General features: G+C 36.3%; 3 protein-coding genes across 3 annotated transcripts; 2 read left to right on the top strand and 1 right to left on the bottom strand.

Moving 5' to 3' along the window:
• Window positions 1-8,103: 8,103 nt before the first annotated feature.
• si:dkey-121b10.7 (heparan sulfate glucosamine 3-O-sulfotransferase 3B1) lies at window positions 8,104-37,973 on the bottom strand. Its single transcript, XM_007259032.4, has 2 exons — window positions 37,273-37,973; window positions 8,104-10,201 (listed from the first exon to the last, which is right to left on the bottom strand). The coding sequence occupies exons 1-2, from the start codon at window positions 37,668-37,670 to the stop codon at window positions 9,583-9,585; spliced, it is 1,017 nt and encodes a 338-aa protein (XP_007259094.1). The 5' UTR covers window positions 37,671-37,973; the 3' UTR covers window positions 8,104-9,582.
• Window positions 37,974-55,885: 17,912 nt separating this feature from the next.
• si:dkey-1h24.6 (uncharacterized) lies at window positions 55,886-68,657 on the top strand. Its single transcript, XM_022674800.2, has 4 exons — window positions 55,886-56,291; window positions 60,743-61,081; window positions 65,370-65,491; window positions 67,157-68,657. The coding sequence occupies exons 1-4, from the start codon at window positions 56,213-56,215 to the stop codon at window positions 67,322-67,324; spliced, it is 708 nt and encodes a 235-aa protein (XP_022530521.2). The 5' UTR covers window positions 55,886-56,212; the 3' UTR covers window positions 67,325-68,657.
• Window positions 68,658-73,804: 5,147 nt separating this feature from the next.
• On the top strand, window positions 73,805-129,973 carry cckbra (cholecystokinin B receptor a). The gene is made up of 5 exons (XM_022674801.2): window positions 73,805-74,331; window positions 91,895-92,143; window positions 114,067-114,328; window positions 120,070-120,197; window positions 125,814-129,973. Exons 1-5 carry the CDS (start codon window positions 74,136-74,138, stop codon window positions 126,344-126,346), a joined length of 1,368 nt encoding a protein of 455 aa, XP_022530522.2. The 5' UTR covers window positions 73,805-74,135; the 3' UTR covers window positions 126,347-129,973.
• Window positions 129,974-144,179: the final 14,206 nt, after the last annotated feature.

The following is a 144,179-nucleotide window of genomic DNA, read 5'->3' as shown; positions in this document are numbered from 1 at the left end:
CGGGTTGATGCGGGTTGATGCGGGTTGATGCGGGCACAGGTTGGTAAGGATGCGGGCACAGGTTGGTAAGGATGCGGGCACAGGTTGGTAAGGATGTGCGCACAGGTTGATGAAGATACGGTACGGTTGGTTGTTGTATGAACCAATGTTACGACTTAAGGAATATGTTGATTCCTTATGTAAATTTTTGTAAATAGATTTTGTTTTGTTTATTTTTTTTCTTTTTGTTTTGTTATTTTGGTATTTTGCCATTTTTGTGCACCTTCACAAATAAAGTCATTTGCACTGGATGTGCTACTGCAGTTGCCATCTTTTTTTTTTTTTCCTACAACCCACAACCCTTTTCGGCACAACTACCCTCACCTACAAGTAAGGTGTGACACTCTTTATTGTACCACAAATATTTGTACGAATGAATGTTTTGTGTGCATATAGTGAATCGTCTCGTGCTTGTGGACCTAACTCTTATCCGAAATCAACAAATATCCGTTTTATTATTTAACACAAATTTTTCAATAGCCAATCTGTGATCTCTATAGCAGTGGATTTCTGTGCAGCCGCTGCAGCTCGTGTTAATCTGATCTATTGTTCTGTAAAGCCGTTAAAAAAGAGAACAACACCAGGCAGATAAGAAGCTCTGGCAGCCTCATGCATAACTGAACACCGCTGCTCAACAGCCTCTTCAGCAGTTTTGTATCAACGCTTGACCCTGGCTGAATGGGTCAGCACTCTTTTTGTGCAAAATTGTAGAAGTGGTCTAATCTGAAGGAGTTTTTCAACACTCGCATAATCCACTCTCTTAATCCTGGCCAGCGATTTTCTGTGAAAAGTTTCACTTTATCTTGTTGGCGTATTGTGGCGATTTTATACGTTAAATTTGCTGTGCAAAGTACTTTTTTGTAAAGAAAATAAAGTTTTTTTTTTTTACAAATTTATTGTAAGTATGGAACAGATAAATGTGTGTGGAATCATGTAGTAAGCTTAAAAATGTTAAACAAACCAAAATCCTTTTATCTGAGGTGCTGTTTTTTAACTTGCTGTTTCTGAGGCTGGTAACTCTGATAAACTTAGCCTGTGAAACAGAGGTAACTCTTGGTCTTCTTTTTCTTAGGCAGTCCTGATGAAAGCCAGTTTCATCATATTGTTTGTAATGGTCTTTGCGACTGCACTTCCACATATTTTCTAAGTTCTTGAAATTCTTCTTTTCGGATTGACTGACCTTCATCCCTTAAGGTTTTTTCTTCTTTATTTAGCTGATTATTTATTGGCATAATATGGATTAGAACAACCAATCAAATAGAGCTATTCACTGTATACCAACTCTACCTTTTCACAACTTTACAACTGATGCTCTCAAACACATTAACAGTCAAGAAATTTAAGCAATTAACTCTTGATAACTTTAGCACAGCTGTTAACTGAAAGCTGATCATTCCAGGTGACTCTACCTTATTAAGCTGACTAAGAAAATCCAGCCAAAATGTGCAAATCTGCCTCTATCAAAGCAAGAGGTAATACTTTGAAGAATCTAAAATATATAACATGTTCTAGTTTGTTTAACACTTTTTTTTCATAGTTTGGATGACTTGAGTATGAATCTATAATACAGAAAATTAAATTTAATTTAAGTTGCGTCCAAACGTTTGTTTCCCAATTTAAATGTAATAATGTTGTGAAAATCGTATTTATTCTTTTGACAGTGGAAAATGAATAGCTATTGGCTCATGCAAGCTTAAAAATATCTTATTCAGAAACAAAAACTGCACAGAACTGAATTTACCCATTTTTCTCATATTGTAAAAGACTAAAACTGCATTTTAAAAGTGTTATTTACCTTGGTCAGTGTAACGTTTATCAGTTACATTTTCTGACTGTATCAGGCTAAATTTGAACAGAGAAAATTATTTAAAAATTTTGTAAAACTTTTGGTGAAGAAGAAATAGATTTTTAGATGTTTTTCCAATCTTTAGTTTTTCACTATTGAGATTTTTTTTTTATCTTGTACAATGCAACTTTTTTGCTACAAGATCGGAAAACTGAAATAAGAGGTTTTACCCTTAATTTTCTATTTTCAAATTTAGCATTATAATATTACACTGACCCACCTTTCTTCGAAAATGTCATTTAACCACATCTTTATGAGCTATTCAAACCTAATTTAAAGTGAGTTTTAGGCTTGTGACTGAAGAAAATATACTAGGGTATAACGAGAAATGTTAGTTTGTATTGAATCAGAAAATAAAATAAAATAATGTTTTATTTAGTTTATTCAAAAGTATCTATTATTTTTTTTCCAAAAAAAGAAATTAAGTTGTAACAAATAAACAGTTTTTTTAGGTTGAGCACAATTTTGATGTTTTATGTGTTTATGTATGTAAACAATGAACTTGATTGATATAAAATTAAAAAGTAAAATTTCAACAAAATCATAAATATTATATATTATAATATTTATTATTATAATTTGTGAAAAACAAATAGTTTAGCATATCAAATTAACATATATATATATATATATATATATATATATATATATATATATAGGTATTAATATTTTTTTATTATAAAGTTTTAAATTTATATAATTACATTTTAATTAAAATTTCCTGACATGGAATGAAATCCCATTATATTAAATTAATCTAAAAAGGAAAACCATTTTTTATTCTTTTTTTTTTTAAAGTTTAAAATGTACATAGTTTTGTTACAAAAGTGCCAGTATGTAGTATCATTCTTAGCAGCAGTCTGATCTCTGTCTTGTTTAGCATATCAATAGTGCTGGTCCTGAATGCATCCAGTCAGTTGCTATATAGGATAGCATCTCAGTTTTCAGGGCTGGAGAAGAGGAGGGCAATACAAAGAGAACTTGACAGAGGAAATCCCTCAAAGACATTCCAATAATCCCTCTCACCAGAGACACAGAGAGAAAACAAAAAGCTTTGTGAGAAACATTTCTGACTGAGGAAGCTGATGCTGATGCTGATGCTGAGGTTTGCTACTTTTTTTTCCTTCTTTCTTCCAGTATTTCTCAATATTGACAATAATAAACAGAACAAAAAGGGATCACTTCTAATTCTGTAAGGAACTGAAGACAGCCAGCAAGCTGAATATTTTTTTTTTCTTTTTGAGAAATAAAAGGATTCTGTCATGTGTTTTTATACACTAATTGACAAAAATATCATGACCTAGATTGCTCCAAACAAATGCTTCCAGAGGACACTACTTTTGGGTAGTGTTCCACTCACTGACTGCTTGACAAGCCTCAAAGACCCTCTAAGGCCATCTATGTATGCCCCCATCAGCCAGACACCTTTGCCTTAGTTTTTTAGTAGAAACCTGCGCTGCTAGAGACAAAACCATGTCATTTTTAGCAACTAATCCAGGTTCTGTTCCAACATTTATCTGGTTTAAGTATGAAGTCCTTGTGAAGAGAGATTAAATACTGCCTTTGCTGTATTAAATGTAATAATGTTGTAATAATTGTATTTATTCTAAATAGCTTTTGGCTCATTCAAGCTTAACAATATCATATTCAGAAACAACAAATGCACAGAAACTGAATTAAACAATTTTTCTTATATTTTAAAAGACTAAAACTGCACTAAAAAATGTTATTTACCTTGGTCAGTGTAATGCTTATCAGTTCAATATTCTGACTGTATGAGGCTAAATTTGAACATAGAAAATTAGTATAAAACGTTATAAAACTTTTGGTAAGAAATCATTGACTGCTAGATATGCCTCAAAGACCCTTAGTTTTTTAGTAGTGTTGTGAAAAAGAAACCTGGGCTGCTAGAGACTGAAACCATATCATCTTTAGCAACCAATCCAGGTTCTGTTCCAACATTTAGAGATGAGTAAATAAATGCAGAATCTGAAGAGAACATGGGCCACGCAACAAGACAATGACCCTATGCAGACAAGTTGCTTTACCTATGTATGATTAAACAAGAATAAAATTAATATTGATCTTTTTCAGGTTTAAGAAAAAAATGCGGAGCGGTGTTAAGTACCGCCTGAACAAGGATAACCAACAACCTGCCCCCAAAGTTCACACTTGTGGTTTTGTGTACTGGTATTTGAGTTCACAAGCTTTCCAGTAGGTGTTCCAGTGTGACAGTTTTTTCTGAAATGTGCCAAATTACACTGCAGAGGTCACAGTAAACGTACACTAAACACACCCTTGACTGAAAACAAGTACTGGGTTGAGAATATTTCCCACTGGTGAACCCACTGGTGAGGTTTTAGTAGCGGTTGTGGAACACCTAAGCTGGCGTGCTTAGCAGCAGGTCTGTAGTTTTGAACAAAGTTGCAGTTAGTGAAGAGCCAAGCTCTTTGAAGTCTGGAATGTGAGAACTGAAGATGTGTATCTGTGTACAGGAAGCCAGTGGTGTGAGCTGAGCAGGGAAGTCACATTCCAGTGCATCTCAAAAAAATTTAATATCAATACAAATTTACATTACTTAAGTAATTCAGTTCCAAATGTGAAAGTTATATATTATATATTATACTCATATATTATATAGATGTAGAGTGATGTATTATAAGTGTTTATTTCTTTTATTGTTAATGATTATGGTTTACAGCCAATGAAAACCCAAAAATCAGTGTTTTAGAAAATTAGAATATTTTATAATTAGTACCAATTGGTATTTTTGGCATTGCGGATAAAAATCTTATAGAAATATTTAAATCTCCTTTGTACTTGTTTTAAGTGATTTAATCTATTAAAATTGTTTTATAGTTTTAGCAAATAATTTTGCTTAATTCATGCAATTATTATTGTTATTTTAGTTGCTTAAACCAAGCAAACATATCCGCCAATGGAGTAAGACACTTTAAGTCGATTAAATTGCTTAATTACTTAAAACAAGAAAAAATAAGCAAGTTCAATATTCATACAAAATTCTGACAAAATTGAAAAATGAGAAATGTCAGATAGTTTAAGAGGACTTGACAAAATTCTAGTTTTTGAAGTGTAGGTAAATTATACATGCCTAAAAAGAGGTTAATACAGAAGAATTATGACAAGATAACATAAAATAAGCTTTATTATTCTCATGGTGGGGAAATTTGCAATGTTATAGTACAGAACAGAAGTGTCAGGCAAAAACTGTAAGTTCAAAATAGGAATCTATATATACAAAAAAATCAGAAAAAACTAATTATGAAGATCTAGAAAAACTAAGATTAGAGGAAGCATGGTTCCCCAGTACATATATCTTAAGGTAAGCAGTGAGCAATGTTATTGCCCATGGGCTGATAGTAAATATTAAATTAGATAAACAGTAAATAAGTGGTGATATTGCACATATTGTTGGTAAATGGATTATGCTACACATGGTAAATTTTACTATTGTAGTGGAGCACTACAGTAGTACGACTAATTGTTTTATTACACAGAGTATTAAGTAGTGAAAATAGTGAACTGCTGTCTACTGAGAGCAGCGTATGTTATACAGTCTGATTACAGCTGTAAGAAAGGACCTGGTATATCTGTCCTTCAGACATTTTGAGAAACATTTGATTGCTGCTGATGAAAAACCTCTTTTAAAATGATTCTATAGCATCAAAAAGGACTCTACTATTATTACACCTTGTATTATGCCTTTATTTCTCAAAAAAACAAGCGACCATATAAACATTATGAGTTTCTTTGATTTTACCAAATTTAAAAACCTCTGGAATATAAAACTTTGTGAATATGAACTTGTTTTCTTTGCATTATTTGAGGTCTGAAAGCTCTGCATCTTTTTTTGTTATTTCATTTCTCATTTTCTGCAAATAAATGCTCTAAATGACAATATTTTTATTTAGAATTTGGGACAATGGTTGTCTGTCGTTTATAGAATAAAACAACAATGTTCATTTAATCGAACATATACAGTACCTATAAATAGCAAAATCAGATAAACTGATTCAGAAACTGAAGCGGTCTTTTAATTTTTTTCCAGAGCTATAGAATTGTTTTTTTGTCACGTCACACATCACACACAGTATACATTTTCCATTACATAAATAGTACATTTTAAAGGATATTTTTTAATGTTAAATTATTTTTTAAGTTAAAACTGATTTAAAATCCTGGTGTAAATATATATTACAATATGGTATCATGTTCGTAACACTAAAACCATGTTTTCTGTTCTGCTACCTGTGTCTATATATGTTTCCAGTGAAGCTTCAGTAATGAAGGTATAGTGAGGTATAAATCTTGTATTAAATAATATTTTACAGACGTGTGAGATGTGGCCTCTACTTGACCCGGGTTAAATCATGGTTCTGCTGGGACAGGCTGGAGATAGGGAGCTGCTGCTGGGACTATAAACTAAAACAGGCAGGTATTGATCACTGGAGGTGGAGGAGGCCTCGGTGGATGTGTAAAACGAATGCATGGGGAGGAACGGGGGCTGCTCCGGTGGTCACCGCTTTAATATGACATGGTGTGGGGGGTTGTTCAGGGGTCATAGGTCACAGAATGCATCGCCAAAGGTCTCCAATGACCCCAGCAAATTGATTGCTCACACATCAGGGCACTTCCTCCTGCCACGTTAATTTCAGATTTAGCTCTAAGTGCGCTGCTGTCCGATCTCTCACTCACGCTCTCACTCGTTTTTATCTGATCTGGTAAACAGCTCTGTGGGCGAGGTTTCTAACGAGATTTCTAACGAGGTTTTTACCACCTCCACACAGAGAGTAGAACTGTATTCTGATTTATTATCACCTATTTTATGCTATTTTTGCAATAATAAAGAGTAAAATGAACATTGTTTTTTTATTCTAGAAAATACAGACAACATTTCTCCCAAATTCCAAAAAAAAAAAATTCATCTAGAGCATTTATTTACAGAAAATGAGAAGTGACTGAAATAACAAAAATGATGCAGAGCTTTCAGACCTATAATAATGCAAAGAAAAAAAAAGTTAATATTCACAAAGTTTTAAGAGTTCAGAAATCAATATTTAGTGGAATAACCCTGGTGGTTTTTAATCCCAGTTTTCATGCATCTTGGCATGTTCTCCTCCACCAGTCTTACACACTGCTTTTGGATAACTTTTTGCCACTCCTGGTGCAAATATTCAAGCAGTTCAGCTTGGTTTGATGGCTTGTGATCATCCATCTTCCTCTTGATTTTATTCCAGAGGTTTTTAATTTGGTAAAATCAAAGAAACTCATCATTTTTAAGTGGTATCTTATTTTTTTCCAGAGCTGTATATCAATGATTCCGATTCCAGGTTATGTTCAGTCACACGCTCTTAGCTCTTAGTCAGAAACTTCACTCCAGTTTTCCCTTCTGAAGTCTCCATTGCTCCACCAGCCGCATGCGTTCAGTAAAACTGAGCTGGATCCTCTTTTAGAGGCTGTACGTGTGATGTGAGTACGTAAAGACGCGTGACGTGGCCAGCAGAACTCCTGCGAAAAGCGACCCAACACCCCAGTTTTTAGAATTAATATATTATAAAATTATCAGGCTTAGCAGGGATGGTCGTTCCAGCACTCTGGTATCATTAAACACAACATTTTATCCCTTCTTCACTCAGAAATACTTTTGCTTTCAGTTTAAAAACTAAATAATACAGACTGCCACTTTAATTGATTTTCTACATTGTGGATTTATATTGAAGTCATGAAAAAATTAAGGGACACATAAGGAACTACATAGTAAAAAAAAATTGGGCCCAGACCTACACCTGATCAACTGAGACAGTGATTTGGGATGAGCTGGAGCTTCACAGCGTGAAGGAAAAGCAGTAACTGTTGTTCAGCACCTCTGGGAACTCCTTCAATATGCTGAGAAATCTATTCCAGGTGACTCTACCTCATGAAAACACTGAGATTAAAATACCAAGAGTGTGCAAATCTGTCCTCAAAGATAAATTTAAATTTCCAATTTAAAAAGAATAAAAAAAATTGGAATCTGACTGGTTATTCTTTAAAAAAAGTGTACATTTTAAATGATGAATGGACAAATGGAATTGCTCCAAAAAAACAATAAATAAAATATTTTTATAATGATGTCCACAAAAAATTAAGAATAGTTTTCTTTCTACTTTTAAGTTGCCATTTCTGAGAAATCTAAAAGCATACACAATAAAAATCAATCAACTGTCAGATATGTTTATTTGGGAAAAAACAGCTTATCAGCAGCTTACATCGTACACAGTATAAATTACATTTCAGAACATTGTTATTAACAGTGGATCTGGAAACAAAATCAGAAAAATCCACGTAATCACAGGCACAGTTGCATGTGGTAAAACATCCACCACATCATAAAATATCATAAAATATACCATTTTACATATAAATAACAAATATACAGAACAGAGCATGTTATATTCTGGCAGTCTGACATGAAATAAGGCATAGTCCAGTACAACTTTAAATTCTCGCCTGCATACGTCTGAAACAAAACAGAGGAAAATAACGCTTTTTACAAGTTTTCCCAAAGAAAGTTTACAGTTTTCTACCTGTACATTTTTCAATGACAAGAATCCACCATTTATAGAAATGTGTAATTCAATTAAAAAAAAAAAACAGTCTGTATAAGTGGAACCCTAGAATTTTCTGCTTTTAGATGGATATTTTAACAAATAAAAAACTAAAATATTCTCTGATAAAAAAAAATATTTTTTTTAACAGTGCAGTATTTGGGAAAATTAAAACCAGTAAAAGAAACTGTCCACTCCTGCTTCAGAGAACAGAAAATATTCTTTAATGTCTAAATTAAATACACGTTATAAAGAGGAATAAATCTCGCCATTGTCTGTCTGATATTAAGATTTTTATGAACCATAAAAATACAAAGAAAAAACGAAATATAACAAAATAATGAAATGAAACCTGCTACTCGTTGCACTGCCAAATGACCTGTTTGTGGCTGTAACAGTTGCATTATTAATGTGCAGTTGCATGTCTGTATGTTTTAATTTCTCCTGCTAGTGTCTTTTATAAGTCTCATATACATGTCTCATAAGTCTACAAATTGTAATATATGTAGAATTGTTAAATTGTTATTAAAAGGCAAGGCAAAGTTTGCTGCTGTTAAGTCCCTTTAAGTCCAAGTGTAATTTTAATTGCTGGAAATCAGTGCACTCATAAAAATAAAGGTGGCAAAATGGGTTATTTAGACTGTAAAAAAACCTCAACACATAGGATGCTAAATTCTGATCCTGGAGGTCTTCCATGTTGTAGGTTTAATCTGAACGTAACTTTTAGAGACCTTATCAAGGTATTTTTTTTATTAAAAATGGAGACTTTTCTTATTGTGTTTTTGAAAATATTTCCTCATGGAAATTAGGGCTGCATGATAATGGAAAAATGTTGCTGCTCTGCGATATATATCGCAATATTAAAAAATCCATGAAAGATCAAACACAATCGTGCAAATTTGGTGCACATATTGTGATGACAATACCGAAACGATATATTGTGCTGCCCTAATAGAAATGATACAGTTAACAGTGTATAACTACACATCCAGGCCAAGAACCATGTACGAACCTTTATTTTTCAGAGTGCAGCTTATCTGATTACTAATATAATCAATATTATCAGCTCTAGACTTATTAAAAAAGTCTTCATTCCCAGCCAAAATCCTGACCCGTCATCTGATAGAACTTCAGATTGAAGGGTCTGTAGAAGTCTCTGAGTCTAAGCAACACTTCCGACGGTATCTGAGGATGAGCTCGGCCTTTTGATTTGCCCAGACACCTCGGCCTGCTGCTCCCTTCAGGCTTCTTTAGGCAGGGAAAGCCTTTAGTCTGGTTGAAGTAGAAGTGCTTGTTGGTGACAACCCTCTTCAACCCCAGAAAGTCCTGCACTCTGCCCATCTCCCCCGCCGGGTCCGTCACCAGCCTCTCCCCGCTCACGAAGAGCAGCCGCGAGAGAGGAAAGTACCGGAGCCAGTTCTCCAGGTGCTTGGCGTAGATGCCGATCCGCACGGCGCTCCACGACGTGTCGATCAGGCCCATGGTGGAGTTTTTGAAGACCAGGCTCTGAAAGGAAGGCAGTCCCGGGTTTTTAGACAGAGTCTGAGTGTAGTCTGAAACAGCCCGGGTTACGGGGTCTCGCACCACCACGATGAGTTTGGTGTGGCGGCTCATGGCGAAGACGCGGCCAGGGGCTTCTCGTGTCACAAAGTAGCTGGGGGTCTTCTCCATGGTGATCTGACCCTCCAGGGTACGGGGCATTAGATTCCTACAAAACAAACAACAACAAAATCGTAAGGTATGAGGATAATAAGAAAAGCTACCAAATACCTTATATATAAAAACAATGAGAAATTGTACATTTTGAAATATGAATATCGAAATAATATTTATTATAAAATACATCGCTAAAATAAAACTATAACTAACTATAACTTCTGATATTGCACATGTATATCTGCTAATGCCAATATATACATTTATAACTTACAGAGGAATTAGACACTGCAGTATAACTTTGAAACTAATACAAATAACTAAAAATAAGCTCAAATCAATACATTTGAAAGTAGTGCAGTTTTTTCTGACATACAATAAATACGTCAGCAAGTACCGGTTTTAAATATTGGCCATATTACCAGATACTAATGATTTAAAAAAAAGTAATTATTGGTTGATACTGATATAATCACAATATCATTGTGCATGATACTAAAAATAAAAATATTAAATTAAAAAAATATATATTTGACTTAATTTGACCAAACTTATATCTTGCTTCATTCCTAGGCCTGTTACTATACAATAAAAAATCAGTTTTTAAACAAAGTTTAACTGAAGCTTGATTTAATTCAACAATATTATTATGTGTACATTATATTATTATTACATTATTAAATTATGACTAAATTGTAAGTAAATTTAAGTGATTCTTTTTGTTATATCAATTGATTTGCGCAATGGTAATACTTAAAATTTTAGGGTCAGATGAATAAAATAAATGTGTATTTAGAACCTATAACAATATAGATTTGAAATACTTGTAGAAACCAATATGATGAAAGAAAATGCTATAAAGTACAGCACACAGCCAACAACGTTTACTCATAATATATAAGCCAAAGGTTTACCTAAGGAAGCCTGTGGGGTATGACTACATACTGACGGTGAGTGCCAGAAACTGTGGAGACTCCAGTATGCAAACAAAGGTGCCAGAAGCCAATAGAAAAGAAGTTCTAAGTTCAATGGCAACAGACTCAATTCAATTATTCTAAGTTTAAGATTCAACTCAAAGATCGCATTTAAATGTAAAGTGGCTGCCAATACTGAGTTGAGTAGAGTAATGTTTAGACATATTCAACTTGACATAAAAGAGACTTTATTTATTTGATTTCAAACTAATTTGTGGGTTTACAGAGTAAACACAAATGGTGGAGGTCAGGTCCATTTATTGTATGGAATTTTAATTATTATTTTGAAAAGCTTAATTACACTTAATAAGACACTGAGAACATAAACAAAATAAAAAATAATCACTATTCATTATAGCTTGGCTCTAAGGCCAAAACAGTAAAAATATTTTATGTAAGTACGTCTTGTTAAAATTGTTTTGAGAGGCACTCCTCCCAGCCTCAAATAAAGCGTCTGCAAAGCTTAACCCCACATCATACTTTAACTTTACACACTGGAAATCAAAATAAAAACGTTTTATTAAATATGACTGATGGGCACCAGTCCCAGCTGTCAGCATGAGCGCAAAGATCAAATCTTTACCATGTGTTTTGAATTGAGTTTTTTTTACTGGAAAAATATTCAGTTTTCCTTTTATTAATAAATATCTAGCAAACATCTCTGTGATGGGGTCAGCTCTGTGTTATTCAATCATCTTTTACTAATCTAAAGCCTTGAAATGACATAAACACGGACATTTACTTTATTAAAAAGCCACCCTTGTGAAACGAACATTAGTGAGCCTGAGCAGCCAGAAGAAATACATGAGGCTGGTTTAAATAGAGAAGCTCAAAACCGCAATAATCTCTCAAAGCAGTTTCCTGAGTGACTTCCTCCACAGCTTTTACGAATGATCTCTTCAAGGTCTTCTTTATGCTGATCTGAGACCAACTTCCCTTAGTCTGTTGTCTCTTTCTGATAACCAAGGTCTCAGTCTGAGTGTAGGCCGGAGCTGTTCTTAGACTAGCTTAAATTTAAACCCAAAGATGATGAGCTCAAGAAATGCACCTAAGGTAGCCTGTGGGGAATGACTACACACTGACAGGGGGGCCATCTAGTATGCAACGCATGGGGCCAGAAGAAAGCCACCTTCGTGAAACAAATATTGGTGAGCCTGAGCAGCCAGAAGAAATGAAGAAACACATGAGGCTGGTTTCAATAGAGAACCTCAAAACCGCAATAATCTCTTAGCAGCCGTTTCCTAAAGACACTTCCTCCACAGCTTTTATGAAGGATCTCTTCAAGGTCCTGTTCACGCTGATCTGAGACCAGCTTCACCTCATCTGTTCCCTTTTTTCTGATGACCACGGTCGCAGTATGAGCGCAGGCCGAAGCTGTTTCTGAGCATCGCATATTTCCACCCAAAGCTGCTGAGCTCAACTAATGCACTGTGCACTGAAGGCCACGGGCCTCCCATACTGTGGGAAAGCTGCAACACCACTGGCACCAGGGGTTTAATGTCTCTAGGGAAGACTCCATGTCCCTCATTGGGTTCCACAGTCATTGACATGGTCTCTCATTTGTTTTCATGACTCAAAATGTAATTACGACCTCCTAAAGTACACTAAAAGTACAGGTTCTTGAGTGATTTCTGCCTGAGACTCGCCTTTAAAGGAGATGAAACCTTTAATTGGTGTAGAAACTTTACCTCAGTTAGAGGTTCTGTCCACTCTTTTGAGTTTATCTCAAACTTTGGGATTTTCAGAATCAGTTTTCAGGTCTCAACAATGTGATTAGTGCATAGGGCTTTTAATTGATGCTCCCAGCAGGCTTACAATGCTAGAGATAGTGGCATAAAGCTGCCCAATGCAAAGAAATCACAATTTTTACACTATTAACAAGCTCAAAGTAGCTCTATACTTCTTTGGTGAGGGACCCTGATTTTTAAAATTATGCACTGATAACACTGTAAGTACACAGTGAAAAACACTGTTTATATTATATGTTACAATAAGTTGAGTGATGAGCATGAAGAATAGGTTTGATTTCGGAACAGATTGCAAAATTAACTCCAGCTATTGCTGAAAAAATCTCTATAATATTATTTTATACTCTACCTCTAACATTGTAAGCCTGTTGGGAGCATCTATTATAAGCCCTGTATTCTAGAATGTTGGGGTGAATGAAGGTGGGCTTTTCGACAAAATTCTCCTTTAACAATAATTGAATTGGTTAGAATCCCGGTCATGCAGCTTGCTATCAGTTGCTGGAGCCCTGAGAGAGCACAACTGGTCTTGCTCTCTCTGGGTGGGTAGATGGCGCTCTCTCCCCACATCACTCCAAAGGGTGATGTCGCTCAGCACAAGGCATCTGTGAGCTGATGATTATGTTTCCTGAGAAGTGATGCATTAGTTTTACCTGTATAGTTTCGTATTGGTGGAGGACAGACAGTGGGAAAATGAAATATTGCTAATAATAACTTATTTGTGTTTTGCTATTAAAATAAAAAGCATTAGAATTACAATGAATGAGAATGTGGTCATTCTTCTCAACTTCTTTTTTTCAACATTGCTCAACCTAGCTAAACAGATCAACAGTTGGGGCCTGGTGTCATTGTGTGTGGTCCAATTTCATATAATAACAGATTACTTTTGGTCTTCATTACAGGCACTTACAACCAGTGGCCCTACCTTTTCTTAACATACACTCCACGGAGCCATTCCAACAGGACAATGCTCATCCACATGCTGCTTTCATTTCAGGAGCTTGCTTTAAGACATAGATACTATGCAATGGTCCATTGCATTGCCACACCTATCCTTGAGAGGTCCCTGTCTCCCTTCTTCAACTCAAAACACCTTCCCATGTTGCATATGCACTCCAAATAACTGCTCTGCACCTTTATTTTTTAGCGTACACTTCAAAGCAACTCAGAAATGCAGCTTTGGAATATTACAACATTAATTTATGTGCCAAAAGGATTACTCACACTTATCTACTACCTATTAAAAAACAAACCCATGCAAGTCTTCTAATTTCAATGTCGCGTGCAGATATAGCTGAAGTATCGTCTCATTATTTCCATGGCCAGCATATGCAGCAGATTAGCTCCTGGTTGGTCTGGCCCGGTGCTTTGGTTGTGGCTAGCCGTCTCCTCTCCTTCGTTCTTTCTTTATTTGCCTCCAGCTCTGAGGTTAACCAGCATGTCATTGCAGTGAGGTTAATACAGAGCTTTAATATGAATCATATTACTGCGAGAGACCTCCACTTTAGCTTCTTCATCAGAAGCTCAGAAAAAGAGCCAATCATATGCTTATAATGACTAATGCCTGACCCAAAGGATTTTTTTACTAATTGTAATCAAGGTTGAAAATGTGAGAGGCTGCTCACATATAAAGACATTGACCAGCAATCCACCTAAGTCAGAGCCACATAGAAAAGGAATGGCATGTGAGACTCTTGTTTATTTCACATTATACCCAAAACACACTCATTATTAATTAAGAGAATTAGTACAGGCTTGTGTGTGTTTCATGACATGCAAAGCATACTTTTCCCATTGTTATGATAGCAAAGACACACTAACACACCCTAGATCAAGCGGTGCACTGCACGATTGACTGTTTAAATACAAATACATTAAACGTTAAGAGGTTAAAATAGGGTCTTTAATCCTTTCAGGCCAAAATTATGTGTTATATATTCTAATACAAAATCTATATGAACATCAAATCCAATTAACTAAAATACGTATCTGTCTATTAAACTGTCTATGGAAGCCTGTGCTTAACATTTTTATTGTAGATTTGATATTGACGTTTTTGTTCACAAGCTATCCCTAAACACTAAAATAAACATGGTAAAAAAAATGTTCTGAATCACACACAATTTGTAAAAATTAGCTCTTTAAATTTGCCTCTTTGGCTCTAGTGTCGGGATGTTTTTCCAGTGCAGCAGGCCAGTTTCCAGGTCATTGGCTCGTTTTTAGTCTGTTTGATTAACAACAGGTCTCAATTAGTGTCATGTGCAACAAAACATAAAAAAAAAACAAAGAAAATACATGATGTACATTGTAAGGGTTAATATTAGTGTTGTGCTAATTTGAGTGGATCAGACACAGCAGTGCTGCTGGAGTTTTTCAACCCTGTATCTACTATTCACTGTCCACTTTATTATACACTCCTACCTAGCTGCTCCATCTTAAATATGTAAAGTCAGAGACTAAGCATCAGTGTCCACTCTACACCACAAGACACTGAGTCTTATATAATATTAATATTATGTTTCTTATTCATGATTCATGAGCAGGGTGGTCTCGACTACTCTGGGAGAAGACACAGGACTAAAGAATGGATTTTAGACACTACAGAAAACAGGATAATCTGCTAAAATCATTATTTAAGATTACTCTGAAATCAAGAGACTTTTTGCGACTTTTTTAAGGAGCAAATGCACCTTAAAACTGCCTCGAGTTTCGTATAACCCAAAGACACAAGACATTTCTTAGGCTATTGCCTACTTGAGATTTCAAAAGCTTAAGATATTCGCTAACAGCATGTGTACGACGTGTTTGATAGAGAGTGTGCGTCCAGACGAGTGTAGACAGTTGAATTGCACAATCTCGTGGTTAATGAGTTCATGTTTTCGTTCTCGGCCTGGCTTCTCGAGAGCTAGCACTGTTTTGGCTGTGTGTGAGTACACATGGCTAAGTGCGTGTTTAATTCAGTGTAATCAAGCTAATGGAAGCCATAGTGGAGCTAGCTCTGTCCGCTGACATCATGTTTACATTTCGGAGAGCTGGCTTGTAATCAGCAAATAGTTTTTGGAGGCTGCCAGCTCTGGAAAAGGGCCTCGCGTTCACCCGTCCCACCCCCTCAGCTTCAAAGCAAGAGAAACAACCCTGTGATAAAAGTTGGGCCAGCTGGTTTCAACCGTTACTAAAGAGACTCTCGCTACGTACAGTATCTACTTCTCGCTAACACTCGCTAATTCTGTAAGATCTCCCAACGACTGTGCGGCTGCTGCTCTTTATCCACTAGCATCTGCAGCTGTTTGTATGATATGAAGGCGAGCGACTGTGTGCGCTGTTTGTTTTGATCACACCTCGTGTAGTGTTAGCGTCTAGCATCTGGGTCAAGAATGCTAGCCCGCAGCAATGCTGCACAGATGTGTTTACCAGCATGAGGCTTGGCTGCTAGCTCTGTTAGCTCTCTATGTAGCAGCCAATAGCCAAGTAGGTGGCCTGCAGAATGAATATGCAATTTACCAGAACCAGGCCACTGGAGGACAGTAGTCTGAATAAATAATCGCTTAATATCTTGTTGAAAAAGCTGCCGATCAGTATCTGTAACTGCACTGTAAACCCACAATAAATGAAGTCTGTTTGATGTAAAACTGAATTTTTACAAATATAACTCAACTACTGTAATTAGTAGTTGAACATTTGCAGTTACATATGCATTCTGATAAAATTAGATTATATTAAGTTGAGTGCATACAGTAGGAATTATTATCCACATATGGCAATGTAAAACTAAAAAACTAATGCAACTTATAGTGACAAAAGTGGAGCGCAGAGTGAGATTGTTGATTCAAATCCTGGTCATGCAGAAATAACAAATATTTTAATATTTGGGTTTGTCCCTAAACTGATATTGACACTCATCGTGAGTGTGTAGTCTCCCCCCCCAGTTTTCATGCATCTTGGCATGTTCTCCTCCACCAGTCGTACACACTGCTTTTGGATAACTTTATGCCACTCCTGGTGCAAAAATTCAAGCAGTTCAGTTTGGTTTGATGACTTGTGATCATCCATCTTCCTCTTGATTATATTCTAGAGGTTTTTAATTTGGTAAAATCAAAGAAACTCATCAACTTTAAGTGGTCTTTTATTTTTTTCCTGTATATTGCGATTATCTAACTGGCCTCGAAGGTATAAGCTGTAAAAGTTAAGCATATTTCTAAACTTACATTTTATTTGAAATTAAAAAAAAAGTCTAAATACAAATTTATTTGGTTTACATGACTACAATTTGAATTAGATTTACTGTGTGAAGCATATTTAAGTAAATTCAACTTATACAGGCTTGTCCTAAATTAGCTTTTGGTTCAACGGACAGTGTACACAAGTAACTATTCACAAAGAATCTGATCTCAAGGATCTGATCTCAGATCAGTATCGGTATCTGTAACTGTGATCACGATGAATAGAGGAGGAATCTGATCCTAGATCAACAGCCCTTGGTGCTTTGTGAGTTCCAGCCCTGGAGAATTGGGCTCGCATAGCTTACCGAATAAGATCTCAGCAGCTCTTTAAGGCAGCCACAGTTTAAGGCCTCTCAGGGATTGGAACGTCTAGATGTACCAGATTTACTCAACTGATTGGCCACTGAAGAAAACAAACAGAGTGGCTATAAAGCATGGTCCATTAAGCCAACACACACATTTACACTAAGTATTAGTATCTAAAGGGTGTTTTTTGTGTATTACTGTAGTTGGGTTAATGATGTGATGCCTGTTAAACTACATTATTTTCAAATATTAAATATATACATTTTAAATGCATAAAATCACTACAGTGACTGTCATTTTTCAGTTATTTAAAGTGTCAAAATCATGTGGTGTGGCCCAACTTAGCAGTAACTGTAAAAAAAACATTAAAAAATATTTTTTGTTGATAAAATATTAATTGTTAATATAGGCTGCTTAAGTGAGATTATATCTTTAAAACTTTATATCAGTTTAATGTGATTTACAGGAAAATTACTTTTGTTAAAGCAGCAGTGCTTAATATTTTATCTTTTAAATTGAGAGTAGTAGTGTTCTTGAGTGGAGAGGAGATTAAAGCAGCACTAGGTAGGATTTTCTTGATTTTTGAAAGAAAAAAAAAGTAAAATTACAGCTTGAAACTCACTGCAGTGCTGCATTGAGGTGTAATAGGAGGAATAGCGGAGCTCTCGTGTCTGTGACGGGCTCCTCTGAGCTCAACGCTCGCGAGAACTGAAAGCCAGAAAACAAGAAAGAGAAACTAATCCGCCTGAAATCATTATTACACTCTACAACTGTCCCACAAGCTGAGCCCACGAGCACAAAATCTCAATCCTACCTAGTGGATCTTTAAATATTGTAATAAATAGCATCAGTGTGCTTCTGCTACCATTCCTGCAAAGCCACAACAGCACAATAACCTAACACTAGGACTACTAGCTCCTTACTAGGCCGCCATATTGTATAAAACAAACATTTATTAATTAACTATAAAAAAGACCCCACAAAAAAACATTTCTAAGTCAAGGACCAATTGGCTTAGACACCAGATCTCCATATATTCATACTTTAAAACAGTATACACAAAAACACACAGATCCACACAGATACACATACAAGGACTTTTTTAAACAGTTTAACCAGTGTACAGTATATCCATCCAGTGATACTAATAATTGTATTAATCTAATCTCCATTCACTTAAATCTAACAATGGTGGGACTTCAGTAGAAACTGACAGTAGGTCTATTTTTCTTTCCCCCTATTTTTATAATCAGGGGAACCAATCTAGACGGCACACCCCCTAAACGTCTGATGCTTAGGTTAGCAGCAGTGCCCCGGGATGCCCCCCCCCAGAGATCTGTGAACATATCTGGCAGGATCGGGCCTCAGAGAGGAAACAAATGAGACTAGAGAGGAAGCTGTCCTTTCTGCTGGTAGGGAGAACTATATTACCATGTACAGAACAAGTAACTTTTATTATTTTAATAAGCTAAAATAGCTAATAATGTTTTCACCATTTTACACCAGTGATGAAAATACTATATACTGCCTTGCTGTTACACTACTTAGAATGTATAGTTATTTACTGTGATCAGTTAATAGGAAAAATATGTAAATAACTATTGCCTAATATATTAAAAAAGATATATATTTGTACTTGCCTTGTTATTCAGGGTAACAAATAACTGACTAGAGAAGCTCCAAACATTTGCAAGCCACTGTACATATTTATCTGCAATACTCTAATTCTTATAGGATGTGTCATAAATTGAGATATTTAATGTTTTAGAGTCAGTGCTTTCCAGTAACTTTCAGATTGTTGCAAAACAAAGCAATATACACTGCCTGGCCAAAAAAAAAGTCAGCACCTGGATTTAACTAATCAAATGATCTGTTGTTGCTGCAGTTAGTTAGGTTTGGGTTCAGCAACAGTATGTGCTAAAAGAATGAGATCAGCTGACAACCTGAATATACTGAATATAGACCACGTTATTCATAACATCAGTGGATTTTTTCTTCCCTGATGACACAGACATATTCCAAGATGACAATGTCAGGATTCATGGGGCTGGAATTGTGAAGTGAGTGATTTAGGAATGTGCATGAAAAACGCAGACTAATGCTTTAAATTAGTTGCTGTTTTTTATTTTAGTTAATTTATAAAATATATGCTATGCTATATTTCCTGATTAAATATTATGTAATGATTTACATGCACCTATTGTCACCCCTTCTCTGAAGGGTAAGAAGGGCCTCACTGCACACCACTGCTTTCAAGTATCCATGCTGTCCTTCATTATCTACTTAGAAACCACCCAAATGCCTTAAAAACAACTCGTGTAAACATGGTATCAGACTAAGTGCACTCTGCAACTCTAAGTGTACTCTAGAGCACGCAGACTTGTCATTGCAGAGGCAGATGGAAGAAGCTCCTGGAGACTGTGGGAAGCAATTAAGTGTCAGCTGGAAACGCAACAAGTGAAGAAGCCATAAAAAAAACAAAAAACACACAACTGTGTTGCGTGATGGGCTGTCATTGGTGTCTGTTTGCTTGTTTAGGCATGAGCAATGTATGGTTTCAATTAAAAAAAGACCAGAAATGATGGCATTTATATGTTGCTAGGGATTATGACAAAGCAGCTGTCTCCATGTTGAGCCAAACACACAACACAACACACTCCCAGCACTGGACTGAACTGGAGTGGACTAGAAGAGAGGGCTATAAATCTTGCCTCACTGTTTGACGAGGCAGAGTCTCTAGGGGCACTTTAAAGTAATTATGAGGGGGCAATGATCACATAACATTTAGGCCTTTAGAGTAGAGTACAAGCACTAGAAGCTGTGTCATCACTTCATGGAAGACGCTACCTCAGCCATAATGACACTGTGTTTTACATTCCAGCAACTGAGAGCAGAGGTCTGGAGAAAGACAGATGTACAGAAAAAAGTAGATCTAATACAGTAGATCTAAATAAACTAGATGACATCACTACATACAGTGATTTATTGCAGTATAAAATGTATAATGTATAACTAGTAAGATACGTTCATTGAGAAAAGCAATAGTGCCTCTATTAAGAGGCTGCCTTTGGGTAGTATACCTCCTGGTGAAAGACTGCTGTCTGTTGTCTACATGAATCTAGATATGAATCGAATACGTTTTGTCCAACTGACCTACCGTATATTTACTGTATGAGGCACGCTTAAAAAATTGTGCCTTAAAATCTGGTTCACCTTATGTATGAATTTTACCAGTCATGTTGTAAGGGACAGTCAAGCCACTCCGCTAAAGTACAGAGTTATACAGCTATTAGCATTAGCGACTAACCGTGCTAAGGGCTAGCTCTTTTACCGTTCAGAGGTGAGTATTATCAGCCTGTAGTCTGCTGCTAACCCTGGCTAGCACTGCTGGAGCAGCATTAGCCGCTAACTGCTCTAAGGTCTAGCTCTTTTGTCGTTCACAGGCAAGTATATCGGACTGTAGCCTGTTCATTTGATTCATCAAATCAAATAAAACAATAATCATCAATTTGCACACTGCTTTTCCATGACTTGTTGTTGTATCCATTAATCCTGCTCAAATAGTTTTTTTTAAGTATATAAAAAAGTTGGATAATGGATTATTACTGTTCATGGTATCATTTTTTTAATCATAATAATCATAATCACAAAGGCTACTTGGCAGAAAAACTGTCTATTGAGATCAAAGTGATAGTGAACGTGGATGTGGTCTAAAATATTGTATTTCGATGCTTCTTAGCTGTATAAAAGCAATGTTCTGCTACGTTAGGGTATAATTTGGGACATTTTTTTTTCTTTTTAATAAATATAGCAAATAATCTTATTGCTTTATTATTAACCTCACAGTAGATGACAATAAGGCAATGTATAGTATATCTTCTGTGTTTGTATTTGTGTATGTGTGTTAGTGTGTGCGCTGTCTGTAATTGCCTCCTGCCATTATCTTATGGGAAAATCAGCTACCAGCACCAGTTCCGCTCTGTGGCTGCAGTGTGTGTACGGGGGGGTGTGTGATTGCGTGTGTGTATTAGGAGGAGGTGGTGGAGATACAGGGGTTATCACTAATTTGCAGTATTGACCACAAGCCCAGATGACTACTGGAGACAAGAGAAGTCAGTGAGAATTTCCTCCTCATAACAACAAGTCATAACAGCAAGTTATAACAGCGTCATGACGTCCTGACGTCTCTCCATCTGATAACATACACAGACTGCTCTTTATACAGTTACAGCCACTGAGCTGAGCTGAGCTATGTATTGAATAGAAGATGGCAATATGAAATGCATCATGATACAGGAGGTACAATACAATATATCACAATATATTGCAATATTGTGAGCAAAGTGATATATTGTGATTGTTTAAATCATATAGTACAAAAATGAAACTATTATATTTATGAAATGTGAGGAAAATGGAAAGGAAAATGTTGTACATTTTTTTATCCAATCAGAACAGTGAGATTTAACGTTAGAGAACATTACTACTATCTAGTTTCTTGTAAACTAATAATGTAAAATCATTAAAAATCAAAAATTGGGCTCCTGATGGTCCAGTGGACTAGGGCGCTGCCACTATAAATTGGAAGATTGCTGGTTTAAATCCCGGTCATGAAGCTTGCCATCAGCTGCCAGAGCCCTGAGAGAGAACAAATGGTCTTGCTGCCTCTCTGTGTGGGTAGATGGCGCTCTTTCCCCTCATCACTCCTAGGGTGATGTCGATCAGCACAAGGCATCTGTAAGCTGTTGTATCGGAACCGAGACGCTGCGCTTTCCTCCGAGTGCTGTGGCTGATTTCACATGTATCGGAGGAGGCATGTGCTAGTCTTCACCCTCCTTGTGTTGAGGCATCACTTGTGATGGGGATATACAGCTGGCTAGCAGATAAAAGGGTGGGACAACTGGTCAGATAAATTGGAAGAAAAATGGGAGAAAAATAATAATAGATACAGATACAGAGTTACTTTGTATAACGTACAGGAGAAATATAAGGTCTCCTAATCAAATAAAAGGTCTACTAATCACGGCTCTGATTGGACCTTTGGTTTCACAACCCACAAGTTTCCTGTCTAAGTCTGAACCTAACTCAGACCACAACAAAAGTGATGAGACTGACCAGACACAACAACTCAACAGCTCATCTTACAAAGGCATGCTCTTCACAACTGTGGCTCTATTTAGAAAACAAAAATAACAGGCTTTCCATCAGTATACGGTTTATTGCCAATAAGCATTGGTACAAGAAAAAAATCATCTACCAAATCACAAATGTCCTTACTTTTTGTGCTGTATAGATTGTTTGATTGAACACTTCCCTTTTTGATGAGTGTATTCCCCACTGACATGCCAAATGTTATGGGATAGGAGCTAGTATTGTGTCCCAAGACTTTCTGACTTCAGCCAATGAATTTGCAATGATAAGTAAGGAGCCTTAAATAAATAAAAGATACAGATTATTTCGCTAAACATGAACCTTTCTAAAACAAATAACGCACACTCATTCATGCTAAACATGCTTGTGTTGCATAACTAAGGTTATACACAATTACCTACTTCCTAATTAGAAGCCCTTGATACCTTCTGGAGGATATAATTCATTTCCTCTTCCTGCCAGATCTTCATTTCCTCTTCCTGCCAGCAGTTCTAATTGCGCTATTTTGGTCTCAAAACAAGCATTTAACTAATCGAGTAATTGGTCTAACTTTTTAGCTGGTTGCTACAGTCTAAAAAAGGAAGTGGTGGTTCTTTGAGGGCTCTTCTTCAGTAAAGGCAATGGTGTTATACTGTATGAATGAATTGTTCAGAGGCCTAACTGATTATATTTATCATCATATGGTATGAACAGAATGTTAGAATGTTAAAATTAAAGTTAAAATGAAATTAAATGATACTGACGCCAGCAAATATTATGTTGTGTATGAATTTTATAAATTAAACATAGACCTGAAATATATTAGTATAAAAGCATACCGACAATCCATTAATAAAAAAATTCTGTGAAAATCGAATGAAATAAATAAATGTACAGTATAATAACTAATATTGCTGCTGTCACACAAAAACTTTGCATCGCAAAAATGTGTGGGGAAAAGATTGTGTACATGGCATGATTTTAATATTTGTTAAAAATAAAATATATTTTATTTAGCTTTTTTTCTAAGAGCTTGATATGAACCACTGGTGGTCAATCAGCATGATAGCCTTGTGTAAATATGTAATTGCATAATGTTGCCCAGAGGCAACAATAAAAAAAAGAAAAAAACTTATTTTAAGTAAATAAATCCAAAATGGCCATATATACACTCATGGCCTGCAGCTGTCTGCAAAAGTAGAGTGGTCCAAAATTCCAGTTGAGTGGTGTAAGAAGCTTGATGTTGAATGGTTATGGGAAGTAATTAATTTCATTTTTTTTTCAAATATTTCAAATATTTTGGAATTTTGCAAAAAATGAAATTTTGAATTTTGTTTTCGTTTTGTGTGTTCAAGTACACACAAAGAAAATAAAGAAGTGCATAAAAATGTATAATTATAATACGTTTCTGGTCAGTGTAACGTATTCTAATTTAATTTTCTGACTGGTTAAGGCTAAATGCAAAATTAGAAATTTGGATGTTGGATGTTTTTGTTTTTGTTTATGTAGTGCAGTGTACAATAAATAAATTTCATCTCTGCCCATCATAATCAGAATTGTAAGAAAAATTTAAAAATTCACCTTTTTTATTTTTCATTTTATTATTGCATTTTGCCAGTTGGATTATAACATCAGATTTATGTTACAAGACACAAAAAAGGACAAATCTGAAAATCGAGAGATTAAAATTTTTCTTGAAATTCTGTTTGCAATAGACTGAAATGAAAAACTAAATAATTGAAAAATTGGAGGAAAAACAGTTTCATTTTCTCTGTACTGAATGGAAAAAATAAACAAATTTTGTACCCAATTTTTTATTGTTAAGCTTGATACAGAAAATTTAGCAAATGAACAGCACAGCAAACTCGTATCTGACTCAGCAGGGAGTGGCATAATGACATCGTAAAGCTGGACTTAAGGAAACCACTTCCCAGCCATGGGTTAAACAGCCCACCCGTACAGATTCCTCTCACCCTTGAGAAGCTGCATTTTTAGCAGTCAGGAACAGGCCAGAGTGATTCAACCTGGGTTAGACTGTAAGCAGCTGTTGCACAGACTACAGCTCGAGAGAATCATAGTTGCGTTATGTGTGTATTAGTAGTTTTTTTTTATTGGACAGGAAGTCGTATGTCCCATGTCTTATGACTTGTGTAAAAGATGCTGCACTGACCTGTGCTAAAGTATGAAACATACTCTGGCTTGTTTAACACTTTTTTGTTCACACAACAATACCACGTATTTCTGTGTAGCTTTAATATAATCTTCAATATTAAATTTAAAATCATACAAAGAAAAAAAAAACAATGAATGAAAAGAGGTGTGTCCAATTTTATTTTGTTATTTTAATTTGTAATCTTTTTATTGTAGTTTTAAAAGTTGTGTTTGTGCACAGCTTTGTGTCCCTGTGTGTGGAACGAGTGGGGGACTAACACACATGCTAAGATAGCAATGAACATCTGACGGATGTCTGTGGTCTAGGTTTGTTCCAGACAGTGGCGCACCTGTGTTTTCCGTTGACAAGATAGCAATACTACAGAAATTTATATTGAGGACACAAAAATTGTCCTTAATAACTGACTAATCGAAAAATAATTAGCAGTTGGCTACTAAAATAGTCATTAATTGCAGCCCTAATATACGGACCAGAGGTGTTGGGTAATGAATACAAATAATAAATAAAAATATTTTTATTTTTTGGTAATCTATATTTTACTGTAGTAATTATATTTCAGTTGACTTTTCACCTCCACTCTCCACATTTCCACTTAATTATTTGTACATTCTACTCCTTATATTAAAATACATACAAACATAAAAATAGCCTTGTTACTCAATTTTATTCATCGTAAAAAAATCCCTATCCAGATAAATCTCTCAATTCAGATTTCAGAGTGAATTTGTTCATGGTTGGTTGAGAAGTATAAACATACACCATTCCATCATCCTTGGTTTACACACAATCCATCACACCTGCACATCATGTCACACCCCCCACACTCCAGCAAGAACATAGCAGATGTAGGTAGTCTAGTATGAAGATGATCTTTGGCTCAAGAGAGTCAAGAGAACTCAAGCTCTTAATATGTCTCAACTAAGCTTCTTTAATATTTTTACATTCTACTAAAATTCATTGATTTTCAATGGATATATACATGCAGCTAAAACATGGAGCATAGTGTATTTCAAATGTTTAACATTAACATTTTAATATAACATTAAAGTCATTATAGCTTTTAGAAAAACGTGTTTTGGGGAGAGGAGGGGGGCTTAGTCCACTATAGGATCCTGTGGTGTGGCCTAAGCTTTTTCTTTAATGGCATTTTTTTCCACTTTACATTAACTTAATACTTTTATAATTTAAGTAGCTTTGAAACCAGAACTTTTACACTTTAATTGAGTAAAACGCATGGGTATTTGAAACCCTAATATCTTTACTTCGACCTAAGTAATGAATGTGAACACTTATGACACCTTTGATTAGGACATGCAGACACTGCATTAAAGCATTAGTATTAGGGAGTGTTTCGTGTGTTCATTTGAGGAAAAATTGCACTTTAAATGTCTGAGGTTTGGCTGACATTTCACACTAACTGCTGACAGAGTGACAGAAAAGCAGCTGTTAAGGAAGAACTCTAGCAGCTGTGAGACGACTGGGTACAGCAGGTTTGAAGTTCCTCACTTTCTCAACTCGGTCTTACTCATTAAACACGGGCACACCGAGCGTATTTACGAGCGAGGAGCTAACCGCACACTTATGCATGCAGACACTGAGCATAAATCGCTCTTCTTAAGGGGAATTTGCCCTTGACAGTGATTTTCCAAATGCGGCTCTAACCACATCATAAACTTAATTATAACCACAGAGCAAGCTAAGCATTTTTCCCATAGACCTACATTACAATACAGGTCATTCAGGTGTGTACCAGTAAGAGGGGTGCGGTAGAGGCTTTCTCACTCCCTTTTTCTTTTTTAGTCAACAAATAAAAGAGTGGAATTAAGAAGAAAGGTGAAGGTTTGGGTTAGTCACATCACAGTAAACTTATCAGTGAGTTCACACCTCACCTTTAAACACTTAAATTTGAATGTGTTGCTTTTAGAATAGGATTTTATGAGTTTTGTGCACTTTATAAGTGAGTGAAAATTGACTTAATGTGTAAAAAGTATATTATATCCATAGAGACCAGAAAAAAAATTGTTAAAAATCAAAATTGATGCCATTTTTTCAGTCACTTGTTACTAAGCAACAAAACTAGAAAAAAGTACAGTAAATCCATATTTAATTAAAATGAAGTGAAATGTTTGGGTGCTGTGCCTCAAGCTCACTCGTTTAAAGTGTAGAGCCAAATGTATACCTGAATAAAAGTATATAAAAAAAAAACATATGGTTGTGCTGAAATGATGTAAAGTCATTTAGTTGTTGGGTTGTGTCTTTCACACTACATTGGTAAACTGATTGGTAAAACAGGGTCACAAATTACACTTTTTTTTAACCAAAGAAAATTGCTGATTCATCTCACTAATCTCCAGAAACACATTTGTGTCACAAGAACATGTCAGAACTAAACACAGGCCAGAACCAGCAGTGTTTATAACACAGCAGATATAATTTTTAAAGATTTTAAACTCCACTTATAAACCTTTTAAACATGCTCTGGCTGTAAGTCCAGCATCAGCTCACCTCAGTAGCAGAGATAACTAACGTCTTTACTGACTAAAACCCTAATGGAAAATACAGGTACGCTTACTTTTTTTGTTTTTGGTAAAATCCATTCTTCTACTTTATAAAAAAATTATATACTCAGAACAAGTAGTTAATTACTATTTTTTGTACAAAAATATTTCTTATATCTTATATTTCTTCCCCCTCTCTCCTGTATTCGTCTCTTTTCCGTGGGCATTTCAAATTTTGATCTTCCATCTCCAGCATCCAAAACTTTAAGAATATCATTTGGCAACAGCTGACAGAAACACATGGACAAGGAATTACTTAAGACAAGCGTTACTTAAAACAAACGCTTGTCAAGCGATACAATACAGATTTACATTCACAAACACCACTTAAAATTTTAAAGTGCAAAACATTAGTCTCGTGTTAACCATGTCCAGAAATTACAGGGTTGGCTACTCTGGGCTTGGAAGCTTCAATACCAGTGTTGACTTAAATAACTTCAATGCCAGATGAGCACCAATAGTCATACTACCATTTTTAAAACTAGTACACCCGTCACAGTACACTAGTCTTTGTTCAAGGTTTCGGTTCAGAGCAGATGACTTCACTGAATTGGCCACCCAGATTTCGGCAGTGTTAGCGCACCTGTGTCCAGATACAGCTGACCTCTCTTTGGCCTTAGCCCTGTTTAGCCACTTAGCCACCGGAGCTAATGGATTGAGTTCCTTCATTTGAATGAGCTTGTTTTGGATGTGTGGCATTAGTGTGCTACTGTGACTGTGCACTTTCAAAAGAATGCTAATCGAGCTAACAACCATGCTAAGCTGAGCTAAAGCACTGTGCCTGAAGACAAACCAGGACGGAAAAAATACAATTAAATGCTTTATGTAGAACACATGGTGAAGTCAGGTTAATATTAAATGTACAAATATAAATAATACTCTAGTTCTGGCCCAAATGCAGCTAGCAAAGTTAGCACTCCACAGATAACTGAATGTTCTTATAATGCTGGTTGGGACTGATTATTCATATAAAAAAAATTAAATAGCACATTTTATCTAAACAGCGCATAGTATGTGGTGATATTTATGTCTTGATGAAGTTAATGAATCAGTACTGTACATTTTCAAAAATTTTAACTGCATATTCAACTCTTTTGTTCTGTTAGCTTATCCTTACAAATTACTGTTAAGATTACTCAGGCTTAAACAGTTTATTTGTTTATTTACTAACTAAAGAGTTGCTGATATACCATGACACACTATGTACTGTCCACTACAGCACTAGAGATTGACTGATTGCACATACAGACAGCAGGCAGGGCGTGCTGAACTCTCAAAAGGGGTATCCAGTTATAGCCCTTTTTCACCAATGTGGAACAGGCTCCGTTCTGGATTGCACCCCTAATTTTTTACCAGTGCTTTTACACCTACAAAAACAGGTTCTGGAACCATTCAAAATGTGAAACTCATAAATTATATAGCTGTATTACACACAGAGTGATTTATTTTAAGTGTGTATTTCTTTTATTGTTGATAATTATGGTTTAAGGCTAATGAAAACCCAAAAATAAGTGTCTCAGAAAATTTGAATATCATATAAGGCAAATTGGTACTTTTGGCAGTGTGGGCAGTGTGCCAATCCTGCTGGAAAATGAAATCTGCAGCTCCATAAAAGTTGTAAGCAGAGGAAAGCATTAAGTGTGTTGCACTGACTGCACTGACTTTAGACTTGTTATTACACAGTGGACCAACACCAGCAGATACCATGTCTCTCCAAACCATCACTGATTGTAGAAACTTCACACTAGAACTCAAGCAGCTTGAACTGTGTCTCTCCACTCTTCCTCCAGACTCTGGTCTCTTAATTTACAAATGAAATGTAAAATTTACTGATGATCAGTGATGGTTTGGAGAGGCATGTCATCTGCTGGTGTTGATCCACTGTGTTTTATCAAGTCTAAAGTCAGTGCAGCGTTTTCCCAGAAAATCTTACAGTACTTCATGCTGCTTCCCTCTGCTGATACCTTTTATGAAGATGGGTTTTCATTGGATGTGAGCTATAATCATCAACAATAAAATAAATAAACAAATGACTAAAATAAAGTATAAAGTACTTTTTAATGATATTCTATTTTTTGAGATGCACTAGTATGTATAATAAAGTCTCTGAGCTGTGATATGGACACGAGAAGTAGGAATGCAAACACTTTTCTTCTTCGTTTTACACCTCAGCATCCTCAAACCTTATCAATCAATGCCTATTAATGTTAGTGACCTCTTTCAGGTAATCAATACTGTGGCACCATTAGCAGTATCTCCAGGAGCATCTCTTTGAGAACATGCATACATAAACACATGCAGTCATGGTGCAATAGTCTTGCATGCACAATCTGTCCATTTCATTACATTGAATGAGGGTGCAATATCGATGCATAAGCTCAGGGTGTAAGATAGGTCCCCAAATCTTCAAATCATTAAAATCTGACTGCTCACTTTTGGAGATGGCCTGAGACGCATTTGAGCCAAGTAAATGCAAATGTATCTCTAAGATGCACATATTAGCAATCAAACCTCTACCAGGTACAACCGAAAACGCCAGTAAAAATGCTGCATAATGAGCCAATTTCCATATTTAATCCCTCACAGCAATCAGATTTCAGTCTGACTAACTGGAGGTGCATTTGACTACTAAGTTTTAAATGCACATAGTTAAAACCTTATCAGGATACATTCCAGATACTAGTCTAGTCACATGACAAGACCGGTTGCAAACAGGGTATTTGTAGAGTATAATACCATAAGACAATGCGTGTAGTAAGGTCAATCCCATAACATGTCAAATAATCGATCAAATGCTTGTAGGTTTTTCTCTTCTCCACACTGAAAATCTATATTCATCCACAGAAAGCAAATCACATTTCCATAACAGTTTATCGGACGTTAGCTTTTTGACAGATGTATTCAATAACAGGAGATGTAAACATTATAAAGTTTCATAGCAATTAATTCAAAATCACTGTCATGAGCAACCTCATAACTATATAAGGAATAAAAAAACATTTATAATTTACCCCTTTTTGAATTTTATTGACAAATGGTACTGTCATTCCACAATTAACCACCAAAAAAAAAAAAAAATGCAAAGAAACAATTCTGCATTCCATTATGTTCCAGGTAGATATAAAAATAATTACAGCCATGGTCTGATAAGACACTGGGTCTTGCCAAAGCCCTATATAAAAAAAGACTCTCAGGGCATGAATTTAGGTAGTGCACTTCTTGGTGAGAGAATTATCACTGCTATGACAAGATCTTGTGCCATTAAAATGGTACATTATTTCTCGTAAGGTGTTGAATGTAAATCCCAAGCAAATTAAACATTTTCTTGGCATCCCAGGTCCCCTGATTTATTGCAAACTTAGCATTTATGGGATAAAGAAATCTGAGTGTGTCTGACCTACAGGCCTAGCTGCAACATCTGCAAGATATGTGAATGTCCTGCTAAATGGCATATGGAATCCATCATCTTGTATCCATGCTAGAAGTGTCCCAACAAGGTACTAGAGCCTCCACTCCGTTACTATAATTAAAAGTACACACTAGTGCTGGGCACTATACTGGGGAAATTAAAATGGTGAGCGTTTTTCATTTTCATATACCGCCATACCACTAGAGGCGCTGCAGAGTGCTGCATAAAACAGCACCGCCAAAGAAGCAGATACAGCTCTCTAGCTAACGCTAGCCAGTTAGCCTAACAAACTAAAACACTGGTAATAGTAGCTCATGCTCTGTCCTGCCTGGAGAGAAATGAGAACAGTACTTTATCTGAGGAGCTCCTGCTGCTGTTCCTTACTGTATGAGTGTTTTTATCCGAGTAAAATAGAAAAACAACATCAAACAGCAATTATTCACTCAGAAAGAGACAAATAGAATTGAGCAATCGATCCACAGTTCGGAAAAAGGTTCCTCTCACCCTCCAGACGAGCCCAGAATTGATCCTGTGTGCGAAATCATTTATTCAGCAAAAGTAATAAAACTCCCTAAAACTCTGGATACGAAGTGCAAATAAACTTTAAGAGCAGTAATTATAGCACTTTAAATATATATATATATATATATATATATATATATATATATATATATATATATATATATATATATATACATACTGTAGCTTAAAGAATAATTGAATTGAATTTTTTTGTTAAATGGAGAAAGAACGGAATTTTAATACTGTAATGCATCTAATAGCTCAACATAGAATAACATATTGTAAATTGATTGATTAAGTACTTTAGGTTCATTTATAGTGTTTATGGAACTATTTAAAATATTTAGTTTTGTAAAGTTTTTGTTTAAAGTTGTTGGCGTATCTCTTTTTAAGGTCTATTGTTTGCTTTTTCAGCTGTTTTTCTGCTAATGAAGTCTGATTTCTTCATGTATTGTGCAATTTTGTGGCACAAAGTAAACCCTATAGTAATTAAAGCCTTCATTTAAAGCCTGAAACTGTCAGAATCTTGAAAAATACCGCAATATATATTTTTGGTCATACCGTCCAGCACTAGTGCAAACATTTTTTTTTATTTCAGAGCAAGTCTATTAACTGGTTCCTGATGGAATGTTAACACTATGTAAATTTCAATTGTAATGTTTGAATACGGTAATAAATTAAAGTTATGGTGTTCTCTGTTGACAGTGACAACCCTGTTCTTCTGTATTATCCTACACTAGGAACATTTTCTCAGCCCACTGATGAGCTTGAATGAGGACCACGTTCTTACTGTAAACCATGAATGAACCTAAAAATTGACCCCCGCTATCATTTTAAAAGCCATTCTCAAACCTCGCTATTGTTACTAGGAACACAATGGACGCCTGAGGAACATCAGAGCACACATAAGAACGTTCTTAACATGTAAGTGCTTACAGCCAAGCACCTTGGAGCGTCGAAAACAACGTCAACAGCTGATAAGGGCAGCGACGCTTGTCAACAAGATTGAATATGCGCAGGTTAATTAACTCTCGTCAGGCAGCAGTGTAATAAAGTCAGTTAGGGAGGGATCGATGAGTACAGGGGATTGATCTGGAGATAAACTTTTACACCAGCTGGGAATTTATGGAGTCGTGAAAACACAGAAGATGAGTAGTTTTACTGCCGTGTTAGAGGGAGGAGATAGCGGAGCGGCAGTGCACTCACAGGGATCTTATCTAGGGGATCTTGCTTTGGAGTGTAACGATACACACACTTCAACACACAATATCCAATATTTTCACACCGAAACATACAAATACATTTTTAACATGAAAGCAAAAACATTGTTTGAATGCCATAGTTGCTCAAACAAATATGCAGTACCTGTTTTAGTGCAAAATATAGTTTTCTTAGAAGGAAACATACATTTAAGTAAGTCATTTAAAAATGTACTTTAAACTAGGAATGCTAATAATTAACAGAAATGTCTAGCAACAGTTGAAACATGAAAATAATTCATAACTAAGACTCATCAAATTCCTCTAATGTGACAGTTGTTTTAAGTAGCATTTGCAGGCTCACAATCTAAAAGCTAACTTAGCATTAGCATTTGTTACCAAGTTTCCTCCAGAGTCTTTTGAAGCTGTGAAAAACAGTACCCAGCACTCTCTGGCTTTATCTGTAATTTCTGTAAAGAAAAGACTTTTAATAGCTACAGAGTTCTCTGTGTTTCTGGGTCTTTTTCTAGTTATTACGATGAAAGTGTGAATGTGCTGTGTGTATGGGTGTTCTGAAACTGTTAATTAGTAGTGTACATGTAGATGTCCTCAGTTTTGATTATCTGGTCTGTATAATGCAATATTAAAAGATCAAACTAAAACACCTAAACGAAGGCTAAACTGCTATAGTCTCAATACATGGATCTGTGTAAATACACAATACAAAATGATAGTATACTTCCTACTCTTTTACAGTTTTCTTTATCACTGTGTAATATAACTACGTATACAGATTTTATATAGATAGATATGAACACAAGGACAACTTGGACTTCTTCTCACTTCCAAACACACACACACACACACACACACCAATGAGTGACCATTTCCTATATCCCGCATTAAACTGTGGCACGCTCTTTAATCTTTCATCGTTAAGCTCAGTTTCCAGCTGGCGAGCTCAATAGCAAACCTGTAATTAAACAAACACACACACACACACACACACACACACACACACACACACACACACACATGTACACACGTAGACACACACAGCCCCACCGGTGTTGACAAGACTGTCATTGGGTTACTGTTCCCAAAAAGACTACTGTTGACACAGTGGCCAGTGACCACACACTGTAGCAAAGCTGCATGTATGCTTACGTGTGTTTAAAAATGTATGTGTATGTGTATGTGTGTGTGTGGCATTAATACAAGGTCAGTCTAGCAGAAAGAAAAACACAGGTTTGGTTCAACAGTCCCTAATTCTTCTCACTAGTAAAATTCTGTTGAAACTACTGAATATTCATAGATCAATTGATCCTGATCTCTGTCAGCTTCAATCCACAGAGACACTGAGCGACAGAACGAGAGAGAGAGAGAGGGAGAGAGAGAGAGAGAGAGAGAGAGAGAGAGAGAGAGAGAAAGAGAGAGAGAGAGATATGGGTCAATAAAGAGGCTTTTTTTTATTGGCAGGGGACTGACTGCCCTGCCAATGGGACAATGCTCTAAGCTCTGCTGGTTATTGGCAGGAGATATTAATGAACCGAGTGGACTGACAAGTGACCCGCAGAGTCAATGACCAATGACATGCAAACACACTAAAAAAACACTAAGATCACACTCCCACATGTCCACAGCACTCGTATTGCGAGCAATGTGTATTATGATCGCTCAGTGTATATATACATAATGACAAATAACAGCAAATATCAGCTTCCTTATTAATGGAATAAGCAATGCTATAATGATATAAGATTATTTTAGTCTATATCCAGAATGTTTGCCTAATTCTTCAGTTTTTATTAGAACAACATGCTTAATAGTAGTAACTATAAGTAGGTGCAATATATTTTTGAACAAATTTAACAAAATAAAACATTTGGCAAAAGGCTGAATGCTCTGTGTTTTTAAAGATTTTAAGATTTTTATTAATTCTGCAGGATTTGTTTTAGAACTTGCTGTTATATCGCTGTTATATTGCTGTTATACTGCTAAATTAAACTGCTAATGCATCACCAGGCTCTGTCAATTTAAAATAAATAAAACAAACATTAAACATTGTTGCATGCAGTTAATCTGTAAACTTTAACACGTTATTATTTTTAACACAAATTAATCATGTGACAAAATGGACAGAGCACTATTGACAGCTCAAATTTTAATACTGCAGTATACGGTATTACTGTTATACCCCCCAACCACAGGCAACATCCAAAAAAAAAAAAATACTGTAAATAACTGAGACACTGACATGAGACCTTGGGTAATCATAGAAATGAGCGATATAAACAGTCTTATAACAGATCAGTGAACACTTTAAAAAAGTACAGAAAAGTAAAATCCTAAAAGGTAAATCTGTTGACCCAAATATCTATAACACTGAATGCTTATCATTTCTATCTTAAAGTCATATTACATTAACTGGTACCATGTCCCATGACTTGTGCCATGTCCTGTGGGGTATGTGGATGCCGTTTCTCTGCTTGCATGGGCAATTCTAGCCAGACACTACCGGTCACGATCATTGCAATCTACTGCACTATAAAAATTGCATTAAAACAAAACTAAAATAATCTCTTCAAATACCAGGAGGCATAGGTTTCCATTTTACTCTAACTTCAAAATAGCTCAAAATAAAGTCTTTCAGTTTTTATCGTCTTCAACATAGATTTTACAGAATGAGCTTTAAGCTATAACCTGCCAGCTTTTATATTAGGCTGGGCATGTATTGGTTGAAATTATTTGGTTTTACTTTGTGTAATGTTCTTAATGCAACTGTCTAACACACACACACACACACACACACACACACACACACACACACACACACACCCACAAACTGGAATGCTACACTGCTCCGTGTGGCAAGTCAAAGGTACAACCACAAGGAAGCATATCTCCACTTGCTGACTGTACTCTATGGTCATTTTAAACTACTGGACTCTTGAAAGATGGTCCCAGTTTTGCGATATGATTAATTTAATTTATGAGCTAGTCTAAACAACATACTAACCTTTAGCTACATAGCACACTACACTGTAACAGTTTTTGTAAACACATTTCCAAAAGATTTTGCCGCCCAGGAACAAAACAAAGAACTCCAAAGTGATGCAATTCATAGCTTTGAATAAAACAATTTATATTGTTTATGTTCCTCAAGAACTTTAATAATGCTCAATCTGGTATGATGCAGAAGTAGGCCCTAACCAGTTACATTTACACAGTTAAAATTTAGTTAAATGTACCTGTATGTTTTAAAGAAATGTTAGAAACCTTAATTCATTAACTAATTCATATTCTGCTTGTTGTTTATTTGCTTTAAAAATTTTAATTCTGTTATGTGAGTTGGTGACCGTTGCTGTTCTGCTTTGCAAATGCAAATGTTTCCCTTGTCAAACTGGCTCAGATGATTATTATGCATTCCCATCTTTATTGCTTCCAGCACATCACCATCAAACAACTTTTCACCATCAAAAGACTTTTCACTTGTTTCCACTCTATAACAGCTCCCACTGGCAGCCTAAGCTTTCCATAGGGTCTATGGTTTCTGTGATGCAGAGAACAAACAGATTTACAAAAGTAAGGCTTGAAATGTATTTCAGTTACAAAGACAGAAAAAAAATCTGAACGATATAAATGCAAATCTGAACAAAGTAACAGTACACTACTGCAAATGACAATATTACAATGTGCCAAAGTCACACTGATTTTACTGGAGGAAAAAAAAGAGCAGGGTAGAAGTATTTTTTTGATGTGAACTAAAATGCTTTGTATTCTAAAATTGTACGTTTTTACATCATTCAGTTTGCATTACTTGTTTCTTTGCGCAATCAAAAAATGTGAAAAAAAATTGCTGTATTTAACACAATGCGGAAAAAAGTTGCATCATCACTGCCACTCAAAAATAGTCAAAAATACACTAAGAAATGTGGCTGTTTTTTACATTTTAATATTATGGGAATCTAATTGTTATTTTTTATGTTGTGACGAATGTTTAAAATTACTGCTGCTTTCTATTAAAATGTCAACTGAAAGTTTTTTTTTCTTTGTAAAACTTAAAACTTTTGCTCCCCAATCATTCTAAATAGGAAAAAAATTAAAAGTTTTTTTTTTATATAAAAACTGTGCATCTAATCAAAAATCTGTATACAAGCATGCATTACACCATCAGATCAAACAACCTAGAGTTGAAACAATGTTGAAATCTTGAAAACTACAAGATTACTAATGTGGAGACGAAAGTGACCTTGATAATATCTCAGAAAATTAGAATATTAAATAAGACCAAGCCATCCAAACCATCGATGACTGAGGAACCTTTACACTAGACCTCAAGCACTCTTCCTCCAGACTCTGCTCCCTTGATTTCCAAATGAAATGTAAAATTTACTGATGGTCAGTAATGGTTTGGAGAGTGATGTCATCTGCTGGTGTTGATCTACTGTGTTATATCAAGTCTAAAGTCAGTGCAGTGTTTTTCCAAAAAATCTTACAGCACTTCATTCTTTCCTTCTGCTGACAACTTTTATGGAGATGCAGATTTCATTTTCCAGCAGGACTTGGCACACAGCCAAAAGTACCAATTACTAACCAAGTACTAATTTTCTGAGACACTGATTTATGGCTTTTCATTGGCTGTTCTACTTTTTTGAGATGCACCTGTAGATGCAAGGGAACGAGAAGGTTTGGTCAATGGGTTCCATGTTGGGGGCCAAATTGTAAACTAAGCATGTGGCCTGGATCATGGTGGGCTGTAGTAATGGACCCCAGACCCACGTAGACCCCCTCAGAGCCCGTGCATGCCCAAGTTCCACCCATCTGAGCCCCATTTAAGCACGTTGGCTGTAATGTTAATACAGTATAATGACTAGAATAACCCACCTGTACCACTCGAGCCCCTTCTCGTAAAACCTGTCAAAGAAGTGAGGCTCCGCCCCCACGGCTCTGACGTCCGGGTGCACGCGCAGAAACTCCAGCAGCGCCCTCGTGCCTCCCTTCTTCACGCCGATGATAATGGCTTGAGGAAACTCCTTACTGCCGAAGCTGTTCAGCACGGAGAGGTCCGTGCCCTCCGCAGGGTCCGGGCTGGCGGTGAGGTTCCTGGGCAGCCCGGGTCGGTCTCCGGGGGGCAAGCTAGAGCTGAGGCTGGGCGCCAGGTCGCAGCAGCCGGTCAGACAGTAGAACAGGTAGGTGAGGAGGAGCAGCATGGTGAAGCACACGCACAGCCGACACTGCGCCTTCAGGTGTCCGAGGGAGGAACCGGCCGCCCAACATCCCATGGGTAGCTTTCCTTTTCGGAGGGAGAGCGGGGGAACGGAGGAACCATGCCGCAGGACTGAGGGACGCACGAGCTTCGGAGTTAAACTACTTAACCAGCTAAATAACTAACTTACAAACAAACAAATGAACAACCATACAGGACCCCGCCTCAGCCTTTTCCCTCATTTCCCCCTTAATAAAGCGCTTCTTCCGGTTAGTAAACAGCGCTGAGCGGTCAGTCAGTCTCCGCTCAGTGTTTACAGTCCGCCACCGGAGACTCTGACAGCTCCGCGCTCTGCTTTCTTCCCCCCCGCGCCTCAGCTCTACTACTGACCAAGGTGCTTTCTATAGTCCCGCCCACTTCACAGATTAGCCGCGCCCACTTCACTTCAGCCCCCGCCCCTTCTCATTATTATTTTAAAGCTTTTTTTACTATACTCACTCACAGTGTATTTAAAACACTTTAGCTTTAAAGACATATTTTTCTTATAACAACAGTCACTAACACATTCGCTTTGTGTGTTTATTCAACTCCAGTAAATGCTTTTAATTTTGAATATTGCAAATATTAAATTAAAATTTAAAAACAATTAGGTTTTCATACAAAGTAACTGGAGAGACAGATAACAGATTAGTTTGAAGCACTATATGTGCGTTTGCCAGTGTTAATTTAACCATAAGCGTTCAGTGAAGTGTTCGTGTATCTTTTTAATTTAATGCTAACAGTTTGCAGTAAAATAGTTAGTAAGCTTATAATTAATAACCATTTTCTTTTTTCATTATTCAAATTTATTTAATTCTAATACAATCCATTAAACCTTCTTATAATATGAAGTGTATATGTTTTTATTGTTTTCCAAAATTTTACAAAAGCGCTTGTGAAATATTGACAAATATTATAACTAACAACACTCTCCCTCAGCCATTTCTTCAATTTATAAAACACATTTTATAAAGCAATCATTTTTTTTACACAGGGGCTTAATGTGAAATGCTAAAAAATATCTTAACTAAGGTGCTCACTCTGGCCCCGCCCACTTCACACCACTTCAAGCAGAGCCCCGGCAGGTTTATCATACTCACTCGTTCATTCATTCACTCAATCATTCACTCACAGTGTATTCAAAACTCTTTAGCTTATTTTTTTTTATTTCCTGCACTTTTCAGTAATTTAAAAAACATATTTGCGTTTGCCAGTGTTAATCTAACACTACTATTGTTTTATTAACACCATAAGCGTTCAGTTTAACTCCAGTAAATGCTTTTAATGAACAACCACTTTATTATTTCACAGTAAAAATGTACGTAAATGTAATACAATCTGTGAAACCTTTTCATATAGCATAAATTATATATATATATATATATATATATATATATATATATATATATATATATATATATATATATATTTCTTGTTTTACTGAGGGGCAAAAATGCTTACAAATATGATTTAGAAATTTCACATTTGTAAGTAGCACGAAGCTGTTAAACTTTTATAAACGTTTATAATAAAATAATTAATTAATAATTAATTAAATACATTATATACAATACACTGGTCAATACAATGCACTGTTTTTATTTGCACTACACTGGTCACTGCTTACAATAACAAACTACATTTTTGGGAATCACTTCCTCCAATTGTGCAGTTTTTAGATACATATTTCTAATTTTTGTTTTAGTTTTCTTTTCTTTATTTTTTTCTTTTTTAGATTTTTTTCAGACACCCCTGTCCTGTCTCCTGCTGCAATATAGACAATTTTCCCACTACTATCTTATTATTGTGAATAGATAATTGAAGTTAATTACTTTATGACATTATGTCATTTAAATTTTCTATTTGCAATACTAATATACAAATTCAGTTGATTGGAATTGTGGGATTCAGATTTGTTTGTCAGAATCTCCAGTACAGTATTATGACCTACCATAAAAGAGTAATGTAGTGGCTAAATGTGGCTGAATGCTACTGAATAAGAGGGCGAGTGAAATGTTATCTAAGGTATTTTTATGATTGATACATTGCCGGGACTTTCTTTGTCAGGTTAAAGGGCTGCCCTCTTTTACCCTGTCACACATTCCTACACACACACACCAGTTCATTCAGAGACACCTGTCACTAAGGCCACACACTCAGTGGGGATAGTCTCCAAACTGTCTCTTAACCTTTGCTATCTCTCTCTCTCTCTCTCCCACACACACATGCAGAAAGAGAGAACACAGAATCTCTTCTTCTCTCTAATTAACACCATAAGACAGGTGTCATTAACGCCCAGACTAGGCGGTGCCTGAGCCCAGACTAAAAACAACGCTGCTTAAGTATCCTCAAAAGGCTTTGAGCTTTGAGGAACAAAGATGAGCCGAGGATCTCCAGCTTGTAGTAAGTGTGTGAGAAAATGATTAGAGCAGAAGTGATTTTCATATTTCTTCTTTTTACAGAGCATATAATATCATTAAACTATTAAGGAGTCAGAAGGAATTTTAGTGTTTAAAAGATAATTACCAGTGATTTCTGACCATTTAGAATGCACTGCCTAAAGAACCATCATTCAACAACAGCTGACAGAACCACATGGGGAAGAAATTACTTTGGTGAACGCCAGTCAAATGCTAAGGCTGTTTTAATCTGTAATAAATCTGTACCAAGGAGAGATTCTGGGCTTGTTTGAGAGAGGAGCTCTCGCTGAGGGACTATCGCTGGTTTGTTTTCACACATGAAAACTTTTCTGAACTGCAGATTGATTGCTCAATCTATGCGTGAATTTTCTGTGTTTAGTTCCATGATCTTTTCAGCTGGTTGCTGTTATTTATTATGTTTTTTATTAACCTTTTTTGGCGTGCAAGACATTCCACTGAAAAGCTTCTCCAAAAACAGCTGCCACTTGCCCTGAAAAGACCATTATCCATGCAGGACAGGATAATAGATAAACATTTATACTGTCAGTTAACACACTCACTCCACAGAGGGGAGAGTACCTGTCCTATTAAAGTGTGGATTTCTTAGGTATTTTTATCTTTAACTGATCGAAAGGGAAAAAACGCAATACATTGAAGCGTCCAATTACATGATGAACCAATTACACAAGCTCTGGGTAGCTTCTTCTAACTGACACCCAGGTCCAGGTTTAAAGCGAACCCGAGACCACCAATTTCAGAAGGACCAGGGATCAAAACTTTACTGGACTGAAGCAATTTTCACACTTGAACAAGCGTAATGAACCTGCAGAGAAAGTGCACCCAGGTCAAGAAAAAAGACTACTGTGAAAACATTACATTTATGAGTGACACTTGCATTTAATTGTTCTTTGAAATCAAGAAGGGTCTGATTTACAACCAACCTGAATTCAAAAGGGTAAATACTGTAGCTTAAATAGTTTAAATAGTAGTTTACATTTATTTTAAATTAAAAATATATTAAAAGTTTATTTGCAAAAAAACAACAAAAAAAAACAGATAAAGTAACAATAGAATGTATCTGTTTTATAGAATGTCCCATTCTCTTCCCAATTTACACGGCCAATTACCCAACCCACTCATTAAGACTCCCCCTACCCCTATCACTAGTGATTCCCCAACACCAGGAGAGTGAAGACCAGCACATGCCTCCTCCGATAAATTCAGCCACTGCCTCTTTCTTAAACTGCTGCTGATGCAGCATTACTGAGTAGCATCACAGCGCTGCGGACATCCCCCTTTGAAGTGATGTGGGGAGAGAGCGCCATCTACCCACCCAGAGAGAGCAAGTCCAATTGTGCTCTCTCAGGGCTCCGGTAGTCGTTGGCAAGCTACATGAACAGGATTCGAACCGGGGATCTCCTGATCACCTGGACCACTCAGAGCATGTAGAGAATGTATCTATCTTTGTAATATACACTCCCATGGTGTTTCAAGTACGTATGTATGGCAGGACAGCAAAGATAGCGAAGAGCATGCAATGACTCTCCAAAAAGAACATTACTCTCTTTGCTAAAGAGCACCTGGATGAGCCAGGAAACTACTGAAAAAAGTTCTGTGGATAGATGAGTCAAAAATAGACCCTTTTTGGCCTAAGAGACAACCCAAACACTGCATTCCAGCCTAAAAGCCTCTGCCCAGCTGTGAAACACAGTGGGAGAATTATAATGCTTTGACACCACAACAGTTTGCAATGTTTCATGGATTGTCTATGGATTCTTTATTGTATCAACAAATTTTACAGGACAGTGTTGGGGCATTGGTCCGTTAATAATGATAATAAAAATAAAACCTTACTCAACACACCCGTTTTTGCCACATTCTGGAAAGGCCGAGTCAATGTCCAACCAGACCCTAGTCCAACAGCAATGTTGTGGCAGGACCTGAAGCATGCAGTTCATGCAAAAAGCCCGCCAACATCACTGAGCTGAAGCAGTCCTGGAGGAATAGGTCTGATTTCACTCCTAGAAGTTCCAGACCACTCAAGACCACACTATAACACATTTCAGCATTTTCACAGTATTATTAATATATAGTGAAGATATTCTTGCTATAGAATCTTAATACATCATATTACTGTAGATCTGAAGCATCATGGTCGATGATTCAGCGGAAGGTGATTTAACTTAGTACTTTACTTTATTATCATTAAGATTATATATCTTGTTTGTATTCTATTCTTATAGCCTGTACTGTGGTCCTTTAGTGTAGAAAGGAACATTTAAATAAAAATAATTTTAGCTAAAAGCATTAATGTAAGTGTATACGAGCTGAGCCCAACCATTTTAAGCAGACAAAGCAACAAAGCACAACATGTTTGGTTGGATTGAAAACCTGCAGCCACACTTTTGAGGGTTCTGAATGTTTATCACACCTGGATTAGGCCATTGACATTTGATGGTAGATGAAAGTGCTGCCACCCATGTGGATCATATGATGCTAAACGACGTATTTGAAACACAAACAAATACAATTTGAAAATGTCAGATTTATTACTATTCAGAGTGCAGAAATTGCATGTAAAAAGTATATATATATATATATATGCTAATATACTTGTATTCAGAGATATTTTCAGTACAATTTCTTGTCCTCCTGTTCCGCATCAATTTGACCGGTTTTAAAGTTTGAAGATCTAGGAAAAATAGTTGAAAGTATTTTTTCAGTATAAAATTTCTTACACTTGCCTTAATTAGTGCAACATATAATTAAAAAAAATGGTTCATTTCACATATTTGCAACCACCTCCTGCAAAAACTAAAGCTAAATTGCAATGTTATGTTTCAATGTTATGTTTAACTATTTTAACTTTTATACATGTAGTTGTCATTTTCCTCATCAGTTTCTTAAACAATGCTCTTAAACTCAGTTCTATTCTTAAAAAAAAAATGTTTAGTTTGTATTATATAAAAGTGGGTCGCGACTTAATGACCATTAGAAAATGCGGGACCAGTTGAAAACCCCTGCTTTAGGAAATGAAAAAAAAAGAACTTTGAAAGTATCCTCAAGTGCAGTCACAAAGACCATCAAATGTTATGATGAAACTGGCTCTCATCAGGACCACCCCAAGAAAAGGAAGATCAATAGTTTCCTCTGCTGCACAGGATAAGTTCATCAGAGTTACCAGCCTCAGAAACTGCAAGTTAACCGCACCTCAGATAAGAGCCACACTTCTCGTATTTTGGTTTGTTAAACACTTTTAAGTTTAAAACCCTGACTAATGTTGCTTGAAAGTGATTTGGAAAATTCAGACTTGTTACCATTCAGAGTGCAGAAAATGTGCATAAAAATATTGCATTCGGCAATTTTTGCATTTTAATTGCCTGTTTTAATGTCCCTAGCTGGACAGAATGAGTTTCTCAGGGGGACATTTCACACTTCTACTCAGTGATAAAACTTCAATTGCATCCGGACTGCAATTGAAAAAAACAGGAGGACCAGTGAGTTTTTTGGCTTTCTCGGTCACATGACATCACGTTCAGTAGCTTCTCCATTTCCACTCGCTGTTGTGTTTACATGGATCACCGTGGAAATGCGCACTCAAAATTATTTGTGGAAGTGGACAAATAGCTATTTTAGTAAACGTGAGATGATAAAAGTGTGAGATGTGAGTCTGGACGGGAATAAAATTACCGGAGGACCACGGAGTTCAGCGAAAAACAGTAGGTAATTCAGCTTGTAATGTTATCAAAGGACGTCTGAGAAAAACACATACATGGTCGTTCTGAATGGAAATAAAATCACAGAGGATCCCTTATAAAAAAAGAAAATTACCCCAGAACCACCCTGAGAAACGAATCCCATCCAGATAGGGCTTAAGTTGCTCAGAAAAACATCATAAATGTAAAGCTTCAGAGCGAACTAGCTAGTGACCCAAGATTTGCTAAACTCATCTGTGACCTTATAATTGGTTTGCATTGTCTAGCTGAATGGCTTCCATTAATGGCAAAAGCTTGGCCATTTTTGTGTCTTTAAGACAAAATCTTAATTTTACCACTTTCTTACGTCTTCAATAAATCAATCATCCATCAAATGTGGTATTAGGATCACCTTGGTTAATGTGTGAATTCAAGAGCAAGCCCACAGCTATAAACTGGTCTTAAAACATGTTACAATAACATTGATATGAACTTGCTCTTTCTCATCCAAATCCTACTTTAATCATAACGACAGGTGAGTGAAGCCTATTCTTAGATCATTAGACAAGGACAATGTTTCGCATCACCTGTAGTAATGGGTGTGAAGTCCCTAATCACCTTCATCCAGATGTAGTGGGATTGTTTCAACAGCTGGAGAGGCGTCTCTTTGATCTTAATTATGCAGCTATGTGCGCGCACACACACACACACACACACACACACATATTAATATGTGCCCTCAATCAAAAGCATGGCCTATGTGGGAGGATTTCTCAGTTCTCAAACTGTTCATATTTCAATAGAAGTTTCTCACAGCTCAGTAGGTGCTTCTATTAAAGCATCATTATGTGAGAATTGGTATTTCTTGCTCCTGGGCTCCCTCTACATTCGGTAGGTTTAATACATGCTTTGATCCATAGAACACCCTAAAGTACATGTACTAGTGCATCTCAAAAAAGTTATTTTATTTGTAAATGAAAACCAGTACAGCGAAGGCACTGCTTCACTAAAATCAAGTCTTACAAATGTCTGGCTTCCTTACTGTATTGTCTATAGCACATAAAAGATAAATTTATTACATCAGCTAATGTAGCACACACCACACAATAACCTTTATAGTCATAAATAATATATTATACAACAAAATCCACAGTTAATCCTGCAAAAACACACATAATGCTACTGGCTGCTATCTTTCATCAGCTTTCTCACCATTATTTTTTTTCATATTCTACAGGATCTCCTCTACAGGAACAATTTTTTATTTAATTCTAAATTAAAAGAAAATAACAATGTAACTAAAAATCCCTGCAGATAAGGATTTTCCCATCTCATCGACATACTTTGTCACTGGGAGTACAATATTAAATGTTAAGGGGAGATGTAGGAATGCATTTATATAGCTTGGCTAATTCCTTTTAAAAAGCTTGGCTATTGTCAATTTTCAAAGTAGCCTAATAAAAATATTAAAACTAAGTATTACTTAAAAAAAAATTATAATACAGCAGTTTACTGTAATACTACTCATCTGATTAAATAATTCCTCACTAGGTGTATTTACTGCAGCGTATGAAGCTTTTAGTTTATAATTCACATTTCCCTTCCGCCTTAAAATACATTTCCATTCCACCTTAACAGTTTCCCTGCATTTAACAAAAAAATTTTTCTACGTTAAAACACAATTCCCTTTTTAGTCTGTAGTAGATGATAAAGAGTTTTACACATTTCTGCTTTAGGGTGTGCAGAAATCACAAACAGTCCATATAAAACAGAACGTGGATTCCCATTCCACCTTAAAAGCGCTAAAAATAGTATCTACAGCCTTTAAGGCGGAATGGTAAATTAGCAGCATTTAAGTTGTTATAGCAAATTCATGTGAGTTATTTATGTAAGGAAAAGTGTGTTTAAAGTGAATATTTAAGTAAGCAGCTTGTGTACCTTAACTTAAGACACAAGCCACCTGACCAATAATGAGGCAGCAGGCAGGTAAACGAGAGAAATGCTTAGTAATGGTATGATCCACTTTAGGAGGGGTGAAATCGTATCACAATATTCCTCCATCCGTAGATACTGCATTGTTTTTGTAGTATTTGACATTATATGTAAGAAATACGTTTACATGTTTTGACCCCCCCAAACGATAGTTTTTACCCCTTTGGGGGGGGGGGGGGTGTTGACGTCTTAATTGGGAGGGTCTGACCACCCCAAACAACCCCCCCAAAACCCCCCGTAATTCGCACCCTGCACCAAGTTACAATCTTTCTCTTATCACTCCTATCGGGATGATGGCGGATAAATTGCATTTAGATTTTTTTTTTTTCAGAATGTAATCGTTTGGACATGAAGTTAACACTGTTATGTTACAGTTTTGGGGTTTTGGAATTGCTCCATTTTACAGCTCTGTTTTGGTGCTGGATTTTATTTTGAAGAAGGAAAGTGTTTCTGGTTCATGTTCGTTCTTTTTTTTATTTTAATGTCACATAATGTTTCAACTATTAATATTTAAATATACTTTTAGTTCAGTTTCTTGCTTCTTAATTTCAGCTATAAAATATTAAGATATACTTTTAGTGGAATTTCTTGCTTTTTAATGTGTTTAAAAGAATCAAGTGTACAGTGAACAGCCCTATCTAGGTAATATTCCAATCCATATTATGGCAATAAATACGTTGCAACAAACATCATAAATGTTATGATGAAACTGGCTCTCATCAGGACCGGCCCAGGAAAGGAAGGGCAAGAGTTTCCTCTGTTGCTTAGGATAAGTTCATCAGAGTTACCAGCTTCAAATCTAAAGGCTTCACAGAGTATTTTGGTTTGTTTAACACATTTAAGACACTACATGATGTGTTCTTTTATAGTGTGGATTACTTCAGTATTCATTTAAAATCTAGGAAAACTAAACAAATAAAGAAAAACACTGAATGAGAAGATCTGTCTTCAAACGTTTGACTGGTATTGTAGATACAGTAGACAGTTTATGTAATATTTCTTTTAGAAGGTTGTGATGACATATTGTGATGAATGCAGACGTATCTTGTTTTTCATTGCATTGTTTTTACTTTAAAGTAGCTATAAAAATCCACTACACTGTGCAGTTGGTTTCCTGGCCCTGTGTGCCATGTTAGCACATGGAGAGTAGTGGCGGACGCTGGCAACGCCATCCTCTCAAAAGAGCAGTGTATGGAAGCCTTGTGGTTAGCTGTAAGTATAGAGTAAAACATACTGGATTGTAGAGAAAGAAAGGGTGTAGCAGCGAGAAAGAGAGACAGAGAGAGAGAGAGAGAGAGAAAGAGAAAGAGAGAGAGCTGTTCTGCAGGCATGCCTGCACATGACCTGGGGAACGCTAAACTAAAATAACAAGAGGAAGGTTTATCAGTGTGTACAGTACTGAAGATACTGCCTGGATGGTGGCTAAATGGTCTCAGACGGCAGATGGCAGAATGCCAAGCAGATGTCCATGATCTCTTGGAGATGATCTCTTAACTGTCCTTGAACTCTAGTAAGGGAATTTTTAATGTTTTCATAATAGTGTTTAATGTTATATAATCAGTGTTATTATGGTTTTGCCATGCACAACTGTAGTGTTGTCCTCTTATGAGTCTCATTTTTCTGTTGGAAATTTTTGTTGTGAAAATGCACATCTCTTCTCACAGTTCTCAGAGATACTGACACCCTTCCATATCCAGATTGTTTGGTCTGATTGTGTGATGTTTTCCTATGTACAGCTTTTTGAGTAAACGCACAATTTTCATATTTCATATTTCATATTAAAATCAGTTAAAAAGGTCTTATTCCATTTGTTATGTTACTCTTATTTCATTCATTTTAAACAGTCTAGATGTGGTCTCTTGTATAAATAAATGCTATGTGAGGCATTGTTTGTAAAAAAAAAAAAAAAAAAAAAGTGCTCCGGTGTTTCTGTATAGCCCTGCTTTATTTCTCTGAATAAGAGGTCTCTGAAGAAAGACTTTCAGCTCTTGCATATGAATATTCATACATGCAAACATAACGCCTCTGATTGGCTAACAGCAGAGAATGTGACCTGCCTTCCCTCCTAGTCAATTTTTCAGCTCTAAAACTCTAAAAAGGACTAAATGCTTTCAGAGATAAAGTCTTAGTTTAAAGATAAAGCACTGAGTTCTAGGTAAAGTTAACAACAGACTCTCAGCATCGCTTGGTCACGAGGATTTTGTTGATAACATTGCTAAAATTTATTTCAGCTAAACTAATGACTAAACTAAATCTTAACAAACCGTGCTTCCCTAGCGTATATGTAAGGTCTCAGTAAAATGCAGAATCAACCGGAGATCCAATTTAAACCGACAGTTACTTACACAAGATAGCTAATGTTAACTAGCTGGTGTGAACAGAGATGTAAGCTCTTTAGTGCTGTCTGTGGGCGGTCCTGAGCTGAGGTGGGCAAGGCCATAAACTCACAGGTTGCTTTTCCTGATCGACTTATTTTTCTGAGGCTTTTCTTTTACTAACTACTGCAGACAGTGGAGGCTGAGAAACAGTTTCTTGTGCTGCATGGAAATACAACTTAGAGAGACCTATAGTATTTCACAAACAACAAGAAAAAGTCGATTTTTACGGAAGGAATCCTTTAAACAGATGCAGCATCACCAGCTATCAGAACTTACTGGTACTGGTACAGGTAGAACATTCACTACAGGAAGATGAAGACTATTAAAGGAACCATATCTGCCTAAATGACATCATGGTGGTGAGTCCACAACACTCCAAACCAACCACACTAAAACGTGTCTTAGAACACATACTTACACAACAATCAACCTGCACAACAAAGCTGCAACTAAAATCCTTTTTTTATGCATATGAATAAATCAAAGGCACCCAATGCATCATGGGAGGACTCCTGTGCCACAATATCATCATGTCACTGTGTAGGTGAATGTGTCTGGTTTGTGCACCCCTGTTAAGATACAAAAAATACAAAACCAGTCTATCAGGTTCCAGTCATTTGATTTGTGGCAGGTGTTAGGGGTCGTTGCCAATCTGATAGTGTCAGCTTCTAGTAAAAGCAAGTCAGCATAGCAGGTTTGAATGATAAGAGTTGGGTGCAAGAACAAAATTTGCTCACAGATCATCCCAGGCTTTGATACTCTGCCCCCTCTTAAAAGTGTTTTTCAATAAAATATGCTGGAAAATCTGACTGCAGTTCAATCACAACTTAACCTCCGGAAAAGGTTTCTTAGGGTGTTTTTACATTACACAGGTGTGGTTAGTTTTAGCAGGTGTGAAAACAGTAATAGCAATCGGGTGCAGATCAAAACAACCACATTGAGACCTGCGAAAAGGAGGTAGTCTTACTCCAGTATAATAATGAATAGTACTACTGTTTAAAAAAAAAAAAAACGGAAAAAATAATTAGGTTAAAAATTTGGTAAAAAAAGTGAAGTGAAATTCTAAAACATTCTGTTAAAATGGTTTAAATAAACAAAAGAAATAAATTATTTTTTAAGTCTAACATTTAAATGTGGTCTGTTAATATGAGAGGTAGGTGCCCTAGGTAATCTAGGTAGTCTAGATATAAAAAAAGCTGGCAGTGTGTTCTCTAAGAAACAACTTTGTTGTAATTTTGGCCCAGTAGATGCAAATACTTATATTTAGTTTTACTACAATGTAAAAATAATATTAATTTTGCTGTGCAATCAAATTTTAAATAATACAAACTGATATCACTAAGGCTATTTTTTTTGCTTAATGTGGCTCAGATCTGATTTTTTCACGGCTGTGTGAACGTGCCAAATCTGTTTTTTTTTTATCAGGTTTGAGTCATTTTCATAATCGAATCCACATGCAACATGAATGTGAACGGTCAAATTGGAAAAACAGCAAAAGCAAACTGCCTGGTCTTTTTTCAGCTCCTCGATGTGAGCATGCACTTCAGACCAGTTGTTTGCTGTTTCTCCACTCCAACAAAAGATGCTCCACATATGAGCTGCTAACAAACTCATCCATTTCACCTTTATAAAACTATGAGTCTTCTCTCAACTATATATTTTTTATTAGTATAGAAGGCGGCGTTTATACACGTATCAATGTGCGCTTGTGAGGTGTTTCAGGGACAGATTTGTTCACATTACACACAGACTGTCATGGTGAGCACAGAATTGCAGACACGTGCAGATACTGATAAAACAATGTGTTTATTATAAAATAAACAGATATAGGACGTAGTCAATACAGAAAAATGGGTAATCACCGATAACCAGAGCAATGAAGACAAAACCATACCATAAACGAGAGACAGTCCAGAGTTCATACACGAGAGATCCAATGTCAGAGGTAATCCAAGAGGCAGTAGAGAAAACACAGTCCGGGTAATACACAAGCGATCCAATATCAGAGGCAAAGGCAAAAATCGGCGTCGAGAAAACAAAGGCAAGGTCATACACAAGATAAACTGAGAAAAGAGATAAAGTAACGCTTCGTAAAGAGGAGAACCTACAATACGCGGCGTGGGTGTTTGTGTGGAGTGCTCTTTTATAGTGCCAGTAATCAGTATTCGGGACTTCCTGGAGGAAGCAGATGAGGTGTCACGTGATCAGGTGAGTGCGTGATGTCAGCAGGTGGTGCATTCTGGGTAATGTAGTTGTTGACCTGAGAACCTCCATTAGAGCTGGGTGTGGAAGGGACAGAGGAGCTAACAGCACCAGACGTGACACAGACACAGCTCACTTACATTTATGAGTGTGAACCTTCAAGAAAGCCGAATCTGATCAATGCAATGTGGCTCATAAAGTGCACTCTTTTAAACAGAAGTTAACATAACTTATAACTTATAACTGGTTCTTGCTCTGTTTACCTACTGTTACAAATTCATATTATTCAGTTTTATTACAGCTTACATTTTAAATTAAGATAAGTTTTTATTTCTTTGTAGAGTCCCAGGCTGAGTATGAACCAGCACTGCGTCTATGACCCCAGCCTTATCAAGTCAACAGAAACCTGTAGTGAATAATTCACTAAATTCTGCAACAAACAGCTTTAGAAATGTTGACCTCTTTGGCTTCCTACCAAACCAGGGAGAGTTCAACAAAGCAGCCTATGCTGACAAAGTGAGACAATGTGGCTACAGGCATCTATAATAATCTATAATAAAGACCAATTTGAAGATTTAAAATTGCACAAAATATTAAAGGAGTTATTTTATATACTGAAAAACAAAAACATCTCTTTAAGTCATCTACAAAAGCTTTAGACACCCTTGGCCACATGATACATAAACAAATCAAATTCATCACCATCTTACACCTTGATTATAGGGAATCACGTCTGAAGCAGGTCACCAATGGTAATCAGGATCTGTCAGCTGAAATATTTCTTTTAAGCTTTGCAAAAAAATCTTCTTGTCGTGCACAGTCTAGAGTGTTATCACTAAATTCAGGGGATTCAGAGGAAGTGTGGAAGTCAAAACGAGATCTGAAAGAACGGCAAATCCAACCCCAAATATTAAGCAATTGCTCAGCATTGTTCATGGTAGTGTGCTCAGCAAGAATTTTTACCAAACATTTCACCACACTCACATGTATCACCTATCACTGCTTACTGATAACTGGTTCTGCAGACACACTTGTACGCATCTCTAAACACACACACACAAACATACCTCATTTCCATTTTCACATGACAATTGTGGTCTTCATCCATCAATGTCAGCCTTTGTGGATCCAAATCCAAGTATATCAATCCACATTGAATTTACATTAAAAGTCTGTTCCATCAGCAAATCAAGAAACACATGTCTATAATGGCTGGGGGTTTATTAGTAGATACCTGTGATAAATAGCAATGAAGCTACATTATTGATTCAGTTGAATCTTTTACATTTTGAAAGCAGAATACTAAATGTCTTCACTGCATTTTCTGTGTTTAATGTTAAAAAAAAAAAATAATTATAGTTGTGTGCTGTTACATTCTGAACCAGAGCATGATTCCCTCCAGGGTAGTTTATTAACATGATAACAACCCCAAACCCCAAACACCTACAGTCCAGGGATCTGTAGGTAAAGGCGATGGAGTGGCCATGTCTTACACAGTATGTCTCCAGACCTAAACCCAAATGAGCACCTGTGGGGTAGAGCTTAGATCGGGCCCAAACGGTCGATTTAAACCCCACATCTTTTTAGTAAGTAGAGCGTTAAAACTGAGCTTTTAAAAAATATTTTCCCGCTGTTTGAATGAGCAAAATCTGTTCAGAATGATGTTAATTAACATTGCAACACTGAAGAAGCATAGACCTATTACAGTATTTAAGAAAAATGTTTATTAATCACCGATCTCCCTGTCTATTCTAATATAATCAATAATAATTTGCAATGACTTTCGTCTACTCCAATATAATTAACAATGTTTAAAAATATGAAATACTTTCTGAACAAACTATTTATTTTTTTTGAGTGTATAGATTTAGTGCAAAACACATGAAACAATAATAAGGCTTTCTTTCTAGTTATTACTTTCCTCTAGACCCTTTTTATGCCTAAATCTGTTATATATGTATGTTTTGTGGAAATCTACATAACAGATCAGCTGTCAAATTTAGAAATTCCAAAGGGCATTAAAACGGTTCTTTTTTGTAAGTGTGCATTTGTTATGTGCAAATGTGTTTCCTTTACCTCTTTATTGGTTAATCATTGCAAGTAAATGTTAAATGAGATGCAAATTAAAAATGTATAAATTTAACAAAAGGAATGACTTGATAAATTACTACACTGATTAATGCTTAAGCTTATTTGAACTATTCTATTTGAGCAAAGCAAGCACTAGAAAAAAAAATCTCAGACAGATTAAACAGTACTTAGCTTAGCTCTCCATCTAGTGGACAAAATGGAAACTCCAGCTCAATAATCTTATGACTATGAGTTAGAACTCGAATTTCAGAAATCTAGAATTATTTTTTAGAAGATCTAAAACTGCACAAATGTTCTACATTTCTATATATGTGAACTATATGTGTCGGCTTTACTAGTCAGAATTACAGACTAGATAACAGTCCATTTGTACTAGTATAAGAGTTATTATATCTATATTAAATCTGGAAATAGAATTAATTTACTATTAAGAAACATATAAGGAATCATGTAGTAACGTGAAAGTGTTAAACAAACCAAAATACTCTGTGAAGCATTTAGGTGTCTTTTTTTGGATGCTGTTAACTTGTGGTTTCTGAGGCTGAATGCAGTCTGATGAGCTCTGATCTTTTCTATAAGTGGTCCTGATGAGTGCCAGTTTCATCATAACGGTTTTGATGGTCTTTGTGATTGCATTTTAGGGTACTTTCAAAGTTCTTGCAATTTTTCAGATTGACTGACCTTCATTTCTTAAAGGATTTTTTTTCTTTATTTAGTTAAATAGTTCTTAATATGGATTAGCAGTTCTTAATATTGCCATAATATGAATTAGAACATTGTTCAAATAGGGATATTAACTGTATACCAACCAACTCTACCTCTTTACACTTTTAACACAACTGATGCTCTCAAACACATTAAGAGGCAAGAACTCCCAGTAATTAACTCTTGATAAGTTCAGCACAGCTGTTAACTGAAAGCCTGAACATTCCAGGTGACTCTACTTCATAAAGCTGACTGAGAAAATCCAGCCACGATGTGTAAATCTGTCTTGATTTAAGCAAGAGGTGCTTTTTACTTTTAACAATCTAAAATATAAAACATATTCTGGTTTGTTTAACACTTTTTGTTTGCTAAATAATTCTATATATTCTTCTTCCTAGTGTTAATTTACAGTGCAAAACTTAAAAAAAAAATAAAAAATGAAACTCCAACCTTTTGACTGGTATCTAGGAGCTACAACTACATCAAACAGAGCATTTGTGGTGAAAGGAGGAAATAAAGTGGGGGGGAGTGCCTGAGGGTCTGAAACTGCGTGTTTGATTTATACAAATTAAGCCTGACTTTAGAAAACCGCAGCAACCTCATTCTATTTACAGAGTGAGCAAGAGTTAACTGAGGATACCCCTCAAAAACACTCCCTCTCGCTGCTCTCACAGACCACCATTCAGTCTGGGGACTCTCTCTCTCTCTTTGTTTGGAGGTGTGCACCTCAAAGCTCTTGCTGACTCTCTCTTGCAGCTTCCTGGCTGCACCCGGGCTGAGACGCGAGCTGTGAAAACAGGAAACGTGCAAACGTGAAGCATCAGCTGAAAGAGCGCCTACACGCTGGAGCTGGAAAGCGTTTGAGTCAGAAACTCCAATGATTTATTTACCTTCTTATTCTCTGAAACTAACGAGTGACACCTCTAACTGTAACTGAGACCACAAGCTCGTTCATGCAGCCATGAGAATCTCTCTCAATGTGATAAAAGCAATAGTTTATTATTACTATTCTTTTTAAATAACTATCATTACATAAAATTAGTTTTAAAGTTTTAAGAATGTTTAGCAATGTTTTGAAAAGGTTACAGTGTTATTACAACTGTTACAATAAAATTCAACTGTGTAATGCAGTGTGGATACAGTTTTGTTACGTTTGATTTGTAATACTGTTGTAAAACTGTTATTACAATGTTATTACAGATGTTCAATTACCCAATTATTATTATTGTTATTGGGTTAATACAGTATTATTACAATTGTGCTATTACAACTGTATTATTACAGCTGTCTTATTACCATGCTATGTCTATTGTGTTAGTGTTATTGTAAATGTTTTGTAACAGTATTATCAGTTGTGTTATTGCAATATTATTATAATTGTGTTATTGCAGTATTAGTAGAATTGTGTTATTAAAACTGTATTATTATAATTGTGTTATTGGAGAACTTTGTTGTTACAATAGTATTTTAGTTGTGTTGTTACACCGTTATTACAACTTTGTTATTACAGTCTTGTTGTTACAGTGTTATTACAACTGTGTTGATACAGTATTATTACAGTTGCTTTTATTATTGCTTTATTACAACTCTATTATTTCCATGCTATTTTAATTGTATTAGTGTTATTGTAAATGTTTTGTTTCTGTATTATCACAGTTGTGTTATTACAACTGTTTTATTATAATTGTGTTATTGCAGTATTATTAGAATTGTGTTACTACGGTATTATTATATTTGTGTTAATACAACTTTTTTTTGTTACAGTATTATTTTATTTGTGTTGAGTTATTACAACTGTGTTGGTACAATATCATTACAATTGCTTTATTACACCAGTGTTACAATTGGGTTAATACAGTATTATTGCTGTTGCATTATTACATTGCAATTACAATTGTATTATTACAATATAATTACAATTGTGTTATTACAGTATTATTATATTTGCTTTATTACACCACTATTACAATTGTGTTATTACAATATTGTTTCAATTATGTCATTACAGTATTATCACATTTGCCTTATAACACCATTATTACAATTGTGTTATTACAGTATTATTACATTTGCTTTATTACACAGGTATTGCAGTATTATTACATTTGCTTTATTACACCGGTATTACAAATTTTTTTTAGTATAGTATTATTACAGTTGCTTTATTACACAGTTATTACTATTGTTTTATTACATTACAGCAGTGTGTAATTCTCTGGGCTCAGAGGGATCTGGGATGGACAGCCGTACCGTAGAAACATATATTGTGTTAGATGTACTGTACTGCAGATATTTAATGGAAGAAATGGACACAGGACCAATAAAGACATAAATAATTCAGACTTTTATCATTAAAATCTCAGAGCAGGCTTTTCCCTGGACGTCCGAGCTGCTCGACCAGCATGACCAAAAAAATTCTGCTTCCCTGTAGAAGCTTGAAGTGAAAGAGAGAAGTGTAAATTTGAGGAATTTAACATTTAACATTTTTATTTTTAAATATAAGTTGCACAATACTTACTAATCAAAAAATGTGAGTGTTTTGAAACTGGAGATTTATTTTCTAGTGGAAACTCTGGACTGGGGTACCTGCTGATGTAACAGGGGGTTCCATCACTACTTACCTTTCACACGTCTAGAAGAAATGAATCGCACTTCACAACCCTGCAGCAATAATCAGAATTTCACATTAAGCTTTTACATGCAAATGACCTAATGATCTCGAGAGTGTGCAGGTAGGGAATGGAAACTTCCTGCGTGCCTTATGGGGATGTGTGTGTGTGTGTGTGTGTGTGTGTGTGTGTATGGGTGTGTGTTTAGTCTTTCGTTTCTCTACAGTAGCACGCTCTCGTAGCCAGACTTCGTGGTGAACATCGTCCTGCACGGTTTCTACAGCAGATCCACTTTATTTAACCTCTCGTCTGCCACTGGAACGGGTTCTAACCTTCTAATCTAAAACCTGAAGCTTGCAGGATTTGTAATGAAAGTTTTGCTGTTCGATTCAACAACTCTATAATCAACAGGGTCTGCTGTAGTTCACTCGATGCAAAAAGTACAGAGACAAAGGAATTATATCATCTAAGCTGTGCTGAAGTGAAGATGAAGACTTCCTGCCTACATACGACCCTCCTGCTCCTCTTCCTCCTCGGTGGCGCCCTCCCTGAGAAGCAGTGCAAAGGTGAGACCACCTCAGTTTCTGAATCAGTTTCACTGATTTTGCTATTTATAGGTATATGTTTGAGTAAAATGAACATTGTTGTTTTATTCTATAAACGACGGACTACATTTCTCCCAAATTCCAAATAGAAATATTGTCATTTAGAGCATTTATTTGCAGAAAATGAGAAATGACTGAAATTACAAAAAAGATGCAGAGCTTTCAGACCTCAAATAATGCAAAGAAAACAAGTTCATATTCATAGTATTAAGAGTCCATAAATCAATATTTGGTGGAATAACCCTGTTTTTTAATCACAGTTTTTATGCATCTTGGCATATTCTCCTCCACCAGTCTTACACACTGCTTTTGGATAACTTTATGCCACTCCATGGTGCAACAATTTAAGCAGTTCAGTTTGGTTTGATGGCTTGTGATCATCAATCTTCCTCTTCATTACATTCCACAGGTTTTCAATTTGGCAAAGTCAAAGAAAGTCTTAATTTTTAAGTTTTTTTTCCAGAGCTGTATGTATTGCCTCTATTAAATTGTTGTAATATATATTTATGTGCAGTCATATTCACTTTTAAACTTTAACTTTTGTCAAAATGTCAAATGTGTGTAAAATGACTTTGCGTAATTGTGAAACATTTGGTCCGTTGGAATTTAGAGTAAATGTGAAGAAAAATGGCTAGATTTTTCTAAATGCAACTACATTTTATAGTATATAATATTAAAATCAATTGAAGTAAATATTATGGCTGTATATTATATCTCCAAAATGGCAAATTTCCAAAATAAGAAAAAAAGACCTTTTTTATTATTTAGACTTTCATTTATATAAATATACTATGTTTTATAGTACATAATATTACAATGAAATAAAAAATAATTTGGGCTGTTTTTGTGTGTGCAAAACTGCAAATTTATAGAATAAAGAAAAAAATATCTTCTGAACTTGGCAAACTTTTTAGTCATTTTGAATAATTTCTATTGGTCCATCATTCATCATGGTATTTTTATGAACAGTGTGAATGTGAAGAACAGTGTATAAATTCATATTACATAACATGTTACGATTTCTTAAAATGCGACAAATTAGAAACCTCAGTGTTGAGAATAATATTTCTTACATTTTCTTAGACTTTTGTTTAAATGCAGATAGTATGAACTCAGGATATTTCATGTGTCATCTTTTTTCATTTGTTAATATGCATATATTTCTGCACTAAGCTTTGTAACAGTAGAATTAAAGCAATTTAAGGCAAAAAATATGAAATCATGTACTTATTAAGGAATTCAAAAATTATTAACACAATAAAAAATATTGTTCCTCAAAGAACGATTTAAGAGGATCTTTTTAGTGAATAAAGGCAAGGCAAGGCAAGGCCCCCTGGAGGAGCTGCAGAAATCCATAACACAGGTGGGAGAATCTGTCGACAGGACAACTATCATAAGACATGCGCTCCACAATATGGTCTTTATGGAAGAGTGTGAAGAAGAAATCCATTGTTAAAAGAAACATATAAAATGCTGTCTGCAGTTGCAGCAAACATGTAAAAGAAGGTTCTGTGGTCAGAAGAGACCAATATTGATCTTTCTGGCCTGAATGCAAAGCGCTATATGAGGAGAAAAAGTAACACTGCTCATCACCCTGAGGACACCATCACACAATCCCCACTATGAAACATGGTGGCGGCAGCATCATGCTGTAGAGATGCTTTTCCTCAGCCGGGACAGAGAAGCTGGTCAGAATTGATGGGAAGATGGATGGAGCTAAATAATTCAGGTCAATCTTGAAAAAAAAAAACTGTTAAAGGCCAAAAAAGACTTGAGAGTGGGATGGAGATTCACCTTCCAGCAAAGATCAAAGAATATTGTTAGAATGACTTAGTCTTAAATCGCATTGAGCTTCTGCGGCAAGCTGTGAAAATTGCTGTTCACAGACATCTGCTCTCCATCCAACCTGGCTTGAGCTTGAGCTATTTTATAAAGAAGAATGGGCAAAAATCTCTATTTGTCTCTAGATGTGCAAAGCTGGTAGAGACAAACCCTAAAGCACTTACAGCTGTAATTGCAGCGGATAGTGGCTCTACTAAGTATTGATATAGGAGGACTGAATACTTTTGCACGTCACACTTTTTTCAGATTTTTATTTGATAAAAATTTTGAAAACCTTGTATCATTTTTGTTCCATTTCACACTTATGCAATACTTTGTGTTTGTCCGTCATTTAAAATCTCAGTAAAATACATATAAGTTTGTTGTAAGGTTGCAAGGTGACAAAATGTGGAAAAGTTCAAGGGGGATGAATACTTTTGCAAGCCACTGTGTGTCTTGGCCTTTTTGTTATTTTATTTTATTTTATTTTTTTATTATTTATGAAAACAGAAATGGACTGTACATTATAGAACTTACAGATCTTGAGATAAGATATAAAAAAACAGTTGAAAAAATAGTTTATTAAAATTTTTTCACTCCAATTTATAAGAGAATGAAAAAGGTTCATTTAAGGTGACTCTTTTTTAGAGTCTGCACAAAACGCAGTTTCTAAAAGGATATACTCAGGTTGTGCAAGATGATTCAAGCTTTCCTTGCTTTTGTTCTTGCATGTTTTTACTCCGTTATCTCGGTGACGACATTTCTCCATTGTGTCTACCGTCTATAACCACAACTGTAAAGAGCACTTTACTCTGGCAAACGGTGCAGAAACAAAGATCAAGACCGGGTTTCAGAATCATTATGATATGTGGGAGGAGGATACTGGCACATCAGTAGAGTTATGTTTTTTCTTTTTTCTTTCAAAGAAGCTTGACTGTGAGAAAAAGACGTTTTTGTTTTTTGTTTTAGGGTAAGATGGAAACCCAGCTGGCATTTCAACATTGAATAAACATTAAAGCAACGTTGTTTCAACCTCATACATTTCAACACTCCCAAAAATGAGAAAATCCTATGGTTAACAAAGTGTTAACAATAAACTTACATCAGTAAGCTAGTAAAGCTGAGTATAAAAAAAGTTACCCACCACTACCAATCTGATTCACCATCTGATCTCAAAAACACTAAAACCCTAAAACTATTAGAACATGAACATGGTGTTAAATTAAAAAGCAGTTACTGCAAATAGAAGTAAAACTCTTTTTCATTCCTCCATCCAACTGTTTTTAGAAATTATATGATGATAAAATGTAAAATGCTGATTCAAAAGACAGAGGGTTGAGGACATCATGTTGATTCAACGTTAAAATTTCAACCTTAGCACAACCATTGAACATTAAGCGTTGATTCAACGTTGTTTCAACAGACATTACTTTAGTCATATTTCTACCACATTTCAACGTTGAAGGTTGGTTGTGACAGATAGGAATGTTAACTTTTTTTTCCATCATTTCTGCTTTTTGAATATTGGCTTAATAAACCGAAATAGGACAGAAATGGGGACTTGGAAAATTAACAACAAGATTTTAAGGAACACTTCTGCTTTTGTGCAAACATGCCGTTTTGTGGAAAGCACCCAGGTTGCCTCTTATCTTTTATTTATTGTGCAAAATTAACTTTGGTAAAAAATATTTTATTAATTAATTTAAAATATGAAAATAATTATATTATTTATTGTTAGAAAAAAAAATGATTGAAGCTAATTTGGCAACAAACAGAATACATATATATATATATATATATATCAATCATCCAAATGGTTGCAAAAATCCTTGCACCCAGGAGACAGTGTCAAATTGCAAATCTTCTCTACAAATACCTTTATCTTGGAAAGGAAGACAAAGGTTACTATGAATGATAAATTATAAAAAAAAATAAAGTTTGATTTGAGCTACACATAAGAAAATTAGTATTTATCATCAAGTTTTCACATTTTCAGTCAGGGATAGGTTTGGCGATGCAGCAAGCCATGGCAAAGTATCTTTGTCTTAAACTTACTTAAAACTTAATGTTGCTCCAAGTTTTGTTGATTTTATTTTACTCAATCATCTTAAAAACAAAAATAACAGTGCAAGTATTGCAAAACCTCTAAGATCTGTGGTATGTCATCTTCTATCTGTGATATGTCATCAGCAGTCATCTGAAACTAACTAACTAAATCCTGAAAATGAAACTAATTTTTGCCAACAAAAGCAGGGGAAGTCCGTAAGACGATTATTCAGCTTGTGGTTTCTATAGTACAGAATGTTAAGAAATTGAAGTTCATGGCAGACAAGATGTGGTCTGAAATACCCAGATAAGTCTCAGAGTTAACTGCGTAAATGCTGCACAAATGACTGACTAAAACCTGAATGAAAAGCCCAAGAGTGGTGGCACAGGAATTTCAATAAAGAGGCTTTATTGAAAACAGACAATCCAAAATCATCAACGGCAAGCAAAAAAGGGTCGAAACCAGAAGATATATTTAAAAAAAATATCTACATTATTCAGCAAGGATTCAGCTATTCTGACTTCTGCTTTTCTTTATCTTCCAGACAACAGCCCAATAATTCAGCAAGCGGTGGTGAAAGGCAACGTTTCTGTGCTATGTCCCATCTTTACCACAGAAGAAATGACCTTCATTCTGCACAGTAGCGCTGAGAACTGCGCTGTGACCAGGAACTTCAGCATTGCGAGACATAAGCACCAAGTTTGCGGGACTTCAGCCCTACATATCACTCACCAGCTGAATCCTGAGGACAACAGTACCAAGTTTGTTCTTTACAACGTGACTACAAATCAGACGGGACTGTACACCTGTACAGCTAAAAAGATCTTCCCTCCCCCACTGCTGCATGTTAAAGAGGAGCCTCAAACCATAGTAATTGTTCAAGGTATGGCTGGATGACAATCAAGTATTAATGATATTATAGAGTAACCAGAGGTAAAGTGCGTAATGGGGCCATGCCATAGTCGCGTTAGGGACATTCGGAACTTTATTATAAACAGGGGATTGTGTGAAATGCCGGCCAAAGAACAGCAGATCATCAATCTGAGGCGGCTCTTATCAACTCTTATATTATCCAAACTACACAAACAAAACACCAAAAAATATTATACAGCAAAATCCACAGTTAATCCTGCAAAAACACCCAATTAATCAGCTTTCTCGCCATTAAATTTTAATTCATATTCTACATGATCTCTCCCATAGGAAATATTTAATATTTAATTCTAAATAAATAGAAAATAAAGTAACAAAAAAGTCCTTGTAGATAAGACTTTTGTCCCATCTCATCCACATATTTTAAAACTGGGACTAGAATATTGTAAAGAAAATGTGGAGGAGGGATGTAGGAATGCATTTATAAAGCTTGGCTAATGCCCTTTCAAAAGCTTGGCTACTTTTACACAAGTTTACCGTAATATTACTGTAAAATTACTTATCTTAATAACTACTCCCTCACTTGGTCTACTGCAGCGCATGAAGCTTTTTTGTTTTCATTCTACCTTAAAAGCTTCCCTGAATTAAAACACAATTTCTCTATGTTAAAACACAGTGTTTTTTAGATTATACATTAAAAAGTGTTTTAAGAGTTTTACAAATTTTTGCTTTAGGGTTTGCAGAAATCATAAACAGTCTATATAAAACAGAACGTGGATTCCAATTTGAATGCTCTGTTCCACCTTAAAAGCGCCACAGCAGTATTTAAGGCGGAATGGGAAATTATCAGCATTTAAGGCGGAATGGTAAATTAGCAGTTCATTTGAGTTATTTATGTAAGGAAAAGTGTGTTTAAAATGCATATTTACAGATAGCGGTACTTACACATAATGCTATGACTTAGGGTGCTTTCACATCTAAAAGTCCAGACCGTGGTCCGAACCAAGGTTCATGTGTTGCTACATTGTATATATTTGGTTCGCTTATTTTTGTTTTCACACTGCAGTTTAGGGAGCGCACCAAAGACCTTTGTGTGATACTCCTACATCCTTTCGTCATCACTTATCGATACGTTTTCCTTAACCTGACGCTGATTGGTTTTAGAAGGACGTGCGTCTGACCTTGGCGTGTTGACAATTCAGCGGGTGGTTCATTCGGTGGGAAGCCTTTCCAGGATAAGGATAAAATGAATGAACAGATTCATTTCGTCTCCATAGTAGTGCTGCTATTGTGGTTTTTATACCAGCAGCAGCAGCAACTTCAGGCACAGTACCAAACGAACGTGCTTGTCCTGAAGCAACTGTATCCATGGCTCATTTTTCCTGCTTTCCCGGTTATTTTGAGAGGGTACTGACTGCAGCCTGCAGGAAGGCGGAGTTGGACGTCCAGTGCGTCCAGCTCCGCCCACTTTGTCAGCATCATGTCTTAGCTCCGCCTCTGAACGGAAGTAAACAATGTACAGGGCAGTTAGCGGACTTTAAATATAATGTGCGGCGTCGTCCGGCTTAAACCAGGGCTGTGACCGAAATGGCTCCCTACTCCCTCATTAGTGTTGCGCTATTTAGGGAGACACTATGTAGTTCACTAATTAGTGATAAAACAGGAGTGAATTCGGACACTATGCGCCAGCGCCGGTCGCAGAAACACACACATGTGAGGGGGGTTGAGCCGTATTTAAAACTCCACAAACACACTGAACTGAGCTCTGAATTAAAGTAAGTAAAGCTCTGAGCTGATCATAAAGTAATTTATCTGCCTGTTATATTTACGCTGTTTAAAAGATAATCCTCACAATATTAAACTACATGAAGAAAACCTAAAATTAACAGCGTACACCTGCTCGCACTGTTGCCAGATTGGGTGGTTTCATGCTAAATGTCGAGTTGTGTCTGAAATTGTTTGGAGGAAACGCTGTGATTTGACAGGTGAGCAAAACTGCCAAGTGTTAGAAGTTTGGAAATTGAACTCATCAGTGTTGTAGTTAGATATCTAACCTGACAGAGACAGAGTTTTTTGTCCTGCTGGTGGAAATTTGAAGCAGTATTAATGTTCGTTATTATATGTGAGTATTTCTTTCTTTCATTGCTTGCAAGATTATTTTTATGTATTGTATTTACTTTTTTGGTTTGTGTGTCCAATGATACAAGCAACAAAACACATTATACAAACATGCAGATAAATATTGTTTTTTGTAATTAGTGATATTCAAGATAATCAAGTTATTTTAGTTAAGGTCATGTTGGAATAAACTCTGTAATATTGTTAATTTGATGAACATCAGCTGTTTGGGTGGTTTTCTCAGTATTTTGGCGGATTTGAAACACGTTTTACCCAGTGAATTGGTTTTATCTGAAGCCCTCTTTAACAATCTGGCAACCCTAATGGCTTGCTGTTCGCTCCGTTTCTTCGGCAGTCTGTTGCTTAGTAGCGAAACCAGCAATGCATTTTGGGACACATTTAGCTCGCTTAGTAAGCAGCAATGTTTACTATAAATCATGATGCGTTATGGGAGTTTTTAGTGCCCTCAAAATAACGTTCGAATCCCTCCTTATGATTCAGACACTCAAAGAAAAATGTCTGAAATACTCAATAGTGCCCTAACTAGTAAATAGGGAGCAATTTCGGCCACAGCCACTGTGTATAGACCGTTTCAATGAGGAAAACAATAACAAAGCTACTGCGCATGTCTGTTCCTTCGACGCTTCCGGTGGCGCTATTTTTATGCAGCTGTCAAAATGAGAGCGCATTTTTCGCAAATTTCCCGAAAACAGAGCAAACATATGGTCAGAAATGAGTAAAAAGTGATCAAACCTCTTTTCCTGATCCTTTTGATAAGGATTTAAAAGGGAAGTTTTTTTTCTTCTGATTTAAAACGCTTGACAGAGGTGACCTACCCAGATGTGAATCACTACCTTGTTGAAACGGAGGCAGTGAAAGCGCACAGCACTTTGGACGCATATAATTAATTTCTCAGTGGAAAAGTTGGGAATATTTGTTCCTGTAGTGTGTTCCATCACTATAGTGTATTTTGAGGTTGGAGCAAGTCAAACGCTATCCAACACGTACTCTGCATGATTAATAGATAAGGAGGGAGAAGTTGTGAGCGGACAATGTAACTGCATGGCAGGTTAGCAGTGTTAAAAACGAAAGCAGGCGTGTTTACTATGGAGGACCAAAAATGACATAAGTATAAATAAATAAATGTTTAAATAAATAAATGAATAAATAAATAAATGTTGACATAAATAAATGCACATATAAATATAAAAATAAGAAATGTATTTATTAATTAATTTATTTACCTATACAATTATTTGCACGTATTTATTTATATATATATATATATATATATATATATATTTATTTATACATTTATATGTGCATTTATATATATATTTATTAATTTCAGCATTAATTAATTTATTCATTTATTTGTTTACATATTTATACATTTATATGTGTATTTATTTATACTTATGTAATTTTTGGTCCTCCATAGTTTACTTGTTTAAAGAACAATTTGACCTAATTTTCAATGTTTGTGACTCTCAGATTAGGTGAAGTTTGCATTCATGTTAAATTAAAAAGTTACGTCCATTGTTTTGAACCGAGACCACCTCTCTTGGTCGGACCAAAATCTGGTCCTTTGGTCCAGACCGTGGTTCGCGGCCCCTTTCACACCTGCTACTTTGGTTCGGACCAAACTGAAATGTCCGAAAATCTGGACCAAACGAGGCAGGTGTGAAAGCACCGACGCAAACCACCTGACCAATAATAAGCCAGGCAGGTAAACTAGAAGAATGCTTATTAATGTGTAATGGTATGATCCACTTTAGGGGTGCTTAAAATCATATCATAATATTCTTCCAGGCATAGATACTGCATTGTTCTTGTAATATTTAACATTTTATGTAAGAAGTATATTTAAATGTTTTGACCACCCCAAACAATCGTTTTTACCCCTTTAATTCGCACCCTGGACTATATCCATGTTTGATAATTAAAGGCTGGTATACAGTTCTTGTGTAACTTATTGTTGCAAACACAGTTAGTATGACTTAAATATGCCCCCCTAAAACAGCCCCCCAAAATGTTACATTTTGACTGTCCCCAGAAAACATTCAAAATGTCCAAAAATTGTCAAATCAGTGGAGAAAAAAAGAGGAGGGAGCTTTTTTTTTTTACAGCACCAGCATTCATGTCATGCCACACCTAACGTTTTTTTCTCTTATTACCAGAAACACATCATCAGAACTCTCATCAGTGTGAGCCTCATGTCAGTCATCTGTCCCTGTGGGTGGGGCTTGGAGTGCTAACCATATATGGTCTGATCATCACATCCGCAGCTTTTTCACTCAGGGTAAGTGACACAAGATTAGAAATTAATTGAAAATGAATCACTTTAACTTTAACATTAATTGCAAATTTTCTGTTATTAGCAGCAGTCCCTAAGATATTTCTTTTAAATTGAAAATAGAAGTATTTCTGAGCAGGAAGAGAGCAAAAATATTATAATAAACAGCATCAGTGTGCTACAGTATTCTACCATTCGTGCAAAGTCATATACAGCTTTGGAAAAAATTAAGTGACCACTTAAGTTTCTATATCCGTTTCACTGATTTTGTTATTTATAAGTATATGTTTAAGTAAAACTAATTTGTTGTTTTATTCTGTAAACTACGGACAACATTTCTCCCAAATTCCAAATAAAAATATGGTCATTTAAAGAATTTATTTGCAGAAAATGAGAAATGGCGAAAAAAGATGCAGAGCTTTCAGACCTCAAATAATGAAGAAAAAAAAACAAAACTTTTTTAATACTTTGGAATGGATCGGTACATTTTTACCTTAAACTCATATTTTAAGTATTTCAAGAATGGCAGGACATTGTGTAACTTTAAAAAGTATCCAGCTAGCTTGCTGGCTACTGTTAGCTCCGGGCTTATAGCTAGCTAGCTAAAACATTCCACATTAAAATAAAGTAATACACGTTTGCTAACCTAGCTAGCTAGCTAACAACATTATTTAACTGATGAACATCTACTTAGCAAGGCAGGTTACTGTAAGTCATTGAAGTTGTCTGTCAGTTTAAACTATAACTTGCTAGTTATCTTAATTCCCTGTTTGCTACAGGTTTGCTATCTAGCTAGCTAGCATTAGCCAAGAGACCTAGCAATCTAGCTAACAACCTACTGGGTTTCTGTAACGTTCTGTAACTGCAGATAAGTTAGAACTTGACAAAAATAAGCAAAGGAAAAAAAGCTTGTCTTGGGGCAGTTTCCCAGACAGGGATTTTGCCTATACTTGGAGTAAACTGCATTTAGATTAACGGTTTTCTATAAAAAGAAAAATGGATAGATGGATGGATGGATGGATGGATGGATGGATATATGACTAGAGTAAATCACTTGTGCCATTATGACTCCAAAAATCCATAACCCCGCCCTTCCATGTTGAAATAACAGAGGATTGCAGAATATGTGCAATTAGTGTGTGGTGCTCACCACTTTTTTGTGTAAAAAACAAAAACAAAAACATGCCCCTTAGGGGCTTTGTAAATATCCAATATTTATAATAGCATAATATGTTTGCAGGCATTCTTAGATACATCCAAAACTCAACACAATATGTGAAGTTTCACAAGATTTGCACTATATTAGAATCATGTAATGCACAAATTTTGAATTAGCATTTAATGCTATTTATTACATTGGAATGGTAGTGTACAATAATGTGTCCATTTGTTTAATATTCCAAAATTAGACTGTTGTCTTAAATTTAAAGAAAAAACATGTAGAAAATGTAATAGAAATAGAACTATAAATATTACCCAACATTATAAATCATGAATATTGCATAGTAGGAAGTAATAAACTGCAAAATGTATTTCTTTCATTGGAACTTTGGAACTAAACATACCTGTAGGGGAAAAAATACATATCACACTTTTTAGGTTAAAGAACAAGAATGGATATCAAAATAAATGATGTAATCTTGACATATCATGTTTATTAATGGATTTCAGTTCCGACTGACCAAAGTGGACTTGAACCAGCACGACTACATGAACATGAGGCCCAGAGCCCGTCGGAGGAACCAGGGTCCAATCCTTCACCCAACGCGGAGTTGGTACTGCGATAACACTTCCAAAATAGTGCCCTGCAAACCGTCCTCCAAACAGATGCCAAGTTAAAAAAACTAATCCAGAGAACTACACTGCCATCTACTGGCACATCCAAGCTGGTAGTTAACCTGAGAACAGTCCACATTCTGACACAATGCTGTTCATACAGTATTTCTACATGGGTAAATACCGGAAAGTATTTATTTAGGATTGCATTTAAGTACTAGGATTAAGTATAAATATTTTATAATGATAGATAATGATACTGACACTTGATAGTTTCACACTTAAAAAAAAATCTTAGGTATGTATTTTTTGTAAATTTACGTAAGTAGAAACAGTATTTTAGAATACTATATATAAACACAATACATTTTTATTAACCTGCATTTTGCTGATTGGATTCTACTTGTCCACATAGATCATCTAAACCACATTGGCCTTTTTTACACCAGGTTTTGGTGATTGGGTTACATTTAGATTTTTGTTGCTGTATGAAAAGCCATGTGTGAACCCCTTTAGGACACTTGTGCTCAGACTATGGATTATACTAGTGTATTATTTAAACCACATTTGGGCTGTTTACACCTGACATTAAAATGCATTTTCGGAACACATTCAGAATTTACTTGTTACTGGCCAGATGTAAACACTCCCGAATTAAATTGTAATCGGATTACAGTCAGATCATTTAAACCACATTGGGCCTGTTTACACCTGGCAATATCCTGCATTTTTGTTAATTGGATTCTATTCTGATTTTACTTGTACACATGAAAAGGTGCATCATGACCCGATTACGATTTGATAATCCACAGACATTAGGTCTGTTTACACCTGCCATTAAAATGTGTTTTTGGTGGTCAGACTACGCACAGATTTTACTTGCCCAAACACATGAAAGGTCAGGTGTAAACACCCTCAAGATGCAGTTTGATTGGATTACGATTGGGTCATTTAAACTACATAAAGTCTGTTTACACCTGGCATTAAAATGCATTTTTGGTGTTCAGATCATGTTCAGATTTTTCTTGTCTGTATAAAATGTAAGGTGTAAACATGCACAGCACGGATTGAGAATTAGAATATTTAAACCACATTGGGTCTGTTCACACCTGGTATTGCTGCTGCATATACATTAAAATGCTTCCCTTGTGTGACCAGATATCATCTGTTTTTGTGAACAGAATCTAGTCAAATTATATCCAGATACTATTCAGATACAAAACACATTACTGCTAGATGTAAACCGGTCGTAAGAGTCTGTAATTTTGTAAATGTGCAGATATTGTAGCAAAGCTGTAACAGGCCTCGAGTATTACATGTTTCTTTTTACAAATTTTAAGAGTGTTTTTTGTAGTTTTGATGTCTTTGTAAATAATAAATGTCTGGATAATCAATTTTATTTTTGTCTTATGTTTTACTTTTTTCATATTGTTGTCCTCCTGCTCGCCACCAAGTAAACTGGCCTGTCTATAAGGTTTAATTTCTATGGTATGATTTCTTTTACTTTATAATAAGTTTTTTTTTTATATATATATATATTTTTCCCCCACATATATTTAAACAAACTCCGCCCCCTTGTTTGTATTGTCTGAATAGTGTCTTTTTCAAACAGGCTTTATTTTAAATGTATAATTCCTTTTACTTCATGCTATTTTTTTTTATTATGTAAATCATTTTTTTTTCCCCAAATATAAAACAAAATCTGCCTCCTTGACTTGGATTGGCTGACTAGTGGTAAATTCTTTTTATATTTTTAACCAACTGTATTGATACTACTATTGATAAAACTTTTATTTATTAGTTAATTGTCTCTTCCCTGTTCTATAATTTAACAAACTCTGTTTTTTTTAGTTTTTAACTTTTATGCTCTCCCATATTTGAATAAACCACACCTCCTCCTCTCAGATTGGCTGACTAAACAGCATTCCAAAAGTTTTTTTTTTAAATGTAAGCTAACCTAGTATTTAATGGATTAATATATAAATATTTCGAATGATTATAATTATAGTGTGACAAGCCCCGCCTCCTGCACTTTGATTGATTAACTTGGGTACATTCAAGGCCCCATGTACAGTGTGGAACCTGTAGACAAAACTTTCTGGTCTCCTGCCAGGCATACCTGTCAAGTCTCCCGTTTTGGCCGGGAAACTACCGTATTTTACTCCTCTTTCCCGCCGTCCTCCCGTATTAGTATTTTCCCGTAAATTTCCCGTATTATACTAAATAAAAAAAAATATAGGCCACAGGCGACAATGCACTGTGTGTCTCTTAACCAAACGTGTTGCCAGGAGAAAGTCCCGCCTTTCAGGAGAAACAGCCAATCAGCTTGCTGGTTTTGCGGAGCGCAGTTTAGTGTGGGGGAAGCCCCGCCCCTCCCCTCGCTGTGAGTTCAGGCAGTTAGTCGGAGCAGCTGTCGTTAAAAATAATCTGGATATACGGAGATTTTTCTAAAAGAAAGGTAACTAACCATGTAAACTGTGATGAGATTGTTTCTGATAGCTGGTTAAAAAGACTCTTCTCTGAATCAAAACATAAATTAAACCCACTGTGTGTTTAATAAAATCCAGCTTGTGACTCAGTTAGCTTAACTTTAGAATTAGCTAGATAGATATTCAGGGTTTGAGAAAAATCTACATATATATAATGCCCTGCCCTGATGTGCCTGATCAGCCAAAACCTATAATTTCCAAACTCTTTTAGTTCAGGGCTAGTTTTAGGGTTTGTGAGAATTTGTTTAAATCTCAAGTATTGTGGTGTAATGTATTATTTAGAAGGGGTAGAAGAGATGGTTGAGCTGGAGAGAGAGAGAAAATGTGGAGAGGGCTGAAATGAACTGAACTGATCAGGAGTGGACTGAACGATAGAAAGAAGTATTAATGAAAGATTATTAATTGTGTAGGCCCCTTAGGACTATTATTTACTTATGGAATATATCTGATCCATGTCCTTTATTAATAATGTCCTTTATTAATTTTTGTTGGGGCGGCGGAAAAAAACCCCTTATTTTTAAGTCCAAAACTTGACAGGTATGCTGCCAGGTTATTCAGAGATGTTATTTTTGTTCTTTTTCTACATTTTCTTGTCCTTTTGATTTGTTTTCTTTTTGTCATTATTATTGTTCTTTTTACTGGTTTGGTTGGTTTTCTATGGATTGGTTTGTCTTTTCTCATTTTTCAGGTTTTATCATCTTTATCTTAATTCTCCTAGTTTAGTCTTCTTTATCTCATTTATACTTTTGTCCACTTGAGGTCGACAGAGGCCTTTTATAAAGCCTCCATCCATCCATCCAGCCAGCCAGCCATTCCTCCAATCTTCTAATCCCTTAAACTCCCACAACCCCACCATATGCTATAAAACATATGCTCTTTTTCTGTTTCTGTTCTTTTTGTTTTAAATTTCACTCGTTTAGCCACAACCCCTTACTCTGCGATACTCTGGCTAGCACTTTATACACACACACACACAAAAAAAAAATAAGTCTGGAGTAAAAAATAAACAGTAACAAATGAAGCATATAATGACTATCAATATTTGAAGGAGAACTCTGGTGTGAAATGGACTTTGGGTGTATTAAAAAGTCATAAAAAGTACTTACCTTTGTTGAATAGCTCACCTCTGTGATCCACAGGTTTGTAAGATTTAGTATTTTGTGCACTTTGTCCAAACAGGCTTTAGAATAAAAGAGACAGGATCATTAATTTGTAGAATCCGGAGAGCTCTGACATTTAAAACGAGGCATTAAGAAGGCAGTGTAGTGAAGAAGGTCCCTGTATTTTAATCAAAAAAGGGCAATATTTCACATTTTACTTATTTATATCAGTGTTTAGCTGTTTTGTCATTAGCTGTTAGCATTTTAGCACAATGAAATAAAAGGCTAGTTTTCAAAACTGTGGTTTTGACATGACTGGGTGTGTTCCTGTCTTAGATGCCCAAATAAATGAACAGTATTTCTTATGTTTCACACAGATTATATTCCTCTACAGATTTTATAGCCTTTAAATTAGATTTAGAACTTTAAAACTGCACAAGAAGTTTATTAAAAGCCACTGTTTACATCCCATAGTGTAGTTAAATCTCAGAACGCTGCCATCTTAAATTTAAGTCACAACAAGTCTACCGTCAAGCATGAACAGTAAAATATTTTGAGCAGTGTTTATGTAATTTATTGGTGGTTCTTTGCGTTCTAATATCGACCATAACCAGATATTTTCAGCAACAGCTGGAATTTATGCATTTCCAAGGAATTAATTTTATATTCTGCTTAACAATCCTGCCTATTCGTTCGTGCTCGATGGTTGAATTATTGTGATTTAAACTTAAGATAGCGGCGCCCCGAGATTTACCTAGGCTATGGGATGTAAACAGTGGCCTTTAAAAAACTTCTCGTGCAGTTTTAAAGTTCTAAATCTCCTTTAAAGGCTAGTAGAGGAATATAATCTGTGTGAAACATAAGAAATACTGTTAATTTTTTCTGGAATCTAAGACAGGAACACACCCAGTCGTGTCAAAACCAAAGTTCTTATGAAAGCCTTCATAAGAAACACTTATAAACAAAGAATAATGAGTCTCTGTTGCTGACCAGTGGCAGGATTCTGTCCAATCCGAGCTCAAGAAGTGAGATTTGTGTAAATATAGATGGAGAAAACAGCAATAAACAGGTTAGCTGTGAGCTAGCTTGAAAAGCTGGGATTGTTAAAATATGGGTGGGAAAACATACTAATACAAAACTAATACACAAAAAAGCAAGGTATGAATTGAAATGTGAAGCAAAAACATATTATTTTAGCCAAAAACAAACAAAATAAAACATTTAATCTTTTTATTTATTTGACCAGACACCAAAAGTAATAATTTGGTTGATGAATATTTGGGGCATCTGTAAAAAGCTAGCAAATAAAATGTAAACTTCACACTAATCAGCCATTTCAAGCACAAAAGACGGTGTTCGTATACTAGGTTATGTTTATAATTTTAAAACATCTTTGGGAAATATGTTTAGTCAACCAATCCAAGCTGAAGCGGTGGTGTTTATTCCAAAAAGTTTGTAAACTAATAAATAATAAATAATCAGGTTTTGTTTAAATATAGCTGATGAAAAGAGAATTAACTAATAATTATAAAAAAAATAACAGTGGGTAAAAAATATTTACAAATCTTTGGGAATGACACTAGTCACCCAATACAAGAGACGAAGGTGGGGTTTGTTTAAATGTATGTGTGGAAAAAGTAATTATCTAATTAAAAAACTGAAACACAGTAAAAGGAATCAAATGTTTGAAATTTTCCCTCTTTGGGAATGACACTATTCAACCACCCTATTTGGTGGGGAAAAAGTGATTAATTTGGATGGACGACTGTGAGAAAAATGTGTTAACTAGTACAAAACTAGCAAAAAGTAAAAAAAAAAAAAAGAAAAAGGAATATTTGAAATTAAACTTCTTTGGAAATGACACTAGTGAGTCAATCCAACAGATGGAGGCGGAGTTTGTTTAAATAGGGATGGGGGTAGGGGAGAAAAGGCAGTTTGTTATTTAAAAATCATAGCATTAAGTAAAAAAAGTAGGTCTTATATTAAGCCTTTTTGAGAATGACACTAGTCAGCCAGTCTAAGAGAAGGAGGCGAATTCATTTAAATGTGGACAGGAGTGATGAATAATTAACTAATAATTATAAAAGAAAAAATAAAACTAAAGAGTTATGAAAATGAACCTGTTTGGGAAAGACACTTGTCAGCCAATCAGGAAACAGGAGGAAGTTATTAAAATGTGGACAGGGGTAGAGAGTAATTATCCTGTTTGAGAAGGACACTAGTAAGCCAATCAGAGCACAGGAGGAGTTTATTACATAGGTAGGGAGTAATTATATAATAAGTATTAATTAAAAAAAACAAACAAGAGAGGTCTAAAATGAAACCTGTTTGGGAATGACACCAATAAACCAATAAGGGCGCAGGAGGAGGAGTTTATTATAATGTGGACATGGATAGGAAATAATTACATAATAATAATTAAACATTAGATAGAGACAAGAGAGGTTTGAAATTAAATCTATTTAGAAATGATTCTAGTAGGGCTCCAATTGGTTCAGCGAGCTAAGGGCTGCCACTATGATCAGGTTCAAATCCTGGTTATGTAGCTTGCCATTGGCTACCAGAGCCCTGAAAGAGCACAATTTGCGTTGCTCTCTCTGGGTGGGTGGGTAGACGGCGTTCTCTTCCCAAATCACTCTAAAGGGTGATGTCCATCAGCACAAGGTGTGGATTGGAGGAGGCGTGTGCTAGTGATAGGCCGTGTAAATTGGGGAGAAAATGGGGAAAAAATTAATTATAAAAAAATATTATTTATAAGAAAAATAAAAGAATGACACTAGTAAAATGTGGACATGGGCGGGGAGTCATTATCTAATAATTATTAAAGTAAAAAAACAAAAAAACATGAGAGGTTTGAAATTGAACCTGTTTGGGAAGGAATCTATTCATCCAATCAGAGCGCAGGGGGCGTGGTTTGTCTGAATACGGGTGGGGAAATCCCTGAGTGCACATATTGGGAGGTGAATCCTCGTTTTTGAGCACACAGTCTGCTGGTATTCAGAAAGGGTCTCAGTGCGGAGAGAACTTCAGCAGTATGTTCAGTAGCGGAGTCTTCATCATTTATAGGGAGGAAGCTGCTGTGTAACAGAGTGGAGTGTGGTGTAGTGAAGGAGATTTGTGTTTTCTTGTTTCTTTTTTTCTGAGAGTATTTTAGTATTTATGGTGTCTTAACTGGTTTATTCAGACTCGGTTATGAGTAGCTGCGTGTGGAACTGATTTGCTGAAAGCAGGTATAGTTTAACAGGTGTTTAATTGGTCGCTGGGACTGAGCTCCGCGCGCTGTGGATGTACAGGGAGCTCGAGATGGATCTACTGAGGCTGAATGAGAGTCAGTCCGGGTCGGCGGTGTGGGAGATTAATAACGCTACTGCAGAAAACTCTACCTCCGCCGCGGAGCTCAACAGCACCTGTAGCAGCGGCAGCAGCAGCGGCAGCGGCTCCTGCACGATCAGCCCCAAACTTCAGCCAGCACGACACAAGGGTGAGGAGCTTCTGTTTCTCTACACATACAGCCGGTTTACCATCGTTTCAAATACACTGGCGGAGTGTTTTTCACACAGATAAAGATTTACATGCTCATATGTTTATTTATTTTCTTTAAGGGTAATCAATTGAAATGAAAGACATCATTTTTTATTGCATTTCTTAGGTTTACTCTGCAGCTGATACATTGCACCAATGTGTTCTGTATCTAATAGGACTGTAATAGGGCTATACATTTTATCAATATTAATTCATAAGGTTGTAGGAATTAAACCATTTGTTTTTGGAGGGCAATTTATACCAGCACCCACCTAATAAATAATATATATAAAAAATAAAAATACACACACACACACATATATATATATATACATACATATATATATATATATATATATATATATATATATATATATATATATATATATATATATATATATATACATACATACATATATATTTCTGTTTCTCTACACACAGTGTGTGTGGAGTGTTTTTCACATAGATAAAGATTTCCATGTTTATATTTTTCTTTGCTGTAAGGGTTAGTCATCGAAATGAAAGACAGATATGAATTTCTAACATATATTATATATATATAGCCACGTTTTTTGCATGTCTTAGGTTAGCTCTGGATGTGTAGGACTAAATATATCAAACGGCCAATTAGGTCTCCATCCATCTACCTACAGAAAAGAAATAAATACATGGTTGTGTATGTCTTTATATATGAAATACATTCTAAACACACAAACATACACACACACACACACACACACACACACACACACATATATATATATTTCTGTTTCTCTACACACAGTGTGTGTGGAGTGTTTTTCACATAGATAAAGATTTCCATGTTTATATTTTTCTTTGCTGTAAGGGTTAGTCATCGAAATGAAAGACAGATATGAATTTCTAACATATATTATATATATATAGCCACGTTTTTTGCATGTCTTAGGTTAGCTCTGGATGTGTAGGACTAAATATATCAAACGGCCAATTAGGCCAATTTAAAATATAAATATAAAAAGAATGAGAGACACTAAATGTACAATATAACAAGGTCACAGATAGACATATGTGAGACAATAGTGATGTGTGTGTATGTGAGTGAGTATATATATATATATATATATATATATATATATATATATATATATATATATATATACTCACTCACATACACACACATCACTATTGTCTCACATATGTCTATCTGTGACCTTGTTATATTGTACATTTAGTGTCTCTCATTCTTTTTATATTTATATTTTAAATGGCTTGTTGTAACTTTGGGAAGGAGAGTAACGTAATTAAATTCTCTGTATATCCTGTACATATGCAGTACTGACAATATAACTACTTGACTTGACACCAATGGACAAGGTCTACCCTTACAGAAATATGCAGATATACAGAGATATGTGGGCACTGGGCATGTATGTCTCTGTGTATAAAATACAGACTAAATATCAGATAATCTGTTTAATTTCTTTCTTTGATATTTTCTGCCCATTTTTAAAACATATCACAGATAAATTTTTCATCAGTAGGGGTTTATGGAGGTTAACTTGTCCTCCTGATGCACTGCACATGTGTTCTGTGCACTATTAACCAATAAATCCCATATGTGTGGAACAGAGATATTTATAAAATACAGAAAAGAGATTTATGGAGATAAATGCAGTTGTTTTATATTTTCTGCCCATTTTTAGACATATTATACATATATGTCTCCTCTATTATTGATTATTGCATTTATTAGCATGTTCTTTTTTTTGCTCCTGGCACATTGCACATTGCACCAAACAGTAGCATAAAACAGTATTTAACAAATCATCATTCTTCTACCAATACAGAAAACAAATCTATATATATTTTTTTGCCATTTTTATAAATGTAATAAAGTGGGGTTTCTTGTCCGTAATCTTAAATTTATTCGGTAAACTCTGCACCTAAAAGACTGCACCAGTGAGGGTATGTGTGTAGTAGAATAGAATGACTAGCCTAAATTTAGTATTTAACAGGTTGAAGGAGTTAAATCGAGACACATTTGAACCCCCTTCACCATTCTATTCATAGAGAAAATAAATATAGTGGCATTTTTAAGTTAATAATTAATTCAAATGAAGTATTAATTTCCTTGATTAATATTTGGGCCCGTTCTCCTACATTTTCATTAAATATAGATTTTATAGATTCTCTAAATACATTTACTTACATATATGTTACATATATGTTTCTATTTTACATGGGTAGGCTGAGATGCTTGTGATGCAATGAAAATCTGTGGAAATCCACTGTAAAGGCTTGCCATCTTGTTTATCAAATAATTCAGATTCTGATATTTTGTTATAGATGGTCCCAGATGGTCACATTCAAAATGCAAAATGCATCAGTAGTGACAGATTTTTAAAAAACACTGTTCAAATAATACAGTAACCTTTATTCACATTTCTTTGCAATTCATCAAAATAAACTGGACTAAATCACAATTTGATAAAATATTGTCATACTACCCATCTCTAGCTAGAGTGTATCTAAACAGTGCGCTTAGTTATTTTGATATTGGCCCATTATGTTTTTTCTCAGCCAATTAACGTGAATCCAGTATGTTGAATTTGTAAAAAAAAAAACAGCAGATAAAATCAAAGTCTGGAGATTAATTTTTTTTTTAAATTAAAGGTTTTTTGCTTTAGAAGTGTGTAATTGGATTATTATACTATAACACTATCAAAATATAAATGGCATAAAATGGTCCTAAAATTACAAAAAAAGGGAAAGTGTACCGTCCATAAAAAAATGGGTTTGTAGAACAGGCCTATTTAAACTATACAATATTTAACCAATGATAACAACATGAACCTTTTAAAGAACCTAAAAACTACTACTAGTTTTTAGTACCGAAATCCTATCTTATCAAAATTCTATATTTAAAGAAAAAGATCTAGAATGAGAATAGAAGATGCTGTAAGCCTTGTAGCTTTATGTACAGTACCAGTAAAAACTTTCGACTTAGCCTCAAATTCAATGTTTTTTTTGTTCTAAATTGTAAATGTTTACTGAAGTCATCAAGAATCTAAAAGAACACATAAAGAATCATGTAGTAACTTAAAAGTGTTAAACAAACCAAAATACTCTGTAAAGCAGAGCTCTTATCAGCGAGGCTGTTCACTGAAAGTCATTCCAGGTGACGCTACCCTATAAAGCTGACTGCGAAAATGCAAGATCAAGCACTGATGTAATCAGATTTTGGATGCGTATTCTGTTGCACTGACAGCAGATAAAAGCATCCGTCTGTGACAGATGTTGTAAATAATGTACATTCAAAATATCAGAAATGCGTCCAAAAATCACTATATATAGTATATATATATAGCTCTGGAAAAATGAATTAAGAGACCACTTAAAAATGAAATAAAAACATTTCTTTGATTTTACCAAATTGAAAACCTCTGGAATATAATCAAGAAGAAGATGGACCATCAAACCAAACTGAACTGCTAGAATTTTTGCACCAGGAGTGCAGGCATAAAGTTATCCAAAAGCAGTGTGTAAGACTGGTGGAGGAAAACATGCCAAGATGCATGAAAACTGTGATTAAAAAACAGGGTTATTTCACCAAATATTGATTTCTGAACTCTTTATGAAAAAACTTTATGAATATGAATGATCAGAGGTCTGAAAGCTCTGCTTCTTTTTTTGGTATTTCAGCCACTTCTCATTTTCTGCAAAAAAAATGTTCTAAAAGACAACATTTTAACTTGGAATTTGGGAGAAATGTTGTCTGTAGTTTATAGAATAAAACAACAATGTTCATTTTACTCAAACATAAACCTATAAATAGCACAATCAGAGAAACTGATTCAGAAACTAAAGTGAATATAATCAATTTATGTTCAAGGTTTCCTAAGGTTTTCAGTGTTTGTACTGTTTTACTCTTATCTCATTTTCACACATCACACATTTGCATTGTGAAAACACACAATGATGAATCACTTCACTGCATGTAATTACAGCCTACCAAAACCCACAGTTATGCCAGTCAGTTCAGATAGCCTACCTGCTCTTGTATCCTCCTCTAAAGTGATCACAGGGAAGCCCTCGGGGTCCCTTGTAGCACTCTGCCAAAGCGCTTTCAGCGCCTATTGATTCAAACATGCACCAACTTGAAAATAATAACCAGCATGTCACATTATTGTAAAGGAATAAAAAAGAACTCGGCGATGAAAGGCCAAATGTGTGCCAGCGCTGAATTTTGTCTGAGAAGCTTTATATTGATTGCCAAGCACATTCTAATTAGAGCAGCATGCTTCTTTCCAGATTACTGTCAGCAGGCAGGATTGCCCTTTAGAGACGCATTTTTTGCATTTTTCTTTTGTGGGAAAACAGATTAAAAAAAACTATTTCGGCTGCGCTCATTTGAAAAGAACCGTGGTGTAATCATGGTCATAATCATAATTACTGTCATCACTGTCTTTATCATCTGTCCTCATCAGTGGATGAAATGCAGACAAGTGATGAAGCGATAAAAACGAGAACACACATTAATGACATGGACTGTCTTTATTTTGGAACTGTTGCAATCAGAAACTTCACTTCTGAAAGAAAGATAAAGCTGCAAAGCCTATCAAGAACCTGTATATTATGTGGAGGCTCTTTAATAAATCTTTTAAACTCTGTGAGGAAAACACTCTTCTTCATGTCTTCACGTCCATAACTACAGTATATTAATCACTGACACAATCAGTAGCAGCTTCATAAACCCTAATACAGAACCCTGTGGGATGCCACAAACAGTGCTACACTTAATGGTTAATAAATATTTCATAAAGATTTCTGCATTGAGACTGATAGCTGATCAATAATTAAAGAGTTCAGTGTGTTAAAGAGATAGACGATGTTTAATAAAGACACTGACTGAAAAGGTCATTAGTGACCATAAGGAACTAGAAGGTTTGTCTATGGAATTGATTCAAACAGTCCTTTCTAAGCTTTTTAGGATTTTTATTTATCTAATTTCTAATCTTCAAGTACTTAGAAGATATAAGAAGATGTGAGGCAGCTTGATTTATGCTGCGTCACTGTCTTTTTTTTATCAAATCTTAGGAAAATTACTTCTTGCATGGCTCACAAAAGGCATGTACTAATTCTCTTAGTTTATCATAGGTGTTTAGTTTATGATTTTAGGCGTAATGTGCAATAAACCCATCAGAGTGTCACTTGCTGTTCCCTTTAAAAGCCAGGTGCCCTCTGACTTTGGCACATTGCTATTTCACTGGCGCAGCAACCTAGATAGGTCCAATGTTTCTCAGCAGAGGAAACCTGTTGACCTGCTTGTTCAAGCTTGTTTATTTCGTCAGAGATGCGTCTGTGTTGACAATACGCTGCCAAGACAGCAATGAACATCTGACAGTTGACGTCTGTCTAGGTTGTTTTTAGTAAGTGGTGCACCTGTGTTTTCTGTTGCCAAAATAGCAATATGACAGAAATCCATCCATTTATTCACAAGTGCCTTTGCTATTTAAACAATGCAGGAGGAAATAAATGTCAAATGTCAAATTTAGTTTCTATAGAACACGCAAAAAAATAATAGTAGTAATAATTGCAAAACATAAACACAATTCTTGACACAAAAAACAAACACAACGCTAGACATTGTATTGCTGTGTCTACCTGTAACATTTAAAACATATAAAAAAAGTGAAGATTTTTGTATTTTTGTTTCTTTCGCAGGTTTTCATTAAATTTGCCACGTTTTCAGACATATTTGTTGAGTTTTTTTTTTTTTAATCCATTTATTCACTAGTGCCATTGCTATTTAATCGACGCAGGTGCCAGGAGTTAATATATACACTTTTGGATAAAATGTGAAATGTGAGATAACAATGACCATTGTGGCACGCCTTGCGCAGGGTGTAAAATAGGGCCTATACTGTTTTTTGCAAACATTCATTAAGTCTCCCTATTTGTTCATTCTTAAGATGGATAGGATTTGGCTATTTTTTCCAGGAATTTCTAAAAGTGTTAATATTATAATTTGAAACTGATCTATTGCAAATGTACATTTCTAAAAAGAAATCTAGTACTGAAGTACTGAATAAGAATTGTTAACTAATAGTTCTACATTGCACCAAAATGTAAGAACCTCTTTAGCTACGTTCACATTACAATCCACATTGCTCAAATCCGATTTTTTGCTCAGATCGGATTTCTTGACGGTTCACATTTACAAATGTAAGTGAGCTGTATATGTGTGTAATGTGAACAAATCTGTCCCTGAAACGCCTCACATGCACACATTGATACCCAGTGATGGGAGGAACGGGGTTGAAATAAACAACGTTACTAATACCATTACTTTTTTTCAGTAACGAGTAATCTACATAATTACTCTGACTGTAACTAAAACGCCGTTACCATTTCCGACACCCCGGTACTGCACCTTACTTTAGCCTCTCAATAAACTTTTTCTTCACTTCGCGCATACAGACAAAGGTGCAAGTGTGTGTGTGTGTGAGTCACAAGGAAGGGGAGGATGTACGGTGGCTGAGAAAGCACAACGCAGTGCAAATTGAAAAGCGCTGCAAAAGCACAAAACACATCCATCAAAATTACAACACAGGCGCAGCAAATAGAAAAACGAGCTGCAAATAGAACCACAACACAACGGAAGTGAGTCACAACACAACAGAATTTTCCCAGGGGACCTTAAAAGATGCTGTACCAGCTGTATACAAAGGACAATAAGTGGCAAACAAGCTTCTGAAAAGTAAGTTATGTTTATTACCTGTGATTGCCACGGTTGTGTGCATATTATTAAAAGTTCTGCTTCACAAAACGCCTTGCCACTTATTGTCCTTTGTACACATAGTGAAGTCCGAGACGTTACTGAAGACGCAGCTTAACTGGTACAGTATCTTTTAAGGTCCCCCGGGAAAATTCCGTTGTGTTGTGACTCACTTCCGTTGTGTTGTGGTTCTATTTGCAGCTCGTTTTTCTATTTGCAGCGCGTTTTTCTATTTGCTGCGCCTGTGTTGTAATTTTGATGGATGTGTTTTGTGCTTTTCAATTTGCACTGCGTTGGGCTTTCTCGGCCACCGTAAGGATGAGATAACTGCCTAACCCTGCAATCACACTGAAACACGACGAGTTGCTTGTATTGCCCCGCGTTTGTCGCTTGTGGGCGTGTCAAGTAGGGGTGGGCAATATTATATTGTATACAATATATTGTGACACAGAAATATCGTGATATTAAAAATACATATCATGATAATAGGGCTGTTCTGTCTTAAAAGTAGTCTGTTATCTACTCTGAAGCTTTAGGTGTATTTATTGTATAATTGTTTTAGTTTGCAGTTTATATGCATGCACTAAAAATTTTGCAATATTATTTGCTGCATTATATTATTTTATGCTATATTATTTATTTTGCCACATTATGATTATTCTGTTATACTATTTTACTATATTCCTAAAATGAATGAATTATTTTAGTTTTCGTATATCGCCAAATATATCGTTATTGCAAAAAAACCCTGAAATATCGTGATATTATTTTAGAGCCATATCGCCCACCCCTAGTGTCAAGTTCAACGTGTGTGTGTATCATGGTCCAGCCTCCAACAAGATAAAAGGCACAAAAAAGGAATCGCTTGGCCACTTTATTCTACAGCTATAAATTCCGAGCTTGCTAGACTCTGGGCCGTTTCTGTGATTTAGCTGCGCTGGAAACTCAGCCGTTCCTGCAGATCAACGTGGGTCCATCCCACTCAACAGAATGAACAGCAAAAGGAACCAAAGGTTCAGAGAGCAGAAGCTTGAGGACCTCGGACCGCCTTGTTTGTGATAGGTCTAATGAAAAGCTAGAAGCCAATGGGTTAGAATGTCGCTTCACTGCATCATAATTCATTTGCATAAAGTTGAGAAAATTTCAACTCCCTGCCACTTGTCTCTTTGCCGCTTTGTCGCTTGTCGCCTCTCGCGTGTCGTGGTGACAAATCGCCCTGTCATAGGAAATGGATGGTCGCCTGTCGCTATCCAGTGTGAACACAGGGTTAGCAATGATTGTGTTGACTCTACGATTAACACAAAAGTAATGCTATAGTTACTTTTACTGGTAACTAGTTACTTTTTTAATGTAGTAACTTAGTTAGTAACTCACTTACTTTTTTGGAGAAGTAACTAATAACTATTACTAATTACTTTTTCAAAGTAACATGCCCAATACTGTTGATACCTGTATAAACATCACCTTCTTTACCAACAACAAAAAAAAATACTATATTTGAGAGACGACTCGTAGATTTATAAAGGGAAATAGATGCATTATCAGCTTATATTTAGAGCATCTTTTGCATGAGTGGAGAATAAACAGATGGCCTGAAGTACATGCTCAGGTTGAGGTGGTTTGCTTTTGCTGTTTTTGCAGCTATAGCTGCACAGCTGCACCAAGAGATGTGTTGTGGGTAGGAGAGAGAAGCACGTAATGCATGCGTAAAAACAAAAAGATGCATGAACTCCAATTTGACTAAAAAAATTGAATGTGGCACGTTTACACAGCCCTGCAAAAATCTGATCTGAGCCACTTCAGCCTGGTAATGTGAACATAGCCTTTGACTGCTCTAAAAATCATTTTTACCTTATAGGTAGGTTTTTATTATGCATTGAGAGGTGAAAGAATGCTGATTGTGTAACCTAAAGTAAAGTATAACTATATAACTATAACTAATATTTTTTGGAACCAGTAAAAATATGTTTAAAAGTCCCATCTAATCTGAGCAGCTCAGTCTTCTCCATTGATGAGTTTGGTGTAGCTTGATTTCAGAAAATATGAGGACAGACAATTAGGTCTGGTGTGAGAGAAATATTGAGGCAGGAGCAATCTAGGCGTAGAATGGGGTTCAGATTAAAGCTATAAAACACACTCTCAGTGGAATAGAGACAGAGGACGACAGAGGAAAAGAGAGAGAGAGAGAGAAAGAGAGAGGGAAAGAGAGAGTAAGATAAAACCCATTGACACGTACTCGGTCTTTCCAGGGCTCAGGTGTTTAGTCTAATGCTGCAAGTGCTGCCTTTTTATAATCTTTATAGAAACAGAGTAAACAGTAGTTGCACACGCCATCTCTGCCAAGATCCTGTTGATAATAATGAATAATTGCCCCGTTTTTATGTAGCGTGCGCTCACAGGTGTAGAAGCAATTTCCCAATAAGACAAAGCGATTAAGGACAAACGAATGAGGCACAAATACATGAAAATGAAAGAAACACCTGTTTCTTATGCATGAGGATGCTTGTTGTATAAAGATGATCTTTCTTAGGGAATAATGGAAACTGTCGCAAAGAAACATGATGATGACAGTACCGCTCTACTGCTGTAACCATGTGTCATAATGTAATCAATAACAAAATATGTCATTTATAAAAGACATGTTTTTTTTTTTTAACTAAAGGAAACCATTATATAGGTTCTATTTCTAACAGAAGTGGGCTACAGAAGTGGGCCAATGTAGTGTTAGAAGGAGGCCTGTTGGGCCCTTATTGGTGTAGCACAGCATAGTAACCCAGACCAGGAATTGAACCCCAGTCTCCTACATGATGTGCTAGCTCACTGGCAGGCAGGTAGTGGTGTTATCCACTGTGCCACACCAACCACTACTATATTTTAGGCTTTGTGAAGTTTAGTCATTTATTAATAAATGTAATAAAATGCCTTAAGTAGTAGAGATGGACCGGTCAGTGTTTTTGGGGCCGATTACGATCGCTGATTGTCTTTCACCTCAATCAGTCGATCGCCAATACCAATCTTGGGCGGGGCCAAATGCCAAATGCCACACAGGTGCCAGACAAACCTGGTACAGATTCCCCCTAATTACATCCACGCCAAAGCAAACACTAGTAATTTATACTGATAGTAAATAAACACAAGAGTGTTACTGACCAAAATAAACTCTTTTCAGAAGAAGTTTTCAGAATTTGTCCTCTTTTGAACTCTGGTATGTCACCCATAATGTTGTGTGCATTGCAATATTTTGAGGAAAACTGTGCTCTTACCCTGCTAATTGAACCTTCACACTCTGCTCTTACTGATGCAGTAATGTGCAATTAAGGAAGATTGGCCACCAGGCAGCTCCAATTTAGCCATGAAACCTCCCACACTAAAATGACAGGTGTTTCAGTTTCATTGTCCAACTCCTGTATATATATATATATAAATCACTATGTCGTTTTAACCATTTTAGTAAGCTTAATTTAGTTAAAACTAGGGCTGCACGATTTGGGCAAAATATCTAATTGCGATTTTTCCACAGAATATTGCGATTGCGATTTAAATTGCGATTATTTTTAATCCATCAAAAACCTAAACCTGTATTAGTGGTTACCATACCTATCAAATAAATTTATAAACTTCTTCCACATAAAATATTCACAGGTATCTCAGATTAAATGCAGTTTTCAGTTTTATTTTTAAATTGCAAGTAACAACAAAATAAATAACAAGGTTTAACTGCAACATCAGTAACTGTAAAGTCTGAGTTTTGAGATGCATTTTTACAATATAAATTAACTTAAAAGTAAATCAGTTTTTTTGCACATTAAATGCAAAAGTAGCATCATTAATGCTTGCATGCACAAAAGGTATAACTGCAACATCAGTAACTGACTGGTCCGCTGTGGACAGTAATGCCTTAGCAGAAAAGCTAAAAAAAAAGCAAAATATCGGTTTTATCCTAAACTCTTTGAGTTTTGAGATGCATTTTTACAAATAAATGAACTTAAAAGTAAATCAGTTTTTAGCTGTTAGCTTCATACTGGTAGCTACCAGTGTTGGGCACGTTACTTTGAAAAAGTAATTAGTTATAGTTATTCATTACTTCTCCAAAAAAGTAACTGAGTTACTAACAGAGTTACTCCACTATAAAAGTAATTAGTTACCAGTAAAAGTAACTAATCGCGTTACTTTTTAATATTCGCCCATCAAAAAAGGAAATCAATTATACATTTACTATTATTATTAGAAAAATAACAAACGAAAATAAACCCAAAATGTTGACAAAAATATAATCTAACGAATTTAAAAAAAATAAAACGAAATTCTCCACACAACCAAAGAAAATTACTAAAACTTGTAATACTGAAAAAAACGGAAAAAACGGAAAAACGCGTCTGGGGATGAAATTAAACATACCAAGCCACCCTCAAAGGAAATATGTATATATAAACAAAAAAAATAATGGACAAAAACAACAATCTAATGACCGTTAAAATGGTATTAATATAACAACAGCCTTGCCAAAAGAGAATAGAGCTTAGATCAGGCCCAAAACGTGCACGTTTTGCAAGAGAGAAAGAAAGAGAGAGAGAGATTTCTGGTGTGAGTTACTACTCACAGGTAAATATTCTCACGCTGTATCTGCTGTTTCTCTTTCATCTGCCTGGCGCTCATATTGTAATCCCATAGATAGTTCTGCAGTTTCTCAGTGTTTTCTGTCGTATTTTGCGGCTAGCGCGAGCGCTTTACACAAGAACTAACGCCACGGACCAGGTGCCACGCGCTCGGCACAACACCGCCCGCTGTACAACTCCGCTGTACAACAGCGCTTTTAAATTAATTTAACACGAAAATGAGGGTATTCTATCAGTAATTTCAGTTAGTTGTAGTTAGTTTTATAAACACAAAATACAGTTCGAGATAGTTATGTTATTTTCTTTTAATTGCCGTTTTTATCAGATTCAGTTAACACAAATGTTTTTCACTTTCAGTTTTCGCTATTTCGTTCGCTTTAGTGAACAATAATAATTGGTTACTTAGCAACATTATGATTAGCACACCAAAGCTTTATATAAAATAAAAATAGGAGCCCGATTTCGGGTCGGTCCTCGGGTCAGGTCAGGTTCGGGCAGAAAATCTAAGCTCTAAAAGAGAAAGCAGCAGCACCACAAACATCGGAGCAGCTAAAAAGAGCTTAACGTCCTTAATTCGGAACTTGGCTTGTCCACGGCAATCACTGAATTGATTAGAGCAGCAAATCGTCACAATTGTGCCTCACTTCACCACGCCAAACCACAGGCACAGCGGCCAGAAGCTGTTTTAACGCCGTTACTCCCAACACTGGTACAAACTGATATTTATTTATACTGTTTATGTATTACTTTTATATTTTATTTAATAATCCCCAAATACTAATAAAATTACAATATAACGAATTCCAAAAGATATAAACGAAAAACGGCACGCAATAGCAGAAATAAAATAAAGAAATATTATTTCTGCCCCAAAAAGACGCGTCGTCACCCCGGCGATGTGTGCGGCGCAAACCGATTAACCCACGCGCGGAGCTTTAAACAGGCAGAGCTGCAGCTGCTGACACGCGTGCAGCACTGTGTGATTATAACAGTGTAACTTGTGGTACATCATAAAGATCATAGTGTGATTTGTTGTATTAAAACAGATCTACCTCACAGACCATTTTCTGGAGCACCATCTGACAGAGCGCAAAGGAAAGCGGAGGGAATTCTCTGCTGACCCGGCGCGAGTTCGGGCATCAAGTCAGGTTCGGGTTCGCAGACAATCTGAACTCTACAACGCATTTAAACAATTGCACAGTGTCCGCCTGGCTTTAAATTATTTTATCCAAGTCTTCCACTCATGTCCAAGCGCCACTTTAAATTTAATTCACCCTGATGTAGCTGCAATGGAGAGAGCGGCAGTGCATGCTGGCTTCGTTGCGTTGAACGCAGCCCCGCCCTCCAGTGAAAAAAATATTCAAATGAATCCAGCCCCTGCTGCATCAGGCCAATCGGAGAAGAGCAGGCGGTGTGCTCACACACACACACAAGCCTCTCAGACACAGAACAGGCGCTTTTAACCACATAAGTTGGAAACACTTGCAGGCTATTGGCTAATTCAAATCGCAGCTCCTGCGATTGAAAAATCGCGTCCATTCAAATCGCGATTTCGATTAAAAAACGATTAATCGTTCAGCCCTAGTTAAAACCAATACTTATTTTTTACAAACACACATTTACTTATTTTTTTAAAGGGCCGTTGAAGCAATACAAATGTTTGTGCCTTTTTTTTTCTTGTCAGAAGCTGGACCATGATACAGGCGCATGTTGAGCTTTGACACGCCCTCCAACATGCCTCCACACCAGTGCACAAAGCCAGGTCAATAGGAATTCCAGTAAACATCCTGCAGCCGCAGTCGGCCATCCGCCCCTGCTGTCAGTCAAATAACTGACCAATCAACCAGGACATATCGTATCACATTCCCAATCCAGAGTGTTTCTCACACTTCTATCTTATATGTAGAAGCAGTTGATTAATTACACTGTTTTAATGGCTTCAGTTTAAGACTTTATTATTACTGTACTGTTCCTTATCTTTTGGACACGAACTGTCACTTTGTGTTTACTGCTGAATGAATGAGCGCTGTTGTACCGTGGCAGTGACATTATATGGTAATGAGAAAAGTCCTTGCAGAGCTGGAAATTAGCGCTCTTACATTTGGCACGGTGCCCAAATAAATTGGTTTGGAACCATTTAATTGGCTTGAAATTACTGCAAACCCCGTTAGCTGGTTTAATTATGCATGTGACATGCTAAATCACAAAGACAAGCCCCACTGACTGACATTAATTAAGGTGACGTTATTAGATTGTTGCTTAAACAATGTTTAATGCTGCATTTTTGACAGCAGAGTGGTGAAAAGCCACTACTGTTCTGTCCGAAAGCAACAGGATAATTAGAATCTGGATTGATTCCGATGGTCGTGAAGAACTTCCAAATAAGAATTACATCAGCTGAAGCTAAAACCTGTTTTTACCCCTCCAGTCTGTCTGAAGTAGCTGCTATCGGTTAGATTCCCTTTGATTTGATCTGATGGCCTTATTGATTCTGACAAGAGAGAGGAGCCCTATTAGACACTTCTCTACTGAGAGCTTTATTGCTCTGGGAGGAAGAACCCACTGTGACGGAACTGACACTGACTGTGCTGTGAAAGGCTTTTTTTAAACCAGGCCCTCGGTCAAGCGTATTGCTAACCATAGAATAACTTAAGTTTTTCCACACACTTAAAAAAAACTTTTTTTTTTTCACTTTTTCTTGTTGTTTGTAAAATACAATAGGTCTCTCTGAGTTGTATACGCATGCTGCACATGAAACTGTTCTTTAGCCTCCCTTGTCTGCAGTAGATAGTAAAAGAAAAGCCTCAGAAATACGAGTTGTTCAGAGAGAGATGTTAGGTGTCGACGTCAACCAGTGGCTTCATGGCCTCGCCCACCTCAGCCCAGATCTGAGGTGGAGTTTACAGCTTTTGTTTATAGAGCTAGTTAGCATTAGCTGTCTTGTGTAAATAACTGTAGATTTAAATAGTATCTGCGTTTTACCGAACACCGCTCAAAACGGGCGCCGTTTGCATCAGATGATATTATGATGATTATGATAAAGCTGCCCAAGCACCGAATCACCAAGTCTGAGGTTAATATGACTGGTTATGATTATGCATAATTAAATAACAAGAGATTTAGGACAAAAAAAACACAAACCATAGTCTTAATATGACTGGTTATGGTTTGCACTTATTGTTTGCACTATATAAGACCTAGAAACATTTTTATTTTTTAATTCTTATTCTTATTTCTTATTTCGAGAGAAACCACTCTGTAAAGTTTGCGTTATATGATTTTGTCAAATAAAACTCTAGTTTTCAAGCCATTTTTCATTTTTGATGTTTTCTTTAATATGTTATTTTTAAATCTCATCTCGTCTCGTGATATTAGTGTCTCATCACACCCCTAATGATTACTGTTTTCACACCTGCGCCAAAAGAATCACATTAATCAATATTGTATGTTTTTCTTTTTTAACCCAGTAGTGATTTATATTTGATTTATACAGTGTTTAGTTTCTTGTGTTGTGTTTAAACCCCGACCACTAGAGAGCGCTGTTGTCAGATCCCGCCATTCTGATTGCATAAAATGCATAACTTTTTTTTTAATTTATTTTATTCATGACAACAATCAGTTTATTGTGTTATATTAAATTGTATTGGCCCTAGTATTGGGATATGTATTGTATCACCAAGTTAATGTCAATACACAGCTCCACTCTGTGCTGGCTCAAATAACTTTTTGAAGGAACTTTGATGGAACTTCTTAAATTTCCTTCGGGATCAATAAAGTATCTATGTTTCTTTTTTTTTCTTCTTCTACTCCAGCTACGTCCTCCTGTACCTGTGTTCTGAGGATTCTTTTGATACTTCGAACCTTACCAACATGGAAAGGTTGCGATATGTGCCCTTTGATGGAGCAAGTAATCTTTTAAAAGATTTATTGGACACGTTCGATACCAAAGGATGTTCAATAGCAAATGATTATCCCCAGACCCACAAGCCCATGCCCATGCCGGTCTCTATTTAGGATCCACTTTGCCGTTTAACGGTGAATGACAAAAATGTCTACAAAGCAAGTTAATCCTGCAAATGAGATGAGCGGAATCTGATTAGTTCAGCGGAACGCGTTGAGTTTTTTTGCTGATGGCTTGCTATTAGTTTAGGGCTATACCTGCCTGTGCTGTTATATTATTCACAAGCATTCAGTCAGTCTCGCGCTTGAAATTCCCCTCAGCCACCTTCAAAAGAAGAGCTTACACCGGTTTGGTGGTGCAATCACCTGGAAACGAACGTTAGATAGAAGCTTGAAAGATGCAGAGGTGCAAGAAAAGGACAGAAAGACATTGGGACTCTCCTGCAGAGTAACTGATGGTGACTGAACGGTGAAGATTTGAAATTCATAGAGACATTTACAGAGCCTGATTACTTCAGTGATTGCTCTACTGTAATCAAACGGGACACGTTTTCCTGTCGTTGTCTATATGATTGCCACTCGGACCGGAGAAGAATTATTCGAGTGTGAAAGATTAGATCAGAATTATTCAGGTCTCCAAAGAACTGAGCCGCTAGATATCAGCCCATCTAATGTAGGAGGAGTTCTGCCATTACATGCAATTAATATACAATTTACAAGTGATTATTATACCATCACATCAATATAGATAATATCACCCCAGCAATCAAGAGGGCAATCATCCCCTGGCTTACTTTGATTCGGACAATATAGGTTTTCTGAACACAGATTAAGCCTAATTATGAACTATAAAGATCTAACGCTGGGAATTTACAAGGGTTGGACAATGAAACTGAAACACCTGGTTTTAGAACACAATAATTTATTGTGGCGACGGACAGTTCTGGTGGAAACAGGAGAGTTGAGGTGCACATTGAATTCTGCTGTGATTTGGGCAGCCGTGCTTTTATGTCTTTGGATACAATCCGGGTTAGCATCCGAACATCCTGCTGTCAAATCTCAACAGTACATTTTATTTCCTATATAGTTCACTATTAAACATCCTTAATCCATTGCAAAATGTATAGTCAGTTCACTAAACAGTAAATGCTATATAGTGAATAGGAAAGCAGTTAATGGGTGACCTATTCCGAACACAGCTCTAGTGTTTGCGAAAATATTGCAACTTGATTAAACTAGTGTAGTCATTTTTTGGGGGGATAAGTCATTTCGATTTTTCACTTATTTGTCTGAACACCTTAAGTGCTTTTTTCCTTTTTTTTTCTAACCAAATATTCAGTGTGCTTTCTCTTTTGGGACAACATAAAATTCCCAGTCTCACACATGCCAGACCAGGGGCAAACACTCTCAGATAAAATTGACAAAGTTTATTACCAAAGGCACTAGGCTTACAAGAATTGTGAGGGACAGGCACGGTCAGTAACAGAATGGCAGCAAATGTAAACAACATGCAGTCAAAGTAGGGTCATACACGGTAAATCCAACAACACAAGGGACAATGCAAAAAGAGAGGTCCAAAAATAAAAGATGGCCGGTAACAGGTAATCAGTAGAGTGAGCAAGGCAAAAGATGATGAACAGTGCTACAAAAAAGTAAAAAACAAGGCAGCAAAACAATGAAACATGTTGTAGACGAGCTAGGGAAACTAGATTCAATACTCAGCAAAGAACTGAGCAAACTGAGGGGTATATATACAAGGGAGGGCAGGTGGAGCCAATTATTAACTCGGCGAGCAGGAACACCGTAGCGTCATGAGATCAGTGGAATCAGGGAAGTCAGTTGTGGGTGCATACTGGTAAGTTTAGTCTTTATAGGACATTTCAGAGTCTTCAACAGGTGGACTGACAGCATAAGGACTGAAACCCAGGCTATTTTCAAAACCAAAATAAACAACATAAGAAATGTCTGGCATATTGTTTTATTGTCTTTATCTCCCAACTGTGTTAATTGTTCCAAAAATTGCATGTGTGTGGTCTGTGTCGTTAGGTAAGAATTCGGCATGATAAGAAAATAATCTAAATAATAAATCAGTAAATCAGTTGGAGTGAAATGAGAGATTTCCTGGTGCTCGAAATAATTTCCGGATGACTCTTAATTAAATAATTGTGCGTTTAGAGACCTTGTGTGTTTACACCCCTATCCATTAGTGAGCATTATTTCTAAATCACTGTCTCTTCCTCTTTCAGAAGTGGACTCGCTGAGGATCCTGCTCTACTCGCTCATCTTCCTCATCAGCGTCTTTGGGAACCTGCTGATTATCGTTGTGCTGATTGTCAACAAGCGAATGCGCACCGTCACCAACTCCTTCCTGCTGTCTCTGGCCGTCAGCGATCTGATGATGGCTGTCTTCTGCATGCCCTTCACTCTCATCCCAAACCTACTGGAGGACTTCATCTTTGGAGCAGTCATGTGCAAGACAGTCACATATTTCATGGGTGAGGGACATTTTATTCTTATGCTCCTCTTTTTTATTCTTAACTCTTTACTTTATTAATTATTCTAAATGTATTCCAGCTAAAACTGTAGTGAAGTTTAAGCTACACTTGGTGTAAAGTGTGAAGAACCTTGTAAAGAACCTGAACATGACTTTCAATGTTTCAATACAAAATAGAGGATTTTCTTATTAACATAGAAAAGTCAAGAAACCTGTAGAAAACTTGTTTATTTTAAGAATAGTATAGTATAACCTTAAGATGTATAGACACTGCAGCAACGCAAAGGATTTTGTCACAATGGCAGAGGCTGGCAGAAGATTCTGGAAGCAGTCGCAGTGCAAAGACTAAGTAGAGACTAAGCTGGCAGCAAAAAGTTATATATTTTCCCAAATATATGCAAAAGCTTTGTGCAAATCATGTCACCTGCCTTGTTTTTGGGGATGTGAGGCTTGGATGGAGATGCTTGGCCGTGGAAACACATTCCATGAAGCTCTCTAAGGCCACATGAGGTTTGGGAGGTCTGTAGTGACAGACTCTGCAGTGTTTGGTTGATTTACAGCTGTGGTCATGCAAGTGATTGATAATCAGTGTTCAGTGATTTGGATGGAATCATTACTGATACTGATGCACTATTAAAATGACTTTTAAGATGATTTGAATTCATTTACAGGATGTTTCCGAAAGCTCCCAAAGGTGATTCAAGACAATATAATCAGTAATTTGGAACACTAATTAAGAACAGTTTACAAAACTGTTACAAAGACCTGAAATTAATATTTGCACCTTGGTATGGCGTTATCACAGACGGAGGGCTCTGGGAGCTGTAGAAGCGCAAATGAGATGAAGCCGGCAACAAAATTTACGATTTTTCCAACTTTATATAATTGAGAAGGGAATTTTACTGGGAGTGGCCAATCAGCGCCACACGAGAAGGGCTTTGTCACATTCTATGAAGCTCTCTACACTCTACTGTTCTGGAGATACACTGAAGGGCACATGAACCATTTTACATTTTGTACAAGTTGTTGTTGTTCCCGGTCGCTTTCACTTCATTATAATATCAGTGGACAGTTGACTGTGGAACTTTTAGTAGTGAGGGAATTTTTGTTGCAAAGGTGGCATCCTATCATGGTACAATGCTGGAATTTTGTGGCACGAGCATGCCAGCTACCGACCTCATCCAACACTGCCACTACTGCTTTATCAGGCCAGCTCAGACTCATCCAACATCACTACTGCAGTGTTAGCAATACAACAGCCTAGCTAGCCAGTATGTAGATACTTTAAGGCCTCTTACTGAATGGTTCAGTGGGACCAAGTACGGCTAAAGCTGTAAGTTTGTAAGTTTTGGGATTTAGGGCCCTCTCTGGTGAGAATGGGTAATTCATACAGAGCATGCGGAAGAATCATTTTAAACTGGGCAGATGTGATGCGGTCTCCTTTTAGAGCAGATAAATCTGATTCCAGGTTATGTTCAGTCGCAAAGAAAGAGCGTGCTTAGTCAGAAACTTCACTTCAACTACACACTTTGTTTTTACTATGAGTGAATGAGCTACTGAGCTCTGAGTTTTCTCTTCTGAAGTCTCCATTGCTCCACCAGCCGCTCGGGTTTTCTGTAAAACTGAGCTGGATCCTCTTTTAGAGGCTGTTCATGTGGCGTAAGACTCCTGCGAAAAGCAACCCGACACCCCAGACTATGATTATAGGCTTAGCACACTGGTACCATTAAACACAATATTTTATCCCTTCTCCACTCAGAAATGCTTCTGCTTTCAGTTTAGAAACAAAATAATAAAAATGGGCAGTTTAAAAAACTGTGGTGGAAGAACCATGCCCAGCCCGGTTTGTAAGCATTCCGTAAGAAACTGGGTCTGTGTGGAAAAGCCACCAGAACAATAATCTCCTGCTATAGTGAATTTGTAAGTAAATATATATTTAAAAAAAATTGAAATTCTTGCATTTAATGAACATTTTAAAGTCATAAATCCTATGTGATCAAATTTGTGGTATTGTTTTTGTTAAGTGTAATGTAATGATAAGAAAATTCTGTGTGGTTCACTCAGGTATTGATTCTAGTCCTTGAATGTTTGCGTTCTCGTTGGTACTTCATTGATACAAACAAAAAACAGGGCTGCCAATTGTGTGATTCTCAAATTAAAGTATGGGATAATTCAATATTTTCATTGATACTAGACACTCTTTAAAACAGTACAGTGAATTCATGTGTGGCCTGCTATTGCCTGCAAGTATATCTGCCTTCAGATTCAAAACTTGCACTTGTTCATGGCTACCGGGGCTTGGGTTGCCAGCTATTCAACAACAAGATCAATCAGTAAAAGATACATATTCAGATTCAGTTTTTCTCTCAGTGCTTTGAAGGCTACTTTCAAAAGTAGCCAAAGGCACTGCACCCCTTGAAGTTAAAACTCATACTGGAACACGTGGGATTTACTTGTTTGTTTACTTCTTTGTAAGACTTAGATTCAAACTTTACAGTATATCTCTAAGGAACTTATCCTCCGCATTCAAGCTTACCCATCTGCAGCAGTAAACACACACTCGCCGCAGTCAGCAGAGGCCGTGAGTACCTCAGGCAGCCACCTCACCGCTCTGGGTTGAGGGTTAGATACCTTGCTTAAGGGCACCATGGCATGGAAATGTTAAGGGAGAAGAAAGCACTGTTTCTTCACTTCCCACACTTCCTGCCAGTCTAGGAGATCTGGTCCCAAGCCATGGCCTAAAGTAATGATGCCAGTAATGAATCACATGAGGCATGTTGGACTCATTTTAAGTCTAGGACTCCAGCCGACATTTTCAAAATGATACAATCTTTTTAATACTGCTGCAGAACAAAGATCCATGCTGACATCCATCAATGTTACACAAATTAAGCACAACCTCAGTGCCAGTGCTGCATGTTATTAGATATAAGCAATCCAAAAGTAACATGAATCCTTAAAAAAGATAAATCTCCTGCGTAAAAGTTGGAGTGTGTGTTACATTAATAATACTGTAAGAATTTGAATTCATGGATTGGCAAATGTAGGAAAATTACCTATTCGGTTGTATGTAGACTAGAGTTTGGGGCCCTGGAAAACATGAAAATGAAAGGGGTATAATATCACATCTTTAAATTCGTAAAGATCTCCTTCTCGTGTATTCAAGATACACGTTTCAAGTGGTATTACTGTAGATTTTTGGAGTAATGGGAGGTCAAACCTATGAAACATGTTCTTTTGGTTTAGCATAAAAAAAGAATTTGACATACAGAATTGTTGTGTAGGGGCACCACGAAGCATTTGTGTTTAGGGCACCAAAATGCCTAGCGCCAGCCGTGCATGGGTGGATCGGATCAGACACAGCAGTGCTGCTGGAGTTCATAAACATCTCAGTGCCAACGCTAAACAAGACCCTACCAGAACCTTTTTTCACACAAAAAAGGAACAGTACAGTGATATACAAAGGAGTTTCTAGAGTTAGATAGAGTTAGAGTTTCTGCGGTGGGTTAGCCAAAGGTAGCCTTGCTTCCATCTTCTTCTAGGTGGCATTGATAGCAGGTGTCAGGGTGGCTCTGTCACATGATGGCCACCAAAGATACAGGTACAAGATACAGTACAGGCCAAAAGTTTGGGCACTTCTTCTCTTTTTCAATGCGTTTTCTTTATTTTCATGACTATTTACGTTGTAGATTCTCACTGAAGGCACACACATGTGGAGTTATGTACGTGACAAAAAAGGTGAAATAACAAAAAAAAAAAAACCTTTGCTCTGATTTTGGCTTTGCACACTCTTGGCATCATTCTCTCAATGAGCTTCAAGAGGTAGAGTCACCTGAAATGGTTTTTCAACAGTCTTGAAGGAGTTACCAGAGGTGTTTAGCACTTGACCTCTTTGCCTTCACTCTGCGGTCCAGCTCACCACAAACCATCTGGATTGGGTTCAGGTCCGGTGACTGTGGAGGCCAGGTCATTTTTTGTTAAGTACATAAAACTCCACATAACTCATAACTAATAAAGAAAACGCATTGAATTGGCCTGTACTGTATGTAGGGCGTGTTGTGTCCACTGTTGCTTGGCAACACTTCACCTCTTTGTGATCTTTGCTGCAGTCTTCCATATTTCCAAGGCTTACATTTCTGTTAGGATTACGATAAGATTCAGCAGGCAGATTTTTGTAGCCGCATTGATCTCACAACTGGTCTAGATGTATCAGAGCTGTTGCAAGACGGCCCCAGCTTTCCTGATAATCTACTCAACTCTACTGTACTCTACTCAGATCTTCTCGTGTGTAAGTAAGGGTGCTTTCACACCTATCTTGTGTGAACCAAAATAACAGAAAAGGTGAAAGGTGCTGCAAGCCAGGGTCAAGTCTAAAAAAACCCAATTTGAACAAACCATAAGATGTAGGGTCAGTCCAGATCAAACACCAATGGTCTAGTTCTTCAGTGTAAAAACAATTTTTTCAATGGTTCTGATATATTTTACAATTGCGGAAGGAAGTTGAAGTCAAGAATAGAACGAGAACAAGAACTGATGCTTTTTTTTCTTTTTGACGCAAGCACATGTGTCATACAGCCATATGGATACTACAGATTGCCAATATATGGATTATGTATCTGCTGTAACTGTACATTTATAAAATGGCATGTCTCAGGAAATGATTCGTGATTAATTGTGGAAAAATAATAATCTCTCCTTCAGAGTTTCTTCTGTGACTTGTTTAGTGCGTTATTTCTCAATTTTCCCACGTTCAACCCCTAGTTCTGAAGTATAATCCAGTGTCTGTCAGTGTGTGAGTTTCTCCATGGCTGGCTGTGTATGTACATGAGGTCAGTGCGTGATATGAACTCATGGGCTTGTTAAATACTATTTGAATCATTGATTCACTCAATGAGTCGACTCAACCCAAAGCATCTGAACACCAAATATATATAATTGATATATATAATTGTTTTTTTACAGGTAAATCTACAGAGGGTTGGACAATGAAACTGAAACACCTGGTTTTAGACCACAATAATTTATTGTATCGACGGACAGTTCTGGTGGAAACAGGAGAGTTTTTGTGCACATTGAATTCTGCCGTGATTTGGGCAGCCGTGGTTTTATGTTTTTTGGATACAATCCGGGTTAGCACCCGAACATCCCTTTCAGACAGCTTCCTCTTCCTCTACAGTTAATCCTGTTGGATGTGGTTGGTCCTTCTTGGTGGTATGCTGACATTACCCTGGATACCGTGGCTCTTGATACATCACAAAGACTTGCTGTCTTGGTCGCAGATGCGGCAGCAAGACGTGCACCAACAATTTGTCCTCTTTTGGACAAATTGCATTGCAATATTTTGAGCAAAACTTTGCTCTTACCCTGCTAATTGAACCTTCACACTCTGCTCCTACTGGTGCAATGTTCAGTTAATGAAGACTGGCCACCAGGCTGGTCAAATTTAGCCATGAAACCCCCCACACTAAAATGACAGTTGTTTCAGTTTCATTGTCCAACCCCTTCTGTAAATAGATGTTTAGTAGGGGGAACAAAAATCAATTATAATTGATAGTGAAAAAAATCAAAGATTATTTTTTTTAGTCCATAATCGCCCAGCATTACGTGAGAACTGAGTGAAGCAGTTGTTCATGCATTGTTCATGGAAAATTTGCTAAAAAAATTATTTTTGACAACAAAATGCTATCTACAGACGAAGCAGCCAGTGACTGAGAGAACCAAGGAAAGCAAGCATAAATCCAAACTAAGAAAATTCAGCAGATAGTACCTAGCACTATACCTCGTGTTCACAGGTAACAAAACCAACCAAAAAGTTGATCTTTGGGCTGTTTTTGGATCTAAACGGCAAATCCAATATTGTATGGTGCCGTGAAAGGTTTTGAAGTAGAGGTTAAGTTAACCGTGAGTCCCAAAAGATTCTGAATCCCTACTGTAGATGCTACGATTACAAAGTCAGGCTACTTGCAAGCTTCAGGGCCTGTTTTCTCTTATTCTCCACCGGAACTTTGGGTTCAAATCTAATCCACATGTCGATTTATGGGTTGTCCTGCTTCAGTAAGCACTGTATTAGAGATATAAGAAGGGCCAGTGCTGTTATCACTGCTGGAGCCCACTTAAGCCTGTAGCAATATTTATGAACACACACATCACCTCTGGATGAAAAATGCTTCTTATTTTTGGTCTTTTGACATGTTTGGCCCTTTTAATTTATTTTTGTTGTACCTTGGGCTTGGCGGGCAGGAGTAAATCAAAGATCCTCTCCTAGTGCTGTGCCATCCTCATTTCTGCTGGGGGCATTCGTGTCGTATTATGTGGTGCAATCCGAAAGATAGATAAAGATAAAAAAAAAAGTTCTTATTTTCTGGGTATCGTCCTTTATTTTCTTTATTTCTCTCTTGAAGGTCGAAACAGCTTGATTACTGTTCAGAACCATTCGAAAAAAATAAAAAGATAAAGGTGCAGACCTCCAATGTTGAACACCATTTTTAAAGTGTATTGCTTGGCTTTATATCTGAAATGATAATCTGTGGCGGACAGAACACACTGAATCGTTGTCCTATTTTCTCTGTAGTTATAGTTTGAAACTGCTGTGGACTGTTGTGCTGTGTAACAATGATAATGTACATCTTTCTGAGAATGTCTGGGGGGTGTAAAAGGGTAGCAGCTGGATTATTACGCTGCCTCAGAATGCCTATTCTTCTATATATTGTGGCAAGAGAGCTCCCAACATGCTCTGAGTTTTTTTTCTGTGTTTAGTTTAGTTTAGTTGTGGTGGTTCCTCTGGTAGAGCGCAGTTCTCCCTCTTGGTGTTGGGTTGAAGGGTTGATAAGGGTCTCCTTTGCTGGGTCACCACTAGGGGTGTCACGATTTCGATCGAAATTATTTCATGGTCTCGAGCATCGAAGGCAAAAAGATGATCGACGATCCCTCCCTCTAAGCTACACAAGCATGCGTGCGCTACGCAAATGGCGCAGCACACTGTAGCCAATGCTGCGGTCACTGTGACTGCTCAAAGCGCTTTCTCCAGAGAATGTGGACATTCTCATCTTCTTAAAGAAAAACTTGTAAATATAAAAATAACAGTTGTTTTGTCTAGCCTCAAATATTTTAATATTTTTGGTACCTTAAGGAACATCTTTCTCTTAGATAAAGTTAATTATATATCTTTGTTAAAGAAAAAAACTTGTCATTCTCAGGGACCGAGTCTTATTTTTCATGTTTAACTGTTATAGTAGGATAGAGTTCAGTTTGTTAAGGCTCTAATTGTTCTTTTATTTTGTACATGACTGTTCCTGTATTTTTTATTATTTATTTTATGTTGCTGTTTTTAATAGTGCACACTGCTGCTACCAAAAAAAGCCACTAGATGGCATTACATATATATCTTAATTAAATTATTTAAATTTGACCATTAGTGCCTAATGTGGTGTATTACAGATCACTTCCCACCTTTTGAAATAAGATATTGTAAATTTGTAAAATTGTAAAAATCGAATCGATTCTTGACCCTAAAATCGGAAATGAAACCGAATCGAGGATTTAGAGAATCGTGACATCCCTAGTCACCACTGTATGAGAGAACTACTGGTCATTTGGCAGTTTTCACACTTTTGTTCCTGTTCTAAATAAAGTCTGATCAAGAGAGACAATGGCTTGGCCTTCTAATGGTTACTCTGATGCTACAATATTGTCCAAGAAATATTTATATATCAGTAACCAATATTAATATCATTTTATGGTCATTTTCTGCCACAAATATACAGCCAAAACAATAGCATTATAATGCTTTTGCACTTAACGGTCTGTACAAACATTAGACCACTTCAAAATGATTGGTTTCTCTGATTTTGCTAATTATAGGTATATGTTTTGAGTAAAATGAACATTGTGGTTTTATTCTATAAACCGCGGACAACATTTCTCCCGAGTTACGAATACAAATATTGTAATTTAGAGCATTTATTTGCAGAAAATGTAAAAAAGTCAAAGTAATGAAAAAGGTACAGTGCTTTCAAACCTTAAATAATGCAAAGAAATCAAGTTCATTTTCATTTAGAAACAGCAACGCTAATGTTTCAACCCTTTTTAATTACTCCTGGCACAAAAACTCAAGCAGTTTAGCTTAGTTTTATGGCTTGTGAGCAATTTACATCTCACATAATTACATTCAGAGGCTTTTCAACGGAGTTTAGGTCTAGAGATTGGCCGTCAACTTATTTGAATGTCAGTCAAGTGACCTATAAAAAGAATGGCAAATGGCAGCTGGGGTGAAGTGCATGGAAAGAAGAGGACCTTCTTTAATGAGAAGCAAAGAAGAGCCAGGCTGAAGTTTGCAAATGATTAGAGAAATTGGACTATATAGGACTGGAATAAGATCATTTTCTCCAATTTCCAGCTTTTCTCAACACCTGGCCATCAAATGTTTAGAAGAAGACCTGCAGAGGTGTACTTGCACCCACTGTGACATTTGGTGGAGGATCGGTGATGATCTGGGGATGATTGGGCAGTTTGGTCTTTACGAAGGACACGTTAATCTGGAAGAAAACCTGCTTCCTCTTGATCTGGCAGTGTTTCCCAACTCTGAGGACTGTTTTTTTCCAAGCAGGACAATGCTTAATTCCACACAGCTAGATCAATTAAGATGTGGATGACAGACCACCAGATCAAGACAGTGTCAAGACGAGCACAATCTCCAGACCTGAACGCCATTGAAAGCCTCTGGAATATAATCAAGAGGAAGATGGATGATCACAAGCTATCAAACCAAACCAAGCTGAACTGCTTGAATTTTTGCTCCAGGAGTGGCATAAGGTCAGCTAAAAGCAGTGTGAAAGACTGGTGGAGAGCATGCCGAAACACATGAAAGATGTGATTAAAAATCTGAGTTGTTCTACAAATTATTGATTCTGAACTTTTTGGTACATAAAACTTTTGTATTGTATTTTATTGTTTCTTAATGAATATGAATTTGTTTTCTTTGCATTATTTGAGGTTTGAAAGCTCTGCATCTTTTTTGTTAATTTGACCATTTCTAATCTTCTGCAAATAAATGCTCTAAATGACAATATTTTTATTTGGAATTTGGGACAAATGTCGTCTGTAGTTTATAGAATAAAACCACGATGTTCATTTTACTCAAACATATGCCTATATTTAGCAAAATCAGAGAAACTGTATGACCTGACCTCACTACCTTAATTCCTGAAACCCCAGTATGGATCTACCGCCGCTGGCCACCCTTGCAGAACAAACTCCTGCGCTTATGACAGACACTATAACAGCTTGAGCAGTCCGACAATTGATTTGTCTCGTGGTCACAGGTGCATCATCCTTCAGCTCTAATATTAAGACCTGATCAGCCGTCGTTCCCTCATGCATCACTTCAGCAACTGGCAAACGACTTAAAGCTCTGCCATTTGCAGTGCGCTTGTTCACTCAATTATGGTGTAGTCATAAGCACTAATTAGTACAGCAGCCTGTCTCTGCGTTCCTGGGGATTCCATTTTAATTAAAAAGAGAATTCAGAGGCTTATAGCCAGAGCAAATATTAAATGGATGACCATTAGGATAGCAGTGGACATTTTTTTATCCCAAATGTCAAAACCAAGCCATCTTTATCTAGCTCTCAGACATCGCAATATTTGTTGTTCTCCAATATACATATATATATATATATATATATACAGCTCTGGAAAAAAATAAGAGACCACTTTCGTTTCTGAATCAGTTTTTCTAATTTTGCTATTTATATGTATATGTTTAAGTAAAATGAACATTGTTGATTTATTCTATAAACTACAGACAGCATTTCTCCCAAATTCCAAATAAAAATATTGTCATTTAAAGCATTTCTTTGCGGAAAATGGCTGAAGTAACAAAAAAAAATGCAGAGCGTCCAGACCTCGAATAAAGCAAAAAAAAAAAACAAGTTCATATTCATAAAGTTTTAAAAGTTCAGAAATTAATATTTGTATATAAGGGGAAGAACCCTGTTTTTAATCAGAGTTTTTTAATGCATCTTGGCATGTTCTCCTCCACCAGTCTTACACACTGCTTTTGGACAACATTATGCTTTTACGCCTGGTGCAAAACTTCAAGCATTTCAGCTTGGTTTGATGGCTTGTGATCATCTATCTTCCTCTTGATCATATTCCAGAGGTTTTTTTTATTTGGTAAAATCAAAGAAATTCATCATTTTTAGGTGGTCTCTTATTTTGTTTCCAGAGCTGTGTATATACTGTGATAAAAAAAAATACAGGATTTTTTTTAACAGAATTCACCATAAAATCAGTGGTACAACTTTGTTAATGTTAATGGTTACACCATTAGCCAGAAATAAACTGCTTGTGGTAGATATGTAATGAGTAAAAAGAACAGTGTGAATATGTTCCTTTTGTATCAAGCAGAAATAGTGTTAAAAATTCAATGTTACAGCCCATAGCTAAATTATTTTGCTCAATTGTGGATCTTTGAACGTCTCAGGAGATGTAGATGGGATTCTCAGTTTCTCAGTTTCATTCAGAGATCAACTTTGTCACAGACGTTTCTCTTAAAATTGCATAGGAGAAATAGCATTAGCTAAAACTGAGAAATGAGATCCTTATCCTCATAAAGATGCAATCTAATCTGTACAGGGCTAGGATAATTATGCTAACGCTAAAGCTAATGCTAGGCTAGCTTAGTCATAGCGAATGTTTGTTTACCAAAAGACTGGCTGCCTTTCTCTGCTTAAAACGTAACTTACGTGTGACTGTAGTATTGCTGCTAAGCTAAGGTACATTAATGGTTAGGCTAGCACTCCTGAGGTAGATGTGTTTGATTAAAATTGCACTGCTAAGGCAGCTAGCTAGCTAAATGTGTGACTGAGGTGTTTTTAGTTACATGTGTTGTGCTGCATTGGTTTGTCTGCTGGGATTTTTAAATGTTCAATGATTTGTAGTTTTGTAAATGTGTAGTTTTGTAAAAGACAAAACAACATATAGGCTATTTATTTTTTTTTGGTACAAAAAATGCAAATTCAATGACAACCAACAAAGACTTGGTATTCAATGTTTAATATTCAGTTTAGGACATTGTTTTTTATTTTTGTTTTATGAGTTCCTAAGACATATAGTACCATATAAACAGCTGTCAGATACTTTGTGTGTTGGAAATAGGGGTGGGCAATATTATATCGTATACAATATATCGTGACACAGAAATATCATGATATTATATATATATATATATATATATTATATATATATTATCTATATAGTGATAATAGGGCTGTTCTGTCTTAAAAGTAGTCTATTATTTACTGTGAAGCTTTAGGTTTATTTATTGTATAATTGTTTTAGTTTGCAGTTTATATGCATGCACTAAATATTCTGCAATATTTTTTGCTGCATTATATTATTTAATGCTATATTATTTATTTTGACACATTATGATTATTCTGTTATACTATTATACTATATTCCTGAAATGAATTAATAATTTTAGTTTTCCTATATCGCCAAGTATATTGTTATCACAAATATACCCTGAAATATCGTGATATTATTTTAAAGCCATATCGCCCACCCCTAGTTGGAAAATATTGTTTTAATATGAAAGAAAATCCCTGATTGAGTCCTGATGTCCTATACATTCTCTATTAGACTTATTAGAGATCTTAATACTATTTTTTTACACTAAATATGAATGTCTTCAGCACTTATACTGAATATATTGGACACAGTAGAATAGCCATATGGTTTTATCTGCCTCCAGACTATTAACATGTTGATGAGGGTCCAGTCTGAATTAATATTGTTTTTCCAAGTTAAATTTCAGACCCCTGGGCTAAATTATGAATTCATTTATGCAGTTTAAATATGGTATGCGTATTATTTTGCTTTGTTTCCTGGGCAACACAGTAGCCACGCTGCTTTGAGGAGAAGATGATGATTGAATGTACTTTGTAAACTAAGTTAGAGCAGATGTGCCATTACTTACGAGCCCAAGCAAGAGAAGTGGGACGTAAGTGGAGGCTGTCTAGATGTTTTATTAGCGAAGACAAAAACAATCCCATCGTAAACACACAGGGCCATTACGCCTGCGTTTCAATGCATCACCGAAAGACGATGTAGGCTAAACACAATTCATGTGCAGCTAATGTGAAGACACGGGCCACTGAACAGCAGTAATTCTTGTAAGATTATAAATTGTTTCAATTTTGCTCGTAGCCGGAGAGGGCGTAGGCTGCCCTGCGAGATCAAATCTTACACAAGACAGCTGTTTCCTGCTTCTCACGGCTGCAGTGCTGCTGAGACTTAAGCGCTTTAACAATTGCGGTCCCTTTGAGCTAAAATGAGCCTTTAGAAGTTGTGGTTATTGCCAGTGAAAACTAGGATTTACATTAAAAGTAGCAGGGGAATACGACTGAAAATATAACCTTTCAATGTAACTTTCATTTCACACCTGAAAACATATTTATTGCTAATATATAATATTTGTAAGCCTAAATAAAGAAAAATTCGTATATTGAACACCTTCAAATCACTTCAGTGATTTCCTGTTAATAAATGTACTGTGGATTCTAAACAGTATTCAACTGTATTTTAAAATCAGTGTAAAATACTGTTAAATAATCATATCTCGCAACTAAGCTGACAGTAATGCGATCAGTTTATCAGGATAATACAGTATTTTAGGTTAAGTTATGGAAATGCGTGCCATTATTCCTATAACCCTATAACTATAAAACTACAAAACTAAATACCCAAGGTTAGAGTGAGTGGTGAGGAAATGCCTGTTATGCACATAAATGCAGGATGGATGCCAGGGGCCAATCAGAAAGATGTACTCTACTTTTTGTGTGATATACTGTATATTAAGCAATGTAAAGTAAACTTTAAACTATTTATTTCAGTGTGTCTCTACTGTTCAGTTTAAATCCAAAAATAATATTTAATCAAAATATGGTGCTTCTAATGTCTTTAAAGCAAGCATTTTAGTACACCAACTGACCAGACATTCTAGAAAACATGTAATTACAGTGTATAATACATTAGAGGCACTGAAATGCCTGACATTCTGAAATGTACTATAAAACTGCCATTAAAATGCAATTATTCATTGTATTGTAAAAAAAAAAAGTTAGATTTCCTCCTCTCCTTTTTGTATTTCGCATTTGTGCATTCTTTTCATGTGTGGCTGTGAACTTGGGTTCAGCATTATGTTCATCAGTCACTGCACACATCTATAGAATTGTATGAATTTTGAGAAAACTGATATTTCTTGATCTTGGGAAGTTTAATTTCCGTCCTCGTAAGGACTCACTTTTCACATGCATTTCTGGGCAACAATAAATAAACAAACAAAAGAACCAAAAAAATGTAGACAAAATAAATACACAAATATCAAAAAAGTAATATTGCCACAAAAAACAATTATTCTACTCTAAAAAACTATTCAAATCAATTACAGTAGTTGTCATATGAAATTGTTTACAATATTGTTACCTGTTAAGCATGGGGATGGATTGTAGTACCTTTAAAAGCACCATGCACAATCTGAAGAAAGAGAAACTGTACGTTTTTCAAGCGTCCCTCACAGTTCCTTGACATAAAAACAAACAAATAATTTTCCACTGCAATGATATAGCAGTTTATTCCTAATGGTCTCATTTAATCATTGTTTAATTTATTATGAAATGTGTAGTTGTGGTCTCTAGAATGAAAAAAAAAAAAGTGCTCCGGTGATCCGGTATAATGCTGCTTTAGTCTGGTGAAGTAGTGTGTGTTTACACTAATGACAGTCTTTGCGATGTCATATGTTGCTTTTGCCTCTGACCTAGTCTTAGAGTTTCTGTACAATGCACAATCCACCGGAGATCCTAAATAAACCTACAGTTACACACAGAGGTGGGTAGTCCAGGTCCAGAAATTAAAAACTGTTCTAAAATTACACAACTACCTATCTCAATTGTACTTCGCTGGTGATGTTCCATTGACAAATTCTAACCATACTGGGCAAAGCATATAACACTGATGTGATATTTGCACAAATAACACAGGAACGAACTGACATGTTGTTCCTAGAGCTGTTAGCTCCTGTCTGACGAGACGAAATTGCTGCTTGGCTTCAGCAGTGCCTGTAGGCAGTCGCGAGCCAAGGTGGGCGGGGCCATGAGTAAACGGGTTACCATAGAAACATTGCTTTTCCTGATTGATTCGTTTTTCTGAATGTTTTCTTTTACTAGCTACTGCAGACAGTGGAGATCAAAATGGCCATCCTGCTTCTCTTAGCCCGATGAATGTACAGTATGTACAGTAAACCTCATTAAATTAGTTCTCCATTTAAAGCCTTGCTTCTGTATTTAAACCCAACTTTTTCCAGGTATCCTCTGAATAACTCCCTTGTAAAGGTATTTAAGAGTGTACATGAGCAGAAATGTGTCCTAATTCTGGGTAAAAGTTAAATTTCTACACAGAGCTAGCTTGGCATTAAGCCGGCTCCTGTTGGGTCACTCCTACAGTGCCATGTGTCAGCCCTGAGTCAGAGGAAAGCATTCAGCCGCTTCATGATAGAGAACGTTCTATCACGTCCTACAGCTCTGCTGGCATTTTCCTGCTGCGTCTTGGTTTATTTGGTTCACCTCTGCTGCATTAATCTGAGCCGAGCCTTGGGCTGCCTGGTTTTCATCAGCCACGAGCGATCGATAAACAGAACCATTACAACACCCCCAAGCAATTGATTTTTGTGTCTAATCTCTGAGGCCATGTCTGTTAATGCCTGCCCTTAAGGAGAGGCATGGCTGCTAGAAACCTAAAGGCCATCAAAGTCAGGCTAAATGATGTTGAATGCCCCCAGAGATGTGGGTTAAGGTCTTATTGTAAATGTGGGCCATGCCAGCCATTATTCTGCCTTTTAAGCATAGTGCATACAAGTGCTGTAAGATAAATCGCATTTTTATTGTTACCATAATATATATATATAGAGGAACATAGAGGAAGAGCTGCAATAACACTGGGAATAACAGCAAACTCTGTATTCACTGTATGTAGCAAAAGAGGGAGCTCTTCATGCTGAGGCTGGAAATAGAGTGAGGTATAGTGAGGCAGAGTGGAGTAGAGCGAGGTAGAGTGGGGAAGTGTGAGGTACAGCAAGATAGAGGGAGGTATAGTGAGGCAGATTGATGCAGAGTGAGGTAAAGTGGGGTAGAGTGAAGTAGATTGAGGCAGATAAAGGTAGAGTGGGGAAGTCTGAGGTAGAGTAAGGAAAAATGAAGCTAGGTAGTAAGGTAGAAAGAGGTACAGTGGGAAAGAGTGAGGTAGAACAAAGTATAGTGAGGCAGATTAAGGTATAGTGGGAAGGTGTGAGGTAGAGTAAGGAAGACTAAGGTATAGTGAGGCAGAAAAAGGTAGAGTGAATTAGAGTGAGGTAAAGTGGGAAAGAGTGAGGCAGTGTGGGGTAGAGCAAGGTAGAATGAAGTAGAGTGAGGTAGACTGAGACAGATTGAAATAGATTAAAGCAGAGTGGGGGGCTGAGGTAGAGTAAGGCAGAGCAAGGTAGAGTGAGGCAAAGTGAGGTAGTGTGAGACAGAATGAGGTAGAGCAAGGTATAGTGAGGCCGTTTAATTCAAAGTGAAGCTGAGTGACATGAAGTAAAGTAGTGTGAGGAAGAATTAACTACAGCAAGTAAGGAGTGGGGAAGAGTGAGGCAGATAAAGGTAGTGTGAGTTAGTGACGCAGATTAAGGTAGAGAGGAAAAGTGTGAGGTAGAGTAAAAAAGAGTGAGGTAGAGTGAGGCAGAAAAAGGTAGAGAGAATTACAGTGAGGCAAAGTGGGAAAGCGGGGGTTAGAGTGAGGCACTGTGAGGTAGAGCAAGGTAGAATGAAGTAGATTGAGGTAGACTAAAAACAGCAAGGTAGAATTACTCAGTGTGAGGTAGAGTGAGGCGGTGCCAGGTAGAGTGAGCAGAGTGAGGTAGAATGAGGTAGAGCAAGGCAGTGAGGTAGAGTGTGGTAGAGGTCCACAGTAAACACACCCAGCAAACTACTTCTTACCTGGGAAAAAAAATGTGCATCCAAGCCAAGTGTCAGAGAACCTGCATAAAGCTCTTATTATATTTTACATTAATATTGGAATATCCAACTGCGTTATCGCTTATTGGTTCGCCATATCTTATCGTACGCAATAATATCGCCAACACTTTTTAATATGGTGAACGATATTATACCCTAAAATATCGTCCCATATCACCCACCTCTAATTATCACATCAGGGGACTACTTTTTTTTTTGCTGTTTTTAGCAAAAGAAAAATGAATACTGTTCTCATTTCCCATTATATATCTACTAGAGACAGATTATATCTGTCCAGTATCATTAATATTTTAATTTAGTCCTGGATATATTGAGATATTTGGAGTGAATTATTAGTATCATGACATTCTGGATCATTGACTTCTGTTATAAATCTGATAAGAAATTCTTGTATTTTTTTTTTGTATTAATATCTCAGTTAGGGGTGTGCCATAACATATCATATGCAATAATACAATGTAATTTTTATTTTGTTGCAGTAGTGTATTCTTGAAATATTTATATTTTTTTATTCAGTGTTTTGTCATATCACCAAGAGTATCGTTATCGCGAAAAAAATCCAATAAAATATTGTGACATTATTTTAGGGTCATATCGCCCACCCCTAGTTATCGCACATCACATTTTTTGTCCATATTGTTCACACCTAGTGCATGCTAACCGTTCTGTCCACCTGCTCTGCATTCTTTTCAGCGAGAGTTATTGGGGTGAATCTTTTTTAAAGCACAGTCAACCCTTTCTTTTTCTTTTATTTCTCCACTTCACTGCGAGGGCTGGCCGTTAGAATCTTGGAGCGCGGCCCTATTAGAATAAAACTCCTGCACTCCTCTTTTAGTGGAGATTATAAGTTTTCAGAATGGGAAATCAAAGGGAGAGTTTGAGACAATTTCAGCGGTGGTTGTGCCCAGCCATTGAGCGATTCAGGGCTCGAGCCTTTTTCTATGGCTCTTCAAGCTTCACTGGGTTTCTTCATGAAAGCATCAGCTCATTCATGTGTCATCTTGGCTCAAGGGCAGCCTAACACACATGAGCTTCTGGAGTTAATTTCCAAGGCTGGGGCTTCACACTGCTCAAACACTCCAGAGGTGATCGAAAACAGCGCGCAAGTCAAACGTAGAGGCCCAGGAGTTCAATCAGTGCATGAAAAGGCCACAGTCTGCAGTAATAACACACTGCAAAAAAGGGCATTGTGGTATTGATAAAAACAAGAATAAATGTATTCTAAGTTGGATATATATCAAGAAAGTAGAAAGAACGCACACAAGAGCTTCTATAGAAAATCCATTTTGATATACTGTAGGATTATAAACTCATTAGCTTAGGTGCCTATCATCTGAGTAGTGTAAACACCTAATGTAATTGCCTGAGAGCTGGTTATTTGTTAGCACATATTGCATTATTTGCAAACATTAAGCATACACATTAAATTATACTGATAGTATGTAGTAATGTATAGTCATTTTAGGCCTAATCCCATTTTACCACTTGCTCCTACCTCCTAGACCTTAAACCCAAATAAATGAGCATTTCACAATACTTTATTGTTTCATGTAGAAATCAGATTTTTTGCTGTTAGTGGCTCAGATCTGACTTTTTCATGGCTGTGTGAATGTGCCAAATACAATTTTTTTTTAAATCACTCCTGAGTCACTTCCATATTTGGTCCTAAATCGGATATGTATCCCATCCATGGACATGTGACATGAAAGTGAACGGTCAAATCGGAATTCAGGCTTCTTTTTGCTTTTACGCATGAGCTACATGCTTCTCTTTCGTACCCACAACACATCTCTTGGTGCAGCTGTGCAGCTATAGCTGCAAAAAATAAACAGCAAAAGCAAACCGCCTGTCCTTTTTTCTCCTTCCCGACCTGAGCATGTACTTTAGACCAGCTATTTGCTGTTTTCTCTCCACTCCAGCAAAAATATGCTCCAAATATGAGCTGCTAACACATCCATTTCACCTTTATAAAGCTACGAGTCGTCTCTCAAATATGACAGTTTTTTTCACATTACACACAGATACAGGTCACTTATATTTGTGAATGTGAACCGTCAAGGTAGCCAAACCGATCTGAGCAAAAAGTCAGATTTAAGCAATGTGGCTTGTAATGTGAAAATAGGCTAAATCAGCTGCGCTCAAACTTGATGGTTTGGACCGTGAGCTTGCATTTTTGGTTAGTGGTTTTGAATTTCATACTGGGTGTGTTTTTCATCACTGTGTAGTCATTCCATCCAGGTTACCTTTCCCGGTTTGGTTGTGTGACCACTCATGCACGAATTCAGAGATATACTATCATTTATTAAGATGGTATGAGAAATCATTATCAAGATGGCTGAACATGTGCCCAAAGAATTGAGGAATTTTCTTTGTTTATGACAATTGCATTTGTCTAGTGTAAACGTTTATGGCTTAATGAGACAAAAATATTGCTAGTAGCATGTTATGATAGCAAGCTTGCTAGCTAAATTTCCCATTCCACCTTAAATGATACAGTAGCCTCTGGCACCCGAGGCTGCTACATAATTTATATTGGAATGGAAACAAGAATTCAAACAAGAAACTAATAAATAATGAATCTAACTTCAGCTTCTTATCTCTGAGTAATTAAAGAAGGACGATAATTGTTACATGGCTACACTTCCTGCTGAATTCCTCTGCTACCACAGATACAAACTGCAACATGTCCATTTCTTGAAGGATTCATGTCCAATTTCTTAGGGAAAAGATTTAAACTACTTTAAATTATTTTTCTTAAAGTGATTTTTGGGGCAGATTTCACCTTTCATCTCGATTGGCCGAATGCCGATATGGGTATTGGGCGGGGTCAAATGCCAATTACACACAGGTGACAGGCAAACCTGCTACAGATTCCTCTAATTATGGCCATGCCTAAGCAAACTGTGAATTAACGTTGAGAGAAAATAAACCGAAGAGTTTTATTGACCAAAATAAACACTTTTGAATACAACTCTGGAAAAAAATAAGACACCACTTACAAATGATGGGTTTCTTTGATTTTACCAAATTGAAAACCTCTGGAATATAATCAAGAGGAAGATGGATGATCATAAGCCATCAAACCAAACTGAACTGCTTAAATTTTGCACCAGGAGTAAAGGCATAAAGTTATCCAAAAGTAGTGTGTAAGACTGGTGGAGGAGAGAGCGGTGTTCCTCTCGTGAGTTATTGGAGCTGTGCATCAGCTCCAGAGTCCATCTAGTAGTTGAATATAGTAGAATCTAGTAGAATCTCCTGAATCAGATTGGCAAAATCAGAGTAATATCTATGGAGTGAATTTTGTGCCAAAAGTTTTACACCAAAATAATAAAATCCCCAATCAAAACGTTAAAAATCAAAAGCAAAAATTGTCTGTTGCAGATTCAAAAGAGAAAAAATCTATATTATATAAATTATATAATATATTATATACATATATATTTGCTTTTAATTTTTAACATATTTTGATTGCGGATTTTATTTTTTTTCGTGTAAAACTTTTGGCACAAAATTCACTCCAGAAATATCGGCCAATCTCCTATTTTGGCTGAAAATAGCCGGTCAATTGTCTCATCTCTAACTATCTTTATTAAGTTTCTTGTTAAAAAGTGGTCCAACTAAATATTCTGTGTTGGCGAAATTTGCAATCTGTAGTTGAATCCTAGTTATGGCCAAGCCAACTAAATTACTTTGCACATGCTCAGTTTGACTCTTTAGTTGAACAGGGATTACTGAGCAGTTCTGCAGGGGTTTTTACATGATGTTGGTCACAGTGTTTGCATATGAGTGTTGGCTGCTGCCTTCTCTTTGGATTTGTATTTCTTTAATGCCTGGCCTCAGTGTTAAATGCTGTAAGAGCAAATTGTTCTTGTTGTTTTCATTTTTGGAATTACCGTACGCTTGTATGACTGACAATATGACAGATATAAAAGTTATTAATTTAAATTAAGAAAAAAATGAGTGCTGTACTCCTTGCATTAATTTGATTAATGTAAAACTTATCATTGACACAATTTATTTAATTAATATTTTTTTTAGTTGATTCTTATGAAAAGCATGCAGAACTCATAGCGCTTAAATTAAGTGTATTTTTAAGTTGGTGAGACTTATTATTTCACGTTTTTTATACATATGATACGTGAATTATCTGAACTAAAGATTTCTATTTCTAGTGATGGTGGTTTTCTTCAAAGCTTAAAAGAGCCTCAAAACGCAGTAAGTTGCCTTGAACTTGTTCATTTTGACAGTGTAGGACTACAAATGAGAAATGGGACTGGGCCTTATTAGCTCTGTAGACTGTTGGCCACAGTCTGACTGTTGGGAGTTGATTGTGGAGTAAATGAGAAAGAGAAGTAAAATCCAGCAGGCATATATTATAGGACACTGTAACTGGTGGCCAAATAGGTGAATTTATTTATATATTTATTTACTGTGTTTTCACACCAATCAGCCCTGCAGGACGAATGCCAGAGCAAACCCTCCGCATGACATACATATTCACATATGCAAAGGTCCTCTGGCTGCTGCTCTCAATCCAGTTATTTGTCTTTGAGAAAATTAAAGCAGCGGAGCACTGAGCCCCTTGTCAAAAACAGGGAAGAATAGTCTACCTGAAGATTAAGAACCTTTCTAAAGAAAGAAAGAAATACTCCTAGATTGAAAAATCTGTCCAAACCAACCTAGGCCTATGTGAAAAGGTATTTGCCCCCTATTTTCTGATATTATGTGTTAATTTTATTCCAGCTGTAACGGGACACACACCTTCCAAAACGTTACACTTTTGTCTCGTCAGTCCACAGATTCTTGTCCCAAAGACCTAGTTAGCATCAAGATGTTTTTTGGCAAATTTGAGAGGGGCCTTTGTTTTCTTTTTTTTTTGTAAGCAGTGGTTTTTGCCTTGGAAATCTCCCATGGATACCATTTTGCACAGTGCCTTTATTATTATTGAATCATCAACCTGAGGTTCTTTATAGTTCTTTATATGTTGTTCTGGGTTATTTTGGGCCTCATGGATGAGTTGTCCATGCCCTTTTGGAGTAATTTTGGTGGGCCGGTCACTCCTGAGTGTTCTACCTTATCACCATTTGTGAATAATAGCTCTCACTGTTGTCCACTGGAGTCCCAAAGCCTTAGAAATTAATTTGTATCCTTTTCCAGACTGATAGATGTCAATGACTTTCATATTTGTTTTTTAAAATTTGTTCAGATTAAGGCGCAATGTGTTGCTTTTTGAGATCTTACAGTATATCCTGCTTCATGTTGTCAGACAGGTTTGATTTAAACGATTCTTTGATTCTGCTGGTCTGTCAGTAATCAGGCCTGATTGTGGTTAGTGAAACTGAACTCTTTGATATTAAACTTTGTAGACTGGATAATCTGAAATGGGTATGTATAAAATGTATTGTGTAGTGCTTGACAAAGGTTTGTCTATTGTAACTATTGTTAAACAAAGGTTCTTGATGAATATTCAATTTGTTATTGTGTCATTCCTACCAGGAAGCCAGGAAAAAGGCCAGTAACAGCTTTTCCTTTCAGCAGCCATGCCTTGGGAATCTGTGCAGCTTGTGGTTTTGCATTGTCTTGTTGAAAAATGCATGGACATCTTTAAAAAAATGTCTTGAAGGGAGCATACATTGCTTAAAGATCCATCATAGATGCCCCAGAGCAGTCAATGACATTTTTGGAGTTGACCACAAATAAAGTTGACCCTCAAGTGAAGTGCTTCAATCTTAAGGCTTCATATGATTTCATATTATTTTCAGTATTAGAATATAAAATGTAATGTTATGTTATGTCATGTCGACCAATCACAGTCCTTACACTTCTCTCTCACTTCTCACAATTCTCCACAGGTATCTCGGTGAGCATTTCTACTTTCAGTCTGGTTGCCATAGCAATCGAGAGGTACAGTGCCATCTGCAACCCGCTGACATCCCGAGCCTGGCAGACCCGCTCGCATGCCTACAAAGTCATCGCTGGCACCTGGGTGTTGTCTGTGGCCATCATGATACCGTATCCAGTCTTCAGCACGCTGGTGTCCTTCAACAAACCCAACAACACCACCGCTAACATGTGCCGCCTAGACTGGCCTGTTAGCCAGGTGGAGCAGATCTGGTGAGTTCAGTTATCCGCTAGTTCTCGTGACGCTTGCCATTATTACCATCATTCAGCTCTGTTTTATGATAATAAGTGATGAATTAACTATTGCCCTGAAAATAATTGCCATATTTAGGGTGCTACAGTTGCATCTCAAAAAATTAGAATATTATTAAAAAAGTAACTTTTATTTTAGTAATTCAGTTCAAAATAGGGGTGTGTCATATTTTATCATACACAATAATATCGCCAACATTTTTGAATATTGTAAAAGATATTATACCCTGAAATATGGTGACATATCACCCACCCCTAATTATCACATCAGGGTGCTACTTTTTTGCTGTTTTTGGCACAAAAAAAACTCAGTGTTTTCTTTTCATATTATATATCTACTAGAGACAGATTATATCTGTGCAGTATCATTTATTTTACTTTAATCCTGGATATATGGAGATATTTGTCAGCAGAGGGAAGCATGAAGTGCTGTAAGATTTTGTGGGAAAACACTGCACTGACTTTGGACTTGATATAACACAGTGGACCAACACCAGCAGATGACATGTCTCCCCAAACCATCACTGGTTGTGGAAACTGTAAAACTTCACATTAGACCTCAATCAGTTTGGACTGTGTGTCTCTCCACTCTTCCTCCAGACTGTGGTCCCTTGATTTACAAACTAAATGTAACATGTACTGTTGATCAGTGATGGTTTGTAAAGACATGTCATCTGCTGGTGTTGATCCACTGTGTTATATCCAGTCTAAAGTCAGAGCAGTGTTTTTCCAGAAAATCTTACAGCACTTCATGCTTCCCTCTGCTGACAACTGAGGCTGGAGAAGTATTAGCATTAGCCGCTAACTGCAGCGATAGCTCTTTCACCATTCATGTCGGACTGTAGCTTGAAACAAGCTAAGTGAGACAAACTGCTAGCTGAAGCACCCTGGCTTACCGGATCACTCGGGGTTACTCAGTGTAGAGTAGTGCTGCATTTACTAGAGCTAAGTGCTGCTAAAGGCAGCTAGCGCTGTTGCTAACCGTGGTTAGCTCTGCTGCTAACCTCTCTGTTGAAAATACTGGAAATCTAAGCTTACTGAAAATAAACAGAAGCACTGAATCACCCAAATAAACAGTATTCAGGAGAGAAATCATTGTAGATTACTGTGCGACACCCTTGTTCCTTACTATTGTCTCTTAACATGCAACTTATAATCCTGTTTGTTGTTAAATGTATGAAAATAGACCAAAACATTGTTGTTCATTGACGAAAAATGCTAATTAAAGACATCCAGCACTGGCTATATAGGACAAAAATAAGACTCATCACAGACCTTTATGCAGTCTGCCAGCCATTCTTGTCTTATTTTAAAGCTCGCCGCCCCATGCTCAGATTGCCACACTAGTTGAGTCAAAAAAACCCTAACCCAGCCAAAGACAAGAAGGAGAAGCAGACCAAGTAAACCAATCTGTGGCGTCTTTGAGCCTCTTTTTTATCAGGGCAGAAGACACATCTGCAGGAGATGAGGCTCGAAGCCTGAAGGAAGATGTCAGACTTCTAAAACCTGTATTAGCTCATGCTGCCCTTATCAGGCTCCTTTTGTGTAAAGTAGAAAATGGGGGGACAGAGTGACCCCCAAGTGTCACAAGTTGAAGTAATTATCTGGCATACTGAGGAGTCAGAACTCTCAAGGTAGTCATACCAGTGGCTTTAATGATTATAGCCCGGAAAGCTTGAACATGCACCTCTTGCTGGGGGCACAATGATATTCCTGACCTTCTAGATGAATTGTCTTCTACTTTCAGTGTGGAGGTATTAAAATACTGTCTTTGTTAGACAGTTAAATGGTGTTTTCTTCTCTTGAGACTTACAGTTTATATAGAGAATGTACAAGCACGACTTCTCACCTCATTTCAATTTGATGATGATCTTGGATTGTCTTCACAAATGCTCAAAAGAAACCTTTTTGATAATCCACACTCTTAAAAATAAGGGTGCTCCAAAAAGGGTTTTTGGGTGATTTATTAAAAGTACCAGTTTTGGTTTCATATAATTCTAATAATTATGGGCCTTATTTAGGCCTACGTTGTGTTCACAGAGTGTAAAGGGCAGCTGGGGCTGGTGGAAGGTTGTTGAATAATACAAATTTACTCATTACAATTCTATAATATTCCTTTTTATAGAATGAGCTATCATTTAGTGTAGGATGACCAGACACAGATTCATTAGAATTACCTTAAAGAAGAACTCAGGTGTGAATTGGGACTTAGGATGTAGTGAAACATAATAAAAAGTATTAACTTTTGTTGAATAGCCCACCTCTATTCACCCATAGCATTCTGAAATACAGCGCTTTTAGCCGATGCTCCCAACAGGCTTACAATGCTAGAGATTGGGGCATAGAGTAGCCAATTCAAAGAAATTTGAAGCTCAAAGTAGCTCCAAACTTCATTGGTAGAATTCCGACAGCCCTGAAATTTAAAACGAGACACTGAGAACTTTGAAAGTGCACAGGAAGTATATTAAAACCACTGTTTATACGCACAGTACTTTGTGGTTGTTCTCTATGTGCCGCCATCTTGTGGAGCTACTTTGAGCTTTGAGATAATGGTGTAAAAATAGTCATTTCTTTGCATGGGCAACGCTATCGACCCCAATCACTAGCATTGTAAGCCTGTTGGGAGCATCAGCTAAAGGCACTGCATTTCGGAATGCTAGTGGTGAACGAAGGTGAGCTATTCAGCAAAGGTTTGTACACTTTATCATGTTTCACACCAGATTTCTCCTTAAACATTACCTCACTTGTGTAGTGCATTGAGGTTTTAATACACTGTAGTGAAAAACCCTACTGGGGCAGAGTGTCATACCTAAGAAAAATGAAAGAAAAGAAAGTCCACAATTTTACCAATATATATATATCAATTCTATCATTCTTAACACGGTAATTAAACCAAAAAAGACAATTAAACCAAAAAAGACAATTAAACCAGTAACAGGGTTGACAGTAAGAGATTTAACATTTTGTGGTTTAACTTTACTAACTTTAAACTATATTGCACACTATTATAAACATAAATATATGGATTGCTAACACATTTAATACAATGTTAATTACTCAATATCACTCAATATCTCGATAATGACCAATAACTAATATTGACCAGTTACTAGTATATTGTTGGTGTATTCTTAGAATTTTATTCAAAATAAGATTAGTATTTTTCCTGCCAGAGGAAGTAGGGCTGAATAACATTGGACAAATACGTATTTTATGCAATATATATTGCAATATAAAGATTTACAAGATTTTTTTATTATAAATGTTTTTATTAGTGTTTTATGCTGTTTTATAACAGAGGTGACTAGAACATTGAGTAAGACATTACAAAGATTTTTAATATAAAAAATCACATTTTCTAAAGAATATATATATATATATTATAGTGAACTGAAAATTTGATTAAATTATTTTATGTAAAATAAAATTGTGCCCAAAATATACATCAGTTAGTATTATTATTCAAAACTGATAACAAAATAATTTATTGGAAATGTGAAATGTACCCACAAATTAAGATTGACGCTTGTAGTGATCCTGAAATTTATCAATGCATCAAATTAATAATGCTCTGAAAAAAAATAATAAAAGACCACCAGCAAGTACCACCTCGCTCCATCACTCAATCCATTTCCTGAAGCCTGTTCCTGTTCGAGACGAGAGCTTTTCTTTTTGCTTTGATTGAAATTGAAAGCCACGTATGGGACAGGATGATGAGCGTCTTTGATACTGAATAAATGCAACAGTGAAGGGTGCCACTATCACAAAGGCGTCTGAGAGATGAAAAAGATCAGCGTAAAAGGGCCGGCGGAAGATGCTTTCAGGCAACACTCCCACGCTGTCATTTGAATAATAACACAATGAAATAATAACATCAACTCACTTTGTATTTTTTTAGCGTACGAAACATGATTCTGCTCTGGTCCAGCGGATAGTCTAAGTGATCTTCTTCTCTCTCATAGGATGTCCAATAGGGATGCACCTTAATTATAATTTTTTGGCCAAAAACCAAAATCGAACAAAATTGATTATTTAGCCGCATTCTAATTACCCAATACCAAACATGTTTTTCACAGGTTTTTATTTATGCGCCACATTAATAGCCTAAATGTATTTACAAATATTTTAACAATGTAATTTGCTTCAGAATTGTATAAAAATGTCATGAAATCGCAATAAAAAGGCCTCGCTTTTCATTTTTAACAAAGTATGCACATACAGCAGCTGGCTTTCCTAGAAAGATTTAGCCATGATGCTGACAAACAGGTTAAAGCAGTGGTTGTATTTTATGTGTGCAGACTTTACAGCACCCACTAAGTTTGTAATCAACTTCTGTGGTTTTCCTTTGTCTATCTGTTCATCACCTGTTATTTAGTACACCAGTGACGACTTTCTTCTTCAGGACAGTTCAAACAGTTGTTCTGGCTATGGATAATATTTGTGCAATGATTCTGATTCTGATCTTCTCTCAGCTTCACAGTTGCTTGTTTTTTACCCATAAACTCACAGCTCTCTGGTCTTCATGTTACTCCTCTATATTAATATAAGGTCTATATTAATATAAAATGTCTTTTGTGTTTGCTGCATAGTTGTTTTATTTTATACAAACACTGTGTGGCAATACATTTTTTTCAGATTTACTCTAAATAAACACATTTACAAATATAGTGAAATGATGAACTGTTTTTGTTTGAATAATTTAGGTGTTTAAATCATTGATATTCATAAAAATATCAAGCTGTTTGAGCCTGTCCAATTAATTCTTCATTGTGGGATAAACACCCCTTTAAGAAAGTAACCCTTAACATCAGTGACATCACAAGCTTCATACTGTTTGCTTTTTAAAGGGCTGATGATACTTTTGCTGAATGTTCAGCAATTAATAGTATTAATTCCACTTAATATTTATCATAATGTCTCCATACTTAACTGAGGTAAAGCTTATACTGTCCATCCTGTCACAGTAAAATGTCAATGTGATTAAAATCATTTTAGAAATCTGAATTAATCTTTGAAACAGAACAAGAACAAGGTCACTATGAATAATTCAACATGTTTGCAACTTCAGGTCCACCAATTTTTTTCACAAAAATTTTCTACTCTGATGTGCAGCTTGTAAAAAAAACTAAAAAAAGTAACAAAGTTAAAAAAAAAGTGATTAAGATGGGGAAATATCATTTCTGTGTGAAGTCTTCTAATTATAAAAAAATAGTCTAAATAATTTTTGAGTATTTATTTTAATAATGACCCATATACATTTACATTACACTGTGAAATAATTTTAAAATTTTATAATTATTCAGCCAAAAAATGGCAAACTATTTTCAGTTTTCAGTTAAGTATTCTGCGCATTCCTAATGTCCACTATGTAATGCAAATGTATGCAGTGTAAGCAGCTGCCCTGCTCGGTTTTGTAGTGCTCCCTTGGGGGCGGTGTGTTTGCTTATCTGTGCAAAAATCTGTGCTCGAGATGAGGGTTACACTAATACAAGAAACCATTAAAAGCCCTTTGCAATCAGTGAATGAATGCATTAGGTTTCGGCACTTAGCAAGTAAGTGAGTTGCAAGCACTGTATCAGATAATTGCTTGAATTTGACTTACCTCAAAAACTCAATTCCATTTTTAGACCTATTGATTTATAACCATTTTATTTTGTTTGTGCCTCTCTCTCTCTCTCTCTCTCTCTCTCTCTCTCTCTCAGGTATGTCCTGCTGCTGTTAATCCTGTTCTTCATCCCTGGTGGGGTGATGTCCATTGCTTATGGCCTCATCTCCAGAGAGCTCTACAGGGGTATCCAGTTTGAGCTGGAGCAGAAGAAGGACAGTAGTGGTGAGAATGAGACCAATTACTTTGTTTAAAGACTTTCTCTACATCAATAGCAATAAACCCAAAAGCCCCAAGTAGTTGCTTTTATTGATTATGTCCTGTACTGTACTGTAGGTCTAACGGCTAGCTTTGAAACCAAATGTTTGCCATTAAATAAATCCCTCATTAGAGAGCAGGACTTGTTTAGATGCTGGAATAAGCAAGTATCTAGGGCTGTGTATTAGTTAGAACCAGGGAATAGGATATGAATCACAGTACAGGGGTTATGTTTTATTACCGTATTTTTCGCACTAAAAGGCGTTAAACGTCTAGCATTAAACGTCTATTTTCTGGTCTATTTTGCACCACATAATAAGGTGCATTTTATGTGACCCTAGTAACTAGTAGTAGGAACAGGGGTGTCGCTGTGTTTTCCTACTATTTTTTACCTGTAAAGATAAGCTAAGTTAAGTAAACAAAATTGTAATTCTTAAAAAAAAAAGAAGTTAGACAAATCAAATGAGCGCCAGATGTAAATCTACACAGATTTCTCTCCTAAAAATGTTTATTTAGGTGAGTAAAGCGCTTTTTTTTTATTTACAGTAAGCTTAGATTTCCACTAATGCTTGAGCATTAGCATTAGTGGCTAACCGCTAAGGCTTAGCGGCTAATGCCACCCGACAGAGCTATACTGAGGAATCCTAAATGTTCCAGTAAGCCAGAGTGCAAAACTAAAATCATTTGGGGTGGGACAAAATATCAATATCATTCTTAAACATATGTTTTTTGTTTGCGATACATTATCAATACGTGACATTAAATATTGATATTTTTATTAAGACCTAGGAACCCCCAATTTGACTTCAATTTGAATTAATTTACTGCTTCATTATTCCACATGGTGGCGCTTATCATCAGATGAAAATGATCAACCTGTGGTGAAGAATATCGGTTGCCAAATTCTGTAAAACTGACACCAATAACACTTAAAATAATTTCTGGTATTTGTATTTTATCCTCTTCAGTAACACAGATATTTTAAAGTACCGTAGCGAATTGTCTTGCGATATATATTAACCCTTCAGAATATCAAAATAACGTGATACAGTATCGTTATCATGGGCAATGTTCAATTTATTCTGATAAGATTGTATTGTGATATGCCCTGTGATCCCCACATCTAAAAACATCATATTACGATGCTTCGATATACTGATATTTTCTTTTACCTCTAGAAAATAATTGTGGATTCCTGCCCAAAAATAGCAATAGCACTAATTAAATTCCACAGCAGACTATTATTTTCTGTAGAAATCCTAAAAGCACCGTTAATGTGGCCTGAACAAGGGCCACATCTGGAACTTGGTCAAGTGGCCCACATGCCTCTTAGCATGATGAACTAGAAGAGGATCAGATGCGGTTGCTGGAAATGATTAATTAGATCTTGTTGTTAAATTAGTGGTTGAGAGTCAGTTCTATAATGGGTTTTTTTGTAGGGATGCACCCAAATGACCAAAATGAATAACTTGGCGAAATACCAAAGATTTTTTACAGATTTTCATTAATTGTGCAGAAATTATATAGCCTTAATATATTTTTGCACATTTTAGGACATTTTGTAACCTCCCAGCAGGCATGCAGATAAATCACTTACCATGTTTCCACTACATGCAATTTTCTATACAGAATTCTATACAGAAATTTAAGAAACGTCATGATGCTGCTTTTGAACAAATTCAGGAGGAAGACAAGAAGAGGAGAGGAAAGATAAAGGACTATATTAAATTAAAGCAATATCAAGACCAAAAACAAAAAAAGCCACAGTTGATCACACACAACTTGAAATATCCACAGAAAAAGGTAGAAATGCTTAGTTATCTATTATCACCATCCTAGCTTTGTAGAGTCTCGTACTGCTGTTGCAGAAAAAAATCCTAGAGCAAACAATGCTATATGACTTAAAATAAATGAGTCGTCATTTGGTATAAATCATTATGTCTTTTTTACTTATTCTTTTTACTAGTCTTTTTTATTTTAGGCCAAAATCATGTGGAATCAGTTAAAGTTCTTTCATAGGATAAAAAAGGAATTAACCATCGTTGTTTGATTATTTTGTTTACCAATTAAGTCCCAAAAGAACAAAATTGCGTTCAAAAGTATTATTTTTTATTCTTTAAAAATGTTCTACATTGTAGTTTAATACTAAAGTCATCAAAACTATGAAGAAAAACATCTAATTATCACACAAACAAATAAGTAAATAAACCAGAATATGTTTTATATTATATATTTTTTTGAAGTAGCACCTCTTGCTTAGATAACACCTTTGCTAATATTGGCTTTTCTCAGTCAGCTTTATCTGAAATGGCTTTCAGTTAACAGCTGAACTTGTCAAGAGTTAATAACTTGAATTTCTTGTCTTTTAATGTGTTGGAGAGCATCCGTTGTGAAGATGTACAGCTGGTGATAGACAGTGAAAAGCCCTATTTAGATTAATGTTCTAATCCATGTTAGATAACAAGTTATCAACTAAGTAAAGAAAACAATTACTTTCAGAGAAATGAAGGTCAGTCAGTGTGAAAAAAATCAAGAACTCTGAAAGTATCCTTAAGTGCAGTCACAAAATAACCACCATAAACGTTATGATGAAACTGGCACTTATCAGGACCACCCCAGGAAAGGAAGACCAAGGAAGTCCTCTGTTGCACAGATAACAAGTTGACAGCTTAACCCCAGATAAGAAGCAACCTTGTTTGTTTAAAACTTAACACTTTTAGGTGACCACATCATTCCTTATGTCTTTCTTCCATAGTCTGGATGACTTCAGTATTTATTCATACAAGGGGTAATAGTAATAATAATAAGAAATAAAAAAAAGATAAAATAAATATAATATAGCAGTGTGACTATTCCACAAGTGCATATTGTAAAAACAATGCTAAAACAATAAATCGTGCACCCTCGCTCTTAATTACATATTAAACAATAAACAAAGCCTTATTATATTCTCTCATTGCTTGATCCTGGCTGCAAGGGCAGCTTTTATTTGGTAAAATCGTGTGGTTTGAGCACTTGTTCCAGAGAATTTCATCATGGAGTCTTTTTAGCTCTTGCTCCTCTTCGTGCCGAGTATCAGGGGAAGCCGCTGGAAGGCGAATTGGCTGAGCTTTCGTCTCTAAGGCCCTTCTTTAAAGCTTTTCAGTTCCACACACTTTATTCGCTGGCCTGGGTCTCCCACAAAGAAGGGCTAAAAAGCATTGCTTTGGTGCTGAGTGCTGTGCTCGCTGTTAAGGATAGCCTGGCTGTGCAGTATTGTGAGTGTGTAAGCTGCGTGGGTCACTGAGGGTGATGCAGCAGTACATGCAGCGGTTGGGGATGATGGGGGTTGTCGCTTTGGAAAATATCATAGTGGAGAATAGCTGCACCACGTTTTCCCTCCAGCTGTAATTCAGACAGCTCCACTCCACAGTCAGACTGGACCTAAATCACATATGCACAGCATCTGACGCACTGTAAATACATATAAGCTGATACATGTTTGCTGAAGTCTATTGGCTGATGAAAACGTCCTTGTGTGTATTTGTACTCTACATCCTCAGTGTTTGACTTGGATCCAGTATTTCAACTTATCTTTATTAGATATCTACATTCTTAGAATAGTTTACAGAACATTACAGTCATTGTCATATTAACACCTCATAACCTCATGACCTCAAACTCCATTTGAAAATGCCAGCATCCTTTTAGTTTGTGTCAACAAATTATATTTATGAAAAAAAGAGACAAAAGAATATTAAATTAGCATTTAAATGTTTGAAATTCATTGAATTTGGCTAGAGATAAGTTTTAAATAATGTTTAGAAAGATATAATTTTTTTTAAGAGAATAAGAATGCTGAAAAAAATAATATAATGAAAAGAAATAGGCACATTATAAGCATGAAATAAGCAAACAGAATGCTGAGATGGGCATCAAATCTTGAGGCAAGGAAAAAATTACAGAAAATTGTTCCCTTTTTTAAGGGATTCTATTTTAATTATGGGATTAAAAAAAGAGGAAAGCCTAAACAATATCCAGTTAAATTGTTTTAATGCATTCATGATAGAAATTATTACTATGACAATTGATCGCAAATCTTTCTATGATAATGAGTCGATAAAAATGAATATTTTCTTATTTCTTGTTCTCAAAATATTTAAAATATTATTTAAAATGCCTTAAAGTAGTTTGTTTTGCACCATTTAAATGTAGTTGTATATCAGTATTATACATTATATATTTTAAAAAGCAATTTCAATACATTTATGACTGAAATTGACAACATATGTAAAATATTATTTAAAATGCCTACACATAGGTTGATGTGCTTGTTTGTTTTTAACATAATGAAAAGAAATAGGCATATTATAAGCATAAAATAAGCAAACAGAATGCTCAGGTGGGTATCCAAACTTAAGGCAAGAGCAATTTTTTTCAAATATTTTTATTAAGGGACTAAAAAAAGAGGAAAAACGATAATAAATCAGGAAGTTACAGAAACAGGACAAATCCAATGGGTACAAAAAAGCCTAAACAATATCCAGTATAAAAGCACAGAAATAATAGATGAAAAATGAATTTACAAAACTAAATAAAAGGACCCATCAAAAAATGTAGTATTTCCTATTTTTTCTTTTTCTTTCATCTCCCTACTTCACCCTCCTCTTCTCCCCTTTATCCTCCATTATTCTTCCATCCTTTCTCAAAATCAAAATCAAAAATAAAACGCAGACGTATTGCCTCTCATAGGACAGAAAATGATTCTAGATATATTGTACATTATATTATGTTAACATTTTGTAATTTCTTGTTCCCAAAATATATATTTAAAATATTGTTTAAAATGTTTACAAAGAGTTTGCTGTTATTTTTTTATTCATCAATATCATACATATATATTTAAAATATAAATTCTAATGCATTTATGACAGAAATTATTACCATGACAAATGATCGCAAATATTTCTATGATAAGATATAAATTACTTTCTAATTTCTTGTTCTTAGAATATTTACAATATTTTGTAAAATGCCAAAAAGGCAAAAAGTTTGATTTGCTGTTGGCACCATTTAAATGTAGTTCAATATGTAGTATCAATATTATACATATATATTTTAAAAAGAAATTTAAATACATTTATGACAGACATTGACAAAATATTTGAAATATTATTTAAAATGCCTACACATAGGTTGATGTGCTTGTTGATTTTGTTCCCCATATTTAAATGTATATATTTAATTTAGCTACATTATATATTATATATTTAAATGAACAGTTTCAGTATGGCAAATGCAAACATTTGTAGCGTAGTACAGACTTACTAAAAATACAATCATATCATACTAACATATGAGTTTTAAGACAGATTTCCAAGCCCTGAAAACATTAAAGTTTTAATTTATTTAAAGATTTCTACTTTTTCATTTAAGTAACCTGATTTAGAAGATACAAGTAAAAAATGGTTAAATTCATAGTGAACACATCAGATATAACACTATAAATCCTATATTAAGTCTTTATTAAGTCTATAAATAAAGTAGATGGCACCTTAATGAAATCCTCCTCACCAACTGTGTGTTGCTGGTTTCTGTTCCCAGCGTTATCGAATGGAATGAATGGCACTATATCCCACGGCCATGATGACGGTGATGGCTGCTACATCCAGGTGCCCAAGAAGACTCCGGCCATGGAGCTCTCCACCCTCAGCACCTCCGCCCCCTCCAAGACGGACCGGCCGCGCAGCAACACCTCGGAAGCCAAACTCCTTGCGAAGAAGCGCGTGATCCGCATGCTCATCATCATTGTGGTGATGTTCTTCGTCTGCTGGATGCCTCTCTATGCAGCCAACACCTGGAAGGCCTTCGACCAGCTCTCAGCAAAGCGAGCTCTATCCGGAGCTCCCATCTCTTTCATCCAGCTGCTGTCCTACACCTCCGCCTGCGTTAACCCCATCATCTACTGCTTCATGAACAAGCGCTTCAGAAAGGCTCTGCTGGCCACCTTCGCCTGCTGCAGCGTGGCGTGTCGTCGCCGCAGGAGGAGGGACGGCGATGAGGAAGCGACGGGGGTCACTGCCGCGTCCATGTCCAAGTTTAGCTACACTACTGTCAGCACAATGGGGCCTTGCTGACTTGTTGGGGGCTCGTCCGAGATCATCACGGCAAGGCTTGCTTGTTCAACGCCCCGTTTCTTGTTCTGAGATTTGTCAGTGGTCGTATTGTGTTTTCAGTCTTTATAGCATGCATTGTGTGGTGATTGTCTGCGGTTAGACTCTCTCTGTTGGTATGTAGCGTTAAGTAGTCATATTTCGAATATACACAATGACCAAGTGTAACAATTATGACCACATCCTTGTCTCTATACATAATATCCATTTTTGTAGCTCTGCTAATCATAGAGGAGCACTGTGTAGCTCTATAATTAAAGACTTTACTGCTTCTTTTTCTCTGCATAATGGCCAGGAGCCCACAGGAGAGACCACCTATTATAGAGCAGCTATTATTTTGGTGGTGTGTTGTTTTGTGTAGTGTGTGCTCTTCTGGTGTGAGTAGTGGACCAGACAGGAGTTTTCAAACACCTTAGTGTCACTGCTGGTTCACATCCTGTAGGCAGTGTCCTGTGGGTAGTATCCTGTCATCACTGATGAAGGACTAGAGGATGACCAACACAAGCTTCAAGCTCTGACTTTACATTTACAAGGTGGTGCACCTCGGAGTAGGAGTGTCTAAAGCCCTATCTGGACAGGATTAGTTTCCCAGGGGGTCCTGGGGTAATTTTCGTAATTTTTATGGGGGGTCCTCTCTGATTTTACTCCTGTCCAGAACTACCATGTATGTGTTTCTCTTAGACGTCCTCTGAGAAAATTACAGGTTGAATAACCTACTGTTTTTCGCTAAACTCCGTGGTCCTCCAGTAATTTTAGTCCCGTCCGGATCCACATCTCTGAGTTTCGTCACCGCAAGTTTCCACAGAGATCCATATAAACACACCAGCAAGTGGAAATGGAGGAGCTACTGAATGCAATGTCATGTGACCGAGAAATCCAAAAAACTAATTGCAGTTTAAATGCAAGAGTTTTATCACTGTGTAGACATGTGAAATATTTTTACAGACATCCCTTTGAGAAACAAATCCATTCCAGATAGGGCTTAATAGAGTTGACAGTGAGTGGAGTCAGTGTTTAAAACCTCCAGCAGCACTGCCGTGCCTGATCCACTCGTACCAGCACAAAACACACCAACACACAACCACCATGTCAGTGTCAAAGTACCTGCTCTGTGGTGGTCCTGTAGGGTCCTGACCATCTTGAAATAACACATATGCTCCTATATGCTCAGAGGATCTGCAAAAATGGATAACGAGGGTACGGTATTCATAATGTTATGCTTAATCAGTGTATAACGATGTTTTTGCTGCCAAAAAGTGACCGTGACAAGCAGCATGAATGAGGATGTCCAAGTTATCGACGTCCATTAGACAAGAACGTGGATCCTGAACCTCGGAGCGAGACTGCTCGTCACAGTGAACCTCAAAACAAGACTAAAAACAATTGCAGAAGAAAAAAAAAAACACAGCTGTGTAGGAAAATCATGTAAATACTCATATTCCTGCTATTCCTGCTATGATGTTATATTATTTAATGCATGATACAATCTTTGAATAAGAATCTAAACAATGTAATGGCTACAAAATGGTACCGTTTTTATTGTTTAGCATGCATGTGCAGCCGGTGTTATTTACCTCATCATTTGTTTTTCGTAACCCGGATCCCTTAAACCTTTAAGCATGCACAGGGACCATTTAAAATACCATTTGAGACGACTGGCCCGGAAAATGATTTTTTTTCCAGTCTAGTAGCAATGAAACAAACAATCTCTGAGGGCACATGGTTATTTTATACATAACAATTTTAGTCAGTAATTTAAATTTTAAAGAGTTTGAAAGCAAGGCCACTAGGAATAGTATAAGTATATTTAACTCCTGGACCTCCTTTTGTCCTAATAAAGCTGGACTTCAATCTCAGTCCTGGAGAGCCATCAATCCTAAAAATAAAGAGGAGTTCTACAGAAAGGGTTCTTTCAATTTACATTTAAAACAGCAGTTATCAGACTAAGATTTGCTTAGGGTTCCCTTTACCCTAATTGCCAATTTTATTCTGAGCCATCTGGGTCAGTTTTCCAGACAAAGATTAAGCCTAGTCTTGGACTACACAGCATTTTCAACAGAGAATACCTACTAAATTGAAAACATTGTCTATATCTAAGCTAAATCCTTGTCTTAAAAACTAACTGTATATTTACACTTCGATGAAAAATCTCTATTTACAATGCTGTGCATCTCAAAACTAGGATTAATCCCTGTCTGGGAAACTGTCTCCGTATGTTTTAAGAGCATTTGAACTGCACAATTGTACACTTTTCTTTTTTTTTAACACCCACAAACTCATCTAATCTAAACTAGAGTCAAGTATACTTGTTCTTAAAAGTTAAAAAGTTTCTTAAGTATTGATTAGCAGTTACTACAGTGGTATGCTAAAAGTCATGGGGCAGGAACTAGTATTATGTCCCGTGTCTTTTTTAACATGTCCATTGAAGGCAAAAAAAAATAAAATGCTGCACTGACCTGCAGGATATGCCTAAAGGACCTCCTGCGTTGATTGTAGATGTAATTTCTGCCAGATATCTGTTTGCATGGACAGTACTAGCCAGATAACTGCCGGTCACAATCATAACGTGTACACTGTGCTGTCTACTGAGGGTGGTAATGCCTTATTATGTATTCCCAGTACACTGTGGATCAAATTCAGAAATGGAATGTACCATCCATCTGGGACCCACTATCAAGTCTCGCTCAAACTCTGATCATTTTGGTCACCTTGTGTACCTGGGGTCCGCCGGTCAGTGTTTAGCCTCACTCCCAAGATAGCACCTTACAGCTTCAGTGTTTAAAATATTATTTGTCAGTTTGAAATAAATACATCAATACATAGTTGTTTGAAACGCTCTTGTTGATTTGATTCAATACATCAAATTATGACGAGCTCGATTTTGAATCTACAGGGTTCCTCAGGGAGATATGTGTCTTATTTCCAGGTTTGTGTCTTTGATGCGTATCTCCCAGCTCATTTTTCTGGAAGTTTAATGCATGGCGAAATCAATTCAGTTGCTTAACTGAGACGAAACCTGGCTTAAGTCCTTGTCCAATCCATTATAATCCACTGTTCTACGCTGCCGTTCCGCATCAGGGGCAGAGACTCGTTTTTTGAAAGGAGCTTGTCTGACTTGAGCAATTTCGCTTTGGGGAAAAAATGAAACACAAGAAGGATAATAAACTGCGGAAGGATGTTCTCCTCCACGACCCCGGCGGAACCCTCAAAGTCCACACAATGCAAATGCATATAATGCAGCTAAAAAAAGGCAAGGTGTCTGATTTGCCTATGTGTGGCGGTTTAATTGCTTTCTTCCTCATCGCACAAGCTGAGGAGGCACCTGGGACAGAGGCGTTCTCGCCAAGCCTCAAAGCCTTTTCTGAATATATGAAAGGTAATCCCGGCCCATGTTTATAGTGAGCTTAAAGCGAGCGAGTGGGGAGCCCTCTTTAAAGTCCAGTCCGGTGGGACATGAAAGATATGGATTCTCCTTAGCCTGCATTTTTTATAGATGAGAAGATTTGACTGCACTGCACCACTGCAATGCTTTGTTTCGACTTCATTCCTCATGTTTGAAGACAAGTTTCTTTTGGTACTGATTTCACTGAATCCTGAACTTATAGTTTGAGGATTCTTTGGAACAATGCCATTGATTAATCACTTTTGGTTTCCTAGAGAGCCTTCCAGGGAAGAAGGTTCTTTATCTATCTTAGTGTGTTTTCACAGCTACTTTGATTGGTTCGTACATTTGGACTTTTCAGACTTTTCAGACCAAATTTGGATCAGCTACTGGTAGATGAGGCAGATTATTGCCACCCATTAAACAGTAGAAAAAGATATTTGAAACTTGGTTCAGACTCTAGTGTGAAAAAGACAGTCTTACACCACTCAATTTAAAGGAACATTAGAGCAGTGGATCTCAAACTGATGATCCTTGTTGTTTTTAAAACATAGTTTACTGCTTTAAGAAGCCCAAATTGTTTTTTTTTTCTTTTTTGTTAGAGTGGTTCTCAACCCATTCCACTAGGACCACCAGATGGTGCACATCTTGGCTCCATTTCAACTCCCAGAATATTGGGATCAATTGAAAATGTGAACCATCTTTGAAGGCCTATCAGAACCAGTTTGAGGAGCACTGTTCTTTTAACACATTTAAAACTGCTAGATATGGACCATATGAACACCAAAATGCAGTTGTTTTACTACAGTATATTGCAATATTTGCTGTATGTGACCAAGGGAGTGGCAGATATGTTCCTGGAAACCCTTTGCAGTTTGTGGGTGAGCAAATGCCAGTCAAAAGCCCTGCCATAAAAGGCAACACATGTGATGTCAGGATGTCATGCATATATGGCTGAGCTGTTAGTGTCCTTAGTATTAATACTACTTTGACAGACTGTAATATGTTATGGCTCCCCAGATCATCACACCAGCATCTGTGGCAGTGTGTTGCTTTGATGCGCTTATCACAAGGCCTCAACATACTCAAACCCAACTATTGTTGGACCCCAAACAATCCAAATCTTAAATCTAGATTAAGCGCTAAAGATAATAACGTTTAAGTCTGTACCAGTTAAGCTTTCTTGTTCATGAAACCACTGCAAATGAAGGTGAAAATGGCTGGCTGGATGGTGAAGAGCCTAGATGGTGGGCAATGAGTCAATACAACTCATCCTTCTTCTCTCAGTCCAATGACACGCCCCATTTCAAACTCATTACAGGTATCGGTGAAAGAAACCAAACTCAAACATGCACAGCCGAGAAAACTTCAGATAGATGCTAAACAGATATTTTTCTCCATCTTCATAACAAATCAGTAACATGGGATTATGTTGGGTACCCACTTAATGAATGCTGGATTCATCAACGCTGTCAATAACTGTCTGCAAGTAATCCAGCTTAGAAAAACAGCTTAAAGGTTCTTTAGGGAATGTGAAGTGGTTCTTCACATGTGTTTTAGGTGTCGAACACCTACGAACACCTTTTTTTGTACTTCTTGTACTTTTTAAATAGTGTATAGTTCTAGGGGAAGAAAGAAAAGGCCAATGACATGCCCCATTTCACCTGGCCAAAAAGTCTATGTATTTTTAGCAAGTTAATGAGCGTTTTTGTAGTATATACTGTATCTGCCAGAACTAACTGCATGCTGAGATTTGTTAGTCAGTGTACTTTTCGCAGTTCTAATATTAATTTAAGAGCTTTTAGGATGAGTCTAATGAAGTATTAAGGCGTATTAAGGCGTAACATTGATATGTAGTCCCATCCTGCAATCAGTGGCATCATGAAATTAATTTAATTGTAGCTCAGAGCTATTCGCTCGTTCTTTTTTCCTCCCTCTTTCACACACACACATGCATGCATACATAATTAGTTGAAACCCAGCAGATCTGCACCAGGCTCGTTTATCCCTCCCTATGTTGTGCACTGAGCCACAATTTACATCTCCTAACAGCCCACTCTCTTCATTTCTCTCTATTTCTTACAATCAGGCAGTCAGAATTCTCTCTCTTATTCTGTCCATCTTTTTGTAAAACCAACTTGAAAATAAAACATATATCAGATTACGGACATGTGATTACGTTAGGTACCGCTTAAATGAATGCTGGATGAATGTATTCATCAATGCTGTCAACAACTATCAGCAAGTAATCCAGCTTAGAAAAACAGCTTAAAGGTTCTTTAGGGATGTTTCAATTTTAACACAGTGCAATATTGGATGCTGGTGATCTTTGGGTCCTCTGGTCACAATACACTGTGAGATGCACAAATGCAAGTTAAAGCTGTATCATGCAAGAAGAAGCATCCCAACATTTTTGGATTTGGGCTTGTATTTTGCGAGTGAAGTACAGTACAAGTGCTGTTTTCTCCAGAGACGCCATTGTCACGTCTTGAGAGAAATCAAAGTCCCTTCTGCTCCACGAGAGCTTCCCCCAGTGTTTTGATGGCTGACTAACATACTGGTCTGGTCATCCATTCCACTCCAGTGTGACAAATATAAACTCTGTTTCCAAGACTACGGATCCTTCCTTTCCAAGTAGGCCTTGTAAGAGATCAGAATTAGCTTGAAGTAACAGATGTAGGGTTAAATTGAAACAGACAGTACCTGGGTAAAAGATAACAAGATGGAAAATTAGAAATGCCATGGATAAAGAGAGTGTTTCTTCTAAATCAGATCAAATATGTGGTTTTAGAGATTTTTGCTAGGACTTAAAGCTACGTTCAATTATATTAAAATATGTAAGAACTTAAATTGTATTAGAATGTTAACCCTAATGATTGTAGTCTTTTTTTTTACTACATGTTTATCATATCAAATACATGGTGCAAAAAACCCCACCCAAACACACACAGCCGAGAAAACGCGAGAGAGATGCTTAACCTAACATACATGAAATAACATGGAATTACATTGAGTACCCACTTAATGAATGCTGGATTCATCAATACTGTCAACAACGATCAGCAAGTAATCCAGCTTAGAAAAACAGCTTAAAAGTTTTCACATGTGTTTTAGGTGCACCTATGAATTTCTTTTTTAATAGTGTACAGTTCTAGGAAAACAAAAAAAAAAAACTTTATCTTTAAACTTTAATCTTTACAATTAACATTAGGATTAGGAAATCTAAAGTAGTTCTTCTGTACAATTCATCCAAATAACTGGTATTTGCACCCACTTTAAAGACTGTAAACTTTAACTGGTGTAGAATGTGTGCATACAGTATGGTTCTTATTAACGTCACCTTAGAGAAAAAGTAAAAAAAAAACAGTTACACAGTTTTTTAAATTGATTAAGAAGTGTTACCTCCCGGAAATGGCTCCGGGGAACTGCCCGCATCTTTAAACGCTGTGAGGTGTTACCTTCTGAATGAGGTTAAACATAGGCCAGTGTGCTTTTGATAGATAGATAGATAGATAGATAGATAGATAGATAGATAGATAGATAGATAGATAGATAGATAGATAGATAGATAGATAGATAGATAGATAGATAGATAGATAGATAGATAGATAGATAGATAGATAGATAGATAGATACTTTATTTATCCCGAAGGAAATTTAGCCATCCAGCAGCAACAGTGCAATACAATAAGAAACAGATTCAAACATAAATTAAAACAGAAGAATAGAGAAAAAGAAGAAGAAAAAAATATATATATTTATATAAGGCTATACAAAAACGTACTATACAAGGTAAGATACATATCTGTAAACAGAGCAGTGCAGTTGTTGCTGATGTTCATTAAATAATTAACAGAGCAAAGTGCAGTGTGCAATGACATTGATTATGAAAGTGGCTGATGTGACATAGAAATATAATATAAATATGCAACTGTAACAAATATAGTTCTAAAAGGAGATTGTGAATATGTGAATACCCAATCATGAGTAAAGTGTACTTGAACGTAAGTGAGGTTGGGGAAGTGTTAATGTAAATAATTAAGTGGTGGAGTAATAAAGTCCATGTGGTGTGACTGAGTTAAACTCAGTCAGTAGCAGCATCCCGTCCCCGATGGGAGGAGTTAAAGAGTCTGATGGCTCTCGGAATGAAGGATTTTCTGAGTCTGTCTGTTGTGCAGCTCTGTGACAGCAGTCTGCCACTGAACACACTCCTCTGCTTCATGATGGTGGTGTGAAGTGGGTGACTATCATTGTTCATGATAGAAAGCAGTTTATCCAAAGTCCTTCTCTCAGCTATTGTAACCAGAGAGTCCAGCTCCATTCCAACCACTGCCCCGGCCCTCCTGACCAGCTTGTCCAGCCGTGATGCATCTCTCCTCTTCATGTTGCCTCCCCAGCACACCACAGCGTAGAAGAGAATGCTGGCCACGATTGATTGGTAGAACATCTGCAGAAGCTTCTTACAGATGTTAAAGGACCGCAGTCTCCTCAAGAAATAGAGCCGGCTCTGTCCCTTCCTGTACAGGGTGTCTGTGTTTGTTGACCAGTCCAGTTTGTTGTCCAGCTGAAGACCAAGGTACTTGTAGGTCTTCACTGTCTCCACATCAACCCCCTCGATGGAGACTGGCTGCAAGGGTAGTCCAGACCTACGAAAGTCAACCACCATCTCCTTGGTCTTGGATATGTTTAACTGCAGTTGGCACCAAGCAACAAAGTCATCCACCTTTCTCCTGTACTCCTCCTCCTGACCACCCTTCACACACCCAACGATGGCAGTGTCATCTTTTGGCAAGGTGTTGTGAATTATTTGTAATTGTAGAGTTCAAGTGAGGTCTGAAAGTGGGAGCCAGATGGATGGGACATTCCTTTCCCAAGGTTTTATGTTATTATGTTTGAAAAGAAGTTACCCCCCACCCACAGTGGACAGCATAGTGGGTGGTAATGATTGTGACCGGCATCTACTGGCTCAAATTGTCTGTGCAAACAGGAGACAGGAGGTCCAACACACTTATTCTAAAGGTCAGTGCATCGTTCTTTAGCTTCTATGGGATATGGCAAAAATGACTTTTTTTAACATTAGCACCTGTTCTGTTGATTGTGATAGTTCATCTCAAATTTGCTGCATCCCACAAGACTTTTGTGTATGATTGTTTTTCAAATGCAGATGTAAATAAGCAATATTTCAAAAAAGGTCATCTCTCTAATTGCTAAGTAGTTGTATTTTTTACTTTTTAATTGCTTACTCACATTTCAGCCAGTGACATTTTTCAAAATCACTTATTTACGTACATACTTCATCTTAGAAAGTAAAATCTTCTTAAATATTTTCTAAATATCCAATATCTCTTATTTTAAGATTATTATAGAAATGTTATATATTTATTAACTTATTTTAACTTACTTTTACTTGTTTTAGGTGATTGTATCTACTTATTGTCTTGCATTGCATAGCTTCGGCAGATCATTTTGCTTTATTTAAGAAATAACAGATATTTTAGTTTATCAAAAATACAGCTTAAAACAAAAATATTGGCCAATGGAATAAGACACTTCCAGAAAATAAAATGACCTGAATCAAGTCAAAATAACATACTAATAGGTTGAATAATCTTAAAATATTGTGATTAAAATGAGAGAAATATTGGAAATATATAAACAAAAATAGATTTAAAAGAATTTAACTTGCTAAGCTATCATTTTTTGCAGTGTTGGAACTACACAGCGCTAAATTCACAGCAAAACCTAGTGACCTCATCTTGAAAAACAAATGTATATTAATGTAATGATGCACACAGTGACATTGCAATACAGTGGGTATTCATCTTTATGTAGATTGCTCTGCTTTTTTATCCCATACCATTTATGTAGCCTACATATCACTACTGTATCACTATCGACAGTTTACTGTATATGTGCCTTTGCGAGAGTGCTTACGTTTAGTAGGGCTGCACAGAAATGAAATTATTTGCATTAATAAAATAGTTGAAATGTGTTTTTTTTTTCTTGCTTTTCAAAGCAAATGGAATTGTTCAGTATAACATTTCATGCTTTTTTCCTAATAATTTCATTTGCCAAACATTCAGTGCATCCCAAGTATTTAGAAGTGCACTATTAAAATGATGCTTAACTGTTCGCATTGACGCACGACTGAACAGTACAGCTGAGTGAACAGCTGGGTGAGCAGCTTTTGGCGCAATATATGTCCAGACCAACTCTGGAATGAAGATGCTAAGCATATTACCATAAAAGTATAAGGTGTTCTTTCTGTAAATAGTCAATAATAGCAATTACTATTGCAAGAAAACTGCTGTTGAGCCTCAAGTACCTGCTGACTCCTAGTATATATATATATATAGCTACCAAGCTCTATGCGCTGTGAAGTGTGAAGCACATATTGTGCTTTCATGTAGGAGTAGGGTAATAAATTTAGCTTTTAGCGTTGGATTGTAATCCGTTTTAGTGTTCGTAGAATTATAAAATATGTAAAACCAGGTGTTTTGATAATCAATTATATTTAAAAAAAATTAAATGTATATGTAAGTGATCAGCTATGGTAGATGGGATTATGCTGATTAGGGTTGGGCGGTATGATGGTAATACTGCATACCTTGGTATCTAAACATGTTAACCATATTCAAATTTCAATATTATCTGTGTCTAAAAAACACAAGCCCACCGTAGTTATTAGCAACATGCTAAATTCAAATAAAAGAAAAAAGCAAGTAGTCTTTGAGATGTCCCTCAAAATACACAAAAAAAACACCCAAGACTATTGAAGAACTGTGTTCTCCATAATATGTGGTTTATCATCTATATGTGAGTAATTTGAAAACCAAAAAAAAGCCTCAGTTACCTGTAACACGGTCTGTTAGTTGGCGTTTAGCCTGCCAGCTAACTTATCTGAGCTTAGCTATCCAGCTACCAGTCCAAACATGACATAAATGTTCAAATTTAGCCTTTCTGTTACTCATAACACCAGTTCCTTTACTCTATCGGACACAATTTTTTTTTTTACACTAATGTTATGTTATTAAAAAAAAGTGGTTTTGAAAAAATAATTCATATTAAAATAAAAATCAAATGTTGCATATGTAAGGGATCAGCTATGGTATAATACTGTATACTTTGTTATTTTATACATAAAAAAAAAACATATCAAAAATTCTTAATTACCACATGTATGATGTGTCAAATTTCTGTTCTGTGTTTATCTAGTACACACAGCTAAAAAGCTCATTTATATATATATATATATATTACATTACATTTGGCAGACGCTTTTGTCCAAAGCGACTTACAATATTGAAGTGCAAATAATAGAAGAGGTTAAGTAAAAAAATAATAGAAGTTAAAAATAAAGCATCTATAGATAGGGCCTTAAGGAGGTCAGAGGGAAATAATGGGATAGAGGAGTAGAGAAGAGGAAGAAGGAGATGAGGTTAGAATTAGTTAGTTTGTTAGAGGTGTTAGGAGAGTATGTGCTCTTTGAAGAGCTCTGTCTTCAGGAGTTTCTTAAAGATAGCGAGAGATTCTCCTGATCTGGTAGTTGAAGGTAGTTTGTTCCACCATTGGGGAACTCTGTATGAGAACAGTCTGGATTGCTTTGTGTGAGTGTTTGGCAAAGCGAGGCGACATTCATTGGAGGAGCGCAGCGGCCGGGAGGTAGCGTAAGCCTTCAGGAGTGAGTGCAGGTAGGAAGGAGCCTGTACTGTCATCACCTTGTAGACGATTGTAAGCACTTTGAATTTGATGCGAGCAGCAACCGGTAGCCAGTGGAGCTCAATGAGCAGTGGAGTGACATGTGCCCGTTTTGGTTGGTTGAAGACCAAACGTGCTGCTGCATTCTGAATCATCTGTAGTGGTTTTACTACACAGGCCGGGAGGCCAGTTAGTACAGCATTGCAGTAGTCGAGGAGTGAGATTACCACAGCTTGTACCAGGAGTTGGGTGGCCTGTTGCGTCAGAAACGGTCAAATTTTTCCGATGTTGTAAAGCGCAAAGCGGCAGGATCGAGCAACTGAGGCCACATGGTGCGTGAAGAGAAGCTGGTCATCAACCATGACACCCAGGTTCCTACCAACCTTTGTCGGTGAGAGAGAGAGAGAGAGTCGATGGTTATGGCAAAGTTGTGTTGAATAGAAGGTTTTGCTGGTATGACCAGAAGTTCAGTCTTTGAGAGGTTTAGTTGGAGGTGATGTTCCTTCATCCATGCGGATATGTCTGAGAGACACTGCGATATTCGTGCAGAGATTGAGTGATCATCTGGTGAGAACGACAGGTATAGCTGAGTGTCGTCAGCAAAGCAGTGGTAGGAAAAACCATGTGAGCGGATAACCCGACCTAGAGAGGTGGTGTATATTGAGAAGAGAAGAGGTCCCAGTACCGAACCCTGGGGAACCCCAGTGGGTAACGAGTGGGCTGGGGACAGCCGTCCTTGCCATGACACCCTGAACGAGCGCCCAGTGAGGTACGATCTGAACCATGACAGCACATTGTCTGAGATCCCCATGTTCGAGAGTATAGTTAGGAGGAAGTCATGGTTGACTGTGTCGAAAGCAGCCGAGAGGTCCAGCAGAATGAGCACTGAGGACTGTCCTGCAGCTCTAGCAGTTTTTAACGCTTCTGTCACAGACAACAGAGCCGTCTCAGTAGAGTGCCCTTTCTTGAAACCAGATTGGTTCTGGTCCAGGAGGTCATTTTGGGTGAGGAAGCCAGAGACTTGATTGAGAGCTGCTCTTTCTAATGTTTTAGAAAGAAAAGGCAGTAGTGAGACCGGTCTGTAGTTATCAACCTGGGCGGGGTTGAGAGAAGGCTTTTTAAGCAGTGGTGTGACCTGTGCTTGTTTAAAAGCAGTCGGGAACACACCAGATGTTAACGAGGCATTGATCGTGTGAGTAATAGCCGGAATGATTGCAGGTGCAATGGTTTGCAGAAGGTCTGAAGGAATCGGGTCAAGTGGACACGTAGTAGGACGGCTACGCGTTAGGAGAGCCAGTGTCTCGTTCTCAGTATATATATATATATATATATATATATATATATATATATAAACAAAATGAGTGAAAAAAAACACAAGCCCACCTAGTTGCAGTTTTAGCAACATGCTAAATTCAAACAAAAGGAAAAAGAAAACAAGAAAACCTAAATTAAGGAGCCTACCAGATGTTCCTCAAAACAGACAAAAACACCCCTAAGACTATTCACTCGACTGTGAGCTCTGAAATATGAGGCTTTATCATCAAAATGTGAGTAATTTGAGCTTCAGTTCCCAGTAATACGGTCTGTTATTTGGTGTTTAGAATGTTAGCTAACTTAGCTAGTTTATCTAAATCTGGCTATCCAGCTACCAGTTCAAACATGTCAAAAACGGTCACATTTAGTCTTTCTGTCACTCCTAACAATAATTATTTTATTCTATCTCACACAATTATTTTTGTTTTACTCAACATCATGTTGTTATTGTCAAACATAGCAATTACCTGCTATTAACCAGTACCTGCTAACTCTTAGTTTGGATAGCTACTGAGCTCTATGTAGCTTTTATGGTCTGTCCTTTAGTGTTTAGCCGATTAGCTAACTTATATAAGCTTAGCTAGCCAGCTAACAGCCCAAACATGTCAAAACTGGTAACATTTAGCCTCTCTGTCACTTCATTCTATCCAAAATAAGATTTTTTAGTCAATACTAGCCTTATGTTAGTCAACAGCAGCTGTTTTGAGCTGTAAAATTCTTTGGGGATTTGTTATTAGCTAAGTTAGATAAGCAAATTGGCTAGCAACAGAAACAACACATTCAAAAAACTGCAAAAAAACAAAGTCTTAGCAAGCAAAATTATCTGATTTCAAGGCAATATATCGTATAGTTTACTCTAAAAAGATTTTTTTTTCTTACTACGCATTGCAAGGGTAAGACTATTTTGCTTATTTTAGGGAAAAATGTCAAGTTAGTTTAATTTTGATTATTGTATCCAAATATTAGCCAAAAATCAGGGATTGTTCATCTTACTAAAAAAAGAATTTGTGTGACCCTGTAGGAAAATTGAATTCTGTTTCTGACAATTTTTTGCTTTTAAAGTAACACATATTGAGATTTTGAGAATTTTACAAGACAAAAAAGTGGATACCGCCCAACCCTAATGCTGAGACCTGAAATTTTTCATGTACATTTCTGCCAGTGCCATTACTAATTTATAAACAAACCTAAATCTATTTGATTAAAATTAGAAGGTTTATAAATGCAGAGGATACAATGAGAAAAATATATATATATATATATTTTACTCATTGTATCCTCTGCATTTATAAACTTTCTGTAATTTTAATATATATATATATATATATATACATTTTTTTTTGTGTAGTACCCCAGGTATACCTAAATATTCTGCTCCTCTTCTTTCTATTCTAAAGCACATTAAACCAATATAGGCCTCTCCCAGTATGACTCCAATATTATTGTGCATTAGGAGCAGGCATATTCAGTTTCTATTTTTTTTTTTATGTTTTTTACTTAGGGGTTTTCTGCATATGCTGTATGTATGTTTTAACTGAATATTTATAGCTGAATGTTACCAAACAGAGAAATTAGCTTCATATCATATTTTCATGCAAAAGCAGGATATAAATAATTCACTGTAGACTCTTTATTTATTTATGGTGTTGGAGGTTGTGAGGAGGGAAAAAAGTGTATTTTCATGTCTGTAAACTCAAACATCCAAAGATTAACCAACAGTCTGGGAATTTGTACGGAAACAGTGGATTGTGGGTCTTTGCCAATGTGTAGTGGCAGCCAGATTTTAGCACTGAGACGGTGACACTGGGGTTAAAGTGGAGTGGATTTAGCTCCATCACAGTCTCTCGGCCACCATAGCCTTAATAAAGTGAGCAAGTTTGTGTGTGTGTGTGGGTGTGTGGGGGGGGGGGGGGGGGGGGGGTTTGGTGTGTTTATCTCGTTTTAATGGCAGGTCATTCTTTTTCAGAGCCGGTCGACCTGAGGCGGTGTTCATCATTCGTAATTTAAACATTGATCAGTGCTAATGTTAGCTTGTGTTCGGTTGTTTGTGTTGTAAATGATCTACCAATTTTGTGCCGTGTCGAGTCGCTGCTAGCGTCCCATCTTTTACATCCAGCTCTGGATCCATGTTTACGGTCTTCTTGATTAATATCACCTTCGGCTCTTGTGAGCAGGAAAATGAGAATATTTTTCCTCAGGTGAAGTTTTTTTTTTAGTAATTCAATATTCCGTAGTCCTTGGGAGGAAGCGCACAGTAATGAACGGTAGTTACGCCAATGAAAAATGCTCTGCTTGGGCTGCACTGTAAAGCTGTTTACAAGTAATTTGTTCTCATTGCAGCTCATTCACTTTCCTATTGATTTGTAGCTTCTGCAGCAATAGGTGGAGAATTACTGGGGTGATTTTAGCTTGTGTGACAAGTCAATTGACTCTCTATTCTCAGAATATTTTTACGGTTAAGCAATTAGGGCCTGACTTACACAAATACAAAAATGTAGATTTTAGATGGCTTAAAGATTCCTGTAGTTACAGCTTATGTAACTATGGATTTGAATTATATATGTCTATATATTTAGTGAAACAGTAAAGATGTGGGCTAATCCAGGTCGGCAAAGAATGGAATGAATGTTTTTTTTATTTTCAGGATCTGATTTAGCCCAGATTTGGTTATCATTATCTATCATTACCTGATTTTCAAGTTTCTTAACCAGTATATTCTTAAATAAAGAGTAGAAACTAAGTGGAAAACATTATAAATATTGTAGCACTGGGATTAAGTTAAATAATTCTACACAGTTTTGGTTTGGTTTCTGCTCATCACCTCTTCATTTTCTAATTGTCTTCATTATTTCTTTTCATTATTTTTTTATTAACTTATTGGTGTGTTATATACCATGATATTTTGTAAGCATGGGCAGATCCACATTTTTTTCAGTTCAGATTTGATTCTGGAAAAACAGCAGCTGAAACCAACACACAATTAGAGACAATAGCTTTTTAAAAAAAAATAATAATAATAAAAATAATAATTGAATGAATTTAATTATATAACATTATTTTTTCATTTGTGTTTAAGGTTACATTGTGAGGCTAAACCATGAGGCATATTACTTGATTTTTTTCATTAGATACAGTAAATAAAAAACACATACATATCAGACTTAGATTTTGTCTAGTTTTTCCCTGGGGATTTTCCTTTTTCAGAAGATTTAATTTTACCTTTTTGTCTGTTTTGAACATTTATAAGGGGGATTTCAGTCAGCAAGACCTGAGAGTGTTAGCTAAGTTAGCTAAGCTAACGCTAAGCAGTGAATTAAAAACACATCAATATCAAACCAAACAGCTAAATAGGATTGGATCAGACACATTTCTAATATTCTCATGCCAAGTTTAAGTAGAAATGCATTTTAAATGTACTTATTAATTTTTGTTCAACATTTCTTTTCATTATTTATTATCTTTTGTGTGTTATGTATCATGATTTTCTATTTCCTTAATCAGGGACGATCCACATTTTTTGAGTTCTGATTAATGTAGAATATACAACTGCTGATACCAAAACATGATCTAATTATATATATATATATGTAATCATGTTTTCTTTTAAGTGCTTAAGGTTATATTGCCCGGCTGATTTACAATGTTTATTACAAGAGCAGAAAAACTTGTTTTTTTTTAAATATCCAATGACATTATATACAGTAAATGATATTAAAATATTAAAATATGTGTTAAATTTGTTCTGTGTTCAGATTTACTAGTTTTTCTAGATAAACAAGGTGGGCAGCTGTTGTGTCCCCAAATTTCTAATTTAAGCTAAAGAAGAACCCCTTAATTACTGGCTTCACCATGTTTTCACCATCACCAAAAAAATTGCCATTACCATCAACTAATGTTTTTATCCACCTTATATACTGTATAAGTCAGGCCTTAGTAGCTATACTACATATGTATTGCAGTAGTACATATGTATTTTAGTTTTTTGTTGTTAGGAATTCAAAAGGGAATTAAGTGTTTGCATCATTCTGTGCTTCAAGCTCCGATCATCTAATATCTCTCAACTTTCTTTCTTCAACTAATGTTGATAATAAATGAATCCAGAAGTTTGCTTTGCAATGAATATGACCAATGCCGTTTTGCTTAACAACTATGTGACAGTCTGTGTCAAAGCCTTGGGAGATCAGGAGCGGTTTCTATGTATAAATGTTTATGTAATGTTTTGTTGAAGCTCAAATAAACTATGTGGAAATGTGTTATATATGTGAATTCTTTAGTAATTCTATGCTTTATGGATTTGTCTTTAAAATTGAATATTCAGTACAAGATGAGAAAAATGATTTAATTTTCTGTAAAAAAAAAAAAAAATATATATATATATATATATATATATATATATATATATATATATATATATATATATATATATATATATATATATATATATATATATATATATCTCAAAACCCACATTCAGATTCGTAAATTTTTAAATGTAGTTGTAACAATACAACCAGTACAATATTCATAATAAAAAAAATAGTTGCACCCAAAATAATTTTTGGATTGTGATGCTATTCTAAAGAAAAATGAAGATTACCATGAACAAAAAATGAGTGTTTTTAATTTTTTAAAGGGTAACATTGTTTCAGTTACACATATGCAGAAGTATTATATAACGCAGGTATAATACAACATGCCAGACTTTTCACCCGGAAGTTGTAGAGGTTCCTAATGGAGTTCTGAGATAATCCATCCCATGCAGCTTGAATACTCTCACACATTAGGTTTATTAGAAATGTTTGGCCCAATACCATTTCACTTTTCTAGCCCTACCCCTTTTTTCCTTGGAACAGACAAGGGAAAGGGATGAAATCCCCTCTTAAAAATTGAGAAAACCCTTTAAGGACCATATTTGTCTTCAGGTGACCCTGCTGAGCTGATGTGATCGCAATGGAGCACTAAATTCAGCGAACTAGCTGCTGGTTATCTAGTTAAGTATATCGTATGGGCACTGTTTGTCTTAAGAAAATCAGCAGATGATGCAACAATTAATTATTATTTTCTATACCTTAATTTTTCTCTGATGGGGAGATGAAATTAACTTTTATTAGCTTTTATCTTATTTTATTTTTCAATTCCACTTAAAATGCTGCAGCCTCTGTCATCTGTTACACATTTAAGGTGGAACGGAAAAGTTAGCTAGCTAGCTAGCTCCAGAGACATAGTAGTGATTTTCTATGCTTGAAAATCATTGAAACGAGACATTAAACTATGGTAGTATAGTGGTTATCATATTCTTTTTACTTTTAAGGAAAATACTCAAATTTGTGAGTTTCTTTGGTTGCTTGTGCTGCTGCCATCTTGCCAGTGATTCTCATAACCCTCTGTTTTAAATGAGCCTTT

The sequence above is a fragment of the Astyanax mexicanus genome, chromosome 21 (assembly GCF_023375975.1).
Source record: "Astyanax mexicanus isolate ESR-SI-001 chromosome 21, AstMex3_surface, whole genome shotgun sequence".
NCBI classification, from domain to species: Eukaryota; Metazoa; Chordata; class Actinopteri; order Characiformes; family Acestrorhamphidae; genus Astyanax; species Astyanax mexicanus.
Note: the sequence above shows the minus strand (reverse complement) of the source record. Positions and strands in the feature narration are given on the sequence as shown.

Excerpts from the sequence above, each read along its gene's own strand:
- si:dkey-1h24.6 (XM_022674800.2), top strand. The coding sequence starts at position 56,213 with ATGAAGACTTCCTGCCTACATACGACCCTCCTGCTCCTCTTCCTCCTC. Across the intron at positions 56,292-60,742 it reads CCCTGAGAAGCAGTGCAAAG|ACAACAGCCCAATAATTCAG; the intron begins GTGAGACCACCT and ends TTTATCTTCCAG. Across the intron at positions 65,492-67,156 it reads CCGCAGCTTTTTCACTCAGG|TTCCGACTGACCAAAGTGGA; the intron begins GTAAGTGACACA and ends AATGGATTTCAG.
- cckbra (XM_022674801.2), top strand. The coding sequence starts at position 74,136 with ATGTACAGGGAGCTCGAGATGGATCTACTGAGGCTGAATGAGAGTCAG. Across the intron at positions 92,144-114,066 it reads GACAGTCACATATTTCATGG|GTATCTCGGTGAGCATTTCT; the intron begins GTGAGGGACATT and ends AATTCTCCACAG. Across the intron at positions 120,198-125,813 it reads GCAGAAGAAGGACAGTAGTG|CGTTATCGAATGGAATGAAT; the intron begins GTGAGAATGAGA and ends TTCTGTTCCCAG.
- si:dkey-121b10.7 (XM_007259032.4), bottom strand. The coding sequence starts at position 37,670 with ATGGGATGTTGGGCGGCCGGTTCCTCCCTCGGACACCTGAAGGCGCAG. Across the intron at positions 10,202-37,272 it reads AAGGGGCTCGAGTGGTACAG|GAATCTAATGCCCCGTACCC; the intron begins GTGGGTTATTCT and ends TTTGTTTTGTAG.